Genomic DNA, 121,896 nt, shown 5'->3' with positions numbered 1-121,896 from the left:
TTTACAAGCTTTCTTTTTATATTCTCTGGATATAGAAGCTTAATCCTGCGAATAGCGCTGCTGTTCGAGCGAGTAACATCATGTTAAATTCATGTTTCGATACTTATCAAAATCTTTTGTCCAGAAGATGATCATTATACATACATCTGTATGTAACAAGCCAACAATGTTACAATTCTAATTATAAATTTGTATGTAAATACATAAATTTATGCTGGACGTTATGTACTATAAATATTCTAAATGTGTATACCAACGACAGAATTAAAGAAAAGAATAAAGATTCAAGACCACGAAATATAGCGATCATTATTTTTACCAGTCCTAGCACTCGCCATCCCTTCTTTTCCTAAACAAGTCGTTACAACGTTCATTGCAGAATATCGATAACACCATTACGTCTTAACACGAGCCACCATGGTGATCGGTCAATTTATTCGCAAACGTAACAAATAAACCAGTAGGGGATTTCTCGGAACGCGTTCTAACGCTCCATGGAGACGCGGTATTGTGAACCTATCAATGAACGAACACAAATTTTAACAGTTCATCCGGTTACGTTGATCCGGAAGGTATAAGCGGTTTCACGGCACGACCCCCGAAATGCAAGGTTTCCTCGAGCTTCTATAGGGCTTTCGTGGGTCTCGTCGAGTCCCACTCATGGGGGGTTCTCAACGGGCGGGGCCCCGTTCCCTGCGGGGCGCCGCTCTTTATTGTACCGTCACTGCGTGTTTAGTACTCACGCGTCAAGTTAACAGCACCCCTCCCCTTCTCACCTTTCTTTCTTTTCTTTTGTCTCTTTCGTTTCTATATTTTTTCGACCATCTCTTTTCCTGTATTCCGCGTTTCAACTACCACGGCTTCTCTATTGCGATCAAGAATTTCTCAGAGGCTTCCAATAATCGCCAACTGTTTCTTTATACCGTTAAATACGGTCTCTGGTTTGTATGTTTTTGTTATACGTTACTTGGACTGATTGAAAAAGAGCCTGGGAAGGTTAAAGGAATTTTTACAAGATTTTTCTTATAGGGGTAGTTTAGAAGAGGGTTGGCTTCGGTTAATCGGTCTAGTTCTTCGATATTGAGATTATGCGAGTACCTTAAAAGAGAAACAGATCGATGCTTTTAGTTCTAGGATATTTCTACATTTGATTATCCCTTACCTATATAATTTAATGACTAGTATTTAATTTCTTAAAAGTAACCATAAATTACACAGTAAATTTAAATTTTAGTAGGTAAAACCGTCTATTACTGTCGCATGTTTTTCAATCTGTGAAGTTGAGTTGGTGAAAGCTAGGAATAGAAATGTGAATTTTCATGATTCACTGTTTTGCGAGATTTGATGGGTTGTTTAAAGAACACTTTTGTCTTAAGCCGAATGCCGACCACTTGTTTTTGTGAAAAGCGTCTCGTTAGTTGGTTCTATTAAAATTTAACAGGCACGATTCTTCTGTAATTAAAGCTTAGAACTGATCGTTACAGTACAGATTCGTTTTACTACTTAAATAGCATATTGACATATCTATCATAATATGCAATCCTATAAATTCTTGCATATTTTAATTTCTCATTAGCGCATTTACATCTTTATTCATAAGTAATGATGGAAATCAGAAGCAGTAAAATCTAACGAATAAGATAGATGTAGCGATAAATTATACTTTAATTCGTTGATTTTTGCTATGAAAAGAATATTTTTATAAAGGAGTGTATTATTTTGGCGGAAGATTAATCTTAGTCCTCCGTGTCGTAGTTGTCCACATGAATAACGAAAATCGTTCATAAACTGCTACTGGATTAAGTTATAAATTGATCGTTTCGATTACGTTGATAGTTCTAATGTTAAATGCACGATCCTAATAGCACGGTCATTCTCGCACAATTACGGAACAGTCAGACGACATGCCGGACGAACGGACCATCGGCGACATATTCGCGAATTCCATCACTCGACGACGTTATCTGCGGCAACAGCAGCGGTTTCCGTCTACGTTGCAGACGAAACCGGTTCCTTTTTATGACGGAATATCGGACGGACGGTCGTCGTTCGGTTTCAGCTGGTCGCTCGTCCTGTCTCTTCTCTCTTTCTCTCTCTTTCTTTTCTCCTATCTGACCACGTCTGTGTTAGCCTGTTCCATCGCTGAAACCTGTCGTTTTTTCAGAGAGACGCAACACCGCGAGCAGGAGGAAGGAGGCATTGAGCTCGAGCCAGAAGGAAATACGATGAAAAGCAAACGGTTTTTCTTGTATTTTTCGTTTGAGATTGACTCTCTCGGAAGAATCCGGGTTAAGAGACTTGTAGCATGAACCGATAATCGATGCGGTGGAAATTGGGCGAAATATATTACTAGAAGGTTTAAGTTTCATATTAGTGAAGGAAATTTCAAATAGTTTCATGCTTGGCTATACATATATACCGGGTCGGTAGTTCTCGTATTAAGGAGACAACGATAAAAATGTTTCTTCTGTAATTATACCGTCACGTAGATACACGTACTTCCGGTTCGTGGTCAAAGGTGAGGTCTGTAACACTCGTATAGTCACAAAACTTTCACACTTCTAGTTTTTTCCGCTTTCTATTAAGACATTATGCTTAATCTGCGTAAAAGATCACGAAGAATACTACTAAATTCACTTTTTTTTTTTTTTTTTGAAACACCAAGTATGAGTCATACATAACTTAAAAAAAATGATACTCTCCCTATGAAAAGTTTTATTCGAAGTAACAATGTTTACTCGAATGCACTTGTTGTTTCGTTTCGTTTCTTAAAGCTTTCTGTTAAAAGGTACAAACTTGAAAATACGATAGTTGCTTCGATAACGTCGTCTAAAATCTAAACAAAATAATCGAATCGATGAGTCATATATGTCAGTGAAAGTGTTGAACACTAAAAGGATTGACGTATCAAATGGGAAAACAAAGGACACGATGTATCTATCGTAGACACCACTTCGACACAAGACGATTATTGCGTAGCGACAGGAAAATCTCGACCAGAAAGTTCCAGGTGGCGAATATAATGACGAACAATGCTATGTAGAAAAGACATCGACACGGGGCAAAAAGACGAAGGCCGCCAGTGTCCGTCGAATCGACTTTTCAAAGAGCGAAATACAAAAAAGAACCGAGACCTTCCGAAGATTGCGGAAAGCCGGATGCAACCGGTCGCTGCATTTGACTTGTGAATTCCTCTCGAATTTTTCGATGGAATCGCGCTGTACGTTTTTCAAAACGCGCCCTTTTGTGGCGACATGCATTCGTGATGAAAAAATTGTAGTTAAACGACAATCGCGGTTAAAGGCGTCGCGTGACGAAAGGCAACGTGTAAATTGGTTGTTCATGCAAATGCCAGATGGTTGAGAGGATCGTCGGGCGAACAATTACGACATCTTTCTTCGTCTCGGAATATACTCAAAACGAGGGTAATGGCAGTGTGGACAGCCAACTTTCAATTTTGACATGAAAACGAGGTGTCTAGGGTTTTCAGGTGTTTAAGGTACTTCTAACGCTTCGATCTTGGCCACTTCCTCTTGGATAATGGATTCCTTGACAGCAGAAACTTACTTTTTACATCTTACTTTGATTCAATACAGCCGCGGAATAAGTTATTAGAAACTAGTAAATTAGCGAAATATTTACACGAAGTTATCATTCTTTACGATCCAACATTATTATCTCTTTCACGGGAACAATCATTCGATCGACAACGAACGTTCACAATTTCCATTCCTACATCCCCGATACATTCATTTCCGCGGTGACATAACAAAACGGCAAAGAACCCAGCCGTCCGAGGCACCAATTTAAAGCGTCTGTTCTACGAAACCACATATACGTAGAAGGCTACGCCACTGTGTACCGCAACGGAGCCGCTGTTCTCTCGCGCAGACGGTTCTCTGGAGCAGGAGCGCGGCGTGGAGCAAAGTAGCCGTGATGTTCGAGACAAGGTCTGCCCAGACAGAATTGCGGAACAGACAAGGAAAGACAGTATCGAGTTTCGTGTAGGGGTGTGGCCTGTCGTTCCACTGCCGACCTGGGAGGGGGTGCCAGTAGGCGGTTCTTCGTAGAATCGTGTCCGCCCCACCTTGTGACGCGGTGGTTTTCACGGTTCCACCGCGATGCGGCGCTGCCTCTGGCTGGAACCAGTTGCAGCTGTGCCGGTTCCCTCACTCCGCATCGCGGCTTCGGCTCGGTAGACGGGTCTGTATTTACCGTGGCGCAGCGTGCTCGCGCGAATCTCGTTTTCTGGCGTCGTTCCTCTCGACGTGTCGTCGCCGTGGCCGTGGTCGTGGTCGTTGGATCTCGTCGTTCCTTTGTACCACACGGGGCACATGCGCCATGAAACGTGTCTGACGCGTGTCCGGTCGTCCCCTCGAAGGAGCACGAACCGAGATCGATCACCAAGCTGTCGATGCTCCAAGGACACCAGGACGGTGGTAGTATTCGAGTGCAGGTGCGCGGACTAGCCGGGTGTTACTTCGTCGCGCGTTTCTCCGACTACCCTAGTGTTTGTGAACCATTTGGTTCGATATGGAACCAGGAATTCCGCGACAAGGTTCTAGGACTGCGCCCCGTCGCCCCAACTCGTCGCGTCGATGAACGACTGTCCGTTGCGTACATAGTAGTGATTGTGTATCAGTGAGGGGTATACTTTCTTCTCCGTAACGTGGGTAACGTGACTGTCTGCTCGGTGTTTCCGTACCGTTACACCGTGTCTTCGCTTTTAATAGAGCGGAATTAGCTGCTGGATTCTCGGAGTGATTCTTTTTCAGCGAAATGTGCCCGCGAGGGCGCGCGCTACCCATTCGCCAGACAACGATTATCAATTCTCTCCTGGACTTTTCTTTCGTATTCGATATATATAAATATTGATACAAGTCCGGGGAAAAGAGCAGCGCGGAGGTGCCAGTGACGTTTTTGAGTGCGGAAAAGATCACCGAACCAAGGAAAGTAGAGGGTGAAGCGAGCTTGACAGTGGTGGAGAAAGAAGAAGAGGAGGCAAAAGAAGAGAACCTGCGCAGCGGACGCCATCTCCGCGTTATCGGCAAGCGGATCCCCCGGGACTCCCCCCCAAGCAGCTTCGGCGTCGCGCACCCTCGGCGGGAACTACCCCGCGACAGCAGCCACCCTGATGGGAGTGTATGAGGAGCGCGCCCCTCCTACCACCGGCATGCACTGGGTGAGTGTCATCCCTCTATTCCCTCGGTTCTTTGCTTATTGGCCGTGTACGCACCACGAAACCGTCGAGAGGGGTTCCCGGTCCTTTGTCACGCAGGCCTCGATGATCCGTCGATGATGATCCTTACCTCGACCCTTTGATCTCCACCGAGTTTGCAACTCTTGCAACTTGACACTTGCACCTGGAGCAGAACTTTTTTTAGAATGTTACAAGAGGGAAGGGGGGTCGCAATTTGCTTCTTTGGTTGCTTTCGAGCGACCTACATTCCGGAATTATTACATTTTCGGGAGTTGTAACAGACATTTTTCAATAATTCTTATTACGTTTATCAGGTTTCTATTAATTAGGTTTCTTTCGACTGACCGAAATTCTGCAATTAGAGTCGTATTTTCCGCGAGTTGGAATGGGTGCTTTTAAATAGTTTTATCCCACAAAGTTGAAAATTCTAGATTTCTATCAACGTACTGGCGATACGATAATCTTTTTCTTCCAAATATCACAGTTTACCTTCTAAGTTTCTGTCAATTCCCGTATGACAGTTTTTTTTTTTTTATGAAAAACAGATTAATTCGCGTCTTAGGATCGCTCGAAACCTTTCCAATCTTGAAGATTCTAAATTCTCAGGCTCGACAAACTAATTAAAACGTCGCGTTGCGAGGGATAAGGGAGCCGCTGGATGGCGGCTGTCGGTGTCCGGTTGTAGCTGTTAATGGAAACAAATCCTAGCTGGATAATTCGATCCAACGATTTTATTGCCGGCGATTCCGGTAATTGGAATATTGCTGGGCGAACGAGTCGCCGACGAGCTCCGACGCTTATCGGCGACGCAACGGTTGATATATTCGCCGGCCGTGGCGCGGAACGGGTTTCAGGGATTCGCGACGACGTTGTAGATCGCCGCCGACAGAAAAAACCCCGTCTCGACGACAGACCTGCGTGCGTACACGAACCACGGGTTTGACGGATCGCCACGAAGTTTGCGAATTTTTCGGGTGTCACCGGTGTAATGGATCGCGACACGCGAACCCGAGTCGCACCCCCGATTTGTTAATTGATTCCCCTGGCTGAAAGGGGTTGCAGATTTCGATCGGTTAAAAGGTATACATTTTTCTTTCTCCTTGTCATTGTTCGAGAAGGGTTGATACTCTTTAGACAGAGATTTTTCTTTGGTCCATTGCTGAAAACGATTACCATTTTTAGTAGATCGAAGCGAAATGTTAAACGCTCATCTCGTTTCTTTATACTTTTTATACGATACTATTTAATCCTGTTGCGTTCTTTGGGTTATTCTCGTTTTATTAATTTTTCTTATTTTCCGTGGATTTTCATTGAATTTTTTTTATAAAAGGAGATTCTTACGTTTCTTTACGTTTATTTCGTTTCTTTTGACGTTTTTTCTTTTGAGTTATTTCTTGGTTGGTCATGCTTTTCGAGAAAATCCTGTACGTATACTCGTGTTTTAGCAACGCAAGTTAATTTTCCAAAGAGAAATCGAAATTCCTCTGCTTCGTGATATTTACTACGAACGTTTCACGAAACCGTTTTGGTCATGAAGGAAATCATGTCGGATTAAACGGTGGAACGTGGATGCTCGTGATTTTTAGCGGCGACGTTCGTTTTCCATTGCACGATGGTTCGAACGGTGTCGAGCAATGTACGATCAGCGAAACCGGCGTTCATCTTCAAGGAATGTTAATTCCGTTTTAAACGACCGTTGAATGGCTGTGCCGTTAACGGGTACACCTTGTAAACAAACGTAATTGATTGTTCGGTGTCACCACGATGGTCGCTAATTGAACCGATGCATTAACTCGTGGCTACGCCGACGAAACGAGCTGGATGTAAAACGCATGCCATCGCTTACCAATTCTTCTCTTTTCCCTTTATTTTCGCTGATTCCACCGAAATTGAGTGTTAATCGATATAAACCGTTTCGAACGAGAGTTCGAACGACTTTCATTATTTTCGTTCTCTTTCGTTCGATTAACTTGTGTTCGTGGAAAGTTTTCTCAGAATTAATTTCCGATCTTTTTAAGTTACTTTCTTGTATCGTTTTAATATACATACATATTTGGAAATATTTTAGTAATAAAGTAAGAAATTAATACATATCGTAGAAATTGAATATAAATTACTTTTTAATGTAGATCGATAATGTATAGTCGTCGAAAAAGATTGACTTCCATTTTTTATCAAATTATATTAACGCTGCAACATACGTTATATTAAGATCTATTTGCTTTTTTGTTTGTCTCGTGATAAACATTATGTTAATTCCATATACCTTATGTTAATTTTATATTCTTACTTTGTTCAGAGTCCGTATAAGTACTCGGAAATTGTTATTACATCAGAACGCGAATTTTTTAAATTATACGTATCGTTCCTCCTTTTCACGCTCCTATATCTACCTACAAAAAGCTATTATAAAAATCCACCAAAAGTTCCACGAGAATTTTCTCAAACAAAACTATCTCTCCATTATTCACGGAATTATTCACGACGAAGTACATTTCGTTATCTTTCTGATCATTCCCGTAAACCATATTTCACGGTGTCGTGTGTTGTTGTTTCTTCTTTGTTCTTTTCTAAAGAACATACAAGTTTTCAAATCGCGTCATTCACAATTATTCTGTAATTTTCATTCGTTTCATTTGACGGCTATTCTTCGAAATTTTTACAACGAAAACCATTGAAAGAAACACGGCGTAAATAATTTGTTTACCAAAGAATCAGTGGTTGATTAAAGCGTATCGTATAAGAGGCGCCGTGCGTTAAATGTCCCAATCTTCTTATAGCGACGCGATTATTTTATCGCATGAAACGCAAAACGGGGCGCGGGAATGGCGCGCCGTTTTCGTGGCGGCGACGAGCGACCAGCGCAATTGAATCACACGAAAGACTAACTGATCGTCTCAACCGAGACGTTAATCGTTTAGTTTTTGCCGAGTTGACGCGTTTATCGTACATCGATTACACATTTTTTGCGTATTTATGAAAAATTTAATCGTATATTCCATTACCTGTCAAAATAAAAGATCGTTACAGAAAACAGAGTCGATCAGTTTGGCATTCGACTGGCTTAATTTTCTCTGTTTCTTCGTTGCGCAACCCCGAGATTTTCCTACGCTCCTTTGTGACCGCGCGCACGGTCGAATAATTCATCTCGCGACAGGGGCCGCGACTGCGGTGAAAATAAATAACAATTTCCGCGACAACTGCGTGAATTACGAGTTCGGGTCTGCGACGGATTTTTCAGACGTTTTATACGCTTGACGGGAGTTATTCGTCGGGTTGAGCAGACATTCTTGTTACCGGAACAATGTCGACTTCGTGGTTAGAGGTGGTTTTAAGACAGAGTTGCATTATAACGTGATTGAATGATAGTCGAGCCGAAACTTGCAAGTTACAGAACGTTCTCTTTCATATCACGATTAACGTTACGCTCTTTGGTAATCTTTGACACAAATTTTCCTACTATTAAAATATTTCTTAAATTTAAGGAGAACACGATACGATCGTTAATACGTCAAAGTTTCTTTTAAAACATTTAAAACTCCTTGTACGTTGTTGAAATCTAAGTGATGATATAAGAATCTAAAATCTGAAGCAATGTTAAGATAATTAAGATCGGAGGAATTAAAGGGGAAGCTTAATAATCGCGAATGTTTCGAAGATTGCGGATTTTAAGAGTGAAAATTACATCTTCTTCCCTATCGAACTCAGTTTCTCGATGTTACCCTTCCACCTATATATTTCCTCCTACTGGCGTAATTCGACAGGAATCTTCTTCCGAAAGCTCAAAAGACATCGACGTTAATTCATTTTACGTCTGCTGTGAATTTCCTGAAAGCAACCTGCGCTTAAACCGTTCCACATTCTCTTTCTCGGCATCGATTCCTTTCAGACCTTCTCAAACTATTGCAAACCTTCGTTCAAATCATCGAGACAACTATGTACATATATAATCATTAAACCATTGTTCGAAGACCGATGTTCAAAGCAAAATAATCATTATGATGTACACATTGTGATATGACATAAATAGTCATTATGATAATACGATTAGTATCGTTATCAAAATATGAATTTACATAAACATCCGTGGCGTACGTAAGTGGTGATTCGATAAACAAGCTTTCATCGATTCTGACCTATAGTCGGTCGATCGAAATCCAATGGTTGAAAATGATATTGGTGGAACGCATCTAATCAGCGTCACACGGATTTGGCGTCGTTTAGTCTGTGGACGCTTTCGATCTTTTTCTATGCACGCAGCCGGACAGCAGCGTGCGTCAGCATGGAGCCGGCCGAAGAGAGTGTGATTATTGTAACTTCGATGAGATAAGCGCGACGTGGCACGAACGTGTCTGTCCGTGATAGTGGTCCGTTTGTGTCGAGCGTAATTTATTGGCCGGGCCTGTTGAGATATATCCGCCACGGAGCGGCGGCGGTCATCGCGGGACGAACGTTTAATAAATCCGCGCCTCGCTCCATCTTTTGTCGTTTATTTAGGTAGGGACCGCGGGCGATATGCTTTTGCCTATCGTGGCTCGTGAAACTGTCCTCCAGAGTGACACGTTCGTCTCTTGGCAAAAATTTGCCGTTTCTTCCGCGTTTCTTTAACTTTTTGGCGAAATTCGAGCAAACGGAATTGCTCGTAATTCTGTTTCGTGATCGCGCTTTAAACGTTTAATACTTCTCAAATATTTTGTTCACAATTGATTATATAGAAAAACGTTATAAAGGAATATGAATTTTTTAGTGAAATTTAGTGGAACGGAATTCCTCTTCTTCTTTTTGATTTTTATTCATACGTAAGAAATGTAACGAAATGAATTTCCTATCACACGTTAGAAGATAAACATTTTTATTCGTCATGCGTTTGAATTTCGGTGAATCATCGAACAAGGGATCACCAAGTAAAAGAACGAATAAGTAGACATTTATGAAGTAGAGCTTGGTTCTAGGTGGCTAATTTATTGCACAGGAACTTGTTAATATCCTAACTGCCTGTTCACTGGCGGTTCTTGGAATAAAAAAACACGTTGGGTAGAATAGATCTTTTAATCGCGATTCCTAAATTAATTCGTTCCACTATGCTCTTTCCGTCGTAAGAACGTATGATTTATATTCGACGAACAGGAAATTCGTTTCCCACTGGCAGTTTTACAGCTTCTAGGAAAATTTCTCTTTGTTTTCACTTTTCGTCTATCGTCAAACGTTCCGATTTTCACTCTTGCTGACAACTCGAAAACATAGTTGTCTCATCGATCGTGCCATTTTCTTTAAATACTCGACGGAACGCTTTCAAAATTCCCGAATACATCAAAGTCACGAATAGTCGCAAGAAGATGGAATCTGTCCGTTTGTGTTTCTTCGAACGCATCATCTGTCGGTCGGACGTTTCGCAAAATTTTCAAACGGTCCTCGTTGCGGTACGTCGAAACGTTTACTCGTGCTTTCAGCGGGCCGATCACGGTTTTGCACGTGATTAATAGCGGTCGAATCGGGCGTCGCGCCGTTGGCAGACGAAGACGCGATCTGAATTTTCCCGGAACGCGAAGTGGCCACAGAGGGAGGGAAAGCGGTATCTCGGGGTCGGGTCGCGATTCTTGGCCTGCTCGGCGTGCCGCCGTTCTGTGTCCCCGGTATCTCGTCTCGTTTTAGTATTTAAATAACTGTTTTCTCATCTCTTACTTCAAGTACTCTTACACCTCTTTGCTTCGCCAGACAGTTGCGAGATTCCTTTTCTTTCGCATCCCTCTTTTTTCTTAGAATAATACGAAAAGAAAAATTGTCTATGTGAATAAAGCTTTGTTCGGTTAATTGTAAATAACATTAAAAATATACAGAGATTATACGATTGACAAAGAAGTTTAGTATACTTTACTTTCTTTTATTTTGTCATCTGGTCAATCTTGCGTAGTAGCGCCAATGAAATACAAAAGGTTAAGATATTTTAAAAGATAGGAGTTAATTGTCTTTATTTTCTATCCATGCGTAAATGATGCGAAGAAAGAAACTTCTTTGATTGTTAGTAGTTATTAACCACGTTCATTTGGATCGACATCGAGCAAGGAAGAAATCTAGCGTAACTTTTGTTCTACATACACGCGTCGCAGGAAACATAAGATCATTGTAGACGTAACATTGAAGAAACGAGCGATGAAATTATCCGAGCGTCGTTAAATCAAAATCTTCTCCGCAAACATCGTACCAGAAGAAGAAAACAAAACTGAACACGTAGAATGATAATACGATATTTCTACGCAGTTGAGATCACCGATTTCCTGGAACAATCGTCGAAATTCATAATTTCTCAATTATCGTTACGTATTCTTTGCTTCACTGCAAACGAATCGCTTCCCTTGGATCTCGATAGTCCTGTTTGTGCAATTGTGCAATTGCGCAATGACGCACCGGATGTGACGCAAGGACGACAATATTCGTCTCCATATTTTTCCATTTTTTCAATCTCTCTTTTTATTTCCACAAAATATCGTAGTATCGTTCGATCAAGCAGATTTCTCGCTCTTTATCTTTTATCACTCTGATTCGGTTTTGATTTTTCGTCATTTTTATCATTAAGAAATCGTTTAATCGCGTGGAAAGCATCGACAGCGAGAATTGGTCTGGAAAATTCGAGATCGACAATACGCGATTTCGTTCGGTGTCGTGATTCATAAAACTTGCAAAACGCGGGTTTCGCAATCACAAGCAAAAGCGCGATACGTTTAATATTCATGGCGATCAATTCGTGCTAGAAATTCGTGAAAATTCGAGCAGATTGATAGTCGAACTCGTTTCGTAATATGTACAGATTAAAAATAATTAGAAATGATAATTTCTTCTTGTTGAATGAAAACAGTGTTTCTGTACGATAACGTGGGAGGTCGAAGATTGAAGTTGGGTCGGTTAAATTCCTCGAGCGGAAGAATTTACATGACATTTTATCGAACTCGAAATTAGAGCTTTTTATATTTACATATACATGACACGCGACGTAATTGAAAGAAGCGAAACAATAACTTCAACATCGAGTCGAGAATAACTATCTCGATTTCACAAAAAAGTACGTATCTTATAAAAAACATCAGTCTTTTTGCCTCATTTTTAATATAATTAATCCTTACATTCGCAAGTAATCCATTACCAACGGTTTAATAATAAAATTAAAAATTTCACATGAAATTAAAAGTTAAAAGCAAAATAAGAATAAGAAAATAAAAAATAAACGCTGAATAGTCGTAAAAGTACCATCGACGATTATGTACCATTTTCGATCATTCGCCTTCAAAATCCTGCTCTCATCAAATTCTTGTAAAATACACCAATACTCTTTAAGACCAGTCTCCGATCCAAAGGGGTTGAATCTATATTTAGAGCTCGACCGGTGGCTTCTTCCTTCGCAAACACCTTCCTTCTTTATTTCTTTTTCTCGTTTTTTGTTTCTCTCAGTTGGCTGTCGTCGTAGCAGCCGAATAACCGAGGTGGCACAGTAGCACACGAACAGCCACGATCCAATATTTTTGTCCGGTCGCGAGTAGCTCGAGGTCCGGCCGGTTGGTAGCCGGTCGCCGCGGAGAAGTGCAGATAGCGAGCAGTTTATCGGTTCTCTGCGGTGTTAAGCGTCGCCCACGCGTTTTAAGAGAAACCACAGGCTGCAGCCCGTCCGCCGAGTGGACGAGGCTGTTTATTGTTATCGCTATCATGGCTGGCCAAGGGAAGCTGATACGCGGCCAACACGGGACGCGCGTGTTTATAGAATCGACAGAGCGAGAGAGAAATGGGACAAAGAGAGATGCCAGATTCGGACTGCGAGCGAATTTCCTGGTTTGATTTTTTCGTGGTCTTGTTTTTAGTATCGATGATAGGACACGCTGAGAATTGTTGGCATCGGAGTTTGAGGATTTTGGAAATTTGGAAGTTGACAAAATTGAGAGGATATGTTACAAAATTTATAGTTGCGATATTGGTGACAGTTTTCCGAAGATGTTCGTAATTAGTAATTTATTGCTAATTAACGATTTATTATAGTTTTTAATGTAATGTAAATATGGATGATAGGAGATGCTGGGAACTATAGAATCTGGAAAATTTGAATCATGGGTTGGAAGTATATACATTCCAGATTCGTAATTGAATATCTATGAGAACTCTCTTAGCACATTCGTGGTTGATACATTTGTACTCCTTTCTGCAGAGTCCAACATCGATACGTTAACTGTTCTATTTGATCATACTTTATGAAAAATGTAATACATCTAGCCGCTAATGTATTGATAAAAGTAAATTGGTCTATTTAAAACACTTATAATACTTCAAAATCAACAAGATGAAGGATCGTGCTCTTTCTTTTACACCTTTCTTTTACCATGTTCGTCGTTCAAATCGTTTTTCCTTTCAAAACAGCGATTCTAAGCTCTTCGCAATGACTCGCAAGAGCAATAAAGAAATGGTGAATTTCGCGTTTCTTTCTGTCCCGAAAAATGATCAAGCACCGGAGTTGTCATGGTGGCGACGCGGCGAGAGATCGTCCCCAATAAATTTTACCAGCTCTCGTATTCCTACCGTATTCGGACCGTACGGTCCTTGGAACTTTTCCCGCGCGAAACCGACACGTTTCTCATCCTCCTTACAGAACGGCAGACTCGATTCGATTTGAGATCCATTTTCCCATGGTTAACTCTCCGGTCTCCAGTTAACTTCTCCGTCTGGAAACAGGCGACTCGGCGTTTTCCAAACGAGGGGAACGATCGTAGAAAAATTCTCGGCTCGAGCCGTGTCTGATTCATACTGATGACTTCTCGTAAATCATACGAGATCGTGTCGCGCTACAAAAAGAATCACGCTCCAATTACCCCATTCCTCGTTGGCGAACAGACGGAGGAAACAGCCTCTGGGAAGAAAGTGTTTGGGAAGAAAGATTTTATAGGTTCCACGAGAACGTGGTTGTTCAATAAAAATTTCCAACTCGACCTCGTATTTTCTATCTAATGGACCAGCGTATCTCTGCTTCGATAACTCGTTAACGGCTCGGCGCAAGTTACCCCGACGAGAAACAGATGAATCATCGATTACTTATCAATCTGAAAGTCACGGCGCGAACTTAATACATCGCGTTATCTCAGCGTGCACGCGGTCCACGCGTCTGTTTGCCCTAGAAAAATGAATGAAACAAAAGGGAAAAGAAAACAAGATAGGAAAAGAGGAAAAGTAAAGCAACAGACGGAAGAAAAAATACAAAAGTAGATGTACACAGCGACCAATGTAATCGACAGTCGATATCTCGGCAGTAGTTCGGAAAGGCTGTCGCACGATCGAACGACCGTCGAGCGGCATTTCTGGCGGCATTCTACTGGCTTTTCGTGCCGGCATCCCGACGGATTCCGCGCTCGTTATTTACTTCACGTTTCGTGAAAATGAAAAAGGCGGAGTCTTGTGCAAGTTAGAGCCACGGTGAAAGTCTGTTTTACAGTCCGAGCACCCGGTCGCCTGTGGCAGGTCCACTCTCGAGATGGATAAGGATCTCGCGAAGCCGAGTGAAGATCGATCGACCGGTCGTGCCGTTTCGTGGGAAATTTATAGGATGCCCGTATCGATCTCTCGTCTGTTCGCGCGAGCTACTCGCCGGTTGTCGCGTTCGCTCTTACGAAATCGATCATCGGGCAAATTCTGGAAATGGAACTCGTCCAGTTTCTATAACCAACCGGAATGCATTGGGCGTCGTTGAAATTTTCCAATAGGAAATTTTTCAGCGAAGCATCGCTGATTGATCTCACGGTGAAAAAAAGGAAAACGAAGCTATTGGTTTGATAACGGTGGCATTTCATGAAAGCAGAGTTCTGGGATTGGAATTAAAAAATCTCTGGTACGTAGTTTGTAGTGATAACCGATAATAATGGAATTCATTGGTTGATAGAAATTTTCCAATGAAATACGGATGGTTGACCTTTTCCATGACGAAGGCATCGAAACGAGGATGTTCCTTTTGCATTTAGGATAATTAATGGAGTTTCTGAGAACGGAGTCTAGGATTGGGATTAGTAGACTGGCAAAGGACTAAATCTACGATACATCACAGTCTACAGTGTTAATTCTCAATTAACTCTTATGAATGGTTGCTATTAGTGTTAATCATATACTATATATCCATTCTTTGTTCCTATTCTTTATATCACACTGTGTCGAGTTCACACAATCGTTAACATACTTCATAAATCTTGCGATTGTACACTGCTTTGAAGAATAAGAGCGTTGTTCTTCCTGTTCACCTACTCTTCGTATAATCCTCAATATATAACTAATCCTTTTTTATTGTCGAAACTGACGAAAGATCCGTATATTATTTATAATTCTAACTGTTGCAACGGTGGAAACGGTTCGAAATTTAGGTTAGGTTACGATCCAAGAAGATATTCCAGCGCGATCGCATACCAAAACGGGGTTCGGCGAAAATGTTCGTGAGAAACGCGTGTTCAGATGGAAAAACAGAGATTTCCAGCCGCATTCTCTCGAGGAAATATCTCTATTTGCATTTGTTGTTGGCGCTTGTTTTGCCGCGATGCCCGATACGAGGGGAAGGTTGGGAAATCTCATTGAGGCACGTCGAAAGAAAAGCGGCGACCTATGTTGGTACCAAAGAACATCTTCGCTCTCGGCTCGAGGAGTGCGACCTGGCACAATGGAGTGTTAAGAAATGCGCCTACACTGTTAAAAAAAGCTGTGCATTGTTCCAACGGAGGTTAATAATGACATTAAGCGAGGAACGGCGTATGAAAACCTGGTTGATTTCTTGCATGATGCACTGGTGTTATCGGCGAACGTAACAAACGTTGTTGAACCAATAAAGGCAAGACCGAAGGTCTTGATGATCCGTTGTTATGGATGTAACATTTAAATGAACGTTTCATTCTGATTGCCTGATATACATATACATGTAACAGATGTACAGGATGTCTCTATATGTGTATCCATGAACATGGTAGAAATATTTGAATCCATTAAATTTCAACATGTTAGTTTTTAATATAATAATAAATAATCGGAAAAAGAACGATTCTTTGTGAAAAAATATATTGAAATTAGAGGTTTCTTTCTCGAGAAACGTAGTTTTGTATTTGTATGTCGATCAGAATACAAATCGATATTTCAGTGTATGTACATATGTGATTGAATTAAATTACTGGATGAAAGAAACTGCGTTTACAAACTGACATTGAGTAGATACGATACTATCAATGACAGGAAGTTGATGACGACATTGTCCACGTTTATAAATAAAAAAACAGGAATAGGTGCGGAAGCCCGTTAAATCGAAACTTATAATTATCGAGAAATTCTTAGTAATCTTTTTCTTTATAAATAAGTAAAATTAAAATCTTTGTCGAATCAATAACTTTGTGTAAGAAATAATAGAGAAAATAGAGGAAGAAAGAAATATATTAGTTAGATCTATCGAGGGAATTAATAAAAAAGAGCAAAATTATAATTAACTTCATCTTCTTCCACGATATTCGGATAACGTTTGCGGCGAGCGACTCGAATCGTTTTGCTAGAAACCAGCATATTCCCTCGGAGAATCGAGTTCACCACCGCGGGGTTTCGTTGTTACTGTTAGCGGCAAGAAAGTCGCCCAATCAAAGTTCCAATCGAAGCTTAATCAATGATCTTCGAAGGAAACGAGCCACGACTCGCGATAGGTTGCACGCCAGAAGCACCAGAGAGACACGTCGAAACGCGCGTTCCACAGATTCTTTCCGCGACCCGGTTTATTACATAAGAAACAACGGCCGCCGCGTAATCGTTACGTTGCACAGTGAAAATCCGCCGTAACAAACGAACCTGGTAATTTCTATTAGTTTTCCCTCGTCGTGAAACACGCGGCGCCGCGCATGCGCGCTTTATCCGATCGATCTCTTTTGTGCCATTTCTAGGACCATTATCGTTCGATGAATCAGTTAATGGAAAAAAGAAATAGAACAGAAAAAGATAGAAGTCGCTAACCAACTTAGAGAATCAGAATGTATGTCGCAACTGGAACGCGAATTTAATAAGAAGATCGTCGTAGAGATATCTTTTTTCCTTTAGTATTATCCACGGATTGCTAAATCATGTTTATTTAATGAAAAAGAAAAAATATACTTGTTTATTGAAGATTTTGCTTTCGTTGAAATTCACTTCGTTTACTTTTATCTAGGTAAATTAAAAAGTCGATTAACCTATTAGGGACAAGCGTTACGTTACATTTTCAATTGTTTTTCAATTAATTTACATTTACATTGAACGTTGTGTCACACGGTAGTTACGAAAGGGAATTTCAAGGATTCGTCCGATATATTTTTCAACTTTAAGTTCCAACAGAAACTTTCATAATTTACCATGAGAAAAGATTTAACGCAACGTTACCTCTTAATAACTTAATGCTTAGATTAAAGAATTTCGACAAAAGAAAAATTCCCTCGACGCATGAGTACTATCCACCGAAGGTACTAACTGTAAGTGCCATCAGCTTTAGCATCGATCGTTGGAATACGAGCTTAAATTCGTCACCGTAGGGCATCACCGCTCGGAGTAGCGATCTTTACGACGTTCTATGCGCACAAGTTAACCGCCCTTCGGGCTCGATCGCAAACGCGCCGCTTCAACGGAGATGCAGTAAATACCGGTATCTGGTGTCGTAAAGTGCGGCATTGGTTTTCCACCAGAGAGAGAGAGAGAGAGAGAGAGAGCCTAAGGAAGCGTAGGGCCTTTATGACCTGAGTGAGAAGGAAATGGGGAAGAAAGGGTTCCCGGGTAAAGAAGAAGGGAAGGAGAAGTTGAGAGGTATTAGAAAGAGCGAGAAAGAGGGGTAGAGGAAAAAAGGGAGGCGGAAAGAGAGAGGGACGAGAAGGAGAGGACCAGGGCAGCTCGCCACGTAATTTATGTCTGGAGCGCACCGCGGTACGCCGCAACCGCGTTGACAGTTGAAACACGGCGGCGACTCGGATTGGTCGGCTGCGGGCGCCTTATAGGGTCGCGCGCATGCGCACACCGCCTTACGACATCCATCAGAGGCGACCGGCTACTGCCGTCAGCATGCCACTCTTTATCTTTCTCCTTTTCTCTAGACCCCTTGCCCTTTGCCGATGTCAACCGAGCCGTAATCCGCTGTCACTTTGGATACTGTCCCCGTCGCCGTCTTGCTCTTCGTGCCTGTTAGGTTGTTGTCCTATTTCGCCTATTCCAGTTGTCGGTCCGACAACGACGACCAGGAGTACCTATCCTACGCGGTTGCGACGTCTTCCGACCATGTCCTTTACGGTGTCTCCTCTTTGACTTCGGTGGAAAGTGTCTTCTCCATCTTCGGCTCTGCCTCGGATCGCTTACTTTTACCGGCGAGCTTTTTTCCTCCCTTCGTCGTTGGGAATTATATAGGTTTTTGAGCCGAGACTGGTCTACGGCGCGTCCACGTTGACGCGGCGTTTTTCGACGTCTCTTGTCCCTTTGACTTAGAATCGATTCGATTCTATCCGAACTATTAACGAAAGGAAGCCTCCTTTGATTACTTTCACCCTGTCTCTATTCTTCCTCCGTTTTTCTCTGGTTGCTGATTTCTCGCCATCGACTTTTTGTTCATGGTGACGCTGTTTGTGACGACCTTTGTGACCACTGCACAATGTAGGTGTGAGAATTTCGCTCGAACAAATCGACTATGCTTTGCTTCGACGCGATTGCGGTTAGATCGGAAGGATTAGGTTCTTTCCACTCGGTTTTTCGATGCGACTACTGAACCGTGAACGGTGAAATACCGTCGATGCTCGTTCGGGTGTCGCGTGAGACCGCGTTGCAAAATACACGCGCGTAAAACAATCGTTTAACGCCGCCACATTACAGTTCAATTAACGTATTAGGCTCCATTCGCGTGGAGAACTTTGCATTCCCGTTGTCATCGAGCCTTTTAGCCATTTCTATCGTACAATAAAACTAACACCATCGAACTAACGTTATTTTCCTGTCTTATGATCTTTTTAATTGCTACTTATGCCAGCGTTAGCTAATCACTGTTTTTACACCGTGTTGGCCGCGAAATATGGACATATTATTCGTACAATTTATAAATCATATAGATTTCTAACTATATGATTCTCTAGCAATGAACTAACTTTATACTCTGTTACAATCTGCTTTTGTTAAAAATATCGGATCGTAAAGAAATAAATAAAAAATACATTTTTCGCTCTTTGGCCGTGAACTCTCCATTTCCAATACATAAAACAAACTTGTGTTTAGCTCCTATATCTCTAATCGCGATCATAGGTATATAAATTTTGCATAAATATTCTTAATTCGAACATACATAAATGTTATAAGATATCGATTGTAAACTTTGAAAATTTCTAAAGGCTATGATTGGATGTTTGTTCCAGCAGCCGGCCAGCTCGCAGGAGCGTGGCAGCGGCTTGGCTGTGGGGCGTCAAGGGGGGCCCGGCAGTGCGGGGGGGCCCGGAGCAGTGGACCAGGCGAGGGACCTAAGTCCCTGCCTCCCTGCGTCTATGGGCGATGCTGCACGACCTACCACCTTACCGTGCAGTCCTCCTGCCGCCCACCATCACGGGCCCCATCATACACCCCTGCATCAGACCCACTGTGGAACAAACAACAACTGCTACGACGGACCTACCACCCCCTACGACTCTAGGGATTATGATTCTCCTGGAGGTACGTGTTTGTATTATCTTTAACAATATTTAATTCTTTATCACATCGAAATGTTTCGAGCATTTCCAACTTTCTTTCATATCGTACAATTTTAAGGTATTTAATGTGAAAATTAATTCGATGCGCGTTTAGATTTACTTGTTTCTAACAAGCATCTTAAACTGAAATATTTTAATGTTTCACAACAATTTAAAAACAACCTCGCGTGTGTTCGTATTGGCAACTTTACGTGAATCGATCGAATAAGGAAAATTATTTTATTTGGCAATCGAATTTACATTGCACGTACCACGAACAAATTTTGTTTAAAAACAGATCGGATTAATTTACACACGTAATAACATTTAACGATTCAAGTAAAAATTGTTTTCGATGATTCTCAATTTTCTTTCATTTTTAAACCAACAATCTTAATTTGTAAATTAAACGTCGTAATTCATTATCCATTGAAACGCTTGTCAGGTGGCCAAGAATACAGGAATAGCAACAGTAATTTCGAGAACCCCAGCGACTTGACCATGCCTCCGCATACGACGCACCATCATCACCATCATCACCATTCGCATCTGCACTCGCAGACTCACTCGCAGGAGCAACAAACCACGGACCACTTGCACGCTATCCCAAAGCTGGAGCCACCACCCACTCCTCCCGCACAGTCTGAGGATGTTCCGGGGGTGGTTTGCGCCGGATGCGGTCTACGGATATCCGACAGGTTTTACTTGCAGGCGGTGGACAGGCGGTGGCACGCGGCCTGCCTTCAATGCTCCCACTGCCGTCAAGGACTCGATGGCGAAGTCACTTGCTTCAGCAGAGACGGAAACATTTACTGCAAGAAGGATTACTATCGGTGAGTCGATGCAGACATTTGTTACGGTGATTAACCCTCGACTGGTGGAACGTTACGTAAGCGGTCGAGGTCGATTTGACAGAGTTTTCTTATAAGAGATTGTGATAGGCAGACTGTAGATATTTATGCAAATTCATATTTTTGTGAATAACTCTTATCGTGTCGTTGATCATACTTACCAGTTTTGGTTTGGAATTTGCCAATCTTTAAGATTTATCAATCGGATATTAATACGAGCCATGCGCTGTTCGTTGCCGGTCATTAAAAGCATTAAATTGTTGACAATAACCGATTATAAAATAATATACAAAGAATTTTGTATTATAAAGGCGCGTTTTAGAAATTGCTCGTTTAAAACTTTATGCTCGTAAATGGAAAACGAGTTTTAAAAAAACGCAATTAAAATAGGGATCTATATTAGTAAGCAGTTAGCTTTTTATCACGAAGATAAAGTCACTACCTCTCATTAAAGATTCGTAACGATCGCCAATGAGTATCGTCGAGGCGAGTCATAAAAGCGAAGTTTCGAACGTTTGTCGACCTTACCGTTAACGAGTTTTCTAATGATTTTGTCTGGTGAAACGTCTTGGAATTGTACGCATTAAATAAATTAGGTACATGTCCTATATCGATCTATTCCTCTCATCCACCCATTCTAATAGCTTCGGCCATGGTTTACAACTATATTTATATCTACACGAATCTTCATGCGGTCGACTGATAATCTTCCCCGCTAAGTAATTAAAATGAAACCACAAAGTATAGTGTCTTTGGTTTTTATCGACAATGTTGCCCGAGGAAATCCGTAGCGCTCGACTTCCTATCGTTACAGTGAAACAACGATATTCGCGTAGCTATGACCAAATTTTGTGCTTCACGGATCTCAGTCATTCATAATTATTCGGCACAAGTAATATCAATGAAAGATTAGTAATGCATCGATATCTTAAATTCTACTCTTTATTCCTTTAAATTTAAAATCAATTTAATAAACATAATTAAGAAGCTCAAAGGGAATTTTTATTGAAGAAAATATAAAATATAATGTATCACAGAATGTATCACTTGTGTCATTGTTCCACTGACATTTAATTAACCAATTACACGCAATCACATAATTTCAATCAATACTTAAAATTTTTCTAACGTATTAAATTTTCGATGTTGTCGAAAATTAAGTTCGCTCGATTCCCCTATATTTTCTTAATTTTCGTTTTGAATTTTTCTTCACGTCAATAGGGCATGTTATACGGTGCAAAGAAAATGCTAGGTCGCTCGTCACAGGAGCAAGTCAACCGCGAAGCGGCAATTTTTGTAATTCCAGAGACCATTCGAGGAGACCATCCGCGATTTCAGAGAGCGCGCGTGATTTCAAAGTGGGCGAACGCGTTTGCGCAACGAAGGCCTCGAATCTCCTCGGTCACGATGATAAGGGCTCGTTTTATCGACGTGCACGCGATTGACAGTGAATTACCATTGCACCGAGTAGCTAGCCATCGAGGCGAATCACGCATGGAATAAGAAAAAATTATCGTTACAGAGAGCGACTCGCGGAAAACAATAAGATACCGCGCGTTTATATAAGCAGACTTGCTTTTCCTCTGAAATGCACGTTATTCCGAGAACGTGCATTCTCTTTCAAGAAAAACTGTGTATTTCGTGTTGAAATTTTACAAAAAACATGATCAGGCATCATCGATGTACAGTGGTTACGAAAAGTATCTGCATATCGTTGTGCCTGTGGTAGTATTTGCATACTAATTAATTAGATTCAAGTATATTAAATTTCGTATCATATAATAGTACTTTCATACGACTACAAAAACTTCATGCTATGGAAATTAAATATAAAATCTCATAAGAAAAAGTTTCACTGGAAAATGAAGGTATGTGGAAATTATTTTTAGCCTCTTTTTAACGTAGCTTTCTAATTTTTATATTCTGAATTTTTCTATTCTTATATTTTATATTCCGATACGATAAAATCATATTAATCACAACATATAAGAATTGAAAAGTTTTTCATAGTTTTACAGCTATTTGACATTATGTATTAACTACGTATTATTTAACGACTTGACATTATATTCATCCATTAATTTTTGGTTATGTAAAGCGAAGTAATTTGAAAGAAGATCGATTCCGTATAAAGCGATTTAGGATTTTATTAGGAACTATTAGAAGATGAAAGGATAAAATTTATTACTTTAGAAGTAAAAATGATAATTTCTATTCACGACAACGTTCGCTATTCATAGAAAATTGATCCATTAAGCAATACACGAGCGTAAGAGCTTCACGTAGTATAAGGATAATAAAGTGCACAAGCGTATTCGTCTTACCTAATCTACCTAATACTCCGAAACAACGTTAGAACCAGGAAAAAAAACTTATCGATGCGATCGTCCTCTTTTGCAGATGCGCGAGACCTTTCCCCAGATTTCTACTCAAGCGGTTTCTCAATTAGTCGACTTTCCCTATCGGGATTATAGACGATAAACGCAAATCCGTAATAATTTACGCAATCCGTGGCGATTTCCGTATTGTTAGGGATACGGCGACAAGCGTATCACCTTAAAAATTGCGTGATTTTTATGAGAAACACGATGAAATTCTCATAATCATAAAGTCGTAATAAGAGAGACGAATCTGATGGATAATTTCCAGAAACTTAAAATTTATCCCTATTTATATTTTATTTAACTATTTTGAAAATCAATACTTAACATTCCGATTTAATGAACTATTTTTTCTGCAATCTGTAATTTTCTAAATGTATAAGAAGCATACAAAATATAGCTATGAAAATAAGTAGATAAAATTATAAGTTTTAGTTTATGTTTTCACTATTATTACTGATAAAATGGATCATTTTAACAAAAATTTTCCGACGAAATTTTATAGAAACGAATTTAAAGATGCAGCAGCACCGACGCGCTGACGTACTTGTCAAATAAATTTGCGTAATACTTGATCATACATCTCTACCTAAAGTATCCTAGACCGTTACTCGTGGTGCGCCAGAATCGAACTTGGCACAGCTCCGTAAGAATTCCCTCACGTTTCCCCGGCACTGGTGATTCCCATTCCGAGAAACAATTGCGCCCTCGACGTTCGCGCTCCAGTACGCGGAAATCACCTGTCTTGCCATATTTCGTGCCCCGGTTTCAGACACTAATCCTTGTCTAGCAGGGAGTCAGAAGTCAATCGTTCCTCCCGGTAAACGATCTTTTAGAATGAAAATCGTTCGCGAGCCTTTTCGAGTGCTTTCGGGTGAAACTTTCGCGCCGTGTTTGCGATTCGTTTGGAGAAATGTCGATTTCCCGATGTCAAGACTTTGTAGGGAGATAGAAGAGTAAAAACTGTTCTGCTTCGATCAAGAACTTCATAGATCGTCAGATTCTTTATCGTAGAAGTTATGATTCGAAGTAATATTGGCCAATTCTGTCAAGGAATAGCGTCCAATTGTATTTCCCTTGTTCTTTCATCAATTTCGTTCGATTTCATCCAATTTCAAAGAAAAGCGAAACGTATGATTTCCGGCTATTTAAATTTACCTAACTCGCTAAAGTTATTCCGAAGTATCCAACGCAACTATTCAAATCAACGACCACTAAACTCCCAAAATGCCGAAGCGCTTCAATTATCTTCTCTGACTCCATATAACCACCAATTCAACCACGTATCAACAAATCCATAAATCTTCCTTTACAACCCACATCAGAAATGAAAATATCAAAGTTGCCCACTCGTATCACGATGCCTCGTTCCACATGCTCCGATCGTTCTTGTTCGATCGACGAGCGAAATAATTTAAAGGTTCATGAGAGAATATCGTTGCGGGCACCATGGTCGAGAGGGACAGGGAACATCGTGTTGGGCCGTGGAGTAGGCCTCACACGGCGCGGATATTAGCGTACTCCCTCGCTCTGCTTGATTCGCACACACGGCTGTTCGCCGTACGTACGGACTGGCCAGTCCATCGACTAATGGTCACGACTCGACCATTTACCTCCGGCGAAGCGTCGATTCTTGATAAGTAAATCACCGTCGATCTACATTTCACGAGCGACGGACGATATACACGTGCACCGAGCTGCACGTCATCGCGGATGGTGCACCAGCGCCGTCAACCCCCGGATGTCCCTTCGATGCACTTGCTTTTCTCTATTTTTTCCTTTCATTCTCAGTCTCCTTGAATCTTGAATCGACCTTCGACCTTTCGTACTTTCTTTTCCACTCGAATTTTAATATTTCCTTTCTCTCTTATCGTTCGCTTTCTTAATCGAACGACAGATCAGAGTTGTTGAAGGAAGTTTAAGTAGGCTGCTTGGTATTCACGAATTTTTAAAGAGGCTTTTATTAGCGTTATTGGATTGTATTCTAGGCTCTCCTATACAGCGACTTACTGATTAATAAAATTAGCGGATAGATAAATAAGTCGCGGTTTACAGATTTCTGTTGCTTAATTTTATTATTCCACATCGAAGAGGACAATCGATGGCTTATTTGTTTTATTATCAAATTTGTTACTGGTATGTAAGAAAACTTCGTAGCGTTGATTTTCGAGTGTTGATTTAAAATCAAATTTCAGCCACTGTCGGAGAAAAGTGGAATCGCACTTGGTCGGATTGATTAAATATTCTAAAACGTTCAAGCGTTACACGAATATAGTAATTTTACAGTTATTCGTGATTCAACATATGGTCACGGAGATCGTAGATAGCCGTGATTCATTATTACATAAATCATTAAACGCGTGACAGAAGCTGAAATCGCTCGACTCGAAGCCGCGTTGCAATTTCGGTAGCCAGACACCCAACAGAGGTTCCTTTTGCTCGTCTTCCGTCCTCCGCTTCGTCTGCACGCTTTCTGCTCGCTCGTGGACGCGGTGGTATGCCTCGAAAATCACTCCAGCCGATCTCGGAGGCCACGGTCGAGATCCCCCTGGATAAGGAGCTGGTTTTATCGCACAAAGCAGGACGCGCGAGTGAAGACACCCTGTGACAGCGACGAGATTAGAACTCGCGAAGGGAGAATGTCGTTTAGACGTTCTTGCACACGCGTTTCGGTGATCCGTGTGCCGTCTGAGATTTTACAGATTAAAATTAACGGAATATTGCATTGGTCTTTTTTTGCATTTTTAGATTAAATTTCAAATTGAATGGAATCAATCTAAATTTAATATTTTCACAATTGAGCAATTACGATGATCGTCGTGGATTGGTTAATGCTTGCCTTTTTATCGTTGTTGATTTACACAAATATTTCTTTTCAAAGCACGCAAGATGATTTTTTTTTAAATGAAGAATTTATAAAAATGTAGGGGGTAACTCTGCTGGATAATCGGGATATTTGAGGTATAAAGATGAAATTAACAGAAATGAAAATCATCCGAATAAACTTATAACATCGTCCTATTCGTACCAGCGTTATACCGCGACTGTCTGACTTTGGTATTCCACCGGCTCATACTACTGTGCTCGCTCGAAACAGGTATATGTGTATAAAATTAAATAAAATAGAGTTGAAAATGCCTCGAAAGATTCAGTAAGGCTAATAGTAATATGGTACCTTTAATATCTATATAAAATTCGTTTTTTTTTTTTTTAATCAATTATATCAAAGAATCTAAATAAAAGTAAAAATATCTTGATAAAAATATCACGGACGAAAATTCATCTTGTGCAATGATACTTTGATCAAAGTAGAAAATGACATAATGTCTAGTCAGGTTTTCGGGATTTCCGGCAGGAAAGTTGGACGCGTTTCCTATTGTCGCCCAGGTAGAGGAACTTTATTCGTGGCCGGATAGTGTGTCGGCGTTACGCGATATCTACTAGGAAAAGGAATAAATTTGTCGCTGCTGCGATGCGCGCTGCGATTCCTCGTGATTTACTCGTGCGGCACTCGTAAATTAAGCCTTGAAATTTGAGTACGTAGATTTCCCGGTTTTTTGCACGCGTACGAATCACGTGGATTCGTCGTTTCGTGCCTGAGATGCAAATGCCGTGGTCGCCGATTACGCGAGTACTCGCGACTTGTTCTCTCTGTCTCTTTGTTTGAACCAGCGCGGGAGAATCGACGAATCCTCTGATAACGTTCGTTTACCAGATAGCGAGCTTTTTTCAGTCGACGGGGCTTTTGAGATCGGTGACTCTTCCTCAGAACGAGCAAAGAAAACACGACGATGAAATACAAGGAAGACATGGAAATTTTTGGAGCTATATATATTTTACATTTGGGAAATGTAAGAATTTAGAAAAGAAGAATTACGATACTTCGTTACAAACGACAATGTGTTCCTCTAAATAATCTTCTATGTAACGTACCTATTCGATGTATCGAAAATGGAGTTCCAGATTATGTACTTCGATACTACTGCACGCAACTTCTATTCTTTAATTCACAATTCAGTAATTTAAAATTCACATCAAAGCTAAAATTCTGATACAATCGCCATCTGCCTTTAGTCCATAACGCATATAGCGAATTTGACACGATATGACAATCCAGAGTCCACATCACGCTCTCTAACGAAGCAACATACATCGAAACCGTCCAACAACTCGACTCGTTCTCGAATTTTAACCGTTTAAAATTCAGAGAGCAAGTCGTCGAAACCAGTGACAACGGAGACCAAGAGTGTCGAAGCAGAAGGTGTGGCGGGGCCGTGTTCTCGCTGCAAGCGGCCCTTGCACGCGAGCGGAGAACTTTGGACGCGTTTCCTCGTGGTGTGTCCTCGCGAACCGGTACACTGTACACGCGTGTACACGGTTGCATACACAGTTGCTTACCGCGTCATACAAGAGTGACAGCCAAGATGGAATAGCGCAGACATCCCGTCACGACACGGCTTTGGGCCCGAAACTCTTATCTCGGTGGCTCGCATGTGCGATCTGTGCCGTCGTTGCCGCATAGCCGGCGTGTCGTTGGCTGCTGGCTGTCGCCGCGACCGGTGTTATTAGGCGACGCGCGTTCGCGTGTCCGTCCAGTGAACTCGGTTTTACGCGCGTGACACCCTTTCGTAACTCCCGCGTCGCGGCTCTAGATCGGAAGGAATTATTTCCAGCAGCGGGCCCGAACTCGTTCGTCTAGCTCGCGGACCCAACGATCGATTGATTTAACGCGACCAACCGTTCACGTGGCTATGAGGTTTGTAGGATCGAGTTACGCGGATGAACTCTTGGATGGATGGTCGATTTCTGGGTTTGAGGCGTTGACGTTAAACGAAGATGATGGCGAGAAGCGGAAGAATTACTTTAGGGAATTTAGGACAGTTTGGTGTATATTATTATAATATTGGGTAGCGTTTGAGCAGTGGCTATGTGTACTATTTGCTTGTTAGGATAGGTTAAGTTATCTTTGGTAAGTTAGAGTGGATGATAGCTTTCTTCGGAATTTTAACGTGTTAGATGCTTACGACGTATCTGTTGCATCGATTAAATAATGCTGCTAACGTAACCGTTGCATTTTAGATATCGCGCGTGTTGGAGAAGTTTGATGGAATGTTGGATAGTGTTCGGATAGTGTGGATATTTGGATGTTAGGACAGCTTAGGATTTTCGAATATTTTAATGTATATTAGACGATACTGAAAACGTAGATTCGTGTATTTCGGAGGCAAACGAACTATGTAGCGAACAGTGTGTTGGAATATGATATTTCAGGAACGAATAGCCACATTTTTAATAGCAACAAATACACAAACTTAATTTGTTTCTTGCGTAATATTTTTCCAGGCCAAATAACCGTATTTCGAATCGATGTAATCATTAGTACACAGTCTCGCTTTCTCGGTAATCTCTTCTTATCATAAGCCTTCAGAAAGAACTCGGTCGAGCACGAGAAGTTACAAAGAGCGCCCCTTATCCAGTGGCTAACCAGATCTTGATATTTTGACATCGAACAGGATGCAATTAGCGAAAAAGAAAGACGAAGCGAAAGAGTAGGTAGAATTTAGCGATGGATCGACACAGGTGCTTTTCGAGTTATCCGATTCATCCATTTGGTTTTCGGACGAGAATGTCAAGCAGCTTTGAATGTTTTAACGAGCCACTTTCCAAGCGAAATACGAACGTCTGGCTGGCAGACGGTAGAACGTCGAAAGTGGCTGGTCACCTCGCGTGTTAGCTCGGCCCGGCCCGGTGGCTTCGTCGTAAAAATTGCTTGCGCGTAAAGAGATCGTTGCTCGCCGTGCTCTAAGAGCTTCCTGGATCGTTCAAGTTTTTTTCTTCTCTTCTTTCCTCCTCTTTTCCTCCGGAATCGCCTCTGTGCGTTCCTTGGGCTGAAATTACTCGGCGGTGCTAGCCCGTTGGTCTTCAGCCTCCGTCTTTGTTAGACGCGTTTGTTCGAGCTTTAGCATCGCCGTTAATATGAGCAGCGTCGGCAATCGAAGCGTGTCCAGCCCCCTGATCGCTGATAAATTGCTCTAATGCGACTAATGAACTACCCGCTACAAGAGTTAGCCGTGCGCACGTTCGCGGATGTTTTCGAGGCGAGCATGCTCGATGATGCCTCCTTCGCGCGCGCAAGTATTCAGTATTCACACACGGCCAAGTTCAATGCCGGCTGGTAATTAATTCGGGGCTCCGTCTCGCTTCGGGGACCGTTTGGAATTTCTTGCCCACACCGCGCCACGGCGAATTCGTCCGCGAACCATGCAGATTCGTTACGTGGGCGATGGAAGAAACCGGATGCCCGGATTAAGGGTGCAAAATGAATGGAACGAGGATCGTTTAGGTCTTTCTTGGAAATTCTTCGTGAATACTGGAACAAGGTCTTTGAAACTAAGGGGCTTTCTGAAAACAACGGCTTTTAGGTATGTGATAAATATACAGACGCTTTTTTTTTAATGAAATAATTTTATAAAATAGCATTTTGCGTAATGTTTATTTATTTCGTAAGTATAGAAGAATAGTGTTTTTTGAGAACTATTAGAATTTTAAATTGGAACGTAGGTCACATTGAAAAACTAGAACTAAACCTTCCGATCTAATTTACACACTTGACTCTCTTATCTTCTGAGCTCTTTTTTTCAGAAAACTTTCCAATTCGTTTCTTTTTTTCTTTTTTTTTTTTTCTCTTTAATTGTGGATATCGACGTAGATGGAGGTCATAGGATAGTAACTTCGTGATGACTGGTTTCTTGGTTAAATCCGATTAGGAAGTAAACTGCTGATTCAGCGACACAAATTAGTAGAAACTTGGAATATTTTATTCTATTCAGTTCTGTTGATTTTCAATCATTCGATGATCAAAGCCATTGGTGAAACTCACTGTTCCATTCTCTTCCACTTTTGATGAATTTTTCTAAAATATAAAGCGGTGTTAGATAAGATGTCCGCACCGAGCTACTCGTTATTTATCGAGTAAACCCGAAGCACCGCCACGTGGGACGCTGAACACGCATAATTTATCACCAACGTTTTTGCATACAGCGAAATGTATGAACTTCGACGAGCAACCACGCGAACGTGTTTCGCGAATTGGATGTTTTCGAGATTCGTTGAAATTGCTCGACAATCATGGAACGTGATTTATAAAAACGCTTGTTAATATTCGCTCGAGAATTTTGAAATTTACAATAATTTGTTTCGGGAAGGCGAGGTCGAGTGGTTCGTTAATTATAAATTCGTATGTTTACTGAAATACAATATTTGTTGTTTGCCGCGGAGAATTCGATGAACGTGTTTCGTAGACGAGTTAGTAAGTCACGTTCGATGACCGATTCGAAGATCTTTCTGTTATTAATAAACCAATATTTATATTACGATGTTCATTAAAATGTTTGATGCGTCGTTATATTTTCACGATGGAAGATACACTAGTGCATAAAATTCACTTATTCCTTGTGCAACCAGAGATACGTTTGAACCGGTTCGCCGGAATATCCTGCGACCACTTGGTAGCCGATGGCTCTGTTTCCTCAGGACTCGAACGACTTAATGTCGCTACCTCTTAGCCTTCATTTTATCTTCTTCGGATTCCGGTTACCTTCGAGTCTTACAAACCCTATAATTTCGATCTTCCGCTTAAAACGCCCCTGTTTCTATATTTTAATATTTCAATTTTCTGCTCTTCGTATTGTTAATTTCCTGTATAAAAGAGTAGCATCTACAGAATCGTTAACTGTAAGACATTAAACGGCAGATATTTTCTTAACCGTCGGAATGTCGATATCTTACCTGATAAAATTATATTACATATTCATATTACTTCTATCTAATGCCAAACCACGTAAGCAATATTTTATTCGAAAAAAAGACAAAACAAAACGAAAACTTCCTTTCTCTGCGAATCTTCTATATACATCCAAGATCATCTAAAATTCGTGTAAAATCGTATGCCTTTTAAACGACGGTTATTCGAGATTGGCGCGGATAACGAGCGTGTAGGAGGACGTTCTTAATTACGTATGAAAAAGAAGGGATCGGAGGAAAGAAGAGAGAAGAGAGAAGAGAGAGAACACTAAGGAAATGATCGTGGATCGGGCTTGGTGAGCTCGACTTCCTGGATTTTCTGGAGGCTGGCTCTCTGGCTGGTGGCAGCGGTCATGCATCGTGGCCACGACTCGCATGTACGTCGGGATTCACGTTCGCGCGATTCACCCGCGTTCAAAGCGCATCTCCTCGCGCGGCCCGTGCGTGTCTCGTTGCGCACGGGTATATTAGCGGCAAAGCGTGCGTGTTCATAAACCACGGGGTCGCGTGCGTACCACCACCTGCTGAATTTTGTCTTCACGATCCTGTCCTCGCGTATATACTGTCTCTCTTCGGAGGACTAATTAGTGGACAGAAATTTCCTCGGCTTGCTTCTTCCTTTCTGGATCATTTAGTTTTTTTCTTCGTACAACCAGAAGACGGTGGGAACGTGTTTGAAACGTTAATTTTGCGGCTCTTTCGATTTGCTATTACGGTCGATTGAATTTGTTATAGTTTAAACGCGAAGATCACTGGAAATCCTCCGAGGATGCTGGGATGGAAATTATGCATAATTTTGCTAAAACGATCGATTGTTTTTTGAGATAAGAATATTTGGCGTATCGTATGGCGGGTTGTATTGGAACGTAATGGCTAGAATTTTATTATACAGCATTCATTTTTTGTAATATATATTGAAATATACGAATACGTATGACATGTACGAAAATTTAGATAAACCTGTAAGTGAATTGTCATTAGGAAATTATTAAAATCTTACATATTACGTATTATTACATATTAGATATCTCATTTGAAATCTTATATAGTTATAAAGAATTTATATATTTGACATTGCAAAAACTTCATAAATTATATATAATTAAATGAAATTTAATTTCCATTATATACACATGTATAATACGTCTCACGATGGGCAAAGACAAGATCGCAGGGTATAGATTACGATACTAGGAAGACGGTGCGTGCAGCTCGACACCGAGCAACTATGTTTTACGATTTCCTCTCGATGAGACTACCGAAGTGGTCTGACTGCAATTAGCCCTTATCTGATCGCATTAAATTTTGATTACGATCTCGCATTTAACGTCTCAATCCTCCGATGATGCGCTCGCGCGAAGTCGCCGTTGCAATTCGGCTGTTGCACTCGAAAAAGCAACGATTATCCCTTTATCCGTTCCATCCACTCGTCTCACGTAACGTTGTATATTGTTAATAATCGCTTAGTCAATGTCGCTAAATGTCATTCCAAGAATAGAATAGAATGGAATGGAATATAGTATCAGACACGCGCGCAACGATTATGTTTTTAATCGAGTTTCCATTTGCGAAGACATAGATTCACGCACTGATTTTACAAACTTTTTTATAAAAAACAGGCGAAGGTGAGGATACTGGCGTTCTTTTCGGTACTTTAGCTCCATCGAATGGGAGATAATATTTATACGTAATTTGTTTATAATATATGTACTCTTTTATGTTATTTAAATTATACGACCAAGTAAAAGAATCCAAGTTCGTTGTTTAACGCCGAACGATCTAAAAATGCTTGAAAAGTGAAACATTGACGCGTCAGGAATGAAATCGAGATGATCAAGGGCCTCGTATCGAGAACGCTCGAGCGATGGTCCGCCGTTGAAAAGCGACAAGAGTATTTTTCGTGGTTTCAACTGGTCGAAACGATCGCGGAGGATGTCCTTTCGGGCGCAGGAAGTGGTCGCCTTAAATCAACGGCTCGCAAAGGAAATAGCCAGTGGTAATTGAGCCATAACCCTCGGCCGGCGAACACACAAATATTTCAGCGCCGGGAGCTCGCTCATAATTTAGCCCTCATAATTAAGATGCGCGGCGCAGACTCCGGACCCGCTGGAACCCCCTGCTCGCGTCGTACGCGCGAGAATCCTTGCTCGAAAAAGGACGAGCACAAGGCCACAACCAGTCGTCCCGAAACATCCTCACGAAAACAGATACGACTCAGTCCGGAACGAATTCTTCCGAATCACTTTCGCAAACCGACACGATACTCTGACGGCAATCGTTTATCTCTACGCGATCATGGTTTCTCATATGTATTACTTTGTTCTTCTTGCTTTTCACAAATCCGAGTTTTCATAGATGTAACGAAAACGATACGTAGAACTTAAATAGGAATTTCCTTCATCTTCTAAATATTTTAAAGAGTATTTTAGATATTTTGTACGCTGTATTATATATATATATATATGTCTATCTTGTCTATTTAAATTTTTCCTAAATGCACAAACATTCGCAATCCAGTCATCAGATACCTACTTCGATATACAATAATAAATAAATAAATAATTAAATAAATACCTCGTGTAAAATTGAGAAGCATTCGTTGAATTTCAAACAAGAATATCGATTCCCTAGATATTTAACCTTCCAAGTGTAAGCACTCTCAACGCCCAAAGAACGCACTTACCCTCGAGAAATAACCGTAAACGCTATTCCTTGTGTCTCAGCGAACCGATCTAAACCAGCGTAACAGTCTTCCCGCCTAGTTACGTGTAGTATAGCAGCAACAAGCGGAAGAGGAACCCGGTTTCGCGAAGTGATGGCAAAAAGTGTTACATTAATCAGGACGCGGGCTAGCACGTAGGGGGCGGCGTGGTGGCCGGAGTCGCGGTGCAACGATAACGAGGCACGGGGACATAACTCGGTGCGTCCACCGTGTTACGATCTAAGAAAGGGCCCGAGAAATACTGCGACACCGGGACGGCTACCGATGATGCATGTCCCAGAAGTGGCCGAGAGAGGCTGTGCACGCGTATTATGTTACCCGGTGCGACGCACCACCGCTCCGTACCGTACGTGAGTCCCGACACACCAGGTCGTGACTCTATCATATTTATGTCCCTGGTCGGCCGTTTTCTCCAGAGGGAACGTCGAAATTCCGGGGGAACGCGGTTTAGATGCGGGACCAGATAAGAGGACCAGGATCTTCGATGGACGTTCGGTTATCTCCGCCACGGTGTCTAATCAGTCCTCAGTATGTAGGAAAACGAACGGAGGAGAGCGATATTAGGGAGAGAAAGGAACAAGTCGCTGTTCCGACGTACTTTAAGGGCCGATTTCGAAGATATCCTCGCATTCCAACAGTGTAATAGCAGCTGGCCGACTCTACTCGCTGGGTTATCGCCCCGGTTGCCTCGTTAAGCGTCGCTTTTTTTCTGGTAGCCGGGGGAAAGGATCGTCGCGCGATCGATTTTCAGCTACTTGAAGAGGAGAAGATCGTAGAACGATCGATGGGAGAGGATTGATGCTCCTGGAGGTCTTTGTACGACCTCTATTCATGCGTCCACCGTGTACACGGGTGCTGCTGGAACGAGTGCTTGTTGCCGATGGCTGGTTTAATGACAACGAAAAGAGTGACAGATTGAATGACGCTCATTAGAGGTATTATTCGCGCCTCTGATGGCGGAGGAGCAAGTATTCGCTGGATAGAACGGTGCGAAGAGGAGTATGGTGACGATCGAACGTTGAGTCACGGTGGGAGTGTTAATCCTCTTGGATGATCTCTTGAGATTTACGGTGTAATTCTTCTCGCAAAATATTAAAATACTTATGGAATTGTATAAAATGATAATCGATTCGAATCAATCGTTATCGATCGTAAAGAAATGCATGAAAAGTTTGTAAAAGTTAGAATTATAGGAGAATAACGAATGGAATAAAATAAACCACAAAGGATAAAAGTATCTACCTGTTAGTCGGTGTTTTATCTAGTAAACGAAACGGATCCAGATAACGATAACGATTCAATGATACGCAAAACGAAGCGAGCATACGTATGGTACAAATAGTTTATTCGTTCGTTCGGAGGTCGAAAAAAAGAGACCGCCGGGATATCTCGATGTCGTAGATCCTATGCGAGATACCACGACCAGCCCGTATTTGTCTCGCGACACCTGCACGTAGGACACTTCATGTATCAGCCGCAGGATGCGAACGGACGCAGCGAGAACACGAATGATAGCTCCTCCGAGCGGCGATATACCTTCTCGCCATTATCAGATTCGCCAGCAATGGCGCCCCGCTAAGAGTCACTTGTCCGTTCGCGTTACAACTACCGTCACATCGACTTTTTTCACCTGTTGGTGTTGGTCGGTATTAATTTTTAATAATCCTCGAACTGCGATGACGATCATTTTCCATGTCCCCTTTAAATTTGCCCGCGTAGTGTCGTAATATTCTTCAATAATACCTTATCTCCTTTATTACAACATATCTCTTATCTTTTTACCAGATTATTTTTTACTTTTCAACTTTTATTTGTTAAGATATATATCGAAGATTAAAATTTAATTAATGCATCGAGATATCAAAAGCACTCGTGATACTTGACAAATATATAATTATATATAGTTATACTTGGTAAATATCACAAAAAGGAGCAATAGTGACAAATTAAAATATTAATTCGATTCGCCTGCAAGCTCTTCATGTAAAAATATGCCAAAAATGATTTTCAAGAACCTGACAGGAAATTTTCACCAAAAGATTTAGAACGAAATTAATTAGCGATGAAAAGCCAAAAACAACATGTCGATGATTGTATTCGTTATGCAAACATTTCGTCCCAGAAAGAGAACGTCGAAACTTATGAAACAGCCGCGCAATCTTATATTCTTTTTGTGAATCCTCCATCATCATCACGAATTTCACTCAACATTTCTTCAAGTGTTCTCCGTTATCAAACTCTACCAACGTTACAGCGTACAATTTCAGAGACGGTCGAAACGGTTAAAAAGGTCCCCTGTTCGATACCCTGAGGCGGCGGTCGAAGCTCGGTGGGCCCTTAATTCGTACGCACGCCAGCGACGCGTTCGCGCGTGTAAACTTGGTTCTGCATATGCCTCGTATTCGTACGGAGTTTTTACGAGTGGCTCGGCCGTTGGTCATCGTTACTTCGTAAGAGGATTCGGCGTAGCCCGGCAGGGGGTCCATCTCGGAGGGACCCGCAAGGTCACGATGAGTCGTGTGTCTACCACAGAATTGCGAGTGTCACCACATAAACCATCCCCGCAAAAGTATCGGGTTACTGCGATTCTCGGCCCTCGACTACCCTCTTTCTTCTTCCTGTTCTCCGTGTGCCGTCTCCAGCGATCCTTGGACATGTGCAGATGAACGACTAGATAGATTGTCTCTCTGCGCTTGCTCATCGAGGTGTTCCACCGCCAGTAACGATTCAGCGTTTCTGTTTTGGTATATGGAGAGTTTGTTGGTGGTTTAGAGGTTTGGGTAGGTTTCGAGGTTTTAAATGGAATTCTCGTCTCTTTAAAGGGAATCATGGGAGGAATGTTGTTAGAAGTTTGAGTATTATGAGCTAAATTATTGAGATCGATGAGGATTTTGATAGAAGTTTTGAAAAATATTTTGTGTCTTTATTGTTGTTATCGGGCTAGTAGAATCTCGGATTATTGAAAGACTTCTATTATTTTTAATTTAGGATTCAGAGCCAAATTCAGCTTGGATAAGTTTCGAGCATGAAATTCCTGATCGATAGCTTTGGATGACAATCACGATATTTCATTTACGAATGATTTTATACAAAACAACTTTTAATCTCGATCTATGCTTAAACGATACCGTACGAATCTTAAATTATTCAATCTCATGTAAATACTGATCCAAGCAATACGAATACAGAAGTATCGGGGGGACCAAAAAATGGTACCAAATTGCAGTGGAAGATTATATTTTGAGCGTCTTAGTGCCTGAAGATTCGATACAACTAGGAATGGTCGAATCAGGTTCGTCGTAAATTTCCGAGCGCATTGCTAGGCGCAACGGAGGCGCGGCTGAGTTACAGCCGCGTAACATTGTAATCGTACGTATTTATTGCACCGGCGGAGATGAGCTACGTACCCTCTGGCTAGATACCCCACATATCACAGGACGCAGCGTGTCTTCCCGGCGAGTTTATATTTCCTCGGGCCCGCCTCTTTTTTCCCTTTTTCCTACGTTCTTCGTAGATCAATATTCAGATTAGACTGTTCGGGAGATAAGCACCGGTTCGCGAGGTAATCCTGTGATTATTACTATATATCGTGGGGAAGAAAGGGTTTTACGGCCGATGGTTAGGGCTTGGGCGAGTTACTATTTGAGAAAGAGGAGAAAAAATAATCCCAGTCCTTTTGGATTGAATTTTTAATAGGATACAATTTTTGTGGAATTGATACCTCATGGATAACGAGTGAATTTATCGAAGTTATTGTTTTCTTTGTGTATTTTCTTTTGAAGTTTGTAAAATGTGAAATATTTTTGCTTTGAGCTTGAAAATTATTATAATTCCAAGTAGCGTATTTTTTATACAACGGTTATTTCGTTTACATTTTTCAGTCGTTAATCAGATTTTAGCAGTCTTAATTTGACAATTGTGTAATTCATACTCTAATAATTCATCGCAATAACGTGTTACAATACTTAAACCATTTTATTAAAATGGATTGTCTATCGCGAATGATTGCGAAGACTCGTGATCTCTTTCGTTTTATTCTGTGGAGTGATCTTGTTAATAGGTTAACATTGATACCATTCATCTCCCTACTTTCAGTTGCAAAAGAATCACCAATCTATAATCAAACGTCCACACCAAAAACAAACGATAACCGGAAATCGGCTTCGAGGGCCACTAGATAAATCATTTGTCCAGCTTCCCTTTCGCAACCCGAACAAACACGACCGTGATCCAACGTGTATCCATTCGATGATGGATGTCAGGACGTTGATGGAGGCTGCTTGCTTCAAAGACTAATCGTTCGGTCGGAAAATCAAGCGTAACCCTCGCGCCAAACTGCGAAGCTAATAATTCCTAAAGCGAAAAGAAACCGGGGACATAAATTTTCCCCATCTGGCGAGTGGGTGCTCGTAAATGGATATCTCTGGCCATTTTCAGGCCGAATCAATTCGTAATCCGCTCTTGTTCCACTTGTACCCTTAGAGACCAATAGTCGTGTATCGAGTCGGTTCTCGCGTTCGATTCTCGTTCGTTAACCGAATAAAATGAAACGGTAGCCGCGAAAGGCTGCGAAACGACAATCCGGATACAAATTCTGCATCGATAAAGACCGTTCCCTTCTTCCTCGCTGTCTCTTTCGTCGTACTCGACACGATGATATTGTAATCATTTAGCTGCGCGATCAAACACAGTGATAATTATATAGACATAAATATACAAGTATAAAAACAATATCGAATAAGATCTGTCAAATAAATATTTTATCTTTACAGATAACTATAAATATACTTGAGTCTATATATTTTAAGTCTGTCGACACGTATTAATCCGACCGTGTCGTTTGGATTATTTTTAACGCGATTGTTTTTCTATCGCTAGAAATTTTTTAAAAATTTGAAATTGAAACATCGAAGTTGACATCTGAACTTGTTTTGTCCTCTCTATAGCAAAAGTTTTTGCACCAATTTTTCAATAAACTCATTTTTTTACCATTTACTTACCATTTACACAACTAAAATATCTAAAGATTTCCAGGTAATTCTGTATGGAAATGTTTCTTAAACATCATATGATTATTATTATTATTAAGAGATCGCCATCGTAGATGGGCCAAGACTTTTGCACGGCACTGTATATTATATTACGCAACCATCGACGCAATTGCGCACCGTTTTCTCAACGATTGTTCCATGGCACCGTAGGTGCTTGATTAACGTTGCCAACGCGTTTTATCGATACATCAGCCGCGAAGTTTTCACGGTATGCGATTCCAGAGACGTTTCCCTTTTTGGTTTCTTTGTTGCCCGCTGGCTGCCCCCGTGGGGAGGCGATCGGAAGCAGCGATATCGTGGCGACTTGTTCGCTTTGCAACGTTATTGGCGTTGATATCGCCGGTATGACATGTTTATGTCTAATCCAGCCGGGGGATCTTCGCCATCGCGACACGCTTGCCCTTGGGGATACTTCTTCCATGTTGGAAATTTTCGTTTCCAAGAGCTTGGTTCCGCTACGCAACCGATGCTAACTTTACCTGGATAGTCTACGCGTTTCCTGTAACCAGAAGGTCGACCAAGCTCTTTTATCTACCGAGAACATTGCGTGTTTCCTCGTTCTCACAATATCATGCTCTGGATTTCCATATGTACCTCTGCAACATTGTTCTTCGTATGCTTCTCGACTCAGGGAATCTCCAGTTACTAAGAGTCTCACTGATCCGATCTCAACACTCTTAGTTTTCCACGATTGAGAATTAGAATATGCATCTCTCGAGGTAGTGTGATTTTCTTCTTAATTATTGGCTGTCGTTGGATGATGAATTATAAGTTTGTTTAAGAGACGCAACGAGAGTTACGTAATGAAGTGTTGTTACAGAGGTTGACCGAGATCATTTGGTGGAATTTGAACTGCAAATTCGTCGATAGTATCATTCTGTTATAATTACCGAAAGAAAGCGCGTGTGTATAATTTTAAAATATCAACTCTACAAAATTTCGCTACGAGCTTACTCCAATATCATTCTTTAGTCTATAACCCCTTTATCAACGTTCCAACATTCGATGATCATTCGTGATTTAATCTAATCTTCAACCTTTACCAATCTCAAATCTCAATATGCAGAATTCCTCTTCGACAAATTTGTAAAAAAAAAAAAAAAAGAAGCGAAATTTCATTTTAGAAAGTGCCTCGTCAGCGGAAGTTCGACAGTGTATATCATTTTATTACGGACGGCCCGCGAGCGGAAGTAGCGGCTAGGTTTACCGAATGATTCGCTGAATAATCTTTTCGTAACAGCGGCTGGGCTTGTCTCGGCCCGCTGCATTTTCTCGTTGATTTTCTCGCGTCGTCTGCGCGCAGACTAACCAATGGTTGCGCGTTTTATTTTATGAATAATGTAGCTACGGGCTACCGGGCGGATACGCCGCGGATCTCCCCCGACGGCGGAGGACACGCACACGCGTGGGTCGCCGGCGGCGACGCTGCCCGGTGTTCGAGCATTAATCTGGATCATGGTATTCTTGCATTATCGTTCATCTTCCTTGATGGTTGGATACCGGACAGGCCTATCCCGACAAGATTTTCACCGCGTTCCTGTCACCGCGACTTTCATTGCCGCGCGTCTCGCTTCGCTCGCTGCCACTCCGGTCTGTAACGATCTCTATTTGAGTAGAAATGAAGCGTAGAATGGTATATATGGAAAATGGTAAATGTATAGCGTGATGGGGAACTGGTTCTGCTATTCGAAGGGTGGTTTTGTTTTTATGTAAGGAGCTAGAGAGCTGTAGGATACGGTAAGATACGATATCTATTGGTACAAAATTTTAACAGAATAGCCGCAATAGCTTTGGTTAAGTTATTTATCGTATGGATACGTCACGCATTCGATAAACAAATGAAAACCATTATGAAGAAATATCAGTTTGTAATACGAATATATTCGTCCCGTTTTCTCTATTTATACAATAAATATAGAAACAAGGCGAACTTTTGTTACTAAATTACCCAGTACTAAATTAGATAAATTAATTAAAATTACAGTGTATGTAAGAAACATCGAAGTAAGTTGCGTTTCGTACCTGGCATGTCTCAAAATCTTCCTTTCTGCTACTTTTCTCTTTCAACAACCCAGTCACGTTCCCAACGAGGACGGTAGCCACGATCGTCGAATCTTGTCGATTAGATTCGCGGCCGTAGGAAGGACAGAAGCAGATCGTTTATCGGTGGATGCATTAATTACACCCGGGATTCCAGTCGAGGTGGACATGCCTTTATCGTGAAAATAATAATTTACAGCATCGTGAGGCCTGTTCTCTTAATCCCTGCGCGACTTGTCAACGGCCTCCGCTTTAACATACGACGCTGCTGAACGAATAGAAGCGGGACTGGATCTTTTTGAATGTCCGCGCGCGGCCTGACAAATGCCACGAGAACACGACACAATATCGAAGAAAACGTCTTCCACGATTCCGAAAAATTTTACACGAGAACACACCCTTTTCGAGAAGTCAACATTTCAATGATAACGTCACATTGATATTTACTTAGAAATATTCTTGACACGTTCCATCCATTTCTGAAGTATTTTACGAATCATTATTCTTATCGTATTTAAGTTTTTCACACCGACATAAAGAATATGGTAACAATATAGGGCACTTATTTTGTCTTTTGACATAGAAAGTTTCATAATAGTTGGAGAAAGAAAAATGCAGAAAAGTTGACATCGTATAAAAATAATTTGATTCTGATCGCGATGTGTAAAGTTGGATGTGAATTCTAGTAATACAATTTGGGGAAAATGATCGCTCTTTTCATCTTCTACTTCCGATGACAGGTCATTTACTCTCACGATTACTATTTCCTTTTAACATTTCTGCAAGAGTCTTTTAACGATATGATTGTGAGAATTCAGCAAGAGTGGCTGGCTAGAATTTGCGAATACATTAAAAGAAATTACTGGAATGTTTAATCGAGCGAAGAACTTTGAATTTCTTACAATTTTTGGATTGCAGGTTGCAGCTTGTGAAATCTTAACGACGTTTGGCTTGCACGCTTCTTCGTTTAATGGCGAATCTTCATTAGAGATATGTTAAGTGTTTCGTACAGTAGTTTGGAATGTTTCTACCCGTATCACAAGTGTAAGCGATGCAATTGCTTGTAGGCAAAATTTACATAATACAAAACGCTTAAAAAGTTTTAACGTAACAACCAAGTACAGAAAAAACTGTTTAAGAATACAAATCTGGACAAGATCGTAACTTTTACGAACTACTTCTTTAGAGAAATATTAAGATAACGTTTAATATAATCCAAATAAGCAACAATCCTATAAAAACTATTCAAGCTTAACTCCAATTCTACTAAATCTTTATCAAAAGTTATTTGGCACAGTGATCCTAATCAAACCTTCAGAAACATCTCTCCAACTGTTCCAAACTCGACACGATCTCCTCCTCGCGCCTACCAACAATCGTACAAAGAGAAACAGGAACCAAAATGAAAAAAAAAAAAAAAGAAGAGAAAAATAGAAAAAAGAGAAAATACCCAACATCGTACAATGTATAAAAAAATCACCCCCAGAAGCGTGCGAGAAGAACGAGAACCGCGGGGTGCAACGGTCGAAGGATGAAGACGCGTGGAGTCTTACATCTTTCTCGAGACGGCACGTGAGAAATCGCGGCCTCTGCGGGGCTCGTGTCCTCGCGGGCATCTCTCGAGGGCCAAAGAAAGCGAACCGAAAAGAAAGCGGTCGCAACGAGGCTACGAACCAAAAGAAGCTGCATGAGGAAGGAAGAAAGAAAGAGAGAAAGAAAGAAAGAAAAGGAAATGGAAACGGAGGGAGAGAATATCCACGTGGTCGACGGACGCAACGAGTGTGCGAACGCGCGGCAAGTGGTCCCAGCGCCGCGCGAGTAGTTCGCGTATTATAAAAGATTTCCGACTCTTTGTGGCGGACTGGGTACGATCCGTTTAGGAGCCGGGCGAAAAAGCGAGGCTCTGGCCGCGCTTAGAATACCGCGGCAACTCGCATTGTATAATAATGTATCGCATATGGCGCATCTTGTAAAACTCTGCGGGCGTCCCCCCACCGTGCCTTGTGGAACCAGGATGAGCGTGGAAGGACGGATGGAAGCGCGTGAATGAGGTTATTCCCGGTCGTGGAGCTCGTTCATTCATCCATCGGCGGGACAGCCCTCGTGGGGAGGCTGAAGACAGCGTCGACCAACGGCAAGGAATAGCCAAAACCGACTCTATCCTAGTTACCTTCACGGATTTCTCTCTTTGCTGTAAATACCTTGCAGGTTTCTGAGGTGTTTGGGCCTGAAAAGGATGTACGAGAGACTTATGGAGGAAGACCGATGGATCAATGAAATGGAAAGTTTGGGTTTCTGATCAGTTGAAGAGATTGATAGTATGACAGAACCAGTCGAGTTCTTAATAATTGACTAATTGATAAATATTTATTTATAATACGCGTAATATTAAAAGTGGATGGAAATTTTCTGTAAGTGCTGTAACGATTTCTATAATTTCTCTATGTCATATCGATCTATTCCTCAACCCCTACGAAACACCATCAACATCGAACTACACCTCACTTCAAACTAAATTAATCCTCTTCCTCAATTTCACATTCAACCGAACAGGCTCCTCCAATCGAGTTAGAAAAATATTCGATCCCCAGGCGAGCCCGACAAGTAGACTCGATTCAAAGTTCTATTCAAACGTCGACGGGAGTTAGCGTCAAGCCGTGTCAACACCTCTTCACAGGGACACGGCCGAAACGACTTGAACGCCAACGATGAAAGTAGCCAGTCATTCGGCACGCTGTCTCCAACGATGGGTGCGAAAGATTTCGACGAACAACGTTGCACAGTAGAACATGGTCTTCGAGTCGAAGGGATTTAACCTAGTCCCTGGTAAAACCTAAACCTAATCTAATGGATTAGGCACGGTAAATCTCGTCGAGGGTCTCTTGACTCGAGGCACATTGTTATCGTTGTTCTGATCCTATTGACAGCCCCAATCCTGCTACACATATAGAATACAATGGCTGCGGTTTGCGCTCAGCAGGATAACTCGGCGTATTTTTGCCTAATCGGATCCATTCGAGCATGTTGGGTAACCGATTGGCCCTCTTTCGAGTTTGTACAATAACAGTTTCATCTTTGTTATTCTTCTTCCGAGGATTGTTGAAGGTGTTTGTTAGGGGAAAAGAATCTTTTGTTATCGTTAGTTGCTTTATGGCTGAATTTAGGTAGGTAATGAAACAAATATATTGGAATTTTTATTAACTCATTTAGAATTATGCAGCGAGATAACGTGTAGAGGTTGCGTACATACAACGTTATGACAATTAGATTACATTCTTCCCCTTTTTCCTTCTTTTCCTTTTTCGTTTTATTTTGGATGAAAATATCTGTTTGGGAAAAATTGAACGTATAATATTAAGTAATTTGATTTTTTATTCATTTATTGTTATTAATAGAATGTAATGTATAATTAATTAAGAAGAAGCTTTATTTGTTAAAATGCTTGGTAGGGTAAAGAGTTTAAACAAGCTTTATGTAGATTTAATGCACTATACAGACCGTGTTAACGGAGATATTAGATGAATAGGTTTTTTAAAATTTTGTTTGCATTTCATTGTGTTATCGAACAGGGTATGCATCGGACGTGTTCCCTTTTCGAGACGAGAATACCGAGCAAACCGAGTCGTTGTTCCATCGAGAAACAACGAAACTCGTTACGCGGAGTCTGGCTTGCTTTTCCGTTACGCGATATCTGATCGTTATTCCCCATTTTCTCGTTTTCCAATTGCTGAGATCGTTGCTCCGCGGTGCGTGCACGATTTCGCGTGGCCACATCCTCCTTTTGTTTTCCCGCATTTCCCTATTCATTCCATCAATATCGCGTCGATCTCAGAAAAATCATTGTCTGGCTACGCGTGTTGACATGATTCGAGGGAGATCGAAAGAAAGACCGTCTCTTCTATAAAATAGTTTCTGCTTCAACCTCACGCTTTTACACAATTCGCGTTTCTTTGAATCATAGCTTAAAACATATTGTAAGAAAATTTAATAATCTGTAGTGTTACTTAAATTTATTTGCATATACTCGATCTTCTCTGCCATGTTTTTTCAAGGCGATGCAATTTTCCAATTATTTAGGTCCCAAGTAATAGAGAGACGGTTCTCTTTATTTCAGATACAAATAAAAATATCTAAACGATATACACGAACAATAATTTCAGCGACAGTCGTGTATAACATTACGACCGAGCCATTTTTCTCATTATTCTTCGAACATTCGTCTCAGAACACCTCAAAGACCGACCAATGACCCAGGTTCGAGGATCGTTCTACATACGTCTGAAACGCCATGATTATGCCTACCATATATTTCTATATGGTGCGGAGCAACTTAACGGAGACTGGATCCGACGTGGCATCAGGGTTATAAGATCGGGCACGTCTCTATCTAGGTTCTTTAGTACGGCTGCGAGGCGACGTAATATATTTGGGAGGAGGTGGAGAGTGAGATAGGTGGTTAGGTAGGTAGCCGTGGTGGATGTCGAGTAGATAGTCGACCGGCTTCGGTAATGGAGACTGCAGGGTGCCGCTAATGCAGTAGCGATGTCACGGTGCCCGTTGCATCGGCGTATTCCTTCCCTTTCCGCCCTTTTGCTTCACCGCGGTTTACCATACGTGTCCCTTCCCTACCTTCGCGATATCACCGAGTTTCTATGTGTCGTCTCTGTCTCTGTTCCACTTCGATCCACGTTCGTGCCATGGACACTTCTCTGGCGGTGGCTGTTTATCTGCTTGCCGGTTGCCTTTTTCCTTTCTTTCGTTTTTTTCTCCTTTTTTTCTCCTTTTTTTCTCTCGATTTAACGGAACCCTATCTGTGGGACACGGTGGATATCTCGGACGATGAGAAACATTCCCCATGCGGATGTGTTTGTATCGTTTAAAGTGAATGGAAAAATGGGCGCCGCCTGCATCCCGCAGTTACGATAATTTCTTGGTTATTTTTGTTATGGCCGCCGGTTCGATCTGTTTGTATGTATCCCGGTGTCGGCGGGCGTTGTACCAACGTCGCTCGATTTCTTGCCCTGTTAATTGGCCGGTTTAGTTCCAAAGATATGCCCCACGGACCAAGAGCGGCGTAACTTTGCTAGAACGTTTAGTTACCCTGGCTTTTTAACCGGGCTGTGTGATCGTCTTGCAAATTGGGAGCTTAAGGATCGGGCTACTTTAGGCCAAGTTATTGCCCGTTGAAACATCATATTATTTTAGAGATATATTATACGTGTGTAAAACAACATTTATGTCGTTATTATCATATATATTTAAAACTGTCGCTTACGTTACAGGGATTATTCGATAATTACAAAAGAATTCTTTTAAACCATCCCAATATGTATATGAGCGAGACACGTTATTGCACGGTCGTTCATATGGCGCTTTCAACAAGATACTTCATATCTACCTCAATATGTTATCCATAGTTAGAGCTAAAGCAATACAACAAAAATAAGCAAACATATAGGTATAATCATGATTTTGTCCTAATAAAAGAACACGTTGGTATTGCTGAAAAATATGAACGTTTTTATGATAGTGATAAAAAAAAAAAAAAAAAACGAACTTAAAATTACCTACATTTTAAGGAATGTCTCACAAATGTCTCATTCATAGATTCAAGTATAAAAAATAAAAGAAAAAAAAAAAAAAAAAACACATTGTCCCCACATATATAACTTTAAATCCAAATTTTTTTCAGAATGTTTGGCAGTATGAAACGATGTTCCCGATGCCACGCAGCGATCCTGGCCTCGGAGCTGGTGATGCGAGCCAGAGACTTGGTGTTCCATGTCCGTTGCTTCTCGTGTGCCGCCTGTGCGATTCCGCTGACCAAGGGCGATCACTTCGGGATGAGGGATGGCACAGTTCTCTGTCGAATGCATTACGAGATGGGCGCGGAGCTGCACCCGTCCCAGAGTCCTCCGGTTCCGGTTTATCCGCCCGGTCCACACTATCCCGGTCAACCGTTCCCCTCGCCGGAATTCCTTCACCACCATCATCATCATCCCTCCCATCCGTCTCACCCGCATCACTCGATGCATCCTCAGCATCCCCACAGCCACGTAAGCCCGGTACCGCTTCAACCTTCGACGCCATCCATACCCGACGCAGGCTCACCACCCAAGGTACCGTACTTCAATGGCGCCGCCGTTGTGCCGCCGCCAAGACAGAAGGGTAGGCCTAGGAAGAGGAAACCCAAGGATCTCGAAACTATGACCGCCAACATAGGTGAGTGTCGTTACCCGTGTCTGATCAAAAGTTTTGGGGAAAAACGAATATGCGCTTGATGAAAGAAACGAACTACAGAGTGATTCGTTTTACCGTAAAGCCGTAGTTTTTTCTCGTATAGGTTCGTGTTTAAGCGCTACGCTTAATCTCCTATTAATTTTATAATTAATTTAAAATTAATTCTCAAGAGAAATACCATACACTTTCTTATCTCTTTAAATTTTTGGCTAAACGATCTTCCGAGGTAACAACATTCTAAATTAACTGTTTCTTTATATTTTTAGCTTCCATGTAGCAGCAAAATATATTTATACGATAATAGTTATGTTTCTCGATCACTCGTCATTTTCATCGAGTTATGTGGCTTAGAAAGAAGAATTTGTGTCTACGAATTATCTGGATCGTTTCTACTATCAAGCGTAATCCAGTGTTTTAGAATATTCGAAGGAAACTCGGTCGCATTGTTTTTCGTTATTCTTCCGAAGCATATTATTCTGTTTCGTATCGCATGCTGTTGGACGATTTTGCGGGCATCCTAACAGCTGCAAAGTGATTCATCGCTTTCTCGGTTGCACCACGTACCAGATTTATAAAAAGCTTTGCACATTGTCCCTCGAGGAATGCAAAAGTTATTTTAGAGAAATTCTTCACGCGCGAATTAACATTCTGGCAGCGAATAGTGTACGTATGTGTAGACACGTTTCAGAGATTCGATCGCAAATGAAGGTGAAACGTACCCGATAGAACAGATGCAAATTGGAATAGAAACACGTTGTACGAGCATTGTGCTGGAATGTATCACGCAATAATCATAGTTTGCAATTAGAAAGCACGAGACGTGTAACTCCGCAAAATTGCTGTACGATTTTTTGGACCGTGAAGTGGTCGAATGTTTGCTTAACAAGAAAATATCGCAAACCGCGTCAGTAGCTTTGAAAAACGAGGCGCTCAGTGTTGTTGAACTTCTCATCTTGAAAAATTAATAGCACGAAAACTGCGTGCTTATCGCAATTCAATTAAGCTGTGCTAAAACATTGTAATTCGTCAATGAGTCATTATTTTTGCTCCATTAAATTAACGTTTATTACTTTTAACGTTGTTATACCGAAACACACGCCAGAAAATTCTCTCTATCGTTGCGTTGACCTTTGAACCACTTTTATCTGTACAAATTAGGCAAATCTAACTTTATTAACAATCAATAACGCTAATCTTATTTATCAAAATTCGAGTCGTCCCTGACACAAGATCAATTAATATTCATATATTCTCTGTATTCGATTAATCTAAGATGAGAAAGAACGTTAAATGTTCCGTTTAACCGCAGCATGAATTGTTAATGATCAACATGGAAAGCTATAGCACGATAAAACAATGACACAATTCCTGTATTACAAACAAGTAATGATATTTAAAAGATATATCTCGATTTTTAATATTATCAACGATCTTCTTAATTATCAGAAGGCCTCATATTACGTTCGACGTAACTTAATGATTTTAATCAAATCAACGTGGAAGACTCCGCCTCCAATAGAGTAGATATCACGTAAAATTACGAGCAACTCCTATTTTTCTTCGTTCCAAACACAATCAATGTTACCTAAGACTTCGAAGATACTTCATCTTGATTTCATCGACGTTCTTCTTAACTACGTAGCAATCCAAATTGCCCACATAACGTTCCTCGTAACTGTAATCTAACCGCTTCGAATCACCATACAGAGACTTCATGCCAACTCGCATTTAACCGTTCCTTTGCATCCATGTTTTAAGAACAGTTCCAAAGTGTACCTAGATCAGGTGCGGGGATTTTCAATCGTCGGTGTCGGGGCACGATCGCGATCGCGTGCACGAAAATTCTTACACGAGCTGCAGGGTCCCGGATCGGTGGACGTTGGTACGAGGGCCTCGGCCACGCGGTCAGAGATCGCGCGGTACGCGCACGTAACACGACGAATCCCCGAGAGGTGTGTGCTCCGCCGGTGATTTACGGGCGCGCGTGGGCGCGTGGTGTTTGCCACCGAACCCTGATAAAATTTGTCGCCGCGACATAAATTCACGAATCCAATCCCAACAAAGCGTGTACGTGTAGCGCGTGGGCAGCGCGCCGCGGCAGCTTCCTTCTCCGCCTTCGAGAACTTAATTTCGATTGTTGACCGACCGTGGGAACAGAGGAGGGACCAGAGACGAGTCGCCTCGACGAACCACCGGCCGTGCGCTGTTCTCTACCCTGGGACCAGTTCCTCTACTTTTCTTTTTGTTCCTTCATTTTCTTCCTCTTTCTTTCTTCTCCGGGTCCTTTTCTTTTGGCTGTTTCCTGTGAAAAAGATCTCGTGGTTCGTGTCCGCGAACGATGATGTCTCGACACGGGACCCACGGATGACTGGAAATTATTTGTTCTGTTTGCTGGCTGGACAGCCTCGCGCGAGAATTTATCGTTTGAAATAAAATAATTTGATAGGGGGGCCTTCGTCGATTGGACCTTTTTCGCTGGCAAGGTCGTCGGGCCTCTTCGACTAGAATTTCTTCCAGTTTTTCCTTTTATCTCGAGGTGTGCTTCGTTTTAGAACGCGTGGTGGTCGTTTGACAGTGTTTCAGATCGAGAAGACGAGGTTGTGTTGAATTTTTTTGTGAGATATTTCCAACTCGTTTAACCTTGGAATTAATACATTATTCTAAGATATGCTATCTCTTCCTACTTTAGGTATTTATACTCTTTTACTGTCTGATACGATGATTTAAAAGATCGAATCTATTCAGTAACGAATTTGATCTTATCAGAATTGATTGTTACAGTAATGAAATTAAGTCGTTCGACAATCTGAACTCTATTTTTCATAAAATACATCACGTAGTATAGTATAAAAATAGGAAAGGGAATATCGATACTCTCTCACGGTTCCAAATAATCATCTAACGCGGTAATTAGAAATTCTCATAAGATCTCCGTGAGATCTAAAAGTTCATCGATTGAGCGGCAGAAGTTCGCAGGATCCAGTTCAGATAGCGAACGGTAGCGAATGAACGGGCAAAGAGAAAAAAGAAAAAAAAAAAATATGTAAGAACGGTCGTTCATCGTGAACGAGTCAGCGGTTTCGTAGATTTCCACGCGATAGAGGACCGATCTCGATCTTATCGATCCGGCATCTGGCTGGACGGCTGTCGTCGCGTCGCTTTATTCTCTGGTGGACTGGCGAAGTCTCGGGGACAGGATAGATATACCGGAATGAGGTATCGTGCCTGCAAACTATTTGCTGCATAGAGTTGTAATTGGCCGTGTATCCACTGGTCTTTCGCATACGCTATCACCCTTCTTGTTTGCACTCGAGGAGCTAATGAGCTGTGATACACATCAAACAGCGCTAGAGTCGCGACCAGCCGCATTGCCGCTTCCGACGGTTCTTCGCATTGCCTCGAGAGTCCGCAATTGTTGCCACGATAACTTTATTTCCGATCGAGACGCGTCGCCCCCTATCGCTTTTGATTTTCGATGAGATTTTTCGGTAGCGTGTTTGCTATGAAGCAGTGAAATTGATAGGCGATGGTAATACGAAGAGAAGTTAGGAATTTGGCAGGGAAAACATGTTCCAGTTTCCTTGAATTTAATTCTTAGCGGGTCTTAAAGGAAGGAAGTTTCATTCCATGCGTATTTATACTATACTAATAGAAAGTATTATAATTATACTAATAAAAAGATTGCATTCGTTCGATTTTATTGATTTCAAAAAACAATAGAACAAATGACAGAATCGGTTCAAAAGGATTGTCAGGTACCGCACGGTATATATCTAGAAAATCCACGACTGACAAACTTCCAAATAATCCAACCGAAAAAAAAATATAACCAAGTAGATACAAATCTTCCCTATCAAACCTCCATATCATTAACGCTTTCATTTAAACAATTAGTCGGTAAAGGATAAACGACGGTAAATAAAGTCGCGGCGATATTGACGTTTCGTGGTATCGGCGAGACGAGCTGCGTGGAAGGCGGAACATAAATCCAAAGCCGGGTCCAACCCTTAGCGCGCGAAGAGAGGTTCGGTCCATCGCCGCCGGGAAAAGATCCCCCTAACTGATACAGGCGATACGGGCGACTTCAAAAATAGCCCGCGACACTGGTGTTTAATTAAGACGCATAATCCGGATGTTGGGAATTTATGTTGCAGATTTGAACGCGGACTACATAGATATGCCCTTCGGTAGAGGAGGACCGGCGACTCCCGGCATACCTGGTTCCAATAGCAGAACAAAACGAATGAGAACGAGTTTCAAGCATCACCAGTTAAGGACGATGAAGAGTTACTTCGCGATCAATCACAATCCGGACGCGAAGGATCTCAAGCAACTTTCCCAGAAAACTGGCTTGCCAAAAAGGGTGTTACAGGTAAGCTTTCGATCCGCTGACGAAGCCATAGCCATAGTCTTCGTTTCGTGCTACATTTATTCGAGTTTAATCGTGGAATCGAGTTTTGCGACGTTCGATGATTCGCGGAATGTGTCATCGTTACTTGGACGTGTGTCCGCTTTTGCCTTGGGAAAATTTGTTATTGATTGACGATGCTCTGGATGGTGGTTCGCTGCACATTGATATTGTGGCATATATAATCGGTTTCCTGGCCTAAGAGTAGCTTTCTTCGGAGTTAATTAATCGAGACTCTTCCTGAAACGTATAGACGTATTGGCGAGACATTGGATACTTCTTAATTTTATAATATGATTTTTAACGACATGGGTTTAAAATCAGATTTTTGTAAATTAATATAATTAATTTAGTTGCTCTTATATTATTCGTTATAATATATACTGTGTTCCTTATAGCAATTGGTAATTATCAACTTCCTTATTTGAATTGAACCATAGAAAAACTTACCATAGGAAGATGATAGTAAATGCTACTTTTAATTACCAATTTATCATGAGTTTGTACGGCTAATCAAACTCTATGTGTTCTTCATTACTATAAATTGATCAAAATTATACGAAGATTTAATTAATTGGAACAAGAACAGTGCCCTTATAGAAGATACAAAAATTCTTACGAATGACTATACTTATGTATAAAGCACATCATCTTCTGTCAAATTCAATCTTCTGAATCGTCTACACATTGAACGTTCCACCGTATTTCCACGCTAGACAAAATATTTAGAGGCGTGGAATCGTCTTGATGCGCAATTAAAAGGAAATTTACAGGGTCGGTTCGCGGGAAAAGTATTCGCGTCGGGCGTGCACCGGCCTCCTCCAATTAGTGCACGCCGTCAATGACGCATGACGCCCTTCATAGGCCAGCTAAAACTGTCCCCGGGACCTTTTCGGCTACGTCGTTTCGGACAGATTGTATCGTTGCGTTCCCTCTTCGTGTTGTTCGATCCAGCCGCGGTGTCTTTGGAATTTATGCGACCGTGTTACGTTTATTTCGGCGGCACTTGAAAACGTGGAACACGCGGCGGTAGGTTAAAGATAGAAGAGATTGTTAGTACGCGAAAAGAGAAGGTCCCGGGGAAAATCGTCGTCCTACCGTTTCCCTGAGATCCTACGTTTCGATCTAGGCCAAACGGTGGTTCATTTTTGCGTGAAAGATAAATACGCTGATTGTTTTCTCAGTATCGATCATCCTCCTACTTTGGTGAAATGTCTGTGTAGCTTTCTCCATCTATCTTCGTTTGGACCTGCATAAGTTCATTAATCAAAAGGAGGTTGAACATATTTTTGAGCATTTAGTACGCTCGACAATTTACTAGATTCGTGATAAATTCGTATTCTCTTCGTTCTTGTAAAATAATTCCTCCCATACGTTGATGGCGATTTTATTTAATTATCGATTGGTATCGATTGGTATCATAGGCAAGCCGCGATTACGTATTATATAAGAATTGAAAAATGAAATAATCCAAATTCTATCACGATCCTAAAATGATTCAAAGAACAAACAGCAGTATTAAGAGTTGAAAGTCGACTAAAAAACTTTCACTTTTCAATTCCCCCCATTTCCAATGCAAACTCCTCTTTTCCTTAATATTACTTTCTTAAAAAACGAAGCAGCGCGAGCAAAGCGAAAAACGGAGTAAAAAGATCGTCGCGACGGAAAGACGTTGTTTCGAGTAGATAACTATCGGTGTCCGTAGACGAGGAGGGAAGAGGCCGGGTCTGCGGTTTCGGGAGGGTCGCGTAGGTTTCCAGAGGCGAGTAAAAAAGGTGCAGACAAAAATCGCGGTTGGAAGATGGATAGTCGGTGGTTCGATCGTTTTTCCTCTTTTTTCACTGTCTCTCCCTGCACCCCTTGTGCGTGGCGTTCGGTCGTCGCCACGCTTGCCAGGGACTCCTATAAAAATATTCACGTGGCGGGTGAACCGCGCGCGGTGGAGACGTACGCGCGCGCTTCTCCCAATTAGTGCGTGCTGCCGGCGGCGCGTTGAGGTAAAAGAACCGCATGGGCCACGGTGATATTTCCGTCGACGAGCCTCTGTGGCCTTTCCCCGTAATTATGGCCCTCCGTCAATCCGCCGCTACTCAAAATCTCCGGCCGGGCAAGTTTTGTCGTAACGAGCGCCGCGCTCTGCCCTCGTTAACCCACTACTGTTAAATTACACGGGCCAGGAATCTATTTCGTGAACCGGGACGGGTGTAACGTGCGGACACACACGTCTCAACGCGTTAAGACCAACCTCCGAAACTTCGGTCGATCGATCCGCCGAATCGAAGATCCTCGTGAACGAGCATTTGTCCGAGCGTAAATCGTTGCCACCGAACCGATTAGACCCGACTGACTTCTGCACATTCGGACCTAAACGTGTGATTATGGGCGAAATCATTTCCGGTTATTTTGTGGTTGCTTCGCAGTTTTTATGGCGAATTAATCGGATTCGTTTTCGAGTTAAGAGGCTCTTAAGAAGGATGGTTTATGGAGCTTGGTATTGTTCCAGGAAGATTCGAAGGGTTTATGGGTTTTGGTGGTACGGAGACATTTTATTGCGATAGGAGTTTGAAATTAGCTGGTTCTTTATTCGTAGATAATTCGGTTTACGCTGCGGTATATCTCGATCCTTTTGGATTATAACCGACAAATCGAATCGACAAATGTCGGAGCCATAGATTGCACACGAATCGAACAATGAATTGATTTCCTTAATTTCCGTGAAATTCGTTTCTAAATATTTATTTGATCTTTGTTTCATTTACGATTCATTTTATTACCGCAACACGATGTAATTTATCGTGTGACGCCACGTTCCGTTGAAGATTATTTTCCTTCGTTTCGAACAGAGGAATCGATCGCCGAAACGTGAACGACATGGTCAATGTAAAAAGAGGTTGAAGATTAAAGAACTCATCCTTTAAAATTAGCGCTCTTCGAGAACAATCAAAAAATCAGCATGAAAGTTCAAACTACTTTTACATAGCTCATAGAATCTGCATTATAATCGCTCTGAATCTACGACAAAAACGATTTCCAGTTCCTCTTAGAAACATTCCTCTGCACGCATCAAAACCATGTCCCAGCCCACCATCGCCGATCTTCACCCAATAAAGTTAACCCGTTTCTGCGGAAGCGACTCCTTCTATTCTAGCGAAAGAACGAGATCCTCGAAATCCTTGTGCGGCTCTGTGCACCCGTGAAGCACAGCCTCTTCACGTGGATCCAGGCAGACATAGAGTAGCGCGCGGTGACTCGATGGCGCCGGCAGCAACCAGCGGAAGATCTGGAGAAAGAGAAAAGGCTTGGGGGTCGTTGGGTTGGCCAGGGGAGGAGGCGCGAGAGCCGGCCTATTGTATTCGGTGCGGCGTAGGGTTCTTGGTCGCCATCTTGCTTGATATTGATCGCGAAACGCACGAATACTCGCTCATTCGCCGCGGCTGCGTTCGTCGCCGCTCTCTTCTCGTCTCTCTACGTACTTCGTTCTATGTATACATGTGCGAATACACGAGAACGCGCGTACCTAACCCACCGACACTATCAAACTCCGTACAAACCTACATACACATGTACAAACGTGCACACAACCTACACAGTGGTAACTACGTTATAGGTATGTATAATACAAACATGCGCGCGCGAGAGAGTTTGCGAGTTCGCCACAGGGAGAAACACTCGTACCACGCTTCGACCACGAAGGGGAGACCCAGGTTGTGCCGGTTGGAAGTCTGTGCTGGTTTTCAGTTAGCGGGGGAGGAGACTCTCTTGAAAATGGCGACGCCGGATCCGTGTATCGAGGCCGTCTTTTATCTATCGGGAACAGAGGGTAGAGTGGCGAGAGGGAGAGGCTCGAGGCTGTGTATCGTGGCATTATATATTGTTGCATTGTGTGGACGATGTAGCTATCCTAGCCAGGGCCTGGCCCGTTGACGTGCCACTGCGCGTGTGGTTGCATTTAAATTGCACGCTCTTTCTCCCTCTGTATTCCGAGTGCGCCCCCTCGATGAAGATATATTGGTGGCGCGCGAGCTTTTTGGCCCTCCTCGACCATTCTCTTCGCTGCGACTGTCCTCCACCTCCTTTTGTCCCGCGTTTCTTTTCGTCGTCAGGTGCAACGAGGCGTGGTAAAGGTACGGCAGAAATTGGGGTGTGCTTCTTTTTACGCGATGTTCTTTCGAGGATGGCGAACTTACGAACTTCCAGAGGAAAATGGAGGAAAGAAAGTTTTAAAGCGTTAGAGGGTTAAAAACACGCCTTTCAACTTTGCAATTTGCAAATCTAAATACACGGGCTAAATGGAGGAAGCACACGCTAATCCGGCGTTAATGTCCGATTTTTAAAGAGACATATTTGATTAAATCTCCCCCCAAAAAGAAGCGTTTTCTGTCAGCCGAAATCTGAAAAGCTACGATTATACATGAAAGTGGGAATTCTTACGTTTAAATCAATCTAAGAAAAATAATGTATAGAGAGTAAAAATATTTCCTAAGAACTGAAATCGTTACTAAACTGATACTTTAAAACCAAACACTCCACGCTACAGTGTAATACATCTAAAATATGCGAGTTGCAAGCTCTCCATAATCTATTATATCATTTCATCGACTTTCTAACAAGGCTCGGAGCAAATACTCGAAAGTATCCGCGAACAAATATATCAACAACGCTAGAAAAATGCACTCGAAAGCGTAGAAGAATAGTAACATTCATCGGGTATCCGGTGTACGAGTCTCTCTCTTCGATCAGCACTCGCGGCTGAAGCATCGGATACGCGAAGGTACGCGATACGTATATACATTCAACGGTGTGGTTTCGATGTGTTCGCAGGTCTGGTTCCAGAACGCCCGCGCAAAATGGCGGCGCATGGTGCTGAAGCAGGAGGGGAAGTCGGACAAATGCGACGGCAGCGTGGACGGCGGTTCCCTTGGCGACCTTGAGCTTTATGGGAACAGCACCGGAAGCGGTGGACCGCCGATGAGTCCTCCATTCATGCTGGGCGGACCACACAGTCCAGCGTCCTTGGCGTCCTTGGACTGCGCGTGATCTCCGAAATTCCATTTCCGGGACAGGCCAGCCGAACGATTCGTAAAACGCCCGTCGTTAACGTGGTCGATAATTCGCCAGTTCGACGTCACGCAACGAAACGATGAACTGTTTTATTCGATTATGTGAATCCGCGACTTCCTTTGTCCTTAAGAACGTGCGAACAACGACACTGTGAATAATTTATTCGTCGAACGAGTGGTATCTGGCGTTTAAAGGGTTCGGTGGGAAGCTGTGTAAAGAAAAAGAAGTTGTTTCGTTTTCGACGAACCATTTCTTACGAGATTTTCCCGTAACTACGTGAATCTATCGATCCGATACGATGTAGCTCGTTACGCCTACACGGAACACGCTAACAATAATGAGAAACGTGAGACGAGTGAAAGGGTGAAAATAAGATTCTCCTAGTAAGGATGTTCTTCATGTGGACCGAGCGGCATTCGATCTGGGGGAAAATGGAAGTTGTACAATAAAGAAGAATCGATTAGTTGAACGGTATAGAAGGTGTATTTATTGTAAGCGAGGCATAAGCGAAGAAAGCTAGATCTACTACAGTTTTCTGTCACATTATGGTGAATTTCGCGACACGTGTGCACGAACGATTACACGGAAGTACGTACACACACGTACGCACGTACAAACGTGCACGTTTCGATGGAACACGTCGCGATGTAGTACACCCGGCTCGGAAGCGTTTGTAATTAGTTGTCGATGTCTATTTATTGGTTATAAGTGTTTTGAGGTAAGCCTAGTTAAAGGTTACAAGCCTTACCAGTGCTGTGTGAAAATCCAACGTTTCCATGGGGTTAGTAGAAGAAGGATGAACGTAATACTTTCCTATTGGTATTGCGTGTTTAAATAAACGAATGCATTAAACGATTCTATGTACGTACACAATAATATTTCGTAATCGTTATCGTTATGCGAATCAAGGTGATGAAGGGTTGCGATTGAGAGATTCCGTATCGTTACGATTAACTCGATCCAACGCGTCTCGACGATCAATATCAACGACGAACCATCGACTCGTGTGTCGAAACGCGTGAACGAAGAGTTATCAAAATTGATAATTAAACAAAGAACTCCAGTGTGTTTCGTGTCGCGCGAAACGTTGGGTTTTAACGTCGAGTATATATAAATACGAATATATAAATATATAAATATATATATATTATTTATAAATAAATTCGGGCGCGTCGAGCGTGAATTTAACGAGTGTGACTGTAATTATTGCTCAAGTAAAGAATGAGAAGAGGAAGAAATAAATCGAAGAAGAATGAGGGATAGAATGAATTGCCGCTCGCGTCGCGCCCGATCGCGAATACTTGGCGTAAATTTCACGATAATTGTTGTAAATAAAGGACGTTCCTCGAGTTTCTTAAGGCACCGCTATAGGTTGTAGGGATTCTAATTGCATTCGGTAGCGGTTCTGTTAGGCAAGGTAATAATGATGACGTCGATTATTATTATTATCACTCCTATTATTAATACCCTTGTAACGAATGGAACGATTGTCTAATTTTACAAGATGATTTTTTCATTGAATATATTTTGACAATATACTCGCTGCCTCTCTCGACTTTTTCTTTGTAAACCCTCTGCCACCGTTTCACATCCCTTGCCTTGTCTATCCTGAACATCGAATTCATAGTTTTTAATACGACTATGTATTAAAATTCCAATTCTCAGATTTTTAGAGGAACAAAGAAAATAAAATATTAAATTAGTTCCTTGGCAACGAGATAAAAAAATATATCTCAGTGACTGACAAGATAGCTGACAAAAATATTTCTTTACGTATCTCAAGAAAGGACGAAAGGGTTAAGATCTAAATAGATTAGATAATAAGTAAAGGAAATATTTATTTTAAACAATTATTTATTTAGCTGGCAAATGTAAGATCTAAGATCCTCTGTAAAAACAAAAATTTCGCTCGATAGAAAGTAACTTCTTCGTAAAATCTTATCTACAAAACTGATCTCTATAAAAGAAAAAACGAAAGCATATTTAAAAAGTACACGATTTCACGAAACGTTCGTGCGGAATATATGCATATGCGCATATGGAGGGAAACGAGGGAAAAGTAGGAAACATTCGAATCAACGGCACAGGCGTTTTCTGCGCTTGAAATTTACTGGCGGGGTGAGGGCGAGGTTTTATAAGGCTGGCAACCGATTTAACGACCCTGTTACGCGTAACTAGAGGAGCAGTGCGCATCCCGTGAGTGGCGAACATTAAAATTAAAATTACACGTTGCACGTCAATCCGAATTACGCAAGGCTGATTCCGTGCAAATTATCTTCGACTCTTGTACGCGCGGGAAAAGAAATTTCTCGTTAACTTTGCCTGCGTCGAGCGCCGCCTCTTTTTACCATTTTTTCTTTTTCCACATCTTCAACGCCGCAATCTTTCTAATGGGGCTTAATAGCATCCGTGCTACGCGCTCGCGATATTCGAAACGATGATACGGTGTGGTCTGAACGCGCGCGTCGTCGTTTCGCTTGTTCCAATTTGATAACGAGGAGTGTCAAACGGCGTGTTCGTTTGAAATGGATGAATTCGCGAGATTCGTTGATTTTTTGAAACGTTTTTAGTACTCTTCAAAGAAGCCTGAAAATAAAAGATTAACGTGCTACCATTTTGAGGATTTTTATTCGACAACAAGCAACGTGGAGTAAAGTATTTGTTCGTAATGAATAATTTTTTACTATGAATAATGCTTCTGTTGAGGGCGGAAGAAATTAATATCAAGGTCCCGCGTTAAATTTATGTAATTTAACTTTCCAGTTGCTCATGACGATGACGATGATTGATTTTTGAAACGTTCTTAGGAAAAATTAGCGAAATGTCAAACACATCAGATTGCTCGCGAAAGATGGTTAGTTACGAAACGATAAATCAGGCAGTGAAATGGAATAACAACGAATTGAATTATATTTTAATTGAGTCATTGTCTGATCGTCGTTGTCTGATATTAGAAATGGCTACAGTCTACGCCATTGTTATTAAAATATCTATAGGTACGTCGAACAAATCGATTCTATAAATAACAGACGTTCATGTACCTACTTAAGAAAATATTTCCACGTAGATTATGAATTAATAAAAATCTATAAAAATATTCACTGCCATAAATCAATATTTAATTTCCCGAGAGTAGTAACGTTTAGAGCTTAACAGCTTTGGCGTACATGCTTGCTAGATGTATAATTTAGTTTTTCGACACTGAGAGAATATTAACTGTTTGCGGTAGGAAGCTGCAACACAGAGAAGGATAACGGAAATGCAAAAAACTAACATGCAAGATAGGAAGGTGCATACAATATGCATTCAGTTGCATTATAGTTGCTGAGTAAGCGGCTGACGCACGTACCTCTGCGATTTCGAAAGGAGATTATTCATTGCACGTATTTCTGATTGGATAAAAATCGTGGACCAACGAGAAACAAAAGAATCAAAAGCAAAAGCCAAATCAACGTCAACCAAAACTTGGAAATATTTTTATGAAACTTTTTCAACAACTCTATTCTAATCCTCTAATTACTACGGTGAAAAGAAAATATCTCATTTGAAATTCATCGTCCACATGCATAATTAACGTTCAATTTCTTAAAAAAAAGATTAAGTAATTTGCTTCGATGAATTTATTCATAGCAAGAAGATACAATTGGGCTGTTCCAGAATCCCAAAAGTACTAGTTCTAAGGATTAACGAAATTTCCCTCAAATATCTTCGAGATTTTCCATCAAACGGATCCAGTCCTGCCATATTCCAGAACCGCCTATCAGACATCAACATTCCAGAAGAACATCAATTCCCCGTCCACCGAAAATACTCGTCAGTGGGGATGGGAAGGTTTCGAGAATATCCAAAAATACCGGAAAGCGAGTGCTCGTTTAACAAACGATCCACAGAGTCGAGGACACGTTGGACGTTTGCCCGGCGCAACGTGTACGAACGAAGAAGACAGGTCGGTGGAGGACGGGGGATCGACTGCACGAAGAAGTCGTGATGCGTTTAACGAAGTAAATGAGACGTAGCCTAGGATCGACACCGGTGGAACACTGTCAATGGGCGTACAGTCGTTTCCTCGGTGTCGTTGGTTGCCTGGCATCGATCATTCGCGTTATCGACATCTCGATCCTTCGAACCGGTCAGAGGACACGGTAGACGCCAGGCACGGACATCGGGCCGGAGGATCTAGGAATCTCTCGTTCGTCCCTCGATCATGCCTGATCGAACAGGAGAATGAACGGTCCCCGAATGTGAACGGAATGGCGCACGTTCGTCGTCGTTGCGTGTGTTTTCGTTTTATCGTCCGACGAAACCACCACGGTTCCACGAGCATTGTTTCCAACGTGAGAAGAAAATGTGAGAACCCTTGCTTCTCCTCGGGTGCCACGCCGCCTCTCCGCCTCCGTTCGCTGCTTAACCTTGGCCCATCAATGGGTCGCGCTGCAACGAACGTCGGAGCCTTGTAATTCCGACGTCGGCCATTTCGATGGTTTTTAATTAATACAGCCGCGAGGATGGTTAAGTTGGGAACGTTCTGACGGTTACACGACTCGTTTCCGATGTTTGTCGCCGATGACCGTGGTGTACTGTATTTCGCGAAATAAGCGATCGTGCTGGGTGTTATAGTATGAAAAACAATTGTTGGAATAAGAGCGAAATATTATTAAAAGGAACAGGCGAGAAAAGGATACATTCAAGACAGAAGTACATACTTAAATTACAAAACGGAGAAAGTTCGTTCGTTCTTAAATAGTCAAGTTATCGATAGTTTTCTATTTCAAATATTTTGTTTCAAACTGCTTCATTGAGAAATCTTGTTAGTTATAGTTGTTGTCTATCGTAGCAGAAGAAGGAATATTATAATAAACAGTCTTTTATAATCTAGTAGATCTTTGATTCGATCGAGGATTTCGTTTCGCTTCCCAATCAATCAGATTGTTTCTACAATTTAGAAAAATATGACTTCAACCGAGGAATTTATGGAAACGTTCACGAAGAGACGAATTATATCGATAGAGTGGTAATGGGACAAAAATTAAATGACAGATATTTACATTGTTCGTGCTGTTACATTTTTGTGATCGGTTCGAGTCGCTTGATTATCCCTGATTGAATTTAAATCGTTCTCGATGTGCCCTCGAAATACTATGCCAATGACTTGACCGATATATGCGTTTCTAAACGTATACGAGATCCACGATCGACGTGTCAGCAGAATTCATTAAAATAACGAAAGAAAAATATGAACACTGCATTATTAACTCCAATGTTCCCTGATTTAAACATACGTATATAAGATTATAACGTAAATTGTTTTCATCGATGCTTGGAATATTACATGCAATTTGATTGGGACAGAGAGAACTAATTGAAACTAACAACTTGTGCATGTTTACATCTAAATTATGTATAATTACAAATTAATGGACTATAATGAGTGTAAACATGTGAAATAACAAGTTCGATACGAGGAAAGATAATAAATTTGCATGTTAGTTATAAGTTGTTGCACGACTTTATCTGCTAATGTTTCAAACAGTTTTAACGTCGAACTTTTTTCTGCTCGATCATTCGACTTTGATCTTTCCGTATGCGTCTAATCTATCAAAGATGAGTTAACCGAAGAGTCTTCTGAAGAAGAGGCTACACTATTATCTAACAATGTTTTTATCGGATTCTGCAAATTTATTTTCCTAGTATCAAATTTTTGTACTCGTATGAGAGCACTTGAATTTAAATAATTAGCATCTACGTAAATGCTGATTAATACAATGAAATACCAATTTTTTTTCACGGTGAGCGCAGTAATTATTATAAAAGAAAAATCTAGGGAATTGAAAGAAAGATCTTGGAGAAGCTCGACAGTTCGGTCTACATTGAAGAAAAGTACTAGTTTCGCCAGGCCGAGGCAACATCCACATCGAAACAGGGAAACCGCGACACCCGAAAGAGCCAGCCAACGTAAACTATCGACGATTCCCAATTTCGAGGCGCGGTTGGACGAGTGTGCACGATGGGTCGAAGATCGGGAAGGAGCCTCTCGACGACGGCAATTCCAACTGTGGGTGCTCTCTCTATTTCCAGTTGCGCCGGTGCGAAACGTAACGAAACATGGAGAGTTTGCGAGCTCCGCTGGAGCGTCGCTCCCAATTTATCGAGGCCGCATTTATTTTCACCGGAAACGAAAATATGAAGCGCGACAACGCGAGTGCTCCGCGCGTCGATTTTTACCCCTCCGTTCTCCTCCGTCGCCAACCCGCCCCCTTTTCGCCATCGTCTCGTCGTTTCTTCTTTTTGTATATAAACCTCGTCACGTTATTATTTCTCGCCGCTACCCGCTCATTAAACTCCTCTCCTTGATTTTTTTAGTGCCTACGCGGTTCTCCGGAGGCTCGTTGTCCACGCCCCGATGCATATCCCTTCCTCTCTGTCCTCTCCAACGTCTCTTGCTCTCGTTGAATCTCGACCGAACATATACACGAGACTTCGGCTCGGAACTCACTTGTCGTCGTCGTCTCACGTTTGTGTGCCGGCTCCTCTCCGAGAAACGCTTCCTCTGAACGCGGCCGAGCACCGCAACCCTTTGCCGAAGGACTTTTGACGCCCCGCGATACGCTTGAATACCGTTCGACAAGAGGATTCGGGAGGCGACGAAGGTTTTTTTTCCTCGCTTCTTCTTCTTCTACTCTCCCGTTTTTTCTTCCCTTTTTCCTCGTTCGGTTCGTCACGCTCTCTTCGCCCCCGTTCGCTTCTTCCCTTCTGCGGTTCATTCCCGTTTTCTTTTTTTATTTCTCTTTTCCATTTTTGCTCTCGCGACGAGAAGTCGCTTTGGAAGATCGTACGCCCCGGAAGCGAAGGAGTCGCGTCGAGATCAAGTCAGTCGATGATACATATATAGAGACATATAGAAACTCTACAGAATATACGTATGTAACAATTTTATCTACATAAAATTCATAATGTATCTAAGAAAGAATTTCTGTGACAATTTTATCCAAACTTTTAGTGTAATTTAATTCTCAATTTCAAGATAATTTAAAATTCATCTATATTTGAAGTTAATTTTCAACTTGACATTTTACTTAAAACTATACCTAAAGATTTCTGTTTTGTCTAAAAGTTTTGTTTCCTCGTATATAGTCGAAATCTCGATGGAATCGATGACATATTCATCGCATTTACAATTTAGATCAAAGTGTTCGCAATGGTAAAAATAGCCAGCAAGTTACACAACTAATAAACCTGACAATTTCCAAGAGTCTACCGTCGAATCTCTTCTGAGGACGGGAAACCATCCGTAGACTTCGCGTTAAAGTCTACTCGGGTACCGAGTTCTCTTTGCCAGTGAGCATTTTCGACGGCCTGCATCACGCTCGGATACCATTCGACAAGCGGCGCCGCTCTTCGTGGCCAATAATTCAAACTTCAAGGCGCGGGCGTGAAGATCGCCCTGACGGAATATCAAAAGCCACGCGGGCCAGCGTTTCCCGTTTTCTCCTCGCCTCTTTCGTTCCTCTACGCTCAAAGAGGTCGTTCTTCGCCCTTCAGAGGAACCCGGCCGCACTAAGAATTTTCCGTGGAACTTGTTACTACGAAAACCGGAAAAACGTTCCGTGTCCTTTATACGTAGAAGTAATATATTTTAATTTACGAAAATTTGCGAATCACAGCTAGAAGTTCATGCTAGAATCAATGATTATTATTGGTATATAAAATGTGTAAGCGAAATTGAAACATATTTTCATCTATATATTTTCATCGAGTTGTTAAAAGTGCATCGTTGTAGATCCATAAAATTGCTATGACAAATTGAGAATCGGTGGTTCTAGTATCAAAAAGATATTCTACCGCGAATCTTTCAAATAATGCACATTTTACTGCAACTAAGGTTTCTATGAAAACCAATTACGAATTGTGATTTAAACGTAAAGATACGTGCATAAGTATGAAAATATTAAGATGCGTTGTAAAAGTTGTACGCGGTATACATCGAAATAAAGAATAATCTAAAAGTCTACATCATAAATCAACGAAAATTCGATTCGATAAAATAATAATTATACAAATAGAATAATATTCCAATAATCATCCGAATGAAACGATAATTCCAGTAAAGCGAAAATAACAACGTCGAAGAAGCAGACTGAAACAAAGTACCTACCGAAGCATCGAGCAACGATACAAAGCATCTGATCAAGCATCCTCCGATACTAACCCGACTCTCGAAATCCCGAGTACACAACAACATCCTTGCTAGTCGCATTGGTTACATCAACCGCGGTTGAACGTATGGCCAAAAGTCGCCGATGACGGAGATCGTTCCTCGTCTCGGAAGTTCGCGCGAGGCGAAGCTCCGGCGAAAGCGTCCGTCTAGTGGAAGCAAAAGAAACGCGACAAGAAAGAAAGGAGAAGAGAGAAGGCAGATGGTAGAATGTAGACGGAAGGCGAGAGAAAAGGGTGGAAGCTTCCTGCACGGGTTGGCGCGGGTGACAAACAACTGCACGGATTCCACGGATCCACGCGGCGCGCAAAGTCCGCGCTAATTAGCGGTTCACGAGCGTGCCGAAAAAGAGACGACGCGCGACGAACGGTGTTCTCCGAGAGGACAGAGGATAAGGAGGAGACTGGAAAGAAAGGAATAGAAAGTAAAATTCGAATAAGAAGACGTCCGTATGGCGCGTTGAGCGTACGGGTGGAGAGAAAAAAAGAAGAAGCGGGGCAAGATGGCAGACTGAGCGGGCTATTTGAATATATCGGCGGGGGACAGTGAGCGATGTTGCACCTGCTGTCGCGAGTCAGCGTAATAGCTGCGAGATGTCACGCCACGGTACATGTGCGAGCAAAATTCGTGGCTGCACACCATCGTGGATCTGTGTTCTTTTTGGTTCGGCGAGCGGCGTCGGGGAACGCGCCGCGCCGGATGGACGATTAGTTGGATGAGTTGAGTCGCGACGTAGGGTGGGTGGACCGGCAGGGATGTCTTCTTCAAAACGGGACTTGCATCGGTTCGAGTGATCTGTGTACGGTGGTTACGATGATGGAAACACGTCGGAGAGTATTAAGGGGATTTCGAATTTCAATTTGTGGAATGGAGTTTCAGTGGTTGTCAGTGTCGTTGCGAAGATTTGTTCGGAGTGGTTCAGAGTTATTCTATGATTCAAAGTGAAAGTTATGTATATTAACCATCGGTTGGTATTACTGGATCATGAGTGGTCACATTTCTTAAGATCAGATGTGATTCAGGTTATTTAATTTTGGGACATTTCATTTTAATTTATATTTTAGATTTTATCGGATAAGTGTTATTAATAGCTATTTTCGTGTAGCTTACAGATGTACCGAAGTTCTGGATGTAGGGGGATGTACGCATCATTGCCATACAAAGTTAGTAGGCGGAGTTTGGATGTTCTAGCGACACTTGTTCCATCCTCCGCCTATTTGTCAACTACGTAGCTATGCGAATATTTTTACAAACGAATGTAGCGAATCTTAGTATTTCCATCTAATCGATCCCCTGTTTTCTGTTCAAAGAAAGCTTTCAGTGACATTTATTCCTGCGAATAGGAAAAAGAAAGCACATCTATCAGTAGAAGCTTTGCTTCTACGCTCAGAAACATGTTGCTCTCAGTAAGAAGTGCAAGTACGTTTCCGGATATGGTATAATTGTAATTTACTTTAACAGAGTATTGCCTCGTTTGTATCGTACAGAAGATTTAAACACATCGTTCCTTGAATTACTCCTCTGAGTGCATTTTTCGTTGCAAAATAAAATCACGACTAAATTTCTTGTACCTACTTCCTATATTCCACTTCTTATTAGTGGAAAAAATAAACAGCAATAAGGAAACTCAGATACCTAATCCAAGTGCCTAGGGCAACATATAAAGTAAACTATAAATTACTCAACAGATTGTGTTTGTAGCGTACAAAAAAGATGTAAGCCTTCCTTTCGACTTAAAAGTCGTATTTCCGTGTAAAAGTTTTCTTGTCCGCGTAAAAACACGAATAAAATTTCACTTACCGTTAACGAAAAACAGATACAGAAGAGAAACCATAATATCGTTGACAGTATCTATTCAACCAAAAAGAAAAAAAAAAAAAAAAAAAAAAACCGAAAATAAAAGAACGAATAAAATTCTTACACCCTCTAACTTCCCAATAAAAAAATAAAGAATGTTGAGAAAACCAACGTACCATTGATAAAATCGATCCAACGAGAAAAGCGAAGAAAAATCGATGTCTATTAAAAGCTACTCGCCGACGTTTAACAACCACGTCTTGCATAAATCCGGGTGTCTCCTCGAAAGAGAGAGAAAGATAGAACCCCCTCTGAGTGCACCACTGTTTAAACGATATCTTATCGAGCCGCTTTGTACCGGTTTAATTAACGATTAATAATATTCGCTGGACGTTACGTAAATACAGCGTTTTACGAGTGGTCGCGGTCCTTGATAAGCCTGGGGCAATAGAAACGTATGAAAATCGAAATGGATTCGTCGAGAAACCGGTCGCTGGAATACCCGAGATACCGTAACAGGGATTATAACAGGAACACGAGCGGGGCGGTCGCTTCTCGTTCGCTTCTCCTTTATCACGGGCTGGAGTTCAGCACGCCTCTGCCAGTCAAATTAACGTGTTAATTGCGGCAAAGGGAGAAAATGAAGTGGCCGGCAACGCGCGGCGAAACCGCTTTTGAGACTGTTTACTTATGAATTATACCAACGGATATTCGATATCCCTGTTTGTTTGTCGTAGCAACGAAACTGTCATACTTACATGTCGAACGTTGCGATATTTTCAGATTCTGGTAACATTAATAAAGCAGAAAATTGTATATGATTTCAATAATCGAATTACATATTAGGGGAAGCTTGTCAAACTGCTACTTGAAGTATTTCGATGCTGGTGTCACGTCGGAGGCACAAAAGATCGCGAAATTAACAAATCGCAGGTGATGTCCTCGCGCCGCGGCACGAATGAAATGATTCTTTCACAAATAGGGTGAAGAAAATAGAATTTGATACGCAAAGTCCAACTGAGTGACTGAGTTACAACAGATAGATTCGAAGTATCACACTAGACTGTATTTACGCTCGTTTAGGAAGGTCGCTCTACCGAGGATCTAGTCCCTTTGGAGGGGGTCTCGTTAATCCATCGTTTCAACGGGTGTGGCCTTCAGAGTGTTCGGTCTATTTATTTACTAATCAGATGATTCCTTGAGTGTGTGACACTGGAAAGGACGGAATATTTAAATACACGTTAGGGATTTGCCGTTTTTAATGTTAAATATTTTGATATCAGTCAGGTAGTCTCGCACTAAAACGAATAAAGATATTCGTATATTCGTTTGGATATTATTGGACATTGGAATTTAGGTGTATCATAACTGTAAAAATTGGAATTATATAATTTACAAGAATAGGTATCGTTCGTAGAACACCCATTTCAGCAAAAAGGGAAAAAAGCTTCACTAAATATATATAATCTGTAAAAAGTTGAAATCAAATGCTTTTCAGGGAGAGAAACTCTGTAGTTTAAATGCTTTTCCATTATTCGATAAAATTTGTCAGCGCCAAATTCGTACGTCAAACGTTTCAATTATCGTATGGACATGCAAGTAACAGTATTTAAAGTAACGGTATCCTGTCAAGTATCTGGTACGGAAACGGTCGAACGCGTTCGCCTTTCCGATCCGGGACCAGCGAAGATTGATGCATGCGACGCAATCGAGCGCCACCAACGCCGCGGCCATTTATCTTTAACGAGGCGGCTTATTAGCTAATTAATTGAAATGCATTATTGCGAGGATCTTGGCCGACTGTCGCCGGTAAGGCGAGACCGTTCTTTTCATTCGGTCGTGCGTGACCACGACAACGGTGACCTCCCGATAATTCCGACGACGTAACCGGTTAAATATTCCATCTCGTTTCACGATGTACGCGGGGAGGAATCGTGGGCGAAGAGAATAGCGCATAGCTGTTCTGTACCGGATGATTGATGGGTGGTAAAATTGGGAAATAAACGGTGTCTTTAGTACCGACGTTCCTTTCGATACTTTAACTCTTTCATATAGGGGATGATTTTCATACTTTGTTCGTAGTTATGGTCCTTTTATGCTATGCAAATTGTACGACCGAAGCATTATGTATGTGTTCGAACTTTTTCAAAAGTTAAAGCTTCTTTCCCATCCTTAGTTTTATTTTTGGTTGTCGGAAATTTTATGTGTTTGGTTTATTTGTTTAAAAAATGTATCTAATATCGCGTGTGCGAGGCATCTGATACAAGGAACTAAAGAACTGTTAATTCTTCCTTTGTCGGGTCACACTTTAACTTTCGCGATTTAAAATTCGCGATGGACGCTACTTCGGTAATTTAAATTCGAGACATACAATTTCTAATGAATAATACGATCAAACCGGTATTTGCTGTTCCGGTAGAACTTCTCGAATCACGCCTGATGTATCGTTTGAGTAATTATCAACAGTGCTGTGTATCACAGCTAATATTCAGCGGAGAGTAAAACGATAAGAAAACGACCGTGGAATTCTCTCTAACGAGAGCCATCGGAATCGTCGACTCGAGCACTCCCTCGCGTGTTCGCCCTCCAAACAACCACCTGCACGAACATCGAACAATCTAAGCAGCGAACGATACTCATCGATGAGACACGAATGCATCTAAATGCACGGCCACCTGCGACTGTCCTTCGATCGACAGTAGGGTAGAACAGGACGTAGACGTGGACACACAGGCTTTGAAGAGGGTGGATGAATCGACAGGGGAGCAGAATGTAAATTAATTGATAGCCAATCTGGTCCGCGACTCATAGCCTGTTAATTGGCAGCTTATAGATGAGCGAGGCTCGTTAGCGACGCGTAGTAACGCGGGTGCACGCGGATCGTATGCGTGCGCGGCCGCACGTGTTTTCGGATGTGTTATTTCAGTCGACCGGGTCCGGGCACACGATGCAACAAAGCGGGGATAACAACGGCGACACAGGTGCAACAACCAGAGGCTGTCACGCGTCGTACACACAAGCTGCTCGATCCTGGATGACAGTTCGGTGAACCGTGACCGCTTTAATGACATAATCCCACCCTCTCGTCTCGTCGCTCCTTTTCTATCGAGTATCGCCACCTTTTCCATTCGACGCGATTCCAGCGATGGTGACCGTAACGAAGAGATTACGAATCAGGTGATTTTCTTTCGACCAGTGGCCAATGGCGATTTCAGCGGAATAGCATAGTCGATGGATGTGGATGCTGAGCAATGTATAATTGGTGTACTATGTATGTATTGGGTTACAACAAAAAATTCATCTTATACAATATATGTATTAGGTTATCCGAAAAGTTTCTTTCGTTTCACGAGGAAATAATAGACGCACAACGTTTTTTGTTTTACATTGTTTTGCCGAATTACGTACGATCCAGTTTGTTCCGTTGAGATGAACACCGCGATATTTCATGGACTTGGTTTCACATTCGTACGAAGGTGCACTGTTGTAAACGACACGTTTGCGAAAGAAAGATAACATAAAAGCAATATATATAATATGCGTATAAGAAAAGGAGAAATTTATGTTGTAACCCAACACACACATATATATAGTAGAAATATGAAATTGGTGTAGGCACATACGGGTTTTGTTATCCTTTTGTATAGTGTTTGATTCAGATGTAATTTGTATTTTTATCTGTACATTTATAAGTTTATGCTTTTGATAGGGGAAAATATTGTATAAAATCGTACATATTTCTTCGCGCTTCAGTTGAAGTCAACCAATGCACCCTAAAAAAAGTATCGACAATCGTGAAGCATTGTCTGATGCCACAAAAATGTGTCGAGAGTTAGAAGAAAAATAATTTGATATTTGGTAATTATATAGAGAGTGTCGCATTAATACAGATCCGAATGGTGCTTGATAATCATTGAGCTGTATATATTCTTGGAGTTGTCAAACCCTTTGGATTTCTTCATCTGGAACTATTCGACGACGAGTATATATCAATTGAACACATTTGATACAGAGAAAGATTTGTGAATCGTGCGCAAATAATAACAAAGTAAGGATTTGTGTAGAAGAACGCAGAAGGAACGCAGGAAATAGAAAAAATTCTTGCTTCTTAAATCTTTCACTCCTTACGAAACAAATATTTCGTAAAATAAAAGAAAATTTTGAAATATTTATTTCTTAATACAATAAAAGAGATAAGAACGTTCGTAAGATGTCTATTCGATGCGAAAAGCCTTCGTGATGTGAAAAATGGCCCTGCGGCTCTAAAATGTCCACTTTTGTAGAATAAGAAAATAAAAGATAAAATTTATAAAATAAAAAATAATTTTTCATCTCTGTTTGTGAAATATTTATTTCTCGCAAAATAAAAAAGTGGAAATCTTTGCTCAATGAGTCTACGAAGGGAAAAGCTTGCCCGGTAAAAGAAAGGGGTTTTGGAACCCTTAAGATTAGTTGCTCTATATAATCGAAATCTCTTCAACCGCCAATACACGTCGATCTCGTCAACTTGTAACGAAAAGATTTACATTCCGTGTTCGGCAGAGTCACGCATATCGAGACTGTTTAATTTAAGAAACGAAGCGTGTCGAGGGTGTTCAGCTCGGCCGTAGCGCCGCGGAATCGGAGTGCAAATCCAATTGCTTTCTCGCTCGTTCGCCGGCTATCTTCTTCGTGTTCCGGCAATAAATTCAGCGGAATGGTAAACACAACGGACCGGCGAGTGCATCGAAACCCGAAACCTTAAATCACAGCGTAGATCTGCGAAAGGTTAAAAAAAATGGTTAGAGAACGAAGCAAGGGATTCTATAAAGGTAGAAAGAGAAGAAGAGCCGAACCCACCACGCTAGTGATCTTCTCCGCAGAGTGTTTGACTAAATAAACAAATACAGATTAGTTCCACGGGGCCATGGGGACGTAAATCATCGCGAAACTCGTTACACACTGCATACATATACATATGAAAACGGTCAGCCGCGATTTGTTGCCCGAGAAACCGACCGAAGATCCTGAAAATCGAACAAAATAAACGAAATTATTACCTCTCTGGCTCGCGTTTATTGTTTCGTTCTGAACTGACAGTGTTAACCTTTTCCCTTTGGTGGTACCCTTTGACCTCGTTTCTTTTTTTCTTCGTTCACGCGACGATTGTTTTTTTTTTTTTTTTTTTCCCAGGGATAGAAGTGTTGAGATAGACATAGAATTTGATACTTTTGCATTTTGGAATTGAAAATGTTGTAATATTTTTTATTGTGTATAAGATATTCCACTTATCGATAATTAATATATGTATACATATATTGTTCCTCGTGTTAAACAGATGATACAATTTTTTTTTCGTTTACATTTCCCGCCAATTTGAAGATTCTCACAGTAAGATGTTTATGAAACCTGTCTCCTCATAAGTATCTGATAATTATTTTATTTTATAAAACGACACCCAAAATTATATTCTCCGATTTTCTATATTCTCAACACCGTGTAACAAAATCTATATTATATTTCCCTCTCGTAACCTATTCAACCTTTTTAACACCTAATATAAGACAGACACCCAAAAACATTAATTAGAAAGCTAAGCGATCCGAAGCAGCGAGCGAGCAAGAATCGGTTTATCGTCCAGACTGAATGACGAGCGACCGAATCTGGCCCGGTGCTCTCGTTCCAGGAAGCCGACCGGATCATTAATTCTCGAGGTACATTAATTTCCCGTAAGCACGAGCAACGTCAGCGACGGCGAAGCTGGTGACCAGATGGCAGCGGGTTTGTTGCTCATTAGGTCGTCACCGGACCTTCGCACTTCGCTGTTAGACGTGGTCGCGCCCACATCCGAAATCCGACGATCCCCGAAAACGCGACATGCTCCGCTACGTAAGGAGCCGCTCCATTGAGGAAGTTACAGGAATACTCGCGTTCCGGGGACCACCCAGTTCGAATAGGGAGACGATGTTTCGACTGATCGCGTTGGGAGTCTGATAATCAGGCCGAGAGGGCGGATAATATATGGTAGACCTTCATTTATCTTCTATTCGCTTATTGGAACGAAATACTTTTAAATGACAGTAACGAGGAAATTTGCTGTTACAACGTTTGATGTCACGATAATAATGTTGCAAATAGTATTAGTAATGCATTCTGTTATCACTTATTTATCTTCAGTATATTGGTCATATGTGGTGTATTATTACATATTGCTTCTGAAAGATTGAGTTGCTACACAGGCCGTATGCTTGTCATTCGAGACACCATACACTTTCCCTCTAGGAAAATATAATTGATTTGTAAAAGATTCTTGGAAACGTGTTTATGGATATAATTCTAATATTAGATTGTCCGAAAAGTTTCTTTCGTTTCGTAAAGTAGTAGATGAACAATAATTTCTGTTTTATATTATTTTATTGAATTAGGTATGATCCATTTCGTTATATTTCTATTATTATGTTCGTGTATAATTCAATAAACTAATACGAAACAAAAAACATTGTGCGTGCATTATTTCCTTATAAAACGAAAGAAACTTTTTGGACAATCTAATACATTCATAGAGTAGAGATATTAAACAGCTGCTGAAAGAATATATTTAACTTCGTGAGAACCTGCTACTTAATTTTTATACTTGTCGCTCTCATTTTAAGAAATAAACTTGATATGAAAAACTTTGGTATAAAATTGAAACAAGCACTGATACACTTTAAGAACGATTTTTTCGTATTTCCTTCGAGAAATTTTTAATAATAAAAAAGCATGATTGTGTCGAAAAGGATCCATGACTCGCAGAGTTAAAGGATCTCTCCAAATATAACATATTAATAAAGCAAAAAACAAACAAAAAGAAACACCGAAATAAACTTTAAACTATTATCTTTGATCGACGAAACTGCCTCATTAAAAAACAAGTAAGATAATTCTGGAAACATTCGAAGAATTAGCCATTTAGATATCGTCGAAGAATCGAGCCACCAACATTGCGAAAGACAGGCAAGTGTTCGATCACGGGGAAGGTTCCTCGTCATCGAGAGCCGTGGAGAGCACTGGAAACCGTCTATGGGGATCATTATGGCGCGACTCGGCCGATTCTTCTTCGTCTCGGTTTAATTAATTGGCCATAACTCAGGAAAATCGTAAATCTCCGATCTCGCGCATGCGGGCCCGCCACGGAAGAATGGTCTCGTAGGTGGCGATTGTCTCGGGGCCCACGCTGCACGTCGTGTGGGTGTGCAGAAATGGCCCGGCACCTCATCGCGTTCCTCAAGGGTACCAACGACTTTTGAAGCTCGACTTCGCGTTTGCCCCTGCCGGAATCTACGTCGATCGCATGATCTGTCGGTCATCCTGAACAAGAATTGACGCGAGGGTGCGTTTCGATTGTTCGTCTCCTGACAGGCTTCGCGTACATTGCGAAACGTTGAAATTAGAAAGCTGACATTTAGACGCCATTATCCTCGACTAAATGTATTTTTTGCAAGAGTTCGTCAGGTAAGAAGTCATGTCTTGTGTGCTATATTTAGCATAAGGATTATGGTGGAAGGTTTGAGAAGTCTTCTTTTTTCATTGGATGTATGCTGCACAGGACGTATGACTTATGTTTGAGGTTTCGATTATAATTGGCTTAAGAGGCAAAACCTGTATTAGCAGTTTTGAGATAAAGGAAACGAAGAAAGATCGCTTCGTGATGTAAGAAATTTTGGCAAACGTTAGACATTCGGAAGCCACATTCTCAACTTTTATTCCAAAATTGCAAAGTATAAAAAACTGGAAATGTTGGTAAAATTATTCGATAACATTTACTTGGGATTTACTATTACAAACAAATAATTAAATGTTTCCTATATTAATCTCCGTGTTCTATATCCTTTTTTTTTTTTTTTTCAATATTTTTACCTCATTCATCTCTCACGTCGTCAGATTATTTGAAAAACACAACTTTGTAAATCCCCGTGTCAAAAATCGTCAACGAGAGGCCATCCAATTACAAGTCCACGTCAAATTCTTTTTCGCGACCCTGCCACCCACTCGAAGCTCAGACACGATAAACGAGGGTCTCGTAGGAAGCACGGGGAGTGATAAGAAGCAGATCGAGTACGATAGTGCTTTGTGTCGCCGGAAAGCGACGGTAGATCATCGATCACGGGCCGGCGAATATGAATGGCCGTCGCGTACTACTCGGCATGGCGCTACTCTCCTACGGAGAAATTTGCAAGAAAGAGACGAGAGCGACGTCGCCAAGGGACCACACACAACCCGAGTATTCTCGATTCGACCAGACTCGCTGTGTTCCGGGTTTGAAGGAAGCCAAAAGGACTAAAACTTGTACAAATATAACTTTAGAACTCGTGCGTTGTCAGAAGGCCTTGGCTCCCTGTGCGCTATAATTTTCGTTACTGTGAAAATATTAATGGTTTGGAATTTTTTATGTATTTTATGAAATACAGGCAATTTTCGAAATAACGACATTTGGATTAAAATTTTCGTCAAAGGAAGGAATTATAAATTTTCAATTATTAGAGTTAGAATTTACAGAATTTTTTAATTATTCTTTCGCAGGGAGAAAATTTCAAACTTTTGCGAGTGTTACAGTTAGCTTTTTTATAGATCGTATAGCATATTGGTCGCTTCAGTAGGATATGATGTACATGCAAATGATTCGGTTTTAGGAACTGCGTGCTAATTGGATCGTGGAAGAGCCTAAAATTTTTATAATATAATTTATAAATCGATATAGATATTACGATACATATGCAGTTCCTCGAAAGAGAACATGTTCCTTCGCTAACGGAACATCCCGATATGTTTCACGTTTTAATTAAACGACCAGATCGATCAGCAATTTTGCTCCCCAAGTTGGAGTCATTCTAAAACCAATTAATTCTATACAAAGTTCCAAATAAAAAATACTTAATCCATTTAAAGAGACAGCCCATTTCATCTATAACCTTCCACACATTGAACCACCGTTCCACCTACCACGACTTTCTTCGCACATTAAACCATCCCATTATTTTAAAAAGAAGACACCGCAAAGCACTTCGTTTCGTATAAGTAGTCTGTGATGTGTTCGACTATAATGCACGAAATAAATCGGCAGGAATAGGGTCCCAACAAAGTTTCAGACGAGGCGCGAGCCCACATCGATGGCAAACCGATCTCACACAGGGAGGGCTTAGCCACGCCACGGGGTTCTTGCTACCCGCCAACGTTACAAACCTCTTTACAGATCGTTATTCGTCTGATCGGGGCCACACATAAATCGGGGTCCGGAATAGGGCCGAGGAGAAGATGCGAGGCCACGGATAGCGGGCGTGCGTGCCGTGGCCGAGGAATATATCGCTGGGCTGCACCGGAAAACTTATTCCGATCGGCTTAGCCGAGGTCAAAGGCTGTCGTAAAATCGGCTTGGAACACCTGCTGTGCCCTCCTCGATCGGTGACCCCTCGGAATGCCCTCTGTCCGTTCTACTGATTTTCACGATAGTTTTCGAACAGCTATGTATGCGAACAGCCATCGCGGATTTTGAATGAATTACGAGTGTTTCTTCTGTGGGGACTGCTGGCTGGCTGGGTATGATGTGGTTCTTTCGCTGTTTGTCAGAAGGGATCGTTGTTAGTCACGAAAGTACTTATTCGTCATAGAAAATCAGATATACAATATTTTCTAAGGTAACCGCAATGAAAGTTTCTTTACGTTAAAGAACAACTGCGTGAAGTATCGCGTGTATCATGCTAGAATACTTCTTTTCATCTACCAAATAGCACTCAAGCTGAGAAAATTAACAAAATTAGACCTGTTCCGTTCTTTTTGCGATCTTCATACGAAATGATTCTTATTCCATACGAATTTAATTGTTAAATTGCGGAAGAAATTTCCCGTTACATTAAAGAAGAAATCGAACACCATTTCAATTAAACATATCGTCAGAGTATTAAATTCAAATACTAAAACCTTCTTTGACAATTAATCGGATAGCGTATCTACTGCTATTAATAACACCGCAAAGTTATTTCAATCCCATATAAAATAGTCATACTATCGACAGAAAAAAAAAAAAAAACGATTTTATATAAGCTGTATCAACCGAACAGGAATTAAATGAATTATACAAGTACTCTGTAGAAGAGTAATACGCAGCCACGTAAAAAATCAATGGAGAAAAATGACAAAATTCTTCGAAACTTACTTACGATGGTGCAAGGACAGCGAGGAAGCGAAAGAAGAGGACGGGGTCGACGGGTTGGTAGACGTAGGAAGAAAACGCAGTAAACGGCACGGAGGTATCCAGCATTTTATGAATAATGGTCGCAAGAAATGTTTCTCGGCGCAAGCCGAGTACGGTGGGCGTTTCTTCGTTTTTTATGTTTCGCTTTTACGATCCATTCGCTGCTGGCCAGGCCTATAGGCACCGTACGTCTGCCGGGTATCAAGTGAACCGACACGACATCGATCCGTATCCGGGTTCTAATGATTTCCTACGATGAAATATTTATTCCAACGATACGATGCATGCACTCTTTCATTAGCACGGTATCCTTCCTCGATCGATGCAGGTGACGTTTAAGCAATTACGATTTTAGGCGATGAGGTCGTTCCTGGTACAGTAGGTTAGGGTGATTTGAATCATCTAACAATAAACTTCAGTATCTTAAAATTTAATCTTGAATTTTGCACAGAGTAATCAAACTTCTTGTATATTATGAGACACCATTGGTCTTTAATATCTATAACAACGGTATACTAATATTCTCTTGTATATTCTTCTATTTTCTTGTACTATGTTATATTAAGTTTCTGCGAATCTATGTATCCACACATATTTTTGTATAATTTTAATGTAAAGGAGGCTTCTCCATTTATCTTAATAAAGTGAATTAAATTAAATAGCGGAAGAATGAAAAGATGCCGTGTATTAAAAATCTAGCAATAGGGAGATTCGAACAACCCGATTTCAGCCAGCGGGGACCGTTAAATAAAATAAAATAAACAATGAAATAACTTGCAGAATTAAAATAAATAATCGAAGTGAAAGTAGCTAATGTGTAAAAGTGCTAATGTATTAAATATTTCACCAATAGTTCGCAATTAATATTCATAATTAACATGAAAGTTTTATTACAAATAGAAGGCACGAACCTAAACAATTCGTAACAATCTAAGCAACCGACGCAACAAAAAAGAAATTTAGATACAAAAATGAATATTCCTCGCCTTTAAAATAACTATCGGATCAACGTCAAACGTTCACACCGCGCCACAGGAACGAAGTAGGCCTAATCTATGAGGAATGGAAAGTAAGTGCCAGAACAAAGCGTGAAAGTAACGAAACCACAAACATCAATGGACCCATTCGTCAGAGTAAGTCGACTCTACGCGAGATCCCGTTTCACAGGCGACAGTAACACCGAAACCCGCGTTCCTGCAGCTTTTTTCCACAGCTCGTCGTCTCGTCTGTCGACGACACGCCCGGCGTCTTGGCTTTGGTAACAATGAAAGTCGACGCCACGCCGGTCGCGTTGCTCGTCGATCGAGGGAGCCGAAGGAGCTCCGAAACGGGTCGAAGGAGCACGTGTGCGATCGTTCCGCGCGTTGGCTGCGTAGGGTTTCACAGAGAGTCGATGATTTTTGCGGTCGGGACCTCAAAGGTGCCCGAAAAAGGGAGCCGCGTAGAACGGGATGAGCCCTGGCGCCACGTCGTTGCGTGGCTGACACGTGATCCGTCTGCAGGGGTGTGAACCACGTAAGCTCGAACACGAGTTCCCCCATCGGCTCTTTTTTCCCCTCTTTCGTCTACTTCGTCCTCTCTCGTTTTCTTATTCTTCTTTGCCACTGCTGGCCTCCATCGTCATCGTAGCGCTGCTAATGACGCGTGCAAGGAAGGAAGACCCGGTCATCCGTTGCGGAATTCGAGCTATTTTCAAAAGCGGTTGTGCCACTGGACGATCGACGCCGGTCTTGTAAACGGAACACCCCCGCGACCTGTGCTTCCTGGAAGTATTCGAACATTTACCATAGACAATTTTTTTAAACACCATTAATACTATAATGAGACGCGACTCGATTATATTGGTAAAATTTAAGATTAATCTGGTAATATATGTGGAAGTTACATGATATTTATCGCAAACATGTACTTAGTACAGAATCAGTATAGAGGATACACAGTGGTGATTGCACTAAATATTGTGGTTTACTAATATGTATAATGAATAATTGATCGTTTAAATTTATCTCTGATGATCTCTATGAAATATTCACTTGCATTAAATATCCTACTTTAACTATTTTTGGATTTTTAAGTATCTTTAGTGGATTGTTGATTTTATTGGATTTTAGGACGTGAATATTGGCGTTAGTTCTCCTTTACGAATATAGAAAATAACGAGTGTCATGGTCGAGCAGGAAAGGAGGAGCAACTGGTGAGTCGATATAACTCGGCGGGTAGGAAACGATTATCACCCCCTAAGGGCTCGTTACTTCACCCCAGCATGCGAGAGAAGCATCGCGTAGCAAATCTCCGTACGGCAGATTTGACAAGGTACCTTCCGTCGGACAATGCCGCCATGATCCCTTTCGACATACAATTGATCTTCTATCAATGAACTCCATTCATCTTGTCGAGGAACAGATAATAATTCTTTCTCTGGTACACGATACCCCAGGTGTATCGAATACGAGGGATGCAAGTCCATAGATGTTTATTTCGCGATAATTCACCGTGTATTCGCGAAATGTGTCATGATATCTACAATAACGAGCGGATACTTAGGAATTTTTGTAATCCTTGTTTTGAGAAAATTTAGGATCATTTCAGGAGAGTATCGAGAGTATCTTCTGTACCCGATACTAGGAATACAAGAAACTTTCGCGAGAAGAAGACAATCGTTTTTTAAATTATTCGTTCCGAATCTTCCGTCGTGTTACGCTATTAAAATATTCAAATAAACGTACATATACTCGCAAACTATAATCTCCAACTGTTCCTTCAGCTTCGTTATTTGTACGATCGTCGTTCGTTCTCGCAAGAATCCACGTTGGAACAAAACCGTAGCACAAAGAGCGGAGCAAAGCAGGGAGGGTAAGAATCATGGATAAAAAAGAAGCGAGAAGGTAGCGAAAAAAAACTGCGGAGACACCAACGCGAGTGACCATAAATCCCGAGTGTCACGTGGCGTTGAGTCGCGGGTCTCTGAAGGAGCCATTACTTTCGTAGCATCCCCGAGGAGCTCGGCCCCGCGGAGAGAAAAGGGGGTGGGAAAAATGGCGCAATAAAATCGTGCCTCTGACGTGTACACAGCCATGTACACATAGAAGGTACCGGGTGTCCTACTACGTGTTGGTGCAGTATATACCATGTCGGTAGTATGTACATAGCGTTTCTCTCGGCTGTGGAAGGAGCTACCGGTTGTAGAGAGGCGGTGAGTCAAGGGTAAGAGAGGAAGGAAGACAGAAAGTGGGAGGGTGAGACCGAAGGACGGAAAGAGAGGAGTAGGAATCGGGTTCGGGGGTTGGGGCGAACGGAGTTTCGCGTAACGAAGGTAATTTCATTCTTCGTAAGGAAGGTTAGCCTCTACGGAGCGAAGGGTGAGAACTGTCGGTGCCAAGGGGGCGGTAAGGGGTGTAGAAGCGGGGCAGAAATCTACACAGGAAAAAGGGGTGAGTGGATCTGAAGAGGTAGCGAGGCAGAGGGTGAAACGAGAAAGCGACAAGGCGAGAGAGTAGACCGGAACAGCAAAGAAGAGAGAGGTGGAGCGACGACGAGGGGCGATTGAAAGACAGCGGGGTTAAAAAGAGAGGGAGGACGGGGCGATGGGGTGGCAAGGAGGAGAAAAGAGGTTACTCGAAGGGGCGGGGTGCAGCGAGGGGTGCCAGGCTGGCAGGCTGTGTCGAGTTTCTACGGCTAAAAAGAGACTTTCAGAATAACAAACTGCGAGAAAAATGGAAGGGAAAAGCCTTGAGGGGGTGAGGGCGTACGCGGGGCCGGCAACTTCGGTCGTCGACGATTCGCGAAGGTTTTGCGGGTGGCTTGGCTGGATTATCGGCCGTGGAAAGAATAGATATACGCCTTATTATGTCCCAGCGGGACACCTAACCGCAGGATTTCAAAGGATACGGCCTTTGCGCGCGCAGCGTGGCGCAGAGAAGCGCGTGAGAAACAAACGCCCGTGAATTAACATTTTAGAGGAGAGTTTGTAGAGAGAAAAAAGGAGGATGAGGTGAAAGGATGAGAATAGAGCCGATCCTTGGGGAAGGTTCGAAGGTGTTCGGAGTCGTAGATCCGATGTTTCGGCATCGAGTATTCTATGGAGATTACCTAAGAAGACGAATACTCACCTATTACTTCTATTTAACACTAGAATGATCAAAATGGCAGATATTAGATTTGTTTTTCTTTTTTTTTTTTTTTACAATTACGAAAAATACGTAGATGCCTTCGTAAAATTGTTGTCGGCTGTTATTCATTGTTAGACATAAAACAATTAAATATTCTTATCATTGTAACAATTATAATTTAATTTTAATTTTTTCATCATACTATTGTGATTATAATCATCCACAAATCAAATACTCAGGTACATATCACAGATTGGATTGGACATTCTATTCTCAAGGATGCATAAATAGTAGTATAAGTCAATGATTGAATAAAGATCGACTCGCACCGATTTTCAAGAATTCCACTCACTCTTTACCAAACAAAAATTTTCCTACCGAAAAAGTAATACGTTAAACAATACTTTCAGTTTCGGAGACACACCTTATCCGAAAAATCTCTCATTGTAAAACAAAACCAATCTTTTAAAAATCAACCACACAGAAAATGTTTCTCGTTCGAACGTAATTACATCCCAATAGGTAATAAGTACGTCATTCATCTGCCTTTCGATTTCAAACGATACATAAATGAGAAAGAAGTGTAAAAAAAGGAGGCAGAGAAGCAGCGACTCATCCTTATTCAGAGATCGTCGCGGTTCGTTTGCTGCGCGGTTTCAAAGCCGTACAAAAAAATCAGTCACCGTTATTCGCGAGGTTTATTTAACATAAATGGCGGAAGCGATCGCATTAGATCCACGTGTTAACCGCTGCAAATCCACGCTCCCCAGGACCAGACGGGTCCAGGATTCAGGTATTACACTGGTTTTGTGTAGCGGGCTATTCACAAAAGGTGTACCGTCGGTTAACGCGGGCCGACGTGTGTTTATAAATAGGCGGTCGAATTCGCCAGAGGGGTCGTGAGAGCGTATTCCGTCACCCGTGACGATTTGCGCCCCGAATCGCTCGCAATTATTGCTCGGTCATCGAGCCGACAGCCGAGTATAAACACGTTGACGTTTTACGAAAACGATGAACTCCCGATGATGAACGATTCCGATGGCTTTATGCATTTTTTTTTTTAGACGATGATTTTGAGAAAATTTGAAACTTCGAGGATGGTGTTGATTCATGGAAGAATGAGTCTTTATTGAAATTTTATATTACGAGATATAAAATGTTTATGGTAAATTTAGATTATATTTTTATTATATTGTAGATTAATAAATATATGTAGAAATATACTAGATTATATTGTATGGTTTATATATTTCATTTCGATTGGATTATTCAATTAGATTGCTCAAATGTATCTTAATGATTCTGATACAAATGGAAAAGTACGATCTGATTAAGCTTTTCCTTGATACTGATGATTTCGAGATACTGGAAAGTTGACATACAGAGTGAAGATATTCAAGATACTATTTGATGGTGAAGAACGAAACGTTGAAAATATTTGTAGGACTTGTTATGAATTTTCAGTCAATACGAAGTTATTTAAACCTCGTATAAAATCTCAAAAGACATATTCTTTCGCTGATTATGGTATATTTCTAAATAATTTTAAATTTTAGTAAATTTTCTCATTTACGTCGCGTAACTATTTCGCAACGGTTCGGTTGAAGGATCGCGTGGTTTCCAGCGGCAACAGTATCTAAAGTGTTTGCACGATGCTCGAGGTAGCGGTGAAGCGAATCGTACGAGGGGTTGTTTATTCGATTGATCGCAACGGGGGTGGCCAGTCAGCGGTAAACTAATGCACGCCGGTGATGTTCGTTGCCCGCGCTAATTGATTGATTACGCGGCCAAATATTATGCTCATTTTCGTGACGGTTGGCTTGGCTAGCCGTGCAAACATTTCACTCCAAAGCGTAAATCGCTAGCGACTTTGTGCAGTCGCTTTGCAGCTTCCGGTGTCAATCAAAAATCACCGTTTTTTGGACGACCAATAGCCATGGTTATTTTATTTTTTCCTTATAGGCGAGACGCGCTAATACGATTGCAAACAAGTAGTTCGTTCTGGTGAAGTCTATAACGAAACTTCGTTCTCTTTAGCTGGGATTTTTCGGAAGTTTTCCTAAAAATATATATGTTCATATTTATAATATGTATTAGTATATAGATACATGCATTAGAAGGAAAACAACAAACTTTTGTTTATACAACAAACATTCAAATTCTCAAAAAAGATTCATCGTGGTAAATCTGCAGATGTAAAATTTTTATGGAAATGTACGAATCGATCATTTTACTGCACTGGTAATGATCAAGGTGTTCAGGCGAATCTCTCACGAAGACTAACAATGTTTCCCATCACAAATTTCCCAAATATCCTCAAAACATGACAGTATCGAGCAATCGCAAAGGAAGGCTTACATCGCGTTATTCCTCGGCATAACTGTTCCCCTCGTGTCTTTCTTTGTTACCGGGTCGGTACGTCTCGTCCCAAACGCTCGATCCCAATTGAAGAGTGAAACGCGAACCAGAAAGTCAGTTCGATCTTCGAACAGATCTTGGAAACAAGGATTCCGTCCTGGCGCAGATCGAAGTGGCTCTTCCGCGCCCAGGAGTCGCGGATGGTAGAATTGAAAATCCCGTTCACCGAGCCGCGCAATCGGTCACGAAGAAGAGGGTCTGGGCTGTTGAAGAGGACGCCAGCTCTGATTTTATCCCAGGGTAGCAGCCGTCGTCGTCGTCGTCGTCGACGTCGTAGTTCCACCCCAATTAGGGAGGAACTTCGCCGACGTTCCCTTCTCTCTTCTCCTCACCCTCTTTCCACCCTTCTCGCCCACGTCTCTCTCTCTCTCTCTCTCTCCTTTCCCTCCCACGGCATCCTCTGTCCCCGTGTTTCCCTGGATCCTTGTTCCTCCAACGAGACGTTTCTCTCTTTCCGTTTCGAGCGACCGTGACGTAGACGCTCTCGATTTCACCCAAAGCCGACGCTAACGAGCACATGGAAGTCACGTGGAAATACGACATGGATGTAGCCGGAGGGAAAACGGGGGCGAAACGGTTGTGTGCCGTTCCTCCCGTTGTGAAAAAGTCGTGACGGTCACGTGGATCTGACAGGTGAGCGCCACCGACTTCCATTCCGAGCTTTGTACGTGTACACGTTTCCGGGCTAATAAAGCTCCTCCCAACTGACGATCGATTGCCTGCTTCTTTCTGGAAGATTCTACTTTCGATAGATGTTTCTTGAACTTGGGCCTCGGAGGATTGAGAGATTGAAATTGGCGAACGAAAAGAGTTACAGGATTTGATGCTTCAAACGAGAAGCATATTTGGTGAAGTTTACAAAGATTTTTCAATTTATTTTCGGCAATTCTGAGTGGAATTATAAAGTGGGAAACTGTTTAATTCTATCTTTATGTTTATAATAATTATGAATTATAAGCTACTGTAACTAATATTTGTAAATAAACTTCAGAAAATGAACAAAATTAGTAGTGGTTTAATTTTAATAAAGTTCATAATGACTCGAGGATTCTTCTATTTTCTTCCACAATGTTCCAAGTAGATCTAAGTAGAATTATGAATCAGGCAACAGTGAGAAGTAACGTTTGATCTCTGTTCCTATTATTATTTCTTAGAGAGAAGCCTAAAAAGGCGAACTATATTAGTAATGTAAAAATTTAGAGAAATTTATAATAATTCACAGATTCTGATTCTTAGTAGGACTATAAATTAGAAAGTAGCAGGCGGTAGTTGCACAATTTTCTTACCTCTATTACCACTTCATACAAACAATTCGCAGGACAGAAATATACTTAGCAAAGCTTAGAAATTATTGCTGCCAGCGGAACAAATCCTTTCACGCGATTGAGCGTGAAACCGAGCCTTACAATAGACGATAATTGGCGAAGTCAAGGAGCACGACGCGCGACAGACGGCGTGGTAAAGTCACGCGGGTGAGAAAAAACAGGCAGGGTGGCCGGGTGACAATTGATTGCGGTATACATAAATTCCCTTGATGTCTTCATATGTTGGCGATCAGGAAGGGTTGGGGCACGATAAATTGCTAGGGGTGACGCTGCTGAATTCGAGATTCCACGAATCGATATAGAAATATAAACAAACCTCCTGTCGTGATCCTTCGTGAATTTCCTCGTTGAAAAAGTTTATCGATAACGTTCGTGATCCTGAGATACAACATTTCTGAATTTGTTAGCGAACTTTCGAATTTACAGAATCGTCGAGTGTTCCGTGAAAATAACGATCGCTGGAAACCAGTTATTCAAAGCTTTCTTCGATTCAGAGAAGAATCGATTTTTATCGCTGATTAATCTTTAAAAGAAACGATTCTTTGATCGAAGTTTCTTAGTAATTATTTAAATCTATACTATTATTGTATCAACTAAACCAACGTTTTCAAGAGTCAAGGAGAATCCGAAATAATTCTAAACCGAGAGAACGACCAACCCATCAATCCGTCTTTCGCCATACAAATTTCCGCCATCCTTCGAATCCATGGAATTCAGCCAAATCCGTCGAGAGTCCCCACGGAATCCGAGTGGAAATCTCGAAAACCCTTGACACCGTTTGCTGCTCACTTGGTCTCCCTACTCGACGCGGAACAGATTTCGACCGTTCGGGGCACGGGACTCGCAACCTTTATTTATCTATTACACAAGGCTCGACATCGAGATCAGGATGAGGATTAGAGCATACACGGGCATAATCGTGGACGGGGAACAGGGACAAACGAGGATAGCCCCGATCGAGGGTAGCATATGTTAGGGGTTTTCTCGTGGCCCCTTCTGAGGGTTGCGGGTAGAGTGGGCTACCCCCCCAATTACCAGCTCCCCTCTGGGGAGCCTCTTCTTCGACTCTGTTAGGCGGAATCGACCCTCCTGAAAGTACTTCATTACGCAGACAGCCGTGTTGACTTGTATTGTGCCGGTGCTTCGAAACGAGAAGAGAGAAAGAAAAAAAAGAAAGACACAGCCCCTTCAAATAATATCTGTGACGAATCGCTTGCGCCTCTGCACCCCAACTATAGCGCTCTGCTCCCTTCGACTTGTTTTTACGCCACTATCATTGCGGAGACCCGGAGTTCTCCTTGGAAGCACACTTTTTCTATACGCGTTTTCCCCGGAGAGATTCCATTCGCGAGCTGCTTCTCTTTTTCCGTGCCGCTCGCCTGAAAGGTGTCGTTTCCTCGAGCTTGGAACGAGGACGATTCGGATACACGACAAGGAACACCTGCTGCGAAGCGTCATGTCGGGTCGTCGTTAACGACCAACGCCGACGGAGTGTTGATTTGAGGAATAACAAGACTTTTCGAGGATGGAAGGCATCTTGGGTAGAACGGCAGCTGATATTTCTTGAAACGTAAATTTTATACTTCTCTGTGTTTCTAAGACCTATTTAATTCAATATAGCACAAAGGATTTTCTAATGATTATTCGGAAGATAAGATATTGTATTTTAGAAATATTTAAATGGTTCGAGAAGCTACATTTACTACGAGAAACTTTTGTAAAGTAAGCACACGTAGAAAACATTTCAGTTAAATGCATAGACTAAAATGGCCATTGTTCCAGAAACTAAGATTTAAAAACTATCTTTTAAAAAATAAATCATCTATGCTTACGAACAAAGTAACGGATGTCCTAAGAACGTGAACGTAAGCTTCAGAGTCAAATAAATTTCGGCGATTTGACTCTTGCATTTCTCTTTGTCGCGTCGGCGAATTAAATTAAACGCGATTCACAAAGCGGAACACAACCGATGCAGTTTACGATTTCTCATTGATAAATCGGACCATGGGGAACGAGATCGACGAGCGATATACGCGTGCTACAAGCATGGAAAACAACTCTACGACTACTCGGGCGCGACTAAGTATTTGGCCAAACACATTTTAATCCGTCCTGCAAACACGCTACGTAGAAGGGTGGCTTGTTTAAGAAGCGGACGCGAGTAATCGAGATAATCGTCGGAACGGGAGCAGTCGACCGATCTGGCAAGGTGTCGACCACGTCGAGTTATAACGCTCGCGATACTTAACGCACAGGTTACGATCAGGTGTGCTCGATAGTTAGCTGCTACGTGCACGGCTACGATCTAAGCTGTGGTTGCCGTGTTAATTATTGTCGATCACACTTCCTCCCAACAGAATCCAATCCGTGTTATGCGAATGATGTGTTTATTTAAACGTTTGATAGTTGCCGAGAAGGTTAAGTGTTTAGATAATAATTAGATAAGATTGGTTTTAGTGGAAATTGGGTGTTCATTTCGTTGCTGTCTTACATTGACTTAGATTTGATATATTATTTCATTAAATTCTTTCCAACATTAATGTATATAAAATTTCTTTCGTTACAAATTAATTTAATAAAAATATGTCAACGTTGATGGACTAAATGTGCCAATTTTATATCTCATATTAGACAGTGATATCGAATATCAGTATCTCAAAGATGGAGGGAGAAAAATAATCACCTACATGCCACATACCGCGCGTTTAATATTTAACCCACTTTGCTTCTCTATCAACTTGCAAAAAACTTTTCTGCAAAATTCTTGGCGATGCTCGTGCGACGGATCCGTAACGAAAAATGGCGCAACCGTATCGTGCAGTGGGCCGTTTCGACAGCGGTAAGGTCCAGCGTGCAGGTGAAGAAGCGAAAGACGAGAGCAACCCCGCTGATTAATGATGCGCGATCAAAGTCAGCGTCAGAGGATCAGCAGCGGGTCATAAAGGCAGCGTTTAACATCGCGCAATGCCTCATCATTCCTTTGCTATAAATCAGTCTAAGCGGATCTCAGCTAGAGAGAGGAACGATTTCTTTTCCATCGGTACGCGGCTACCTTGCTCCACGTCCATCCTATGGCTTTCACGCTGGCCCAACCTTTTTCGGATTACGTCACGCCCTTCTCACGTACTTGAATAATAATATTGTTGTTACGGTCGCGTCGTCGCGTTCATGAACGGCTAATTAACGATTCCGTCGCCGTTGTGTCTCGAGGCGACCGATCGTTACCCGTCAATTGCCCAATTTCTACTCGTTATACCGTTTCAACGTTTATGCTCGCCGGTGCCGATATTCCGAAACCGTTGATAATGTAATGTAATTTATTACAGTGACAATCGCGTTAACGCTTACGGTGAAATAATGAGCTGACACGAACGATAATAAATCGTCGAGTTATCATACAGAACTAGCGAGGGTCTATACGTTTGATGCATGGGATTGGTTTAACGAGGCTTTACTATTTTATGAATTCGTCAGTTGGTCGATTGAAATCAAAAGACAGACGTACGTATGTAGAGATGGACAGGTGGACAAAGGAATCGATAGACGGATATAGATGGAGTAGATAAATAGCATAGGGTATAAGGGGTTGCAGGCAGAGAGGATGCAGGATACATTAATCGTTTGATCAAGCGGGGAAAACTGTATTTCCCCTTTGAAAAATTCAACCATTCCTTTGGAATAATCCCTAAAACAGAGTATAAAGGGACAAGAGTTACGGAAAGAATATACCGGATTCCTATGACTTTCAAAGAAAGCTTTTGTAATACTTTCATACACTTGAGATTTCGTATTCTCTTTTAAGAAACTTTGCTACAGGCACGTTAAACATTCTGGTCAAAGAACCTCGACAATCTTAATTTTCCGATAGTAGCTCATATTTTTCTGGAATGTTTCAGATGGCTTTCATTCAGAGATGCGGAAATCTTATTTCGAACTAAAAACCCTTGTTTGTCAACAAACTAACATTTCCATGTTTAATCTGTAACAGGAATAAATTTCCTTCGATATTAGTAAATAGCTGCATATACGATTCTTAATTATTTCCCACCCCCGCTGACTACTATTATACCATCGAAAGGAACAGAAGATGCACGTTGATTTTCTTCGTGTCAAGCTGCGTTCGTCCCGTTGCGCCTCCTTTGTAATTCCTTTCTCTTCTGAGTCCGACATCGACTGGTGAAAACAACTCACACCGTCTGTACGATCTGTTGTACGCACCACCTGCTGGTTCACGTTGCGCAATCGACCGCGGTGAACTTCGTAGAACCGATTCGCCGCGATAATAACGGACAGCAGCGTGTGTTCAACTCGCGCGAGCTAGTCTCTTCTTCGCACCGCGTAATCACACAGCATTGAGGGGTACGCGATCGCACAATGGCGGCTGCCTCCGCGCCGGAAGAATCGTCGGCGTCCCGAAATGATTAATGTTACTGCGGCGGATCCGCTCACGTCTTAATTCCGCGACATAATGGCCTTAACGATTCCGTGCCACGAGTACACGGTATACCAGGGTACACAGTGTTGGTTCCAGCAAGCTAAGGAAGCGGAGGCGTGTCGTTCGTTAGACACCTTTTGTCGATCAGGTCCAAGGGTTGCGCTGGATTTCGGCGCTGTTGCTTTGCCGTTCACCGACTACCGTTGCATTCTCTCGCTTCTTATTTTGCTCGTGGCTCGGGCTTCGATTGTGCGTCTGCTTGGTCAAGATTCGGTCTCGAACAGCATGATTGCACGTTCGTTGAATTCATCCAATTTTATTCCAGCTGTTCCTTTTTAGGGATGGAATCAGTTGTTACATTGTGCGAGATTATCTTTAATTTCTTCAAGGTTTTGTACAACGTATCTACCAGAATTATAGCTACTCCATATTATACGACACATTCATTACATTGACACGCGTTATATTCACTACATTCGCATTTCATCAAATTAAAATACTACGATGAGTAAATATTCTTGCGGAAGCAAATTCTTAAAATACCACGACCAAGGGACAGTTTTGCAGAGGAGAATGATTATTCTCTAAACCAAAAACGTATCTCTATGCAACGCACAATTGCATTCAGTTGATCTATTTCAATGCAGAGGCGGGATGGCTAGAATCAACGATTCTCGAACAATCGTGCAATACCGACAGTCTACTCGCGGCGTGGAAACTCAGCGTTTTCTCTGCAGCAAACGTTTCGAGGCAGTATATTCCATTCGTCAGCCATATTCTCGCGCGTGACAGCGTCACGTACGCGTCCCTATAAGCGTCTAGTGATCGCTCTAAATACCGTGCAATTTCACAGGAGCGACAAAAGAGCGGAAAAAGGGAACGAGCCTCTCCTGACACGCGCGATTTCGAATGAATCAGCGCGGCTCTAAGGAAACTAGACCACCGAGAAATCACGATAATCACGATGCATGGAGCGAACGCGAACGGCATCCGTGATCGATCGTCGGGGGCCGATATCCGGTGGACGAGTGGCGATAGGACGATGCGACAAGCTCGATCGAATCGCGTACAGAGAGGTGGTGCTCCGTTTGAAAGGTAATCACATTGTTGGACGGTGAGAGGAACGCGACCCGATTTGCCGCTCCGATCAGCCTTTAACGAGGATTGTGTCGCGCGATGTCACTTTCGTCTTGCCTGGCTGTACGCTTTCGGTGCACGATGATTACTCACCAAATATGGACCATGGCGTTTCAGTATGGGTTTGTTGGTAATCGTCCACTGTCACGTTGAAAATAAAACGGAGCTTCAAGAGGCTGGAATAGAAGTTAGATCGGAGGTTAGGCTTCGGACTCCTTTGGGGAAGGAAATTTCTTTATTGGATGTGGAGTGCGATTTTTAAGAATGGAAATCGTATGGAGCGAGTGATGCATAAGAAAGAATATAATTTCCTGATCCGATGTATTGTTAATCCGCTTCGATACAAATTTATTAACACATAATAAGGAATTTAGGAATGAAAAAATAGCAGAGATATGAATCATGTCCGCAATTTTACTGATTCGCTATAATTCTAAGCTGCATTCTACCTTGAGTTCTATGCAACATGTAGTGATCGAATATCAAAGTCAACATAATCACACTATTTGTACCTTTCAAAATTATGTTTAAATTAAAAACATCACACTGTACATTTAACTTACAATTAGATTTAGCACCATCAGATATCTAATGATCGAACGAAGCCGACTCGTATGTATAAAAATTAAAGCGATATAGAGATTCCAACTGTTAAATCATCGCCTCAAAACCGCTTAGACCCATTTCCAGGTTCCTTTCGACTCAAACCTAACCCACAATTACGACGAATAGAAATACAAAGGAACAAGATTTATCCTAGACAGTCTGAAAGATCGCTGTTTGTCTTCTCTGTGTTCGATCAGAAAGCTGTTCACGGTGGTCGCAACAAAGAACAATGGCGCACGGTGGCCAGCACGGATAGTCCGTCATTGTACCGTGGCAGAGGGTTCGTTGCAGGTCCACCCAGGACGTTTTGACCCCGCAGCGAGATAAGAACGGTCGGCTCCCTTTGATTTCACCGTGGAGAAAGGGGTACTCGATGTGGATCATCGGACAGAGGGGCCGAAGACGATCCGGCCGAGTTACAAATGGACCTTTCGATTCGGTCATTTACCGGCGCATGGACACTCACTTGCTGGCACTGAGATCGATTTAAATTGGCGATAGTTGGTTCTTCAAGTCGAGCCGAATCTTTCATATCTCTTGGATCTTCTTACGATATACTAAAGTAATAGTTTTACTACGACTCTTCGTCGTTACTAGTATGTTTTATATCACTGTAGAATAATGGATTTCGGTGAGAATTCATAGGAACGACAGGCGAATTTTGTATTAACTTGAAATGAAGGGAGAAAAGAATAATTATAATTTTGGAGTGTATTTGTAAAGAAATGAATCGTTAGATGATTAAGTAATTATACAGTTGTATACCTACATGTTTTTCACCTTATGTATACGTATATAATTCAATACATTTGTAATTAACAATTTGTCCAACGATTTTCAATCTTACTCTGCAAATACCCATACGTATTCGTAAAACATACTCTTCGTGCTTCAACTTAATCCAAGCACACATCGTCACGCGGCACGGCATCATCAAGAAACCGTTCAAAAAGAAAGGATCGCGATGTGGGGGGAATCCAGAAAAGCATTTATCCCATCACCGGGCAAACATAAATTATTACCCTACCCTCGTTCGACCGTGGCCAAAGAGTCGTCGCGTCCGACGAAAAGGAAGAAACGAGGCGAGACGAAAAGGCTCGACCTTCGATAAGACCCTCGCTTCAAATCTCCGCTCTCTGGAGCGGCCAAAAATCGGCAATCGGTGCTTCCGTACGTAGGATTCCACTCTCACGACGCGTTTTGCCTGGTTGGAATCGACGTAGTCATCGTACGGGTCCCGGCTGCGGCCACGGGAGTGACTAGCATATCCTGCGAGGATGTCAACGAGTACCGTACAGGTCCTCCTCCTCTTCTCTTCGTTTCTGTTGCGTCTCCGTGTTGGACGTCTCTCTCCACGATGATAAAAGAACGAATATCCACGCCGATGGCAGAAGCGTCATGAGTCATCTTCCAGTCATTCTTAAACTGCCTTTTAATATCTCCACTCGAATCCGTGGTGACACGAAAGGAGGTGAGAGGGCACACACGGCGATTGTGGCCGCGACTACCTGCTCGGTTGGCGCTTCGTAGCAACGACATAGTCCTCTCCATCGCCATGGGTTCCTGTTCGTGTGTGAAAGAAAAGGACGAAGCTGCGGTGGTTGGGGGGACAGGGCGGTCGGAGAAAAGTCGACGGTAACCGGGCAGTTTAATAGTCGGAGGCTCGAAGCTATTACTCGGCAAATTCCTTCCTCTGGCCGCAGGTTCCTAGCCGCGGACCGGTAATCGGTCACCAGTCATCGGTATGTCCTACCGTCCTGCCACCGTCGTGGCTACTCTGACGAAATCCTTCGTTGACATTTGGTATTCGACGATGCTATTCGCGTTATTAAAATTTTCGGACTCGATTCGTTAGAAGGGGATATCGAAAGCTGATTGATTCGAGGTTGATGATCGATTGTAATCAATCTTTAATAAAATTAGTAAAAGCCACTAAGTTATATAGAAAATTGACAGTTAGATTATGGATGTTGATTCACGCTCTTGTGAATGCAAGTACAGCAATGGAATGCAAATAAAGATTTGCCTTATTCTCTAGATATCGCAACGAATACTTTAGATATTTTGTTTTTGTATAGCACGGTATCGTAAATGCATAAAATACTTGTAGTCTATAATTTCAAACATGGTAACCACCCTTTCGATATTGAATATATATCCGAAGACAAAAGATACACAGTGCTGAATAAATCTTACAAGCAATTGATTATACGCTACGCGAAATCCGTAAATTTACGGGTTCAGCACATCGAGCGCGCATTATTATGGTTTCAACAACGAAGGGCCACCATTTATATTTTACACGCTTCTAATCGCCTCGGTAGATAAGTATCGAAGACTTCTCTATTCACTGGAATTCAATTTGAACTTCATTCAGAGTCCTAGGAACTTCACGTAGAAAGACCAGGAGTCTAGAAATTACGCGTTTACCCTAGTGAAGATCGTGCAACGCGCATAGATATACCACAGCGACACATTAGACGCGCACACGCGATGCACCGCACTGTAATCGAACGTATCGGCGTGTATCATTATCGGGCGACTGCTTTCTCCCCCTTCTCCGTTGCCACGGCGCCCCGTCAATTATCAATCGCGTATTCTGGGAAACTGCATGGCGATCTGGAGGAACAGACCTACAGCCGGCAAAGGATTTTCGGGAAACGGGGCCACCATTTTGTTTCAGAAGCACGCAACGACGATTTTCGAACGAGACACGGCTTGCTTCGGGGGCTCTGCACCGCTACGACAGATAAACAAACCAACATGAGACGTAGGATGGTTGATGCTTCGGGGATATTTTTTCGAGGCGAAATAAGTCACGTAGAGAAGCAGATTGTAACAATGTCGGCGGGATAACAATAGGGTGCGGCTGTGAAATTGACGACACTGAATTGCCACCATTGTCCAAGTCCTTCGTAGGCTTCTGGCTGGGCATTTTGTAATATGGGTCACGGTTTCTCTTGTCGTTTAAAAATGCCTCCTGCGCTTCTCGGATCGAGCGTTTCCGGAATTCGCGTGATTCGTGACTCGCGATATGGGTTTGTTAACTCGATCAGTATAATATCGGCGGGTTTTTTTTATGTCACCACACATCTTGAAGCATTTAAATGCGGTTCAAATATCTTAGTATGATATTATTAAATCGTTCGATTAGTTCGTGTTATGTCGACTTTTTGAGGATGATCAAAATCTTGTCCTTATACATCTTCCACAAAATTCACGAAATGAGAATACATTTTCGGTCCACGTGGATCCACTGGATACTTTCAAATACTTTCAAAAGCATTTGTTTGATAAAAAAATGAATGAATATTCGCGAACGTAACCCTGCGATAAGTTACTTCACTTTTCTGAGGGACATTTTTAATTCATCCACATGTAACCTAAGAACTAGACGAATTTCCACGTTACGGTTCGATCGACAGACGCTACTCTGGTAGCCGCGACAAGCTCGGAGCAACGTCGTAACCGCCGCACGAAATCCCGATCAGAATTACCACCAGGAACATAAATAATCGCCTACGAGGCCCAACAGGTTATTTACCATGCCGATTCTTCTCTGGATCGTTTAACCGTGCCCGTTCCCGCGTCCCGCCATCAATATTAACCGTCGAACACTCGAAGCTAGTCCGTACATTCGTACCGTTTCTATACGACTATTCCCCGCGAACCAAAAGGGCTACACACGTATACCGGTACATTGCTATCGCGTACACAGAGTAGAAACGATGTGCACGTAGCCGCGTACACGCTCAACCCCTGTCAGCATCATCCCGAGCAGGAATATTTAGTGATAGTCGCCCGGAGCAAGAGCAACGGACGTTAACTAATACACGAAGCCGACTGTGGGACATAGTGACGTATGGGCCTCGGTAAATAAACTATTAATATTATGGTAACGTCACGCATTCCTATCCATATTGGCTGGCTCGCCCTGCTTGTTCGTTGGCGCCTCCAACCCTGCTGGCGAACCAGGAGGACAGAAGGAACGGGATTGGGAGGAAGAAGGGGAAACGGCCGTGAGTCAAGAGGTAGAAGAAGATTTACAAGCCGAAGAACAAATACGTAAATTACGGGCTGGGGCTAATGGCCACGAGTACTGAACCGCCCGATCCAGTTAAACGCGCCGCACCGGCGAATGAGCAAATGCAGCCCGAGGAATCGAACACAGAAAAGAGTTCTTCACCAACGAACCTGATCGTGGTTACAGGTGTCTTCTACTCTACAATCGTTATGTTCGTTCGTTGATTCTGGCTATAGTCGCTTGTGAATCGCGGTCAGATTTCAATTTGCAATCGGTGATCCCCCTGGGTTCCGGTTTGGCTATGCTTGGCTCAGACTCCACGGAGCAACACGCTTGGATCACGTCGATGCGCTAATTCATGGAATGAGCTCATTTGCAAAGGTTCGACGATCGTATTATCCTTTCGTGTGTTAAGGGATTCCGTGGCTTTTTCGCCTGAGAGATGATTGATTTTTAAGGATGGGAGAGATCATGGTTGTAATTTTTATAGTAATTTGATGGAAACCGAGTTTGCCAGAATGTGTTTGTACAAAATGCAAATCCGTTACAGAATGTACTTGTACGAAAGTATAGTTATACAAGTGCGTTCGAGAATTAAATTTCCTATATTCAATGGTAAGCGACACTAAATTCTGTCGTACGTTAAGAACCTTAACCCCGTAAACGCTTCTTTTTCGAGATCTTAGTGGGCAACTCGTGGCCGACATCGTCGTAAAAGTAGCACTGGGACGACTAAATAGGAATCGTCGGTAAGTTTCGAACGTGATGAGATGCGAGGCAATCAATGCGCCATCAACTCACCTCGATTTACGGCTACATCGTCGCGAGGTCTATTCGGAGCCAGAGCTACGGAATCGTTTTCCTCCGTGGAGAGAGAGAGAGAGAGAGAGTGAGCTGGCTCAACACGTTCGCCAGCCAAGCCGGACCGATTCCACTTCGCCTGGCCGACGGCTATTCTCTTCGGCCGAGAATTATTTCAATTTACTATCCTACCCCGTGTCCCGGCGGCTCTCTTGGTCCCACTACATCTGGGTCCTCCTTTTTCCTCCTTTTTCATCCGTTTTCGGACCCGTCGAAAGGGAGAGACGCCCGTGATTTATGAAGATGCGTCTATTACCACGGCTCCGCGCGATACATCGTGCTGAATGCTTTATCGTCCGCCTTTCGATGCTTCGCTATCGCGACTGTCACTCCAGTTGCGCGCGACCAATCTCTTTCGAACGAGACTGAAGCGATACGCTGGAGTTTGGGATTCTGGTTCACTCTTTTCTGATCCTTGATTGCCAAGTAAAGTAGAAGCGCGTATTTCAGTTATTAGTAGATTGCGGATTTTTATACGGATCCATATTTTTTTAAATACCAATATACTATTACAACGAATACTATATTTTGGATATTTTCTTTATTTTTTCATATTAGGTGTATTCCGTGCAATTTTGTACTTTCCTTGTAAACGTATAATAAATCCGCTGTAAAGATATATAAAAAGATTCTCTACATTCGGTAAGTTTGATTGACTTTCTCCGATACTGAGTAGGTGGCTACTAAGCAAGATAACATTACGTGCTGGAATCGTTAGTAGACTGCGAGTGTGTCAAAAATTTAAACGTAACTTCGTTTCCTTTTTAACAAAACTCCACTTCCATTCCTCCCAATCAAAACACACGATTAAAACAACAACCTCTTCCAACACCTTCAATACTTCATAAATCACAGCAAAGAGAAAAAACCGTACACTCGTCGACAAGAAGCGACGAGAATTCACTGAACTCAAAAAAAACAACTCCTGGTATGAAACAAAAGGTGTAACGATCAGGAAGATTTGAACTGGTCGGTAAGAGTTGTCGGTGCTTTCTCGTGGCGTGAAGACAGAGGATAAGGGTTGAACGAGAGACAAGGACCGCTTAGAAATTCGTAGCCACGCATTAGAGACGTATGGTCTGGTTCGAATAACTTGTAGCGGTGGCGCCTTGACGCATGAATAACTAACCTCTGGCCCTTCCACTCGCGGTGTGGGTGGCGTTGAGATTTTTTTACACGACTGCTCGACGGCATCGGGCCTGGAAACTGTGAGCCCAGTAGTAATTATTGCTCAGCCCCTCCCCTTCCTTCTACTCTTTTTTCCTTCCGCTGCTTCTCCTTCCTCGCGCCTCGCCACCCCCTTCACCGCCTCACCCTTTCTGTCTTCCTGCTTCTTTTCTATTTTCTTTCCTTTCTTTTTATCTTCTCTCTTCTTTTCTTTCTTTCTTTTATGCGCCGCTATAGCGCCCTCTTTCTTCCCCTCGCGGGCTCGGGTCGTTTAATTAAAGGGCGAGAACTCGCTAGGGAAACGCGTCTGCATCAGCCGCTGATTTCTCTCTTTCTCTTTTTTTCTTCTTCTACTTGACAGAGCTGGAGAATCGATTTCTCGATGACACTGCGAACTGGATCTTTACGATTGATTTGTGATTTGGTCTGAATTCATTGATCGTACTTTTAACCCAGATATACATTTTTCGTCATGTTTCTCGTAATAACGTTATATTTTCTTTATTTCGATTATATTTGACGACTCGCCATAGTCTTTCTTCTGCTAAACTGTGAAAGAGTTAAGCAAAGTGTAACTCGAATAAGCAGTGTCTTGAGAGTGCTTCAGGTGATCGATATGCGAGTATATTATCTATATTTCTGACTTCTTATATATATGTCGATCATCTGATGATCCCTTTACAGATACGATAACGCTGACAACAGAAATATTGACGATATACAAGTATCGATCGTCCGAGGGCTTTTCTGTATAAATCATATTAATCATCGACAAATCAATCACTGTACCATTTATAGCAACCTTAGTACGCGTACAGGAATGAGAAACTACGAATTCGGAAAAAGAAAAAGGAAATGCATACATACATCGCGCGATCGATCGAACGAGGAAGCACGATTCTCACGAAATTTCCACGTGAAAAACGCTTCCCACGAACCTCGTTTCTCTTCCTCTCTACATCTCTGTCCCTCTCGAGGGGAACAGCTTTTTAATAAGCTGTCGTTTCTATCGGGAACACCTGACAAGCTCTCCCGAGGGCGGATGCTGGCGGATACTTAATTCACCGTGCACGTAGCCTTTGGAAAGTCTGCTACATGGCTGCCGCTGTCAAATAAAAATGCTCGTCCCGAACCTGCGTTCGAGAAACGAGATGATTTATCGTATCGTCGAGACGCATCCGTAAGAAATCGACGAGAGGCCGCGACGAGAGTTCCGCAGAGTGGGGCTAGGGAAAAAAGACGACTCGCCGAACGAGATTATCGACGGTGCACTTCTCTGCGTTATTGGAAATCTGTCCAGGCCAACCGGCCAAGTATTTCGCTAAACTTTTATTTCTACGTGGAACGAATTATCCTCGGCGTTTAACTGGAAATCGTCCGGTTCTACGACGGACATATGTACGTCGATCTGCGTCGTTAAAGAATTTCAAATATCTATGACTCGAACCACGATCCTGGCTTATCCATTGGGGACATTTTTTTGTTCGTACAATTATAATCGTATTTTACGGTATACTAGCGTTCTACGTTGGTAGAAAACCGAAGGGATTACGGAAAGATAAGCATTGTTATGCCACGCAACCCTTTTTCCCGCCACGCTTCCCAATTAGGTGGGAAATACGAGACGCTTCTGTTATGCGGTTTATCCGGTTTCCTGCAGCTCCTCCGGAGTTTTCTGTCACATTGCCCTCCTCCTCGAACGGTTTCTTTGTGCGAGGTATCGATCGTTTGATATCCAAGGATGTAGGAATTTTGCTAATTCTTTCTTACGTGGTTCTTCCAACGTTTAAAAAATAGAAAAGACAATTTTATCTCTCGATGTTAATACTAGGATCGCCAACTTGATTGTTCATTGTTTTTATAAGAAAAACACATTATATAAGAAAGACACGATGCAAGAGAAAAGGCGAATTTTACCTATATCCTTTATTAAAAGCAAAGATCTTCGAATTTATCATCTTGTTCGTCAACCATTTACAAATTCCTCAAATTCTTAGCACCAGAAGACTAAACCAAAGCTTTCATCATCTTTCAAAGAGCATCGTATCCTTACGTTAGAAACGAATACTCGACAGAATCATCGACAGCGTTGATATCCGCCAGCCAGGATTCGCCAGCCAGACGAGCCTAAATCGATAGAACGGAAAGGGAGAATTAAATAAGCAATAAATTGTATCGTAAAGTCTGGGGATACAGTAGCAAAAAATCGGTCGCGCACGCACGTCGTTAAGGCTTTATAACTCGGCTGAATGCATTTTAATTATTGGCCTCGACGAAACGGCCAACCCTCTTGGTAGCTTTACTGCGCGCACACACGGTTCCACGCGCGCCTGTAGTCCAACTTTAACTTGCTTTCGAAACGATCACGCTTCTCGCCAACCAACATGGATGCATCCACCCCTTTTTGCGCGCTACTAGCTGCCACTTTTCGTCCTCGATGCGTGTCGAGTCGTGTGACGGTCAAGCTTTGAAAAAAAAAAAAAAAAAAAAAGAAAAAAAGGAGAAAAGGATTTGCAGATGCGCATTTCAATTTCGCGGATGAAACGAGCGGAAAAGGAAGCCGCTGGTTTTCTCTTTCTTCGTCCTTGCCTCTTTGTCGCTGCTCCATCGGCGAGTTATACGAATTTTTCAGTCGCTTCAACTTTCCAGCCGCCTTTTTCCGTGGCGCTTCTGAAACTCGTCTCTACGCGGCATCAAACGATGCAGCGTAGAGACACGTTGCTTTCAACGCGGACACACGGCAAGTGCACTATTTCTGTTCGCCGCGTTTTGTTTTCTGATACTCCAGTCAACGATGAGTAAGAGCGATTGAGAAAAAACGCGAAATATGCTCTGTTCTTTTTTTTTTTTTTTTTTTTTGGTTTCTTCTGTTTTCTTTTTTTTTTCTTTTTTCTTTTTTAAGTTGACAGTCGGTGAAAATTGACTTTTTGAAGCATTGGGAGTCGTAACCAGGTTACAAGAGGATTGCCTTTCAATGGGGAGTATTCGAGAAAACTTCGAATTCGTGTTACTGATTCGGATTTTTCAACGTTTTTTCGGTTCAAGACCATGCTAAAAAAGGTACGTCTCCCGTTCCTCGAACTCCAAATTTGTAAAACTCGTATGAAAAATTCTGAATCGGTCACTTTCTCCACTTCTTTTATCAGATGATTCAAATATCAAAAAATTGAAACAGGAATCAAAGGAAAATCAGAAAACTCACTAAGTCGACTTATTCTATCTCTGCAATCTTCGATTACGATAAAAATTTGATATTTGCCTGAATATACAAAATAAATTACTAAATAAACTATACAGTAATACAATAACTATTCAAACAGTAATTGAAATATTTTTTGTAAATTTCTGTAAATTGAAATAAATTGTTAGTACGATTATAGAATTTTTGTAACTATTTCGAATAAAACCAACCAGTATGACTTAATTTGATATACTCCCAAGAGTAATATAAAACGTGGAGTAGTAGAGAATCAGACAAAATAGGAATTTAACTCCGTGGAAAGAGGATCTGCAGGGAATGTAAATTCTGCCTGTGCAACAGACTCCTGTGAGTCTGGAATCCCGTGTAAGTATAACGGCGAGGACAACGCCACATATGGTTTCGTATGTGGCATGAATGGGTCGTGGCGCTAGCGAGCTTTTTGCGAACACGAAAGAAGCAGAGCTATTTATCAGTGGCCCCGCCTCGAGCATACTAAGCGGCCTTTTAATCAGCCCTGTGATTTTTCCCGTTCCATACAAAGGAAGGAAAAGGAAAAGCAGTCCTGAACCCGGTGCGTCAACGGGGTCCGGGGCTAGAACGCAAGAAATCATCGTATTATCGTTTAAACGTCTTCATTGAAAATCCATTCGTTGAAGTTACTTTTGTGCATCGAATTACATGCATAGGCTTGTGTAGAAGCATTAAAAATATTACGACAAAAACTAATAAAACGCGATGAAAGTTTAACTTTGCGATCAATAGGTTTCTGACAAACTGTAGATGAGGATGTTATTTGAGGATGAAAGTATGTGTAACGACTGAAGTTTGGAGAACATTTCTCCAAGAAATATTAGGAAACTTAATAAATATGAAGGCAAGATATCTCGACTCATCTCAAGAGAGACGTAATCTCTTACTTAAATTCCATCTAAAATTTATAAACCTTCTCAATCTTCCACTCGTCATAGCAGAAGTTAAAAGTTATAGTTGATGATCTATAATCTGTGATTTAAAGATACGTACTCTTAAACAGAATCTCAGAATTCTAGAATAATTAAAGTATGGATATCTGAATAACCTGCTACTCCTTACTGTTTCCTCCGAGCATCTTTCTTATTTTTTAATTAAAATATTACAAAATCCTCGAATGCTGCTGATTCTTTACATATTTCGTCGAAATTCATACAAGATTAGTATCTCGCTCGTTGAATGACCGCAATACCCTTGTCATCTATATGACTCTTAGCCAATAAAAAAAAAAAAAAAAAAAAAGAAAAGAAAAAGAAAAAATTATTCAACGTGTCAACTCGAATCAATCCTAGACGCTTCGACAATCTGCCTGACGTTAGCCAAACAGCGAACGTCACTGTCTAATTGCGTTCGCGCGAAAACGCTAAACATCTTCCACTGTTTCCCTGTTTCGTCGAGGAAAATGGAAATGCAGACAACAAAAGTGGCGTACTTTGATCTTGCTTACGCTTATCTCCTTAGCTTGCCCCATCGCTAGGAGACTCAGAGGTTAGAATCCGAAAGGGTCGACATCCCGCGGCGACGCCATAACGACGATGATAAAGATGAAGTTGATACTCGCGGTTAGAGCGGGAATCAAGACGGTGAACGCTAGGAACGCGGACTTTCCGGCGTTATGTATAACCGGGCAAGATCTTATCTGTTACAGCCCCGGCCACAGCCAGGACCTTGTGAGAAATTCGGTAAATCCTCGTGTATCTGTCGTGTGAAAATGCTGCAACCGAAAGTTTCGAGCTTCTTTCATTAGTGAAGTTGTAATCCGAATGCTACCTTGTAGGGTTTGGAATTTTTTACGGCATATCGATGTCCAGGTGATAACATTACTTTAACGTCGTAAATTTTGAGAAAATCATTCGTGAATTTTATCTTAACATATGTCGCACCAGTCGAGTAAAAATATGTTTCGTCTACGTTATCGCGTAATTGTCGATCACAATTATTACCTGGCTACATCCGATAGCGACAATCTTTTAAATTACAAAAATAGGTCACACTACATTATGACGTAAGTCGATGATTTTAGGAATTCGTTTAATCAATCGTAGACATTTTTGACAAATTTATTATCGCATACTTTGACATATTTGAAAATCATATCCAGCAGCCAATATATTGATACTTAGCACATCATCCTCGAACGATCGACACTAAATCCAAACGATTTAGAAAAGGTTCGATTGAAAAGAATAAAAATTCAAGAAGCTGGAAAATATCTGTCGCTCGTATCTTTCGAAACAAGTAAAAGTTCCATGTTCGATGTTTTATACGATGATTCCAGAGTTAAGAGGGACATTACTGGTCGGTCAGAGAATCATCTGGCAGCTCTTGGCCGATCGTGATAAGAAAAAAATCATCGAGCCGGTTCGGGGAGAAAATTCGAAGCTGACGCGGCCTGCCATGGCAATACAGAGACAGGGACATTACCATAAAGCCGAGAATTTTACGAGAATTATGTCCGACGTCCGAATCGCGGGTAGCGCCGCGGGATACCCCGTGGCGTTCCCTGTCGTTATCAAAATTCCGTCACAATGGCCACACATCAACTCTCAGCACGCCGCGTTTTCTCTGTGGTCTACGCCTCTCGCGCGCAGAACCCTTCTGTTGTCTTTCTATAGGGTGTACTGCCGTCGTCTTCAGGTTCCTCCTCCGATACGCGCGTCGAATCGCGATTAAGATTTCCCTTTACTGGAGAAGAGCATTCGTGGACGATTGGAAATCGAATTAGTTTCTGTTTCGTTCTTTGGTTCTTTCACCGAAAGTTTGTGAATTTAAATACTGAAAGCGAATTGTAACGGAAGAGGATCAGGAAATTTAAACTAACGTACAAGGTTGCTCAGAAAATTCTTAGACAAATTTAAGTCAAATTTGAGGAAGGTATATTTCCACAGAATTTATATTTTGTCGAATAAAGTATAGGAATATCGTTTCTTTTAAATAAGAGCAGAATTCTACCAAATTTAACCAAGGAAGAAGGAAGAAATAGTTGGTTATTTGATAAAATTAATAATAAGCTACCCTCTTCCAATCTTACAAAAATTCCCTTTTCCTCCTTTTAGAAAATTTAAACTTCTCTGCATAACAAATATAAAAAGGACAATAAAAAGGAAACAGAACAACCAAAAGATCATGATAAAAATTATTAACGAGCGATTTTATGAAATATTTTATGCCTAAAGGTAAGTGGCTCGCTGGAAGAGATTTAAATACTGTAATAAATGTGTCCGTAATCGAAGATAAGTTTGAAACGAACGCACAAGGCAAGGAGAATTAATGAGGATAAACACGATGAATGTAGTACCTAGATATTTCATGCTGCGTTAATTATTTGTACAAATTTTTATTCGCCTTATAGAGATACTAAAAATGTATTTAAAGGCACGCAGAAGTATCGTGAAACTAAATCGCAAAATAACAGTATGTGCTGGTACCATAATATCGGGTTCAGTAAGAGAGAGAGAGAGAGGAAACGATTGGATCATTGGATAGGCGGAGGACTTCGTTTTAGGAATGAGAAACGGCGAAGTTCGGCTTGATTCATGGTTACACCTGACGGTGAAGTTCACAGTTTATTTCTGAAATGTTTCTCCGCTATTTCTGCGCTACGTTAACAGTCAGTTCATGCAATCAAGAAGGGATTCCATGGAAAGCAAAGCACTAGATACAGCAAATTCCCTTACAGTAACCATCTCTATCTTTAGCGAAATAACAAATGGATTAGCCCAAAGAGAAATTTGTTCGCTAATGCAGTTCAAAAATAAGAGTACTATAAAGTATAATTATTATAAATTTACCGCATTAACTGAATAAATTAGAGACATACTATTTTAAGAAAGCAGTAAAAAAATATTCTTTAAAAAGAAATCTATCTACTTTGCTGCATAATGTCTTCTTTACGCAAACATCAGGGAAAGTATTGTTCTATTATTAACGTTCTATTATTAATGTTCTACTATTATTAAAAATAAAAAAGAAATTTTATTGCATTCGATTTTAAAGATTAATTGAACAAGAAAGAAAAAGCAAGCCGAATAATATCGAGAAAGTTATCGACACGAACAAACAAAATTAACTAAACAAACACAAACAGAATTCAATAAACCAAAAGTTCTGTACCGTGTCAAATCTGATTTTCCAAATAATAAAACACCGAAATTGAAAAATTCTTGAAGCGGCAGGACGGAACATGAATTGTCGTGGAGAAATGGAAAACGAAGCGAATTACTTCTTACTTTAAAATGTCAAATATTTCAATTCACAACGCGTCACCCGTTAGATGAAAGAAAGCTCTCGCTGGGAGCAAGCGTTCAGGTAGCAAAACCGGCGTGGCTGCTGCGTTTTGTCGTCCTTCGTGAGTCGTCCTCGTTCTCCTCCTCGTCATCGTCTTCCTCCGCCTCCCTGTTCCTCTTCCTTCCAGCCCCGTTGTCTTCCACAAAGTGAACCCGTCAGCGAATCGTACGTCGAATAACCATAAAGTCGTCGCTTTATGCTGGAATCGTATTCCCAGCGTTCCCGTGGACACTCGTCCGGGATTAAAGTCGTCGGTTCTTTAATCGTGCCGAAGGATATGACGCTCCGGAACCATTCTGCGGTCACGATTATGTACGAGAACCCAGCCAACCGATACACACAAAGGTAAAACCTTGGATTTGCGACCGCGAAACGGTCAAGCCATCGATGATGCGATGCACCAGTGATAAACGTGAATGGGATGAAGGCTGTTCGCCATTGGTAATGTGGAATGTTTCCCTGGAATAATATTTGAATATTTGAAGCATATGAAAATTGTTAGAAGAGCATAAATAAGGCTAGTCGTTATGCAAAATTTATGATAAACGTTCGTAACTATAAACAGTAAAATTTTGATTTTTACTAGGAATTAATAGAAAGAATATACGTTCGATTTAAATCCCAAATAGAGTAGGACATTGTGTCGAAGAATATCATAAAAGAAATTCCCGAATATTTGAGTTAATTAATCGAATACCAGTTTTGGTACTAATTAGATATTTCTAAATACAATTTTCGTGACATTTGCCGAATAATTAATTACAACAATGTTAGCATCAGTCACTCATTGCATTATCTTTGAGAGTTTAAGTTTACTTAAACAACGAAGAATTAAAATAAATAGAAATATTGGTTGGTAATTAAACGCACTGTTTAATATTATTATTATAAACTTATAAAGTTCTCTTACATTAGAAGAACAAATGAAGTTCATGAAAGTGCATCGGACGTCGGGAAACGTTGAATTATCAGAGCTGAAGCTTACGGTCCGCCTGTGACAGTAGATTCGTCGAGACGCGCGTAATTTCTCATTAGAATAAATTACGACAAATGCAAAACTGACGTTTAAAACAAATTGCATAAACTGTTCCGCGAAAGTTTAATAAAATCATTACGTACGTAGACGGTTACTTTTTAATTGCACTCCAGCCCTTATCGCAAACCCTTGCAATTAAACCGTAATTGCAAGACAATCGCCAGGGAAGTAGAAGCAATAGAGGCAGCCGCGGAACGATTTCCCCCTCGTCGCAAAAATAACACGAACCCCGATTGGAACAACCAAAAATACAAGCGACGATATTGTTTGGCTAGAGACATCAGAGGGAAGCCGCTTCTCGCGCTGGCTCGCGTCAACTTTCAGCTACACGACATTCTCGTTTGTCCTCTTTGACAACCGGCCGAATGGGGAAGCCGTCGACTTGTTTATCCAAGCCTTCCTCGTCGATTCCTGTCGTTGAGAAACGTTCGATCCATCCGTTTCACGCCGTTAACGACGGTTATCGCTCGGCTTACACCGGAGCCAGTCCAGGTGAACTAAACAGCGGCCAGAAACGACGAGGGCCGATAGAGGATGTCGTTGATAGCTTCTGACACCGATGGAATTATTTATGCGAACGCTTTAATAAGATAATAATGCAAAAGAGGTGGAATGGTTGTAAGGAGTGTGTAAATACAAGCTTGAAATTGATCCACTTTGATTTGGGTTGGTATGAAGCTCTTGGAGAATCGGGTTTTTACAAAAGAAATTATATTTTTGTGTATAAGAAAGACAGCAGGAAGGTTACATTTAAATTGCTAATTAGAAACTATATACTCTATTACAAATTTTTGTATTCTTATCATTGATTGAGTATTCAAAATACTATTGTACGTACGTGTTCTCGAAACACTTTATTACTTTGAATCAAGCCTGATACGGTATATTAAATTATTTAACTTGGGCTCGCTGTATTTATACAATATAATCGTGCAAAAGAAATAGTCAAATGATATAACCGAAAACTGAAAGTAATTTCTAACGTGTACCGAAGTCTAAACGCTAAGCGTGTGTGAGCGGCTGTGAAAATAATAAATAAACAATTCAGCTTGCCGCAAAATCAACGAGTCATCATTGGAAAGTTTCGTGGAGCAGCTATCGTGCCGTTTGTAAATCACACCTGTAAGACAATTCTATTCTCCTTCTTCCAACTAGGACGAGCCAAAGAAACACGAATTACGTATGGCGGGGCGATAACAGAACGGCGTTCCCATTTCAGGGTAGTCGGTTACATTTTCGCGGGACGAGCTTACATAAATAACGAAGGCGCGGGTGCAGCAAGCCAGAAACACTGTTACAATCACAGTTCGCGGAATAGCTCGATTCCCCGCGAGTACCATAACTCACTTTATCATCGAGCCTCTTAATGAGTCTTCGCGTTTATTCTCTTCTCGTTTTTTCTCTCTTCCTCTCTCTCTCTCTCTCTCTCTCTCTCTCCCTCTCTCACCCTGTGCCTATTTCTCCCTACTCTTCCTCGCCTTCATCCAACATTTGCCAGCGGTTTTCGCGCGCAATATAATAGGATATGGGATCCACGAGCGAAGGAAGCCAGCCAACGCGAAGTGGTTATGGTCTATATCCTCTTTCACCCGTGGTGATCCTGGCCAACGATAAAGACGGAAGCTCAAATAAATCGCGCCGCCGCCGGATGCTAGACACCGAACGTACCGGCCGCGAAGAATAACGAGGATTTCATTCCTTCGGGGTTACCCCGCCTAGCTGCTGGATCGCGTCGTTTCACCGTCATAAATATGGCGGAAAGCTGTCGGATGGAAAAAAACTAGCAAGAACGCGTATTTATGGCCGATGGAAAGCTTTACGTGTCACTTAGTTCGTATTTCTTCTTCGTGTCTTTTCTATTTTTTTTTTTTTTTTTTTTTTTTTTCTTTTTATTCGTCTTTGTCGCCATTTCTATGGAATAATGTTGTGGAACACTGGCATTTGGATGAGTCGAGTTCCGCTTGAGTTTCATCTTCATCTTCGTCCCTTTTATTTTCTTCGCCTTCCAGTTCCTGTATTTCCACATTTGTTATTGGGGGAAAACGTTCGCTTGGGTGGGGCAGGGAGCGAGAAAGAAGGAGAGAAAGAGAGAAAAAGAAAAAACACAAGAGCGAGGGTTGGTCGATTTCCTTACACGGGGCAGTAGGAAATGCGTATCGTGTTGCCAGTGATAAATGGCCGCCAGTTAACGGCATAGAAACATTGTTATATCGCAGGGAAAAAACATCACGCCTCTTATGGAACTTTTATAATTTCATTTGCCGGTCTACTTCCGGTTTGACGACGGTTCCGCCGTTGTTACGACGCCGCAGTGTTATCCAATGATTTTGCGTTTCTCTTTCCTCCCTGTGGAGGGGAGTAATTGGAGTGGACCTTTGCGATCAGATGCTCGATTTGATAGCGCGGTACATCGGTCGATGGGGGATTTATTCGTTTCTCCAGTCGCCACGATGGGATTGAAAATTTCACGATTATTTCCAATAAGTATTGTATATTTTGAATCGAGCAAGGTCCATTTCAAAATGGGAGATTTGGCCAGCTTAATTGATCGCGAGAGAGAAATATTAGATCATTAGATGCTTCAACGAGTGGAATTTTCGCGGAATTAATTGTACACGTTCGATTTTGCAGCGTGATCATTAATCTACCGAAATTTCCTGGAATTTCTATCGTGAATAACGAGCGACGAAGAAATCAGGGTCAAATACTGCTCCGGTATTTTCGAAAATTTTAATAAAATAACTATTTATCAAGGTAGCAAGCTTGGAAGGATTTTGATGAAAATATTTTACGCATAAATGTTTCAAACAAATTATTCGATGTTTCAAATAAATCGCTATTCTGACAATTAGAGATAAGGAGAGGTACTTGTTTATTCATGGCAAAACTATAGGTTCAAATAACGATATGAAATATTAGAAATATCATATATAATCGTATATCGTATATATCATATATATCGTATAAGACAAATTATTCGATATACATGTATTACACGCGCGATGTTAATGATTCCTGTAACCAGAGACGGCCACTATTTCGTCTCATTTTTCCGCTTATCGTTTAAATTTATTTTTCACGTGTACTCTTTTCTTCTCTACTCTTGGAACGCCTCATTTTTGCTCCAACTCAACATGCTCACGAACTGTAACTCTGGTATCGGTCGAGAATAATCCATATTTATGCGATAGGAGAACGCGGCTCGTTCGAAGCGCGGATTTATGTATCTAAAATCTAGATATTCCATTTCTCTGATGTGCATGCGTGTTCTTTAAAACCTTCCTTAGATTCTCTGACGCATTGTTGCTTTTAATTTCAAATTCGCTGTGCTAGGATATGACTCGAGAATAATATATTTATCTACTTTTTCACTGTTGGTTACCTATCAAAATATTATTTTTTATCGCATTAATTTGGCTAGAATCCATAAGAAGACCAATTAATGTTCACAAAATGCAACATCTAATTTAAAGTTTAACCGAACAAATTCATTTTCTGAACATTTCCTGATTCTAGTATCACAACGTGTCAAAATATGTGATTAACTTTTAATTACTCGACATTTAGACAATTAAGATATCTACTGTGTCTGCACAAAATCTAACACCTATTTCATACAAGTCGAATAATTTTTACTGCTATTAACACTTAACAATTACATTACAAATCTATTCACCGATATCGCAAAGGATTAAATACAAATTACAATTTTTCTACGTGTATTACAAATATGCGTCCGAATATTCGTAAGTGACAGTAATTAACATAATACGTTAAGATCATAAAAAAGACGGTGAAATACAGATCGAAATAATCCAGAGAAAGATCCAGCGCATCGATGCTGGATTCTTAAACGCGTCCAAGCAGGTGGGACGATGCTAACCGAGATATCGCCGGCGCGAACACGCAGCTCGCTCTCGCCACGAGGGGAACTATGCTTTTCTTATAGAGTGTGAGATGCATTTTTTCAGCTTCCATTTGCAGACAATCGACGCGGTAATCACGGGTTGGGCGCCGGAAGCCGAGAAGATATTCGCGCGCTCGCGATCAGATAACCCTCTACTGCCTTTGCCTGACCTGCCTTGCTTTCTTATTCCTCCTACCCGTCCTCCACCTCCTGTTTCACCGTCATCCACTACCTTTTCCCTCCCTTCCTTCTCTGTCTATGTGGGTTCGTTGCCAAGCATTCGGCCTCCGTTTCGCCTGACAGGCCGGCCAGAACAATGAGACGAACTTAACAGGATTCGTAAAAGCGGGAGAAACCGAACGCGAAACGCTACGCGGATGATCGTTATCTTCGCCAGATCTGATTCACCGCCCACGCAAGCTTGCACGCGGGCTTGATCGTGTTTATGAAGTGGCTGGCCGTTGCCTGAATGGCGGACGGATTAATTAGATTTCGAACGCCGCCACGGTGAAAGCTTCCCGCGTTTCTGCCTCGACCCGTGTCGAGTTGAATGAAACTCGAGCTACTCCCAGCTCCAGGCTTCTTCTTGTGTCGGTCTTAACGGTGTGCGTTGTGGCACGCATCGAAACGCGCTTCCTTGCGTTCCTGGCTTCTCATTCTGACTTAAGGTTTGGCTCTATGTGAAAGAATACAGGTAAAATGCAGGATAAGTATATTTGTGCCGGTTTTTCTTTTTAAGGCAGAAAGAAATATTCTGATATAAAATAATTTAATCTAAATATAAGAAGACTCCGATAAGTACAAAGATACTGTCGATGAAATTTTGTAGAAGTTAAAAGCATAGCTGTTAGGACAACAATATTTTAATATTATGGGAAATAATATCGTAAAATCGCGAAGAGCGTGGAAGAATATTATTCGTGCGTTGCTACATGGAAGACGACCAGAAAAACCACTATGATCTCAGGACTCGGTCTTCCACGAGCTTCTAGACACTATCGTTGAGTCGTTCCGTTATTAACAATTCAATCTGAGCATCGAGCGAACCTCCCAACGACGACCAGGCGGTACCAGCGTGATTGTCGAAGGTTGGTGACATTCACGGTGGCAATCGAGGGGCTGTGACGACGAGGCATCAAGACGGTGCGCTTCCTGGAGTTTCCGTGGCACTCCGATCGGCCGTTGTACGGCGAGTCCAGGGCCCGGAAGATCACCGGGTATACGTCTCCCGCGGGGAAACATACCATTTATCCACGTCAACCTCATTCACCAACACCGGCATGTCCCAGGCCGCAATCTACGATCCTTCCCCACGTGACGGTGCCGCACATAAATATACTTGATGCACGCGCACACGCACCGAGACCGTTTGCCCTCTTCCCTCCCGTGTCCTCGTTCCGAACACCACCACCACCAACGCCGCCGCCCCCTTTTTCCTTCTCTGTCTGCTCTTCTCAGCTCGTGTCCGCGCGTTCTGGCTGCAACGTCCTCGTTCAACGCGAGATGCAAGCCCGAGCAACGTAGCGAGCGCACGGTAACACGCGAGACCGCGTGGAACACACGTTCCGTGATCAGAGAGACCCAAAGGTGGACAGGTGTGCATGTACACTGTGAATATTGTAGGCTCTACAACGTAGAGAATGTCCGTGTGTGAAGGTATGGCCATTGTGCGTGTATGGCCGTGTGCGAGCGTTAAGGTAGACACACGTGGAACAGGCGACCGCGGTAGATTCACACTGAAAAGAGTCGGCATCCTGCTGCTTGGGCGGCTCGCTGTGGATAGACGTCGCGATAAAACGCGGTTAACACGGAAATTAACCGTTATATCTTTGCACTTATTTACTCTTACACCAGCCAGATAACGTAGCGAGCGAAACACCGTATTTTACATAATGCAATCGGCCCCCGAGCTTAGACGATGCACCGCTGCCTGAATCAAGGGCCCGAACCGAGCATCCCGGATCCGTTACCGATTTTACCGATTCTTTGCCTCTTCAAGCTCACCTTAGGATACCGTGAAGCACGAAACGTCTCAAGATATGCTGAATTTAGAGTAGACTGGTTATATTACTTGGATAGATTCTTCGATGTCATGTTGGAAAGAGTGGAAGATCACATCTCGAAGATTTATCGGTTGTTTATTTTTGATAGGTATTGATAGGTGTAGAGATTGCAAATTGCTGTAATGTATGACAGATAGTATCAACCAAACATTTGCAGCCGTTTCTTTACTCGTGCCTATACTGCATGTTCTACTAATTTCGGTAATTTTCTTTAGCTCGATGGATTTTTGACTACAGAATATTCCAAGATAAAAGAATCGCAAGTCGGAGATTCGTTTTAGCGATGGATTGACGAAAATCGAAAAATTATACTTTTTTACATTTCTGCTGTAATTCCAAACTTTCAGCAGATAACATGTGTATATAATTGAATGAATCGAAGAACAGCAGAAGTTCGATGTGATTTTACTTTTAATCGTTTAGAATATTCGAAAAACTGTAGTTAGATATCTAGGTTGAAAAATCATTTAATTGTAATTAGACGAAGAATAAAGTATTTTGTTAAATATCTAGAAATTTCTTCGCTATTAATATTTTACTATTATTATGTTCCCTCAAAGATACGTATAATCTTCAAAGCTAACGGATGAAGTAAATCTTCGTTAATCTTAGATTACCTTGAAATTGGATGATACGATGTTGGGAAGTGGATAAGGATTGCTAATAACTCTGCAGTTACTTATGCACGACGTCGAGATACATGTATTTCGAGATTAGCATAAAGAAAGTGTTAACGAAGCCTTCGAATTACACTCGGGTTCAATTACGCTAATTAATTTCTCTTTCTCACGATTGATGGAACCAGTCGGGACACGAGTTTTGGAGCGACTCGAGTCTAGCTTGAAATATTGCCAATTTACAAAATTTAGAATACGTCTCTACCGCAATATCAGGATGTCGATCAAGGTCCCTTACTCGAGAATCTGTCATCGCTTGAACCGTGTTATTTCCCATGAATTTTCGGAAGCAAACCTAATTAAAGAAACAGAGGACAGCCTCAAAGCAAATATATCAAACTATTATTCTTCGACTCTTCACCAATATTTCCATTTGCTTCCACAAAATCGTTATGATCTCTTTTCGAAAAATCGAGAGATTTCAATCGGTAAACGATGTAAGTAGCGAAAACAGAAAAATGCTGAATGCAAACTTAAACGTTGTATACGCTGCGATAGATAAAACTCGAATTATAAATATTACATTTAAACGATATTTCTTATTTATTATAAACATTCTTGCTTATAGCACTTCAATTACTCGATTATTTTAAACACATTAAAAAATGACGAATTTAAAAAAGGAATATAATCAGGGACATTTTATGCCTCGTCAAACTACTTTGTCTATACTAACTATAAGACAATTTTTCACCCCTCAAGAACCCAAATTTCGATCCTCGACCCAATTCGATGCTCTAGGACACTCCAGGTCCGTTCGCTCGAACCCCGTGGCAATTTCCTTGGAATCCTCGTGGAGACGTAAGTAGAATCAGCCGTCGAAAACGGCCTCCAGCGGCATTCGCCAGATGACTCTCGTTCTCGGCACGGAGAATCCCCAGGTCCGTGGATGCTGGTGGGACCAGTTCCATCTCCAAGCGGCTCGGTGGCTCGCCCGTTTCCCATCAGCACGGTGTCAGTCTGAATAGCACGTCGACCAATCGGACGACTGCTTTATCTTCGTACGTTCCTCCCATTGGCTGGAACCGGTCGGGTTTCTATCGAGCGGGCGTCAGAAGGCCGCGCCTAGCAGAGAGAGGTTGCTGCTTCGGATCTGGGGTTAGTGTACCTTCGTTTTCCCCTCCAGCAGATCGGACAAGGACACCAGAGTACGGGCAAGAGAGAATGAGAGAGAAGAGAGAGCGAGAGCGAAAGAGAAGAAGTGGTTGTAGAGGGGTGGAAGAGGAGATAGACCTAGTGCTCGTCTTCTTCTTCGTTAATATTGCTTTCAGCCTTCCCTCTGCTAGGCCGTTCCGAAAGTCCCTGATCGATATGACGTCGCATCCCCGGAGTCTTGGAGCGGGACAGACCTCGTGCACCCTTCCTTCGCGTCATGGGGGTTACTTCAAGCCGTCTTACGTTTCTCTCTGTGCTCGTAATCTCCAAAGATTGCGAGACGGAGAAGCTTCCGTTGATTGAGAGTACTCGGATCGGTGGGACTTTTCCTTTCCTTCCTTTTTGCTCTCTTTCGTAGATGCTCATTGGAGGGAAACGGGGTTGCGACCTCTGTCGCGTCTTCTCGTTCGAGTGGATTGAATTTTCGAGTCGACTCGGTACATCTGGGATGAGGGTGGCTGCGATCACGACTCGAGAGCGCCGTGTTTCCAAAGTAGGTTGATATCTCGTCTCGAACGAATTTTAGGGCGAATCTGATCGTTAACGATATTTATTCCATGTACCAATTCCGTACGAGGTTAACCTATGAATCTCGTTAAGTACGATCCACTCTCTTTCTCGTCGGCACAGACATATACGATATTACTGGAGGATCGAAAGTGGCGTCGGCCTGCAATCAATCACAGTAGAAACAGCCGTCGATCAGACTCGGGTCGTTGGTTCTCTATTGTTCCGCCTTCCGTAAACGGACTCCGCGACGAATTCGAGGTAAGTCATCGAACGTAATTGCCGTGAAACGCGGCTCAAAAACTCGAAACGCGAGAAGAAGCTGTCGACCGGTGGTAACGGCGCATAAAATCGGCGAGGCTCGATTCGTGGGCACCGTGTACGATTGTGCCTCGGTTAACGAACTTAATGGGATATATGTGCTTGACGGAGGAGAGAGAAAGAGAGGAGAGAGGGTAAGGGAAAAAGAGAGCATGCGGCACTCTAGAGACACGATTCCGTCGCGCACGGTGAGCGATGAATTTCCGTCGTGTTCAGTCGAATACGCGTGCGGCCACCGGTTTCGTGGCCAAATATAGTCGGCCGTTTTCAGGCCAACGAAGCCAGAACTGGCCGCCGAGGACAATACGTCTAACTGTCACCGTGATTCGATTACAATTAAACCGTGTAAGAGAAAATCTAGCGTTGGCGAAACAGGTGCACGCGCTCACGTCTCGTGGAACATTACCCGCTCGCTCTTTCCATTCGTTTTGTCCTATTTAGTGGAATTGTTTGGCTTTCTTGCGATTCCAAGTTACGAAGTACGACTTTTTCCACTTCGATTTTATGAAGTATTTTATATTTTTATGAGATTGTTTCAAACAGAAACTTGAAGATCGTGGGCTGAGTGGAAAGAAGCGAGGAAGGGTTTGAGGATGGGCTCCGTTTTTCCTGCGTTGTCATTGTTTGAAACCTTCCCCAATCGTCGGATCTCATTTAGAATCGTTAACTGTCGTATCGTAATATCTGAAGTTTCTCACTTGAAGAAATTTCACAATTCTAATATCAATTATTTTCCCTCGCGGAAATAAGGTAATGACCATTTTCGTCAAAATTCAAAAAGCTTTAACACCATGTTTCGACATTTGTCGCGATTAATCTCGCGAGGAGGCGGTAGAAGAGCGCATGGCTGGTCGGCCGATTTAACATTCGGAAAATCCCTTGGCTTTGGCGGGATTATCGTACGAAATCCGCGTGTGTCGGACAGTGCGTTTCTAAGCGGGTTCTGCGGCGGGCCGGCACGGCATTCATTATTCATGATTAGCGCCTCTAGCTCCCGTCGACGTCGTTTTCAAAGCGTTTACCGGTGCGTTCGCGTTTCACTCTCAATTAATTTGTAATCGTGCCAGGTTGGGGGCGAGAGGTTAGGAGGAGCAGAGGGTGCAGGAGAAGGTGGGACCGCATTGAATGGGAAGAGCGCGGTTCCACTACTATCAAAGAGAAATGACGTGACACGCGAATGGTTAGTCACGCGTCACTCACGCATACAGCTACAAATTACGTTTGCTCCGAACGGGCCAGCAGCAATGTTCCAGTTCGCCGCAGCCGGACGAAAAACGTGTTCCCGCGACGATTTTAATATCGCTGACCGTTTGTCACGCGGCCTGCGACGAGATACTCTGGAACGTACGCGCGCCGGTCTCGTGTGCCTGCCGGTCGCTCGCTCGCTCGCTCGCTCGCTCGCTCCAGTACTCCGCCGCCTCTCGTCGTTCGATGTTCTTCTCGTCACCGCCATTTGTTTTTCCATCCGTATTTTAAACTTGAACTTCGTTTTTCATTTATCTGTAGGAAATGGAATATCGATATCGTATTTGCGGAATTAAATGGGATTCTTCTTTGTTTGGCGGATCAAGATACTTTCAGAGGGAAGAAGATGGAATGTACTATTTATTAAAATTCTGGGATTTGTTGAAGGTTCTTTTCACATACACGTAAATATATTTGAATGGCTGAGAATACATTTCACGTAAAATTAAAGACATTCGAAAGGCAAAAGAGGGTTTTAAAGATTTCCAATATTTCCAGAATTGGATCAAGGAGACTAAGTTCCTTGAAAGTCACTTTGATTCTTCAAAATCTACAAAAACTAAGTTTGATTACTTTTGATTCGGAAGCTCACGTATTACGCCTATCCGATACAGAAACTCCAGTACCAGCCTCCATTCTTTTTCCACACAGGCATCTGCACAGTGAAACTCTTCCGAACCTACCGCTCCAAAACCCAATGCACCTAAGGAACACTCATCCTTCTCAGCCACCCAAAGCAGAGCACCCAAGAACCTTCGACATCCCACAAACCCGATGACATAATTGACGCTCGCGAAGCGAGTTGTTCGAAGTGATTCTTGTTATCCGGCACGGAGGTCGACTAGATGCCGGCTACGTCGACGCGTCGTAGACGAGGACGCCATACACGGTCGGATATAACGTAAACGAAGACAGAGACAGATCGCGGGAACGCGCAAACGCCAGGCGTCCCGACGCCTCTACCCCGTCGGGGTAGCCACCGAAAACCCCACCCCGTGGCTGCGACATCGGTGCACGCGGGGGCCAGCCCCTCTATTCTGCCATGCCGACGTCCGCCCCTGGCCCTGGCTGGCCAGCCCCAGGATCGTACTATTACGCCGACGGGGAACAGCTTCCCTCGCGGCCAACTCGACTGCCGACCTTATCCGCGACGCGCACGATTTTCCCTCGCCGGGCAAAAAAGAGGAGCGGCGTCTCTCGGTCGGACGGGAAAGTGGCGTCTTCCGGCTCGGTTCCGTCGCCGAAACGAAACGGCGAGAACGTGGTTGCGACACGAGTCCCGACCCCTGGTGATGATCTGCGGGCAAAGGTGATAGAGCAAGTTCTCGAGTGCGAGAGGAGAGGATCGACGAGAGCAACGAGACTGAATACGGGGAAGCAGGTAGAGGAATCCAAGGGTTGAGGTGGTTGATGGTGTTTGAGCAACGTTGAAGTTATTGGATGTTGCATGGAATTATAATGGTCCTCGTGGATTTGTTCGTGGAATAGTGTGAATGTTAGGATAGTTTCGTGGACGCGTTGACTATAGCTAGTGACATCACGACGTGAGCGATGTCTTGGATGATGTGCGAAGTTTAAAAGTATCATGCTTGAATAGTAATCGCGTTGCCACCAGAAATATGTAATTTTGGTAAATTTTTAAATGCTTTGATACTAATATAATAAGCTGGGCTTTTAGTGTCCTTTACTGGCATAACAAGTTAGTTTAGTTCTATCGTTAGAACCTAGGGAATTGTTCGATAGATTCTAATTCGATTTCAATAGATTCCAATTCCATTTCTATGAATTCCGATGCGAATGCTGTTTTTGAAGCAGGAAAATTAAATAATCAGTAATTAGTCGATTCGAAAGAATTGCATGACACCTATCTATTTCACGCTATTCGGCTTTCCAACGCAGCATTTTCAATCGTCCAACGCTCTGCCTCGGCTTTCTCACCTCACGACTGCCGCGACCGCTTCCGACGGACTTCGAAAACGTCGACATTTGACTCTCGATCATCGACACTGAACCTGGAAAACCTTCCTACTCGTGATTCAAGGTCGACGCTGCCATTCAGATGGAAATAGCCAGGTTCGTGGAATAAATTGAGCGTTGTGGGAACGCTGGGACAGGAAGCGACGGCAGACAACGAGCAGACAGAGGAAGCGTCAAAGACGTCGGTAGCGTCGGTGGAATTCACCGTCGTGTTTACAGCTGGTTAAACTAACAATCATGTAAGTATGGATTCAAGATGAATTGGAGCATAGAAACAGAATTTCAAGCGAGGTTAGAACGAAGGCTGGTGTTGATTTAATGACTGAGATTGGCAGGATAATCGAGAAGATCTTTATTGCAATTTAAGACCTTTCCATCTACTTGATGGTAATATAGGGATCATAGATTGATTTGTTTCACTGTGTGTTAAATTAGCGTTACTGTATAGATGTACGATGATTGAACAAAACAGATGAGATTATGTCTTTAATATAAGAATACTGTTGTTAAGTACTTTTCACTCGTATTAAAGCTTTTTAACCCTTTTAATATAGATTTTTTTCTTGCTGCAGGAAAAGATTTTTCTTTCATCAATTATTAATAGTAGAAGCATGTTTCCTTTAGCGAGACATTCCTCTTTATAACGAAGATACAATGTATTGAAATTAGAACTACTTTTATGGAAAATAAATTCCAATGCCGTTCAGCGCTGATTAGTAACTTGTTAAAGCATAACCTTGCGTATATGCATCATCAAACGAGAATTTTTCTAATATATCTAGAAAGCGCACTTCATTTTATCTTATCATCAACCAAAATTACCCAACCTACCCCCCTTCATTACCATCATACACCATCATTCTGCAATCAAACGAAACACCCGAACTCCACGACAAATAATAAAGCAAAATCTGAATCGGAATATGAAAATCAAAGAGGCAGAAGCACGGTTAAAGGAAAGAACAAAAGAAGAAGAGGAGCGCGAGTAGAACAGTTGTAAATCAAGGAGCACACGTTCGGTCTAATACGTCGGTGACAAGCGGCAGCAAAACGGCGTCACCTTGTGTAGGAACGAGGTGTACGGTGATTCCAGGCGACGTCACCTTCCATTTAACTTACGGAAATCACGTGCGGCCCGCGCTCGTAAAGGACGTTGAGTTATTGTGGCGATCCGCAAGCTTCTACTAATTAGCTCGCGGCCGATTCGAAACCGAGAGAGCCACTGCCCCGGGAGTCATTCATTAACGGGACAGCAGTCACGAATTGTTTTCATTCATCGGTTCTTGCGTGCGCCGCCGCCGAGAAGTGTCCTGAATGAATGCGGGGCCGCCTCTCCATCTTCCTCCTCCGCCTGCCTCCTCCTCCTCCTCCTCCTCCTCCGCCGCCTCCAAGAGGAGGAGGAGGAGGAGGAGGCTCGGAGTCCTTCGGCCACGGTGCTCTTTCTCGTCATCGTGATGACGACGTGGAAAAAAGTTCCGGTTCGTGTCGCCTGTGAATTTTCACCCGCGTGAAATCGAGGACGAGTGGCTCGACCAGCCTCGAGTGTCAGCCCGCCAAATACAATTGCGGCGGCAGAAGCTACCAGAGGAAAATTCATGGGCCAGTGGCCGGTACGCGATTAAAGTGTAAACGTTTTTATTTATCGATGTTCCATTGTACCGCTGTTCATTTTATGACGGCTGGAAATTGTATGTGGAGATTACGTGAAAATTGGAAATCGTTTTGAAGATTGTTTTATGGACGGTGGGGAAACGAGGGTTGAAAATAGAATCTGTAACTAGTGGTAATTTCATACGAGTCATTTCATATGATATCCTTAAATGCGAATTTTCTAAGCAATTTAATAATATTAACCAACGTTAGAAAATATGTATGTACACTGTTATGAAATCGAAAGTGTTACCCGGAGAGCTCCTTAGATAACACGCAATTTCTATGAAGAGTAATGAAATCAAAGAAGAATTTTGTTATTAAACTGTTAAATGAGCGTGGGAGTTAGGTCAGGTATCAACAGCATAAAAGCTAATAGCATAACATTATTCGACAATAGTGGTAAAGCATTAGTACAAACTGATGAATCATTCATCTCAAGAAGCTTTTCGATATATACATACACACGCAAACAAGTATTAATATGTACAAGTATTTTGTATAAGCATTGTATATAATATAAAAGTATTATTTAAAGTATTATATCAAGTATTACAAAAGTAACACAATTATATAAATAGATTCAGTCTGCTTAAGATCAAGCCAACAAGTATGAAGCACAGCTTCATTCTATTGAATATAATCGAATTTTACTTATCGATATACCTGAAACTGCAATAATTTCATGCTCCGAACTGAAGAAGCAACTACGTTTGTCCCAGAATGCGCCGGTGGTTGTGGCGATTCTCCTCGAGATGCTGAAGGAAGTGGGCTGTGGGAGCAGCACACCCCCGCCAGGGGATGGTGCCATCAGCAATCGACAGATCGGCACCGGTGAGAACAACAACTCCGACGGTGGCCTCGGTTGCGGGGGTTGCGGCAGAGAGATAGCCGAACGATGGTACCTAAAGGCCGCGGATCGCGCGTGGCACTGCGGCTGCCTCCGTTGCTGTCATTGCCGTGTGCCTCTCGCCGCCGAGTTGACGTGCTTCGCCAGGGACGGCAACATCTACTGCAAAGAGGATTATTATAGGTTGGTAGAAGTAGTTGTAAGAGGATTAGGGTCGGGCGACGCTGAGGGGAATCTTAGAACGTGATCCGGTCCGCGAAACTGCGTCAGCTACCCCCATCCTAGGGAATTTTATTTGTGGATTGTACCACTCAGTTATTTCAAGCATTGCCCAAGCTGGTTCTTTCATGACTGACGTTTTCATTAGTTTAGTGGACAAAGTGGCTTGTATTTGTATCGAATACATTAAGTTTGAAATATTCTAATTTTGTAAAATATTGGAAATATTAAACACTATGATAGACATCCTTTAATTCGTAGATATTTGGATATCATACTTGTATTTAAATAAGTATGGTACGATAAAAGTAAAGATTATCATATTTCAATCTCGATAAAAGGATAAACTCTCGATAAACAATCCCTTTTTGTTGCAAACTCTTCAATTTTTTGATTATTGGATACGATTCAACTATCTACAAAATTAGCTTGAATTACTTACCTTCTATTTCTTCCAATTTTGTGTCATGTGCAACTGCTTTTACCTTTAAAATTTATATCTCTTATTATTTGTAGAATTATTTCTTCAAAACAGAATGGAAATTAGTTTGTTGTATTCTTTCGTTAAATCGAAGTAATAATTGAAAATGTTCTTCGTGCTCGGTTCTCTCCTTTTTCGATATTTCACCATACGTTTTACGACACAAAGCGGATCCAACCATTCATCGTGGTATTTTACGTCGAATTACCGGGATGACGCGCGAAATTAATGCAAGATCCCCGAGCGTTAGTTGCCCGGGGCCGGCTTCCCGTTTCAGTATTTATTGGGGTATTCGCGAATTTGCATAGGAGCGTCCACCCCGCTCAAAACTTCGCCTGGACCACACAAAATGTCTACTAATGGCCAGCTCTAAACCGTGCTTGTCCTAGGTAGGCCTAACCTGGTCCTGAAATTCCGTTGTTGTGATACGTTCACCGTGATAAAAACACGCGGTCACGATTTCCAGCGAACAACCTCTTTCCGCCATTGAATGACACTTCGTTTTTCTTCGCGTAGGTACGCCACTGTGCAGTTTCGATCGATCAAACGCATGCCGAATCCTCCGTGTTATTGGTTTTTTGGTTTTTTGAACGAGTACTGTACACACGCACACATACACATACATATCCCTCCGTTTTATACTTTCTAATTCTGGCACAAGAATTTAGAAATTTAGAAATTTTTTGATTTTATCTTTTAATTTTCATAGAAATTTTATTAATTTTATAGAAAGCTCTTCTATAGAAACTGTAACGTTTCTCATAAATTTAGTAGTGTATTTTGGGGCATTCAAGTAATTTTTTGTAGAATATATGGATAAAAGTTTGTTTCTAAATCTTAATAAAAGTCGAGGGCAATTTTGCAAAACTATCTACGTGTCTTTAGCAAATGTAAGAAAATGAAATTGAAGTAATTCTTCATATAAATAAAGACGATTAGTCTATCCTATATTTGGTAGCTTTTAATAGCTCGTTAAGCAGATATATATATATAATTTATTTATTTATTTTATTAGGTATATTATTTATATTTATTATATTTATATATATATAATGTAATATTTTATTCTAAACTTAAATGCGTATTACCTTGCGCGCCGATTAACAATATAAAAATTTCAATAGCATGTTTGATCGTTCTGTAAGCACGCATTTGAACGCGGAAGCTCGTCAGGGCGGTGCAGATTAAGATATTAAAATGCAAAGTCTCGATGAATGAAATTAATTACATTAAACGTGGTTATTGTGGAGATGGTAATTAGATGCTGGGAATCTGTTATTGTGTTTTTGCCTATGAAAACGGGTGTTCTCGTTGAAATTCCGAGTGCAGTTAACGGACGGCGACGGAGAAGCACGCGTTGCATAATTCCTGTAGTTCTGGAAAGCGTGAGAATCGTTTCTTCTCTTTTTCGTTTCGGGGTTTTCCCCTTCCTCATCCACTGTTCGTTCTTTCCTTTTGGCGTTAAGCGGATTGAAACTGTTAAATTGACGAGAGCTTCGACGAGAAACCAGCGTTAAATATTCAATCCC

The 121,896-nt window shown here is 41.9% G+C and overlaps 2 protein-coding genes across 3 annotated transcripts in view; both read left to right on the top strand.

Annotated features, from left to right (window-relative positions):
• Positions 1–4,151: 4,151 nt before the first annotated feature.
• LOC139996007 (protein apterous-like) lies at positions 4,152–57,997 on the top strand. 2 transcript variants are annotated; one of them, XM_072019974.1, is made up of 6 exons: positions 4,152–5,182; positions 19,594–19,885; positions 20,348–20,735; positions 46,443–46,972; positions 51,145–51,362; positions 56,220–57,997. In XM_072019974.1, the coding sequence occupies exons 1-6, from the start codon at positions 5,135–5,137 to the stop codon at positions 56,433–56,435; spliced, it is 1,692 nt and encodes a 563-aa protein (XP_071876075.1). In that variant the 5' UTR covers positions 4,152–5,134; the 3' UTR covers positions 56,436–57,997. The 2 variants fall into 2 exon arrangements, with proteins under 2 accessions (XP_071876075.1, XP_071876076.1); XM_072019975.1 differs by having other exon boundaries at positions 4,153–5,182; positions 19,597–19,885.
• Positions 57,998–119,572: 61,575 nt separating this feature from the next.
• The window catches only part of LOC139996185 (LIM/homeobox protein Lhx9), a 17,103-nt gene continuing 14,779 nt past the window's right edge, over positions 119,573–121,896 (top strand). The window contains exon 1 of the mRNA XM_072020354.1: positions 119,573–119,850. Within this exon, the coding sequence (XP_071876455.1) occupies positions 119,573–119,850 (278 nt within the window). The remainder of the gene's footprint in view (positions 119,851–121,896) is intronic.

Source organism: Bombus fervidus, chromosome 17 (genome assembly GCF_041682495.2).
Source record: "Bombus fervidus isolate BK054 chromosome 17, iyBomFerv1, whole genome shotgun sequence".
In the NCBI taxonomy this organism is placed as follows: Eukaryota; Metazoa; Arthropoda; class Insecta; order Hymenoptera; family Apidae; genus Bombus; species Bombus fervidus.
This window is presented reverse-complemented; position numbering and strand designations above follow the sequence as displayed.

Coding starts and splice junctions, on each gene's coding strand:
- LOC139996007 (XM_072019974.1), top strand. CDS start 5,135: ATGGGAGTGTATGAGGAGCGCGCCCCTCCTACCACCGGCATGCACTGG. Junction 5,183..19,593: donor CTACCACCGGCATGCACTGG/GTGAGTGTCATC, acceptor TGTTTGTTCCAG/CAGCCGGCCAGCTCGCAGGA. Junction 20,736..46,442: donor TGCAAGAAGGATTACTATCG/GTGAGTCGATGC, acceptor AATTTTTTTCAG/AATGTTTGGCAGTATGAAAC.